Source organism: Pithys albifrons, chromosome 11 (assembly GCF_047495875.1).
Source record: "Pithys albifrons albifrons isolate INPA30051 chromosome 11, PitAlb_v1, whole genome shotgun sequence".
Classification (NCBI taxonomy): domain Eukaryota; kingdom Metazoa; phylum Chordata; class Aves; order Passeriformes; family Thamnophilidae; genus Pithys; species Pithys albifrons.
Genome location: NC_092468.1, coordinates 918,519 through 1,057,373, shown reverse-complemented (window position 1 = coordinate 1,057,373; position 138,855 = coordinate 918,519). Strand labels below are relative to the sequence as shown.

The following is a 138,855-nucleotide window of genomic DNA, read 5'->3' as shown; positions in this document are numbered from 1 at the left end:
GCGAGGAAAATAAGTCGTTGTTTCTCTCAGTTCCCTGCGCGGCTGAGGCGCTTTGTGCTGCGAACAGTGATTGAATGCGTGAATTGTCTGCGCAGGTCCTGCCCAGATGCTCGTGGAATTCAGAACAATAGCGCTATTGACCGTGCTTATGGTGCTGTGTCAAACCGGGAGCTGTTCGGGGCCAGCGCGGGCCGTGTGGGGCTCCTGCCCGGCGGTGCCTCTGGCGCTGCTGCGCCGCGGGCAGGGCAGCGCTCACGCCGCGGGCAGGGCAGCGCTCACGCCGCGGGCAGGGCAGCGCTCACGCCGCGGGCAGGGCAGGGCAGCGCTCACGCCGCGGGCAGGGCAGGGCAGCGCTCACACCGCGGGCAGGGCAGCGCTCACGCCGCGGGCAGGGCAGGGCAGCGCTCACGCCGCGGGCAGGGCAGGGCAGCGCTCACACCGCGGGCAGGGCAGCGCTCACGCCGCGGGCCGGTCAGGGCAGGGCAGCGCTCACGGGCAGGGCAGGGCTCACGCCCCGGGCAGGGCAGGGCTCACACCGCGGGCAGGGCAGCGCTCACGGGCAGGGCAGCGCTCACGGGCAGGGCAGGGCTCACGCCCCGGGCAGGGCAGGGCTCACACCGCGGGCAGGGCAGGGCAGCGCTCACGCCGCGGGTAGGGCAGGGCAGCGCTCACGCCGCGGGCAGGGCAGGGCTCACGCCGCGGGCAGGGCAGGGCAGGGCAGCGCTCACGCCGCGGGCAGGGCAGGGCTCACACCGCGGGCAGGGCAGGGCAGCGCTCACGCCGCGGGCAGGGCAGGGCTCACACCGCGGGCAGGGCAGGGCAGCGCTCACGCCGCGGGCCGGTCAGGGCAGGGCAGCGCTCACGCCCCGGGCAGGGCAGGGCAGGGCTCACACCGCGGGCAGGGCAGCGCTCACACCGCGGGCAGGGCAGGGCAGGGCAGCGCTCACGCCCCGGGCAGGGCAGGGCAGGGCAGCGCTCACGCCGCGGGCAGGGCAGGGCAGCGCTCACGCCCCGGGCAGGGCAGGGCAGGGCAGGGCAGCGCTCACGCCGCGGGCAGCGCTCACAGAGGCTGCAAAGGGCCTGAACTTGGGACGCTTTCTGTTCTAGCAGGTAGCAATGCACTCGAGCAGTCTCTCTCTTAAGCTCTCATACAGCAGTCCCACTCAGCATCTGGACTAAGGAGGAATTCTTGGGGCGGTGCCTTAACCTGCTGAGATGAAAGGAGAGAGAGCACACTAATGTGATGGAAGCTCCCACAGCATTTGGTTGTGTCACAGTAATGAGAGAGACTAGATCACAGCTGGTAGGAGAAGGCAGGAATCTGGATTTGCTTTCTGGTTATCTTCTTAATTATGCTTTTTGCTCTTGCAGATAACAAGCTGCTGGAGAAGTCAGACCTTCATGCAGTGCTGGCTGATAAGCTTCAAGCAGAAAAACATGACATCAGCAGACATGAGATCAGGTATGCAAAACTCCTTGTAACCTGAACTGTACGCAAAGAGCTGCTGGGGCACTGCAGTGATCCGGCACACAACAGGCTGGGAAATCTGTTGAACTGAAAACAAGTTACAACTGCACCTAAGCATGTGCTGAAGTTACAGTACATTTACAGAAAGGTCTGACTATGTTTGGGACAGAAAATGATTTATCACAAACTCACAGTGTGAAGGTGGACCAGAAAGAGCTGGTGCTTCTGATGTGTTTGCGTTGTAATGTTTATAATGTTTTCCTGCTGTTAGTTCCTAAGGATTATGTAATTGTCTGGTTGCAGTGCAGGGAGAAACTGATGCCTTGGTTTCTTTCAATCTGTTATCACATAGAAGAGGAAAATAGAAAAAACGTGATTGTGAAATGTCAGTCCTAAATAAGCATCAAATGCTAAAAGGAAGGTGTCTGCTGCCTGCTTTTTAGCAGGATTTTTTGGGATGCTTCCTCTCTAACCTGGGAATAGCACTCTGGTGCTGCAGGCAGGGATTGTGCTCCTCATTCTGGGGTGTTTGACTCCACAGCAAAGCAGCATGGTTTGCACAGCCTGTACATCCCACAGGGAAAGGCTCTTGGGTTCTGCCCTTGGTGTACCTGAAGAAAAGGCAGGGCTAAGAAGCCCAGGGTTCCTGCTTCTGTAGGAATTGCTTCCCCTGTTGAAGTTCTTTGTGCCCTTGTACTGGAACCAGCACAGTTCCGTAATGCAGAACTGTGTGGCTGTGTCTGATTGGGGTACAAACTAAGTCCATATCCAGAGAAGGAGGAACTCCAGGTTTTGTAGGAATTGCAGGCATAATGTCAGTGTTTGGCCAGCAGGCTGAAGTCAACACCTGTGTGAAAGTTCCCAGAAGCTTCCTGCTGGCTGCAGTTGTCTTGAACCATCTCATTTATGGGAATCAAGGTCTGGTTGAACACCTGCTCAAAGAGATGAGGCTGGAGTCAATGAGAACAGAAAGGTTTTGAAACAGAATTACTTTTCTAATACTAGATAGCTGACGAAAAATGTATTTATTTACCTCAGGGCCATGGGAGAAGTACCTAATTCTGGCTGTAGGGTATGCATGGCCAGTGCTCTAGGATGTGGGTTAGATATTATCACAGGACTTGGCTTCCTGTCTGTTTGCACACAGTGTTTTGGAAATGCAGTTAGTGCAGCACTGGGTCAGTGAGGTGTTGATTGTTCTTTGGTTTTTTGCGAAGAGCATCAAGTTACTGATATCTCTGTGAGGCTTTTCAGCTTCTGGATGCATTATTTGTTTCCCACTGGACTCTTAGAACATGGAATGACTGCATAAAAGGATGCAATTACCTTGTTCTGTTTGTCTGCTATAATGGTGATCAAGTTAAAATTACAATTTTTTAAAAGCCGTAGTTCAAAATAGAGGTACAGGTGTGCTCAGTCTGTGTGTGATGTGTGTATGTGCTTTTTAAAAACCTGTTTTTCTCTGTTTCTGCCTCTGCTTTCAGAGGCATGAGTGATAAATGTTACAGTCATAGTTGTTTTGGTAGAGCTATATCTGTGTTCTGGTGTGTGGAAATTCAGGATTATCTTACAACACTGCTGCGTTGTAAAATGCAATTAGTAGCCACTCCAGAACTTGCACACAGTCAAGAGCACAGCCAGCACAATGGACAAGTGACTTGTCACACCTGGCACTGTAAACCCAAGAGCCTGGGAATACACACTTGGTTCCCTGGCTTTTGATTGTTTGCCCTCTCCAGATATGCAGCATCTTCAAGGTCCACCAGCTCCCTCCAGAACAAATCAAGGGGTTAAAATATTTGCAATTGTCCCAGTGTTTGGAGAGTGTACTTTTAAGACTGGGCTGTCTTCATACAAATTTAAACAAAGGCTGATTATCTGCCATTTGAGTTTGAATTCTGCCGGAGAATTTTCCAAAAGGTTGAATGTAGTCTGCAGGAAGTGTAACTTTGCAGTCCTGTGCAAGGAACGGCCTTTGAGTTGGTGAGGTGTGTGTGGTGTGGGAGCCACCTGGGGTTTGCTTTGTTACGAATGACCTGGGTCTCTGGTGTAGGATAGGGAATCCCAGGAAGGCAATGTCCTGAGACTGTCAGAGGCACAGAAACAACTGATTTGGGTTTGTGACATCTTCTTCTCTTTCCAGCTGCAGCCCTGGACACGATGGCACATGGAATGATGCTCAGCTGCAGGAATTGGCACAACTGAAGATAAAGCACCAAGAGGAGCTGACTGAGCTGCACAAGAAACGTGGCGAGGTCAGGAAGTCCTCTTGTGCTACATGACCCTGGGGGAGTGTGACCTTAATTTTGCCAAGCTTATTAGTTGTCATTTTTTCCTCCTTTTGTGTAGGGCCTTTTTAAGCTTCCCAATTTTTGATGATTAAAATCAGCCAGAGGCGGCTGGTCTGTAACACTGACACCAGGAGACGAGAGCTTACACTGTCAGCACAGCATGAGTTTTAGTGCTTCATTTTGTATTTCAGTAATAGGTTTTTAACTGTATTAGAGGAGGAAGGAACTGGTCTGGTTCACAGAGCTGTGTATGACCACCAGTTCTACATTGAGAAGGCTTGTAATGAGTGAGAACACATGGGTGGCCATTGTGTGGTTCATTGGTCTCACTTTGCAGCACCACTGCTGTGAGAGGGGACAAAAAAACAAGCCCAAGCAAAGGGTGGAAGAGCCCCAGTGTTAGACTGGGAAGAGAGTGCTGGGTCACAGCCCAGGAGTTCTGTGACTATGACGCTTGGGCCTGGAAGAGAAAAGCCAGGGGTTTAGGGTTTGTGTTTTTGCAGGGATTTTTTGACAGGGAGGTGTGTAGGCTTCATCAGCAGAATTGGGTTTTTTTAAAGCACAGTGGTGGACTGAATGAGTCCAAAAGCTGATACCTGAATGGTACTGCAGACTTTTATAGGGGAAAGGTGTGAATGACCTGGGAAATGCTATCACGCTCCTTTGAACGCGCCTCACTGGAGGTGGAGAGAAGATCCAGTCAGCAATTCTGAGCCTTCTGAAGGGAAAACAGCTGTCTACAGGAGGTGTGCACTGACTAGTCAGGGCTCTGACAATTCCTCCCCAAGCTGGTGTTCTAAAAGCCACCTGTCCAGGCCGGTACTTTTGTCCCAGCACTGACTGGGGAGCTGTGATCTGGCAGCTGCAGCTCTGTAGTGTTGGCCTGTGCACTGCAGACACTCCACCAGCAACTTTCTTTGTGGGGAAACTTTTGGTGATACGTGTTTACAATATAAGCTGCATGTCTCCTGCAATGGCTGTCCTGGCCACAGCAGGAAGATTCGTTGCTTAGTTGTCAGCCCTCATTTGTTGGTTTATTCACTTGGCAATTTTTAGTTTTTATATTATTTTTTTTCCGCTACTAACATTTCTTAATATGCATTTTCTTTGATGTGACTATATTAAAGAAACTTTTTGAGGGAAAAGAGTGAGGTATCAAAGGACAGTAACTTTTTAACAACTCATTTTTGAAAGTAGATTCTCTGATTTAATGACCTATGTGATAAGGGCTGTAAACAGATCTGCATAGAAAGCTGGGGAAGAAAGGTGTGATCTGTGCTGTGAATGCTGGATTGGTCTGTGTGTGCACTGCTGGCAGCTCAGTGTGTATTATCCAGCTGGCATGCCTGCAGTTTGCAATGTCATTTTCTCCTCTCCGTAGCTGGCCCAGTCTGTAATTGATCTGAACAACCAAATGCAGCAGAAGGACAAAGAGATGCAGATGAACGAAGCCAAGTGAGTAGGAACTGTTTTGTCTGGGACCAGACTTCTGGTTGAGTTCTTCATTAGAGTTATAATGTTCTCTGGAAGTCCTAGCCAGGGGCTAAAAATGCCTTTGTGAGGCACTGTGCAAACAGTACAGAGAAGATGCCACAGGTCCCAGAGGAGATCCCCATTGTTTTGTATATTTTGTTGCCATTCCAGGATTGCAGAGTATTTGCAAAAGATTTCTGAACTGGAAACAGAGTGCCAGGAATTGCGTAGCAAACTGCAAGATCTTGAGCGAGCTAACCAGACATTGAAAGATGAATATGATGCTCTCCAGATCACCTTCAATGCCTTGGAGGAGAAACTGAGGAAGACTACTGAAGACAACCAGGAGCTGGTCTCGCGTTGGATGGCAGAGAAAGCACAAGAAGCCAATCGTTTGAATGCAGAAAATGAAAAGGATTCTAGGTGAGATAATGAACTCTGTTTGATAAACCCAACGTATTTTTCAGTTATGAGTTCATAGGATAAAATGAAATTCAGTTTTGATCTCTGAGATCTCTGTTCTTGCACAGCACAGTGAGAGTCCAGAACTTCGTGTTGCTTTTTCTGGCCAACACAGACTGATGCTTTGTGAAAACATTCCTGACTTTTAAATGAATAAAACATGTTCTTATGTTTCTTGAGCAACATTTAACTGTGGCCTGAAGATTATAAATCAGATAGAAACTGAGATGTTGTGCTGGTATTAGATTTGGGCTTCTCTTGTTAGTTTTGCATCTTGTACTGCTCCTAGTTTTGTCCTTCTTAGATTTAACTAACTTCAGTGTTTTTTGCATTTCTCTAAAATGACCATCTGCCATGAGACTGAGCTGTATGTAACTTGGAAAAATAAATTTGTAGGGTTTTTTTCCGTGCAAAATTATTTTTCTTCTGAATTGCTTCAGCTTACTTGCCAGCTAATGATACTTGGAGACTAAAACCTATATTGCAAGGCTCGTAGTTGGAGTTTTGTGTTAGCTTTACTAACATAGTTGTTATTTTGGCAAGTTTTTGCACTCCAAGCTAATCCATATCCATGAGTCATAAAGGGCCCTGGGTTCACTTGCCTTATTGCCTCAATGGAGTGATCTTGTCCTTTACTTTTCACAGTAAGAAAACTGCCTCTCTTGTGTTCAGTATCTTGAAAAGGAGGATAAAATTAGGACAGTGGACTTTTTTGTTTGTTGGTTTGGTTTCTTTTAAATCTTTTGAAGCCCATCAAAACTGTGCGGGGTAGCCTTTGGAATGTGCTTTCTTTAAAGTAACCCTGGGTTCTTTCTTTTAGGAGACGCCAGGCCAGGCTGCAGAAGGAGCTGGCAGAAGCTGCCAAAGAGCCCCTGCCTGTTGAACCGTAAGCAGTCTTGATTTCTAGGGTCTCCTTCAGCAGTTTGTGCAGATGCTTAAGTGAGATCTCTGTTATTTCTAAATTGAATGATGGAGAGGAGCGTTTTAACTTCCATGTAAAGTCAGAAATGCACAGTAAGTCTCCCTACTTGAACTTACAGAAGAAGGAGCTCTGTTAGGATTCAAAATAGATGCTTGGGCTGAAAGTCCCAAGAATGGTTCATAGGGTCAGTATGTGTTGTCTCAGCATAAAAGTATTTGTTCTGTGATGCCTTTGGTCTTTAAAATAGTTCTTCATGAAATAATGAAGTCATGAAGCAATTACCTGGAGATGCCTGGATTTTAAAGTGTTAGCCTACAAATGTGCTCAAGGATTTCCCGTAGGAACAGGTACTGAGTGAGTCAACCTGGCTGAAAATAGATCCTTCACTTCCATACTGGAAGGGATTTATTGTCTGAGTTAAAAATAGATCAATGTGGAGTTACTTTACCTGGCAAACCAAAGAAAAGTACCTCCAGTCTCTTGTTCTTCCCCCTGCTGTGTTTACCCCTGGGTGGGGTGTGCTCAGGTGACTGTGGTGGGCAGTTGGTGGTGTAGGTGCTTTGTGCTGGACTCATGAGGTGTAAGCCCAGTCCAGAACAGCTGCACCTGTTGCACTGTCCGTGGGCACTGCTGGGAGCCTTGAGCAGTGTGCAGGCTCCTTGAGATCTGTGGTGTTTTATATTCACATCCTGTAATCATCCTGTTGCATCCTGTGCTGCATGTGCTGGCACGTGGGCAGGAGCAGCGTGGGCTCTGGGACAGGGAGGAAGGGCAGCTGTACAGGGAGTATGAGAGCGCTTGTAACATAATTGTTTCTGCAAACTACTCAAACTGCTTCACAGATGGTTTTGATTTCTCCTTTGATTTTGTAATTTGAGAGGGTTTGTGTTGTATAAATGAATGTGGTGCTTAGTGAAGGGGAAAATGGCACCGTTTCAAGGGGTGTGCCCTGGTGTTTATAGTCACGTAAAACTATGTTGTTAACATGGAAAGTTCTTCTGCTACATAGTTTTAATAGAACAAACTTTACATTTTCGAAAAGAAGTATTGGCAGAACTCATAGTATTTTATGGAAATACTGTCCTGATACATTAAATCAGGGTATGTATTTTCCATAGCCTTTTCATGTATACTGTCCTCCAAAATCCTAGAACTGAAAGTGCAGCTATGCAACAGTCCCGTCCTTTTGAATTCTTTTGTAGCTGAGTGTTACCTGATGGCAGGAAATTGATTTCTTCCTATTTAGAAGCTGAATTTAAACTTTCTGCTCAGTCAAATGGCATTAGGTTGGTAAAGTGTATTTAAAAATAGTTTGTTCCACAAAGTCAGCAGTGGAGGAAAAATCACTGAAGGAAATAAATAGGAGGCTGTCAGAGCCCATGGTGACCAATGGGGGAAAATGTTCAGGATTAGCTGAGTAATTTTTCTGGATTAATTTATGGTACACGTGTTGGAACCTCACACTTGTGTTCAGTCCATACACCAGCACTTCAGTGGAATGAACTGAAACATCCCTTGTACTTAATGATGCAGCTCCTGAAGTACAGCAATATAGAAAGTAGGAGCACATATTTGTTGTAGGTGAAGGAGGAAAATTCACAGTCTTGTGCTTTTTTTAACACTCCCTGTTTTGAAACAGCAAAAAAGGTGCTGATGAGATGTCACCTATATTTGGTGGTGGAGTAACTCATGTTTTTGCTGTTCTGTAACTGTTCAGCAAATACAATTTAATCTGTAGTGAAGCCTTGCCTGGATGTGGTAGGTTGTTATAATGCTGTTTGTAGGACTGCAAGCTGAAACAGAATGTCTGTAGTTAATGAGAATCTGGAAAGGAAGTCTGTCAACAGAAATAGGGACTGGAAATAAAACCATGTTGTGAGTGAAGAGGAATTGGCAGCTGGAAAGAAAAAAACTGAAATTTAGTTGCTGTCCTATTTGTTTTCAAATGTTGTAAGTTCAGTGTTGCATCTCTGGCAGTGACAGCCAGGTCAGTGTGTGTTGTCTGGACCTACTTGCGTGTTACTCCAGCTGCATAAACCTGAAGTGTGTTGGGCATGGACACTGACAGACCCTGGGGCAGTTATGTCCTTTGCTGGGTGGTTTCCATGGAAAGCTGTGGCTGGTTGGGAATGAGGTGTTCTCTCTCACTCCAGCAGGGATGATGACATCGAAGTGCTGGCGGATGAAGCCTCTGACACAGCAGAGGAAACCTCTCCAGTGCGAGCTGTCAGCCGCACGGCCAGGTGTGTGGGCAGGGGCCTTGGAGCACAGGGGGCACTGAGGAAGCACAGGGGGCTTAGGAGAATTGGAAGTGTGGGGAATGTCCCCTAGGGTTCTGAGTTGCCTTTACTGGAACACAGTTTAGTACTTCCAGCAGAGCAGTCCTGTGTTCTCTGTTACCATGCTTTAGATGTCCTGGTTTTCCTGCTTTCCTGTTTTAACTAAATTACACTTGTGCCTAAAAAGTCTGTTTGATCTTAAAAACAAGGGTTTAGAAACAAAGCAGTTAATAACATGGGTATTACAGTGCCTGTTATGTTATGCCTTCATTACTATACACGGTATCAGTGTGACTTTTCAAATAGCGGGGCCTAGCTGAATACTAAAATAGTCTTCACCTAGATTAAATGCATCTTTTTCTTTGAAATAGCAGTGAGTGGAAAGTAAGAGATCACAGATTAATTTGCTTGAAACTTCAGACTTGGCAGACTCTTACATCTAAACCCAGCAATTCATGGGTTGAGGTTGAGGGAAACTGCAGAAACTTCACTCAAACTGTGTTCTGAGTTGCGGTCACTGGTGACTTCTGCGCTAATGCCTTTGGTGTTCTCTGTCTCTGGGCTGGGTCTGCAGGGGAGGGAGTCCTTCCAGGAATGTGTTGCTATGAAATGTGTTTGTATTGATTTGTATGTGGAGAAGCTATTCACGAGGTTTATACCTGTCCTCCCCTCCTTCAGTAAGCGACTCTCCCAGCCAGCTGGAGGCCTTCTGGACTCTATCACTAATATCTTTGGGTAGGTTAGAACACTTTCACCTCTTTGTTTTGTATATTGGTTTCAATGTACTTCAGAATCTTGGTGTTGCAGGGAATACAAACAAGTATTTTCAGCCTTTCTTCTAGCTTCTGCCTTTCTTTTTTTTTTCTTTTTTGTTCTCCTCAACTTCCTGTTTCTTCCATCTTGCCGTGTGCTGACCTCTGACCTTTCCCTCCAGTCTGTCTGAGTCTCCCCTTTTGGGACATCAATCTCCTGATGCTGCCAGGTGAAAACATTCTCCGCGCTTAGTCCAGCATGTGAATGTATTCCATTGAAGTAACATGGAATCCAGCTGCGTTGTCCTGATTAGATTTCAGATGTTGATAACTATGGCTAGAAACTGTCTACAGGAAGAGTAATGAGCCCCTCTTTGTGGAAAGAGTATGTGGGATTTGCTCTTACTTTCCACTGCACTTTACGCCTTTAATAGGGTTATTTAAAATAAGTAATTTTGTACTTAGTATCCGGAGTTGAGCCAGTCCTTCTAAGCTAAACTCTGTATTAGATGGATGGTGTTTGCTTAAATGGAGCAACCTAAGGTTTGGAATGAAGTATTTGCTGCCTGAGATGTAGTGCTGCAGTGGTGTGGAGTCTCCCTAGACATAAATGATGGAGCTGTAGTCATTGCCATGTTTCTTTTCCTGTTAAAATAGTAAGGACTGCTCCAAAATAAGGTCAGCAATCAGTTCAGGTAACTTACCTGGTGAACTGTGAAATACCTAAAGCCAAGACTGAACCTAGTTTTATACAAAAAATGTAATCTTTGTAAGGTGGGATAAACAAAAGTTAAAAGCACCTTCCCCCAGTTTTCACTTGCTGTACAGTGTAGTTAAGTGACAGGTATAGATGGAATAAACTCAAGAGAAACAGTGTTCATTGTTCATTTTAAAATGTTTCTACTTTGTTTCATCTCAGGAGGCGTTCTTTGTCCTTGCTCCCTGCTCCCCAGGATAATGTTGAGCCACATCCAGCTGCCAGTAAGGAAGTGAGAGTACCCACTACTGCCATATGTGTCTTTGTGAGTACAGAGGGAATTCTCTGCTCTGCCATTCGTTTTGCTGCCTTTGGAGGAAGTGAGTCCTCTCTGTGTGGAAACTGATGTCCTGAATTGTCTCTCTTAGCAATGCCAAACGGGAAGGAATTCTTGGTTTGGTAGCATAGTTCATTCCAGGTAATTCTTAGCCCAGATGTTTCTCAGAGCTAATGTGCTTAATGTTTGTCTTCTTGAGGTCAATGATGACAAAGAAGTTTTCTGAGGGCACAGGGAAATTACACCCCCTTACCCTCTTGGCTCCCAGCAGTCCCTGTTCTATCATGCCATAGTAGAGCTGACATTGAGGAAGGGATTGCTGACAGTTTGGGATTAATTGAGTTCCAGTTCTCCACAGTGAAGGGAGTTGTGGCACCAAATGTAATCCAACAGACCTGCTTAAGAGGAGCTCATGGTGGTGGGGTGTCTTCATTTGCTGTGCATGATCAAAGGTTTTCAAGCTGAGACCTCCTTTACATGTTCTTTGGCCTCACAAGGCTGAAGTTAAATTTCTGTGCAGGCCATTGTCTTCTGAATGAAAGGCACTGTGGGAAATTGTCTTGTAATGCAGCTGCTTGTGTGAGCAGGCCTCTGGAGCTTTCTCAGGCACTCCAGAGCGGGATGTGGATTTTTCATGGGTATGACATGACTTATGTTTTTATCCAGAGTACCAGCATGGCTCACTGCAGCGTGGAGGGTTGTCTGTTCCTACCTGCCCTGTTACCAGCTGCTCTAGCAGAAGTCATGGGGTGGGAGAAGCAAAGTTACCTTAGGTGAGAATAGGGTCATGGCTTCAGGGACAGCTGGAGCTGGTTTGGATAGGGACCATCAGCAGAGGAAGTGTTAGTCTTTAACTCCTGTGTTTTGAGCCCAGATGGTGTGTCAAGACATGTCTCAGTCTGGCAGAGCATTATAGGAATCATTGCAAGGACTCTGTGGCAGAGGTGTGGCAGGTACAGGGAGCAGACTGGGCTCACCTTTGGAGGGATGAGTAGAAGGCAGAAAAGGAAGTCACTTCAGCCATCATTCTCAAGCAGAGCTTCTAGACAAGGCCTTTGACCAGCTTTGTTGTGAATGGCTTTTCTGCACGTGCAGGGAGATCAGATTTCAAGTGTGATGATACCTAAACATGAACTGGCAGACCAAGTTCCAGCAACAAGTTGCATAAAAATACAAGTTTCCAGAAAGGCTGGTTTTGAAAAAGCAGTTACAGAAAATACTTAAAAAAAGGAATGCAGCAAATTATTGATAATGTAGTAGTAATACTGTGTGGGTAAGTAGTAAAAAGCTGTGAAGTTAATAGAGCAATAACAAGGAATTAATCTTAAAATTTTCATAGGTTTTCAAAGATTAAGAATTCAGAACATTAAGCTATGCGAAAGCAGGGGTGTCACTGCATCTGCAGACAGGAAGCACAGCTTATGCCCAAGTTCTCTGGAGAAGGTTCTGTCACGCCTGTACTGGCACTGCTTCATCACCAGTGTAAGGCAGCGTCATCACCAGTGCCCTGAGGGAGTGAAGTCCACCTGTTAGGCTGTTCTCTAGCAGATACCTAACGCAAGCCTGACTCGAGTGTTCTGTGGTTGCAGGAACTGTTTGGATCATGTTCTGTGGCTGTCTCTAGATGGAGAAATGAAAAGTTAGTTTCCTTCTACAGAATATCACCTGTTACTGTTTTCTGTCCTGTTTTCCTTTCCTTATATTTTTTCTGGTGTAATATAAAAGCTGTAGCACAGGAAGCATTGTAAGGTTTTTGGCAGTTTATTATCCTTGCTGAGTCCTTGCTGTGGTGTGTTTCTTTATGTACCTTTGTTTTTTTCCTCAGATAAGGATCAGCCTATTTGTGTCTGTGCACCATCAGCCGTAGCAGAATTTGTCTGTGGCTGTGTTGCCTATAAACAGCTGAAGGATCCACAGCTGTGATTCTGTGTAACCTGTTAGTTCTGTAGCTTTCTTCTGTGTGGGTTTTGGGTCTTTGCTGATTCCATTTTGGGTGGCTGTTCTGTTCCCCTCCCCTCAGGATGCACATGACGGGGAGGTGAATGCAGTGCAGTTCAGCCCTGGCTCCCGGTTACTCGCAACAGGAGGCATGGACCGGAGGGTTAAGCTTTGGGAAGTCTTGGGAGGTAAACGTTTTTGCTTTGGGATATGGTGGGATGCTAAATAAAGTTGTATTATGGTTCACTTTGTGTCAGCTTTGTTCTAATCTATTGCTTAAGTTTTTGTTCGTCTTTCTCTGTGCAGATAGGTGTGAGCCCAAAGGGTCCCTCTCTGGTAGTAATGCTGGGATTACAAGCATAGAGTTTGATAGTGCTGTGAGTATCTGTGCAATATCCACTGTTTGTGATTGGGAATAAATTACTGGAATTATGCTGTTCTCTGCTACCAGTTTTCATTCTGGTTGAAAAGTTAACTAAGAAATGAATGAAAACACAAAAGTAACTGCAAATAGTTAAAATTGTACAAAAGGTCTTTATTTGGTAAGCTGCAGTCTGTAATTCTCATTTTTGCTTTACAATTCAGAAGATGATGTGCATCTCAGATGGTGGCTGTTATGGGCTATGACAAAAGTACAATTAAATATACTTGGCTTGGTGTAAAGTAAGAAATTAGTCTTCAGCCTTCCTCTGAAGCTGGAATAACAGCACAAAAAGCAAATACACTGTCTCTATTTCTGTGAAGTTCATTTTCATAAGTGGCTTGCTGAGGTCTGTGATGAATAGTAAAAGGTCTGATTATCTCGAGACTTGGACTTCCATGACCTTTTCTCCCAGCAGTTTCTCACCAGTCACAGCACAGTTATGGTGTGGCTGGCAGAGTGTTTGCTGACAGCTTGAGGTGTGTTCAGGTCATGTTAACCTGGAGTATCGGAGACATGACCGGGATCAGCATCCAACAGTCCTGCTTGAAGGAGTTTGGGGTCTTGGATTGTTCTAAGTGGACATGTGATCTGACTTTTCTGCTGAGACCTCCTCCATAAGACAACACTGACATAACTTCTGCCATTTGGGGATGATTCTGTGTGCCAGACTTTATTGATGAACACCCAAAAGGATCCTTCCTATGGACACTGACCAGCTCATTAGAGATTTGCTGGTGCTGTTCCTCTGCAGGAGAAACTTGTTCTGATTTTTGCTTGAACACATTTGAGGTGAGAACTACCTGAGGTGAGATGTTAGTGGACTTCCAAGGATTCAGGAAAGTCTTCTGAGATGGACAGAAGTGCAAGCATGAATTTTTTGGTGTCCGTTTTCCATCATGGATGACTTGTGAGAGCCTAAAGTTGTCGATTTATCTCTCACACAGATTTAGCTTTTGGAATCTTAGCTTAAAACATTAGAATTTTAATGAAAACTGCAAGAATCAGTCTAATTCCATTCTGAGGCCTGTCTAAGCAGTGGAAATAGATGATGCAGGCCTTTTTCCTTTGGAAAAAAAATCAAAGAAGAAGAAAGAAAACATTGCCTCCACAACAGATAAGGGTAGAGTAGAGCCTGTTTCCTCAGTACAGCAGAAGGGAAAGGAGAATGTCCTTTTTGGTCTGGTTATAGTTGTATATTCTTACAAACTGTTAGTGTTACTGTAAATATATTGCATTACCAATAGTCATGATGCTACAAATGCCTTCCATTTTGGTGAGAAGCAGAAGCTATACTAACTTTCCAGAGTGGCATATGTCACTGTGGTTTTGGTTTTACTCTTTTTTTCCTTTGGCAAAATAGCACTAACATGGTTTTAATGATTTATGGGAAATATTTGAGTTGAATTTGCATCTTGACTAGCACAAGGAGCTTTAAATGAAACTTGTGTTCACAGGGTTCTTACCTCTTAGCAGCTTCAAATGACTTTGCCAGCAGAATCTGGACAGTTGATGACAATCGATTGCGGGTGAGTCTCGTGAGGCAAAGCAGTGTTTCCATCTAGTATTCCCAGTTCTGTCTAATGGGTACCGTGTTGGTCTGTGCACAACCTTGCAGGAAGCTTCAGTTACTGCCCGTTTCCCCCTCCAGCAAACCTTGCCACGTAAAGTACTCTTCTGCACCCCTCTGGGGAAGGTTAAATGCTTCTTATGGTTTGTAGAGAGCCTCCTCAGTGTTCTAGCCTCACTCCCAGGAGAGGGCTGATGAAAAAGGGTTTGCAGAAGACAGAGAAGGACTTTTGTTTTGAGTCAGGAGCAGCATTCTTGAGTAGGAGCCCTTTGCCTGGCTGTCCAAGGCAGCAAGCCTTAACCTGCTGGACTTTCTTCCCAGTGTCTTTTGAAAAGTTCCTCCTCCCAACTCCTTTGCACTCACATTCTTCTCTACCCCTTGGCTCCAATTTAAAGAAAGATTCACCTTTAACTGACTAAAAGAAAAGTTTCTTCTCAGCTTTCCAAGAGTTTTGTGTGTTTAGATTTTGGTTTTTTATTTTCGGGTTTTTTTAATTGTAATTTTCTATGTAGACTTTTCCTCAATTTTTTTTAGGAAGTGCTACTTTGATGTTCCAAATCTTCTGACATTTCATGTGTTGATTATAACCAAGAGATGCATTGTAATTCACTGGGTGATTCTCAGTGTGGAGATGTGAGATCTCAGTTAGGAAAGTGAAGAATATCAGGTATTTTGCAGCTTCTCTTTGGCTGCAAAACCTACTGTTGGATGGGAGTTACAGGGAATACCACTTTAGTACAGTGCAGATTACTCGCTACAAGAAATTAGTTATGCCTGCAAACATCCACCTGGCTTCATGTAATCTTGCTGTAGTTTTTTGGAGTGCATTCACTGTTTGCTGAGATAAAATAGTACATTCTGTGTTTTGAGAGCGTGTGGTATGGATTTATCGTGGCTTGCACATGAGCAGGAGGCAGTGAAGCTGAAATTACAGTGAACTGTGCCACAAACTCCCTGCTTAAATGCAAATATCTGCCTGTAATGTCTGTGCAGCAGGAGCAGAAGAGAGATGCAAAATGTTAGATTGTTCTTGCTGATGTCTGTGTCCTTTCTTAAGACAAAGGGGTCTTTTTGAGATGATCTTTGAGTTTGTATTGTGTATCATGGGTTTTTTCTTCCCAAACTTTGTTCCCATTCCTTTCCATTCTAAAGGGGTTTTCTTTTGTATTTCCCAAGTCCAGATTGTTTTGTGTAGTTTGATAGTCCTTTGAGTATTTAAAAAATCTAACGATATACAAATATTTGTCTGTTTTTAATAACTCTTGCTTCAGTCATTCAGTATCTGTTTTGTGATTTAGGATGTAAATATTGAGCAGTTCTAAGTGGATGCGTTTCATGTTCTCAGCCCCAGAGCCTCTCCCTGCACTTACAGGGGCTGCTGCAGGGAGTTTTTCTGAAATCTCAGCTCTCAGGCTTGAAGATGTAACAATAGCTGGGACTGGATACCTTGTGTCCTTGAGGGGAGCTCATTATAAAACTGGGAAGACACAAGTTCCATTTTCAGCATGCTTTAACCCCTTCTCATCGCTCCTGCAGGGCTGTGTTGCAGTTGCCATGTGTCCATGAAATGTAGGTGTATGGAGTGTTAGGAAGGGAGCTTCTGTAGGTTCCTGAGTAGCAGGAGAAACTGCAGCCAAAGGCGACCTGTGTCTCCTGGCTTCAGGCTGGACTCTGCAATACTTAATGCTCCTGTTCAGTGTTAGTCTCCGTTAAACTGAAATAGATGTTTTTTCTGCCAAGCAATGCAGTAGACACACAAATTGCTATTGAAGCCAGTGGAAATATGGCATTTCAGCCTGTAAATCTCTTGTCCTCAGCACACGCTGACAGGTCACAGCGGTAAAGTCCTGTCAGCCAAGTTCTTGCTGGACAACGCGCGCATTGTTTCGGGGAGTCACGACCGGACCCTCAAGCTCTGGGACCTCCGCAGCAAAGTTTGTAAGGAGGCATAACTTCTTTCTTTCATCCATGTGCTTTTGCTGAAGGGACAGGGGAGTCTGGCATCAGATAGGTTATTTCATCTTCTTGCTAGTCTAAAAGAAAAAAACTTAGCAGCCATGCCATCTTCTGTTGTTACTTAAGTGATAGGATTCTGTCTGCCCCTTACCTGGAATATGGAATCCTGTGTGTGCAGAAGCACTGTTAATGCTATTACACGGACAGCAGCTGTTTTGGGAGGGTTCTTTGTTCACCAGTCAAGGGGTGGGTACTTCGGTCTTCCAGTAAAACTTGGAGAATGTACCAAAAATTTCAACATCTCAGATGAAGGAATTGCTAAGATCCAGGTATTTCTTTGAGAGAAACATCTCGTTTTCTTGGCTTTTTTCCTATTGATGGCTCTCTTAAACCTGCTTGCACTTGCAGGAGCAGTTGAGGTCCAAGGTTACCTTGATACCTGGATCACAAACAGAGGTCATGGAGACAGTTTGGTGTTGTTTATCAGTACCAAATTATAGCTGGCTAAATATGAAGTGGAAGTAAAGCAGCTGTCACGGGTACCTTTAAAGGGATATTAACCCCAGCAAAGGAGACTGTGAAGGGCAGAGAGCTTGCTGAAGACTTAAGTCAGGATTGTTCAAAGACAGTTTGCCCTTGGGCACTGTTCTGTGTGGCCACTGTGTTTGTCGGAAGGGGGGGGAGGGGGATGGTTAGTTTTCTGTCTCTGCTTTCCTCAGTTTGTGCAGCATGATTTTAAGTATGTCACCATTGGTTTCTCCATTTTAGGTATAAAAACAGTATTTGCAGGATCTAGCTGCAATGACATCGTGTGTACTGAGCAGTGTGTAATGAGTGGACATTTTGATAAGAAAATCCGTTTCTGGGACATCAGGTAAACGTATTGTAGGAGAGCTTATGTTGTAGGAATGGTTATGGGATTGCTATCAGGTTAGTATGAGCTAGGGAGCTCTTGCCCTGAACTGGGAGGCTGATGAGACTGCTGTAAGGGTTGCAGAAGGCTGTTGAAAGAGACTTTTTTACTACTTTTATACTGTTAGGGATGTTGAATTTTGGATTTTTTGGGGGGATGCCATTTCTTTTCTGAAAAGGCAGCCTGCTTGCTGGTAAATACTCTGCATTGTTTAGTACTTGCTGTTCTAGCGTGGCATTGTGAGGAAAGTTGTATCTGACTGTTGTCTGGAGATGTTGTCCACAAGGTGGGATTTAGGTTGTGAGAAAGAAAACTTAAGAATGAAGTAATCCCTTTTGTCCTCTTCCACCGCTGTCTTTTTCCCTTCCCTGTTTTTAACTTTCTGTCTGTAGGACTGAAAGCATAGTAAAAGAGCTGGAGCTGCTTGGACGAATCACAGCTCTGGACCTGAACTCAGAGCGAACGGAGCTTCTGACCTGTTCCCGTGATGATCTGCTCAAGATCATTGACCTGCGGGCTAGTGCTGTCAAGCAGACATTCAGGTGAGTTCTTCACAAGAACAGTGGGAATTTCAGAACGTTTGGTTGTGGATTGCCCTCAATACTGAAGTGTTTTTCGGTACCTCCATAGAAAGAGCACTCTTAACTCTTTTTCTAGTTGGTGGCAAAGTTCTTCAGAATCTGACAGCAAAGATCTGCTCTGATGAATCTTCTCCTGTGCCTCTTTAAAGAAGGCAGTTTGGCTTAGAAGTCCTTGGCCTACAGGAAAGGATTTCTTTAGATGTCCTTGAGAGAGGGGTGTATGAGAAATGTGAATTGTGATAAAGGGATGCTGGAGTTTATTCTGAGCCATAAACCAAGTCTCTAGCATGGTCTTTAGAGACAAGCTGGAAGTTTTTCTTCTTATAAACGAGTTGACAATTATCTGATTCTAACTTTTCAGTGCCCAGGGATTCAAATGTGGCTCTGACTGGACAAGAGTTGTGTTCAGGTAAGGTCAGATATAAGTGAGATACCTGATAAATCTTTCCCCAACCAAAGTGAGTGATTCCTGGTGCTTGGCTGCATTGGTCCCCACTTACAGCTAGAAAAACTGGGGCAGAGTTTGTGTTTTGCCCAGCATTATCTCTTGGTCAAGACAGTATATCTGTAGATGTTGATCCAATGTCTTGAAATGTTCTGATTTCAAAGTGCTTTCACTTCTAGTGCTGGCAGCTGGTAACACATAATTCTGAGACTAGTTAGCTAATGCCAAGTTGCTTGCTTAGGAAGTTGTGGGTGGCATGGTGATGTGTTCTGAAAATTGCTAACTTGAAAATTCTTCTTTGCCTTCTGCACCCTGTTTGATCTCATAGCCCTGATGGTAACTATGTGGCTGCTGGTTCAGCAGATGGGGCCCTCTACATTTGGAATGTACTTACTGGGAAATTGGAGAAGACTCTTGCAAAGCATCACAGGTGAGGGAAGCATGTTGTGCAATCCAAAGTGGGGATCTGGTTCTGAATCTTGCTGAGCTATGAAAGAGTTGTAGTTGTACAGCGTTTCAACTTATACTGGTGCGTGACAATTGTAACACACAGATTCCTTGTGGATTCTCTAGATTGCATTAGGTTAGATTTGTTGTTATTTTCTTAATCTGAGATATGATTCTAATAAAGTACATTGAATATATTTTTAAGAAAGCTTATTAAAAGCGCAAGTCTCTTGAGAGCTGAGAAAGTGCATTTTTTTTTTGTTGATGATCAGAGTATTGTAGTATTTCATTCCTGTGTTCAGTACTGTTGTGGAATTCAGTTTTCTTGTAAACTTACCCCTGGCTTCCATTTCAGTTCTCCGATCAATGCAGTCGCGTGGTCACCAGCGGGAGCCCACGTGGTCAGTGTGGACAAAGGCAACAAGGCTGTCCTGTGGGCTGAATTCTGACTGCTGGAGGGTGGAAGGCTCTGTGTGGTGGTGCTGATCCATGGCTGAACAGGAGGGAGACCCGAGCCCAGATCCATCCTGAGTCGGGATATTGACAAGCACATGGGCTTCGCTTTCCAGAGGGAAGTTCTAAAGCAATGGAGAAAGGAGCTTCTTATGACTGTCACTGTACTGTGAGGGATTAGCTGTTCTGGATGGAGAATGCTACCCAGTCATGCCTTTACATGCAGTATCTCTGCACCACGTGGAGCAGAAGGTACTAGCAGGATTCCTCACCAGACAGCTGTGCCAAATACCTTGTCACACAAATGTATTTACAGCACTTCTGAGGTGGAAATGTTGGGAAGGAGTTACTGTATATGCTGACCTAAAACATGTCCTGTCTCCTGTGTTCTGTTCTCATGGCCTATTTCAGGCATGGGGTGAGAAGATCTTGAAATGTAGACAGGTCCTAAGCAGTGTGAAGTGTTGGAACAGCTTCTAAAGAGAGTCTCCTGTGGCTCTCACAGCTCTGCCTTGGAGTTTTACCAGCTCGGTTTGGATTTGCTCTGATCCCAGCACAAGCTCTCCAGCACCTGTCATGTGAACTCTGTGTATCGGTTTCACTTGCTCCTGAGGCAACAATCTGTTCTTCAGGACTTCTGCACCCTCATGTTGAAATGCACTTCAACAGCTTGGGCATCACAAAATAGGAGATTTTTAATCTTTTTATACCACAGGCAATTTGGTTACTGGGCATGAGGAGAGAGAAGTTCAACTTGTTGAACTTGTTGTGGAAGGTGTACTGCTGTGATGAGGAATGTAGTCATGCTGTGACTTCAGTCCAAGAATGTAGATGCTTGTTCCCTTTTCCTGTTCATCCGTCCTGTCCTGTCCTGGCGGCTGTCAGTAGAACACAGGGGAGCAGTAGGGTCAAATCCCAAATCCATTGTTTTGGTGCTGGCAATTCCAGGCCATTTGCCCCTTCTTGAGCACGTGCAATATTCCCATTTGCGCTGGAGCCCTCTGTGCTGCAGAACGGTGTCTTGGCTCTGTCCCTGCTCTGGCATCCCAACCCATGGTATGACTGGGTGGGAGCTACCTGGCATATCTTTATCCAGCCAAAACTTTTCAGATTATCTGGGCCTCAAGACAAGCCACCAGCGTTTTATTGCCTTTTTATTTGCACTTTATTTTCTTCTTCCCAATAGTGTTTTACTAAGGAAGTGTGTTATTCACAGGGGCTGGGTTGTGGGCAGTGGCTCTGATGGGCTCCCTCTAACCCAGCCTTTTGTTCAGACACTTTCTGCAGAGGGGAATTAGAGTATATGGGGCAAAGTTTTTATTTATTCAGCTGCCCATAAGAACTTGATTGTAAATAAACCTGTGTTCTGCTTTTAAAACCCCACAGTACTCTGATTCATTTGTTTATGTGTCTGTGTGTGAGATCTCGTTCAGAATTAGCACAAAAGGGAACCCGAAATGTCATTTACCTGATGAAGTGTGGATTTGTGTTCAGCTGTATTGTGGGATTGGGTGTGGAGGGGGAAAGAGGATAATGCTCTTAGCTTGGAGCTGGACGCCCCACAGGTGCAGCCTGGGCTTGCCCTGTCCCAGGAATACTGGCTTGAGACTGAAGGAAGTCTTGCCACACTGAACGAGTGCCTGTGTCCTTGAAGGGTTGATGTGTTCTTCGATGTTTTGGATAAACTACTGAACAGAGGAAATCAGGTTCTGTTTTTCAAACACTGCTGAAAATAGAAGGCTTTTCTTGCCGTTGAGACTTCAACTGCTTGTGAAGTTTCTAATCCAGGAATAGGACTTGCACATTTCTTTAAAAACACAACCCCCCCCTGTTGAAGATGATGCTCTGGTTCCAGCTTCACAGCAACGAAGCGAAGCCTTCAGTTCTGCAATGTACACATTTCATAACTAAGAGCCATCACTCACCACCCTCCTTTTGTCATGGAAGTCCAGCTCATGGAATTGAGAACTGTATAGCAAAGATGAAAAGTTGGCATTCTGAACAGTTTCTAAAGGCAAGGTATTCTTTTCTTCTGTCTGCTGCAGTGGCAGATGGGCCTTGGAAAGGCAGTGCCACAAGTCCAGGTGACCTTGGTTACTGTGGAAAAGCAGATCCCTAAATGGCAAATCAGCATGATGAAAGATTAGTGGGAGATTAACATAATAAAAACTGCAGGCTCTGCTCAGGAGGATCAGAGTGGCTTTGGGATGTTTATAATGTAAGCTGCTACACTTGTGTTTTTCTATACAAGCATGGACACAGGTCTTGCACAAAGGGCTTTCTTGGCCCCTTCAACAGGTTAATGCTGAAGGATAATGGCCAGCTAGCTAAGACCTTAAGCATTTTAAATTAAAATTCCTTTGGAGCAAGGTGAGCAATTTTAGCTTGCCCCTCCACTATGTTTTGATTACTTCTGTTGCTTCCTTTTGTGTTTCAACCTGAGAGGGAAGAAGAGCCAAAGAAGGGACCTGCTGTGCAGAGGGGGACTGTTGCAGTTTTCCTGTTAAAGGTGGAACTGCTCTTCAGCTGGTTTTGGGGGCAGGCAAGGGATCTTTCTCTAGATTGAAGGGTTATGGAGAAACTGTTTCCAAGGTCCCCTGAGGATGTTTGCAATGGCACATGTACCAACAGGAATGCTCATCCACACCTGGTGGACTAATAACCCTGCAGTGTCTGCAGCATAAACTTGTACAAAACCAGCTTTCCCCCTTTTGCAAAATGTGACTGAGTAGAACTTGTTAATTTTCTAAGTTCGTTTCTGGGGTTTTTTCCCTACTTCCTACAGTCAGGGCCTAGGTTTCCTTCTGCAGCACAGGCACATGAATTTCTGTGCTTTAAGCCTGGCTGGTCTGTGTTAGCCAGAGTTGAGTTGACAGAGTAGTGATTAAGCTCTCTAATCCATCTCCAGTTAATAAAATGTTGCTGGAATTTGGAAAACTGAAAGAACTGAGAAGCATTGGTTCTGTGGTTCATTTTTGGGAATAACTTGTATAACCCCTGCCAGTGTATTCAGGCAAATGTATGTGATGTTTTGTGAAAAGGAAGCCTGATTTATGACTGCAAGGTTGCCTGAGCTGGAGGGGCTGTTGGGCTGGCAAGTTGAGAGGATATCATGTGATCCTTGTACATGCAGGCAGAGGAAAGCTACAGCTGTTCCTGCAGCTTACCAGCCAAAAATTACACATACTGTAAAGCAGAATATCAAGGCCAAATTCACTGGTGACAGGGAAAGGTAGTCTTGGAAGATTTATGAGCAGAAAATTTAATGTTAATTGAAATACCTGTTTCTTAAATCCGAGATAGTGTGCCTCTCTAAGTAAATTAAGAAGAGGGGTGTACTAGCCATCAGCAGTGTCTTGCATCAGCACGACAGTGCCATGTTGGTGAAATAATAATAGGTAATTTGCTTAGTGATCATAAGAATAACACATTCTTCTCAGTGTTTGATGGGCCATCAAAATGGCATTTTAGTGTTTCTAAACTCCTTTTCTTATAAATGGCTCTTCTTACCAGGCTAGAAGTCTTGGAACCCTAGGGATGAGGAGATAGAGCGTTAGAGTAAATAAAGCTGCTTTTGGTAACCATCCTGTGCTACAAAGCATTTGAGTAGGACATTATAGACCTCTTCACTGAATGTGAGTGTCCTTAGGTAATGCCTTATGTTGCTGACTTAACCACTTCCCAGTTGAACCTTAGCCCAAGTACAATATTTGCTCTTGGAGGGGGATTAATTCTTGAAATCCTGGATGGACGCAACTAGAGACGAGCTTTCAAATCCCCTACAAATTGTCTTCCTTGTTTGTGAAGAGGTCAGTGATTCCCTCTGGTAGATGCAAAGAAGCACAGGACTGGAAAATTCATGTTTCTTCAGCAGTTTAGGGGGCCCTGTCATCGACCTTGGAAGCTCCTGTGTCGCTAGGAACACAGCAAGGTATTTAATGTTATTTCTTAGTTTTTTATTTGAGTCTACAGCATGAGTAGCATGTCTAGTCAGCACCAAATAGTAGTCTGAACTTGGAAAACATACTTCATGAAAATAGAAATCCTTAAATGTGTACAGTCTGTGTACATTTTTTTCAGCTTAAGATAGGAAAGCAGAGAAATAAAATGGGAGCAAGTTGCAGAGACAGTCCTCCATCATCAGGCCCAGGGTGTGTCTAACACAGCACGCTCACTCAGGTCTGATGGGGAGAAGTGTAAGGACAAGGCAGTGCAGCATCGTCCTTTTCTGGTGCTGCTCCTCAGCTTCAGCATCTTACAGGGTTAAGGTTGCACCTGGATCATCCTGACCAACAGCTGCCAAAAGCCTGTCAGTATGTCTGGTCTTGTGATTCAAGTCTTATTGGTGATTTCCAAAGCCTTCTTGAATCTTATGTTACCTAGGGAAGAGCTTCATCTCATTTTGAATTTGCTCTCTGATCATTAACTGGATGCTATTTTATGACTTAGAACACAATGAAAACCTAATCTCTCTGTTTTGTACCACTTAGGTTTTCTGGATTTCTCCCTCTGGATATCTCCTTTGCCTTTGTGGTCTCCCCTTTCTCCTCCCTTCCCTTCTTTTTTTCCCTCCTTTTCCTTTTTTTTCTTCCCTTCTATTTTCCTCTCACTTCCCTTCTTTTTTTGCCCCCTCTCTTCCTTTTTGCCCTATCCTTTTTTTTCCTCCTGAAGATTTTTATCCCATCTGTTTTCCCTTGGGTGCCAGCTGTTCCTACACCTGATTATAATTGTTAGCATTCTGGGCAGGTGGCTGGATTGTTCTGAAGGTCCCTTCTGGTTTGAGTTCAGTGGTACCCTGCATGTGATGGGTTGCATTGGGTTGAGGAAAATGCAATAGGATATGAGTTCTCCCTTTGGATTCAGTCTGACGCCTTAACACAAAACACCTTTGTAGCCAATATTTGGGTGTGTGAGAGTTTCTGAAATAGCAAATTATATGTAGGAGGACAGTTCTTTACCCACCAAGTATGATTCTGCTTTTATCTCATCCACTTATTTTTCCCAGGCATCTTTCCCAGGACATTTTGGGGCAGAAAAGCTTCATTCACCCATAGTCACATCCCCATCTTTGGCCATGAGCTGCCCTGAGCCCCAAAAGCCAGGAATGGATGGGAAGAATGCCAGTTCTCCCCAAAAACAAGTTATCTTCAAAAAAAGTACCCGTGACAAAGCTGTGAGTACCGTAAGAAGGGCTTTATTTAGGTATGAGTTTCACCTGTAGTGAGACTGGAGACTAATTAGAAAGCTCTTTTCTGTCCCCTTTATTTTTTTCTGAAGAAAAGCCATGAACCATATTAAGAACTAAGTTCGAGGACATGATGCAAACAGTTTTTAGGACAAACTTCTTATCTGTTATAATACAGGAGGAAGGCAGCTCACCTCACTCCCCTCCTGGGTTGTACTTCTACTGGTAGATGTTTGAAACAAAGCCTATTCACTGTCTTTCCAACCTGATGGCACTGAAAATCTTTGAATCTACAGTTCTTGGTCCAAATTACAAGTATTTGTGGTGTACTTTTGGGAGTTTGTCTAGATCAGGGTGTCCTGAATCATGTGAATAATCCTAGTGAGTCTGGTGGGGAGTGCCTGTTTGCTGGAAAAAAACGCTGCATTTAAAATGGAATTCTTCTGATCTCTGCAAGATTTACAACTCTCTGATGTGTTTGTGTGTTTCCCTTCCCTCAACACACAACCATGGTCATCTCCTCCCCACAGCTGACAATCTACCTTGGAAAGCGAGACTTCGTGGACAACATTGGGAATGTGGAACCTGTAGGTGAGCCCACAAGGAAACGTGCTGCCCTTCCTGCTCTCTCAACCCTGATTAGCCTCTGTTAATCTCTATTTTTTAACTTTCTTTCAGATGGTGTTGTATTGGTGGATCCTGCTATTATCAAGGGGAAAAAAGGTTTGAGGTTTTATGCAATTCAGAAATTGTTACCTTTTGGAGTGAAATGCTGAGATAGAACCATTTTATTGTTCTAAGGGTACAAATGCAACTCTTCCCCAGCGAATGGGCTTCTCAATGTGGTGTATGTTGTTACATGTGGTGTAAATACTCACTGGGTTATAGAAGTGTTGAAATGAGTTTCCATGTCTGTCTAGTGCAGGAGAATTCCACATGCCACCCTAGCTGCCATGTTATCCTGCTGCACGCTTGACCTGTCCTGTGCTTCTCCCCAGTGTATGTGTCCCTCACCTGTGCTTTCCGGTACGGCCGAGAGGACATCGACGTGATGGGCCTCACCTTCCGGCGGGACCTGTTCTTCTCCAGGGCACAGGTTTACCCTCCTGCTGACAAGCCAGAGTCTCTCACCCATTTGCAGGAATCTCTGCTAAAGAAACTGGGGAAAAATGCTTATCCCTTTTTCTTTACAGTGAGTGTCTTCAGAAGAGCCTCTGACTCTTCTCCTTATGTGTTCTTACCAGGCTGTTTAGGGCCAGTGATAGACTGAAGGTGAGAATTATTAGTGAATTCATGTTCTGCAAATTCCAGTTTTGAGTGACAGGAAGTGTACAAATGGCTTTTTTTCTTCATGCCATCCTAAGAGGTAAAGTCCAGGAGGGTCCTAACTGCACAATGATCACTGCACTGGGAAAAGTGCTTTCTTTGAAATGGCAAGGGAATATGCAATGGCTTTGTGCTTAGCAACAACCCCACATACCTCTGCCTTCCCATTCTGGAGGGGCTGAAATACTTTATACCATTACCTCAGTGCCAAATTCTTTTGCTTTAAAACCTTTGTGAATCAAATAAACAGATGAAAAGCTCTTTAGAAGATGTTGTCAACACGTTCTGCTCACTGCCAAACTGATTCTGACAGGATATGCTTCCAGTACTGTCAGTGACATGGCTGCCTCAGCATTCCTTGGGAAGATCCAGGATGTGCCTAGACTTTTTTTCTTTTTTTTTTTTCTTTCTTGACTGTTAAAGTATTTTTGGAAGAGAGGGACTTGTTCATGCAAGGCAAGTATAACAGCCAGAATTCCAAAGGGTTACTGCATGACAGCAAGTGACCGGTTGTCTTCAGAATTGCTTTTGTGAGCAATGTTACCTAGAATATCTGTGTAATACTGTGTTGGGGTATTTTCTTCCTCACACAGTTTCCAGATTACCTGCCTTGCTCAGTCTGTCTGCAGCCTGCACCTCGTGATGTTGATAAGGTGAGACCAATAGTACAGTTTTGCTTATCATGGTTGGGGAAAGTCAGGTGGAAAAAAGTCACATGAATTTGTCTAGCTTGAAAGTAGGAGAAGGTGGTACTGGATTTTACTGTGCTGTGCTACAAATGTCAAGAACCTTACTTTAGGGCTACAAGTGTATATCATGGAGTTGGAATTGAAGTTCTCAAAATAAGAAAGGGATTCCAGACAAATAGCAGCAAGACTGGAAAATGTGCACTGTTGTAGCTTCCTTAAGATTACCACATGATTTGTGGGTTGGTTGCACATAAAATGGTTTTAGTTCTGAAGCAACATGAAAAGAAAGGAGAGTGCCTAAAATAGATTAATACAGATTGCTATAATTAATACGTTTTAAGACCTGCTCTGAATTAAATGCAGAAAAGGGCTGGTCTGTACATGTGTGTAAACAAACCAAAACCCTGGAGTAAAAGTTGTTAAATAATGAGGTGTTCTGCAAGGCTTCTGCTATCATTTAAAGTATTCCTTTTGCACTGGACTGAATGCTTCTCTGAACAGCAGAACTAGGCAATCAGCTAGGCAAGGTGCAAAATCCAGTGCAGCAAGGATAAAAGCTGTATTTTATGCCAGGGAATGATATTCTAGCAAAAATGTCTCTGTAGAGAGTTATCTGGGGCTCACAGATGCCCCATGATGCTATAAACCTGTTAAAGCAAAGGCCAGCTGGGCCTGATCACTCCCATTCCTTTGATGCTGGGAAAGAAGGTATTGGCATTACAAAGACAATGCAGAAATTCAGTTCAGATACCCAAGGACTGGAGAGCCTTGCATACTGGTCAGTGTTACGCTCTGACCTCTACAGCACAGCTCTCACAGAAAGCCTTTTAGGAGTAGGGGTGTCATCACTCAGAGGCTGGGAATTAGACCTCATTTACCAGAAGCAGCATGGAACAGGTGGATGCTGCCACACAGGTTGGCAGAGATCTCTCCCAGAAGAACTTGCAGAAGTCTGTCAGTTTCTGGTGTACAGAAAGATACTGAAGCATCTACAGATGTTCCTGGCTTCTGACCCTCATCTCACAGCTGTCCTCTCTATCTCTGGCAGACCTGTGGGGTGGACTTTGAGGTGAAAGCTTTCTCAACAGAGAACGTGGAGGAGAGAATTCATAAGAGGTAACAGAATGTGTGTGTCTGTCTTCAGCTCTGCCCTTAAAGGGTGTGAGTGGTCCAGTGATCCCCTTTGGTTACTTGTTCAGCTTTGCCCCACTCATCAGTGGAATTCTTGGCTGTAAGCACATGTGAATGCAGAACTGCTGCCTCTGCCAAGCACAGGGTACCCCATGTTGACCTGTGCTGCTTCACAGGAACTCTGCTCGTCTGCTGATCCGCAAGGTGCAGTATGCCCCAGAGAAGCCGGGACCCCAGCCATGTGCGGAGACCACCTGGCAGTTCTTCATGTCCAACAAGCCCCTACACCTGAAAGCTTGTCTCAGCAAAGAGGTGAGGGAGGACCTTGCCCCAGGGCTATGAACATCACAGGATTGGCAGGCAGTGTGCATTTTGCTGCCCAAAGCAGCTACTCTTCATATGTTGCTGTCTCAGCTGAGACTGACTTGTCCCAGCACTCAAGGGCTCCAATGTCACTCCTGTCAGTAGCTACTGTTAGGGGAGGCTGAAACCCCATTACCAGACACATTTGAGGCTAAAGAAGTCATTGAAAGAAGGGTCATGAATAATTGGGAAGGGTCATCTTGCCTTATTTGGCCTCTGTGAGATGTAATCTGCGGGAACTAGAGGGGTTTATGGCTTGGGAAAACTCTCCTGGCTGGACTTCTGAGCATCAAATTCCTTCTAGGTGTACTACCATGGTGAGCCCATCCCAGTCACTGTCACCATCAACAACAGCACGGAGAAAACAGTGAGGAAGATCAAAGTCCAGGGTATGTTTTGACTTGCTTAGGACTCTTTGAGCGCAATAGGACTGAGAGAGAGACAGAATTTAGTACTTGCAACAGCTTAAGAAGGTGTTTGGAGATGTCAGGAATTTGTCCCTCCACGCTGTCTGTTGCAGTTTCTTTGCTGTTCATCAAGGGAAACACTGCAACTTTTTCCCTGACTCTTATGGTTACTTGTAAGTTTTAATTTCAGGCACCAGATGACCCTCTAGTAAAGAGAAAGGGTCTGGCATCTGCAGTGGGCAGGGCAGATGCTGTGCAGGAAAATCCAGCCCTTTTTGGGAGGGCAGTGGGAAGGGCTCCCTGTCAGTGTGATGCTCCTGCTGATTGTGAATGTGCCTCAATCACATACAGCTCTGCCTGGCATTCCAGAAACATCTGGCAATGTGAGGAACAGTCCCTCTGCCAGCGATGTTGTAATTCCTCCTGAGCAGCCGAGGGCAGGGGCTGAGCTCAGGAGTGTGCCTCTCTTTTATTTGTGGCACAACACGTTCTTATCCCACAAGCTGCAGGGCTGAGGAAGATGGTCTGAGAGACAAAGGATGAGAAAGAGAAGGGAAGGCAAGGAAGGAACAAAATGGCTGAGGTTTCTACAAAGTTCTGTAACAGAGAAAGCCATTTCTCTTCTGGTCTTGGATGCACTGTCTAGTGATTCCCAAATATTTTTAATCTGATATGCCTCTGTTGGGCTTCAAAACACTTTGATGGTCCCCAGATTTATTCCTCATCAGTGTCTCAGTCAGAATTACCTTGGGATTTTTTGTGTTAGATTAGAGAATGTAAGCCATTTGTTATCAGAGGCTCTTGACTGCAGTCTGTGTGATAAATGCATATGCATGGGCTGTAGGCACACAAGAGATACCAGGACCAGAGATAAAAGCAGACATGGTTAGAGAAAGAACAGGGAGATCTCTTTGAAAAGGAAAGAAGTAGCTCCCAGGGGAAAGTGTGGGTTATTGACTTTGTGTTATCTCAAAATCAGGCCAGGTGCCTTTCATGGGAGATAGGCCCTGCTGTTGGTGTGCTGTTTATCTCTGTCCAGGTCAGGCTGTCAGACCTTGTGTCCCTTCAAGCTCCAAATGGATAGGTTTTCCCACTGTCCTCATCATGTTTTCCCATTCCTGAGACTAGGGGCAGGGACAGCTGTGTTGTTTCTGATGCACACACATGACTGATGTTCCACTTTCTCCTTCCTCCCTCAGTGGAGCAGGTTGCCAATGTGGTGCTGTACTCCAGTGACTACTATATCAAAGTGGTAGCTGCTGAGGAGGCACAGTGAGTAAATGCTTCTCCCTTCCTGCTCCTTCACACGCTTTAGTGACCCTCCTCATCAGTAATGGGAGGTTCTCCTAATTACAGCCTGCTGTAGCAGTGCTCTCTCCTCTCTTACCTCACATTTGTGTCCCACATCCATACTCTCTGAATGTAGCTGGTCTCCTTTTCAGAGAGCCAGCAGGGATCCTGCACATTCTTTCATGGAATGAAGAGGTTGCAGAATAGGTTTGAAGAGTAATTATTTACTACACAAGCGTAGCAGGGGCTGTGGAAGGTTCCCCATTGCTGGCAAGCTTTAAATAGAACTGCAACACTTTTCTGAATGGTGCTGCTGTTTGAGGGGCAGACATGGATACTCTAGTTTGAGGCCTGTCTTTCCCACACCATTTTATTTGATTCCATCTGGCCTGAGAAAGCCCATGAAAACCTTGAGCCTGTTGACATGGAGAACCACTTGCTCTTTTTCATGGCCCTAGCAGCGCAGCACTAACCTTTGTTTTGTCAGGAGGGTTGGGCACTCCCAGATACTTTATCTTAGTCTGGTGTTTTGCTTAGTAGCTTAGGGACATGCTTTCCATTGAGTATTGGTCTTCTCAACTAGGATTCATTTTTTCCAAATTTGGAGGTCTGCAGCATAGAGGATATGGCTTCAAGTTGTGCTAGGGGAGGTATAATTGGATACTAGGAAAAATGGATATGGGATTTGTGGACATGGTTTGGTGGTCTTGGCAATGCTGGGTTAACAGTTGGACTTGATCTTAAAGGTCTTTTCCAACCTAAACTAATCTATAATTCTATAGTTTTATCCTATTTTCCTGCCTTAATATAAAGTTAAACATTTTCTGTAAGTGCTTGTTCTTTGCTGATTATTGGTTAGATTAGATGTAGACATCTGTTTTGTAGGCAACTAAATGGGGACAGATAAATTCCTCTCCTTTTGGGCAGCTTTGTAATCTGTTTTGAAATTCTCTCAGTTGGGTGTGTAACACTAATCAGAGTGTATCATTTTCCTTCTTATTTTCAGGGAAAAGGTGCAGCCCAACAGCAGCCTGACCAAGACACTGACACTCTTGCCCTTGCTTGCAAATAACCGGGAGATGCGGGAAATAGCTCTGGATGGAAAACTAAAGGATGAGGACACCAACTTGGCTTCTAGTACTATGTGAGTGGGGTTTTAAACAGTCCCAGGTGATGGGAGAGTTACAAAGCAGAGGGGAGGACAAAGGACACACCTGTATCAGGACTTTATAAATGTGTGTCCAGGTGGGCACATGTGAGCCCCATTGCTGACCCCATCATACTCATTGAGGGTATGTGGTCATAGCTCTGGAGAGGTCGTGACTGTCCCTGGGGTTTGTCTGCTGCACTGCTTTCAGGATGCTCCCCTAGTTCTTGCTTCCATGTTGCTGTGCCACCTCACAGTGCTGTGTTTTCTCTGGCAGCATTAAGGATGGAATAGACAAGACAGTGATGGGGATCCTGGTTTCCTACAAGGTCAAAGTGAAGCTCACTGTTCCAGGGTAAGCCTAACACCGTTTTTGCTGTATCTGCCTAGAGTTAAGACAGTGGAGTGTGATTCCATCGCTGAGGGTGAGGAGGGAGCAGAACAGTCCACGCCTAGAGAAAGAGCTCATGTTGTAGTGTGTGAGACTCCCTCGGAAGCATAAATTGCTTGGAAATCAACCTTGACCTATCCAACGAACTTGACTTAAACTAGAGGGTTTTGATTACCATCCTTAGACACCATATGACTCAGACAAAAACCATATGGCTTGAGCAGGATCCTCTGGTTTCCATTGCAACATTTTGTTTCAAAGCCATTACTTATTTTGTGAGAACTAAAGTGAAACTTTGTATGAGCCTTTATGTTGGCGTTGTTCTTCCAGAGCAGAAGGTGAAAACATCTGCCTGAGACTCATAAATATTGTAGCTCAGGTTCTGTACTGAACCAGCTTTCTGGGAAAAGCTGATGTTATCAATGTGAGCTAGTTCCAGGATGTAGTGCAAAAGAGGACAATGATAATAACTCTGAGTTGATGCTTGTCACTGTTTACATATGTATTTCATTCATCTGTCCTTCTTTCTCGTATAAAAATGAAGCCATCATTTGCCTAAAGCCTGATAAAATGCCTCCTACCTTTTGTGGACCTCCAATTGCCCTTTGGTTCTCGGAAAAGGGGGCATACCCACCACTTGGTCAGGAGTTCAAAACCTTAGACTCTTTCTCCATGAGAATGACATGAAAAATCACAGCATCAGAATCACAGACTATTCTGAGTTGGAAGGGACCCACAAGGATCATCGAGTCCAACTCTTAAGTCAGTGGCCCACACAGGGGATTGAATCCATGATCTTGGCATTATTACAACCAGGTTTTAAGCAACTGAGCTAATCTCAGTGGCTAAGATGACCTTTTTAAACACAGGTTGATTTGGATTTTATGCTTTGTGGCAAGCAGAGAATAGTATATGGGGACAGTGATTTCCGTAGTCTACCAATGAAACAACATTTGGTAGAGTACCAGAATGGAAAAGCTTTAAATAGTCTTTGTTTTTCATCTTGTTTTCTTCTGTAGCATGCTGGGAGACCTTTCTTCCAGGTAAATGTCCTCTTCCTTTTCAGACCATGCAGTCCTAGTTGTTAATTCATCTTTTTACCCTCTTTCCTATTGGCATTCCTACCTCCCTAAAAAACCCCAACTATCTCTGAAGTCGATAGAAGCAAGAGGTTTGAAAATGGAGCAATTACAAAAATATGTTTGATTTTATGTACATGCAAAAACATTCAGCACATAATAAACTCAGTTTATAAATGTGGATATGCCTGGGATATTTGTGGAGAAATTGGAGTTTAAGTCTTCTTGAGGTGAAAATCATTATTAGAAAATATGAAAGAATGGGTGAAGCTGGAGTTGAGGGCTTGGTCTGTCCTCAGGTGGGAAGGGGTCTGAACCAGGCTGGAATGGAGCTATGGGTCTGATGTCTTCTCTCTTCTCCCCAAAGTGAAGTGGGCACAGAGCTGCCATTCCGTCTCATGCACCCCAAGCCTGAGGAGTGGAACCCAGCAGGTCAGTGACACCTGGGTTTTACCTTTGTTCATCAACAAACTCCACTGAGAGCTCACCATTGTAAGGCTTAGAGGGACTTGTGCTGCAGGAAGCCTTTAGAGCTCACAAGGTCCCAGTACGGAGCTGCTCTATGTGTATGTGTGTGTGTGTGTACATAGGTATATATCAACCTCAAGGTATGAAATAACAGGCAGGAAGGATGCTGAGATGGGAGAAAGTGAGAGAAAATGGAAATGAGTCATGTTCCCTTTTCATCTTTGACCTGTGGAATCACAGCGCAGAGGACAGGGATTTGAGGAAGAACTGCACAGTTAAATCTTATGACTGCAGAGCAAAATGTTCCAAATGAAGGTGTCAAGAATCCCCAGTCACATTCCAGGATAAGAAAAAAAATGATCAGAAAACACCCAACACACATGAGTATTGTAAAAAGCAAAATACTTTTAAGCAAAATTAAAGGTGATAAAACTATATATGGTTTTGGAGACCCTGGTATCCTGACATGACATTGGCCATGGTGGCTGGTATGTGGCCTCTGTGTTCAGTGATTAGCCAAGAGGAATCCTCATGTCTGTTCATGGAATTGTGGAAACTCTAGAGCAGTGTAAGGAGCAAGCCTTCCCCAGCCATCTCGAGGGTTGTGGTCAGATGGCAAAACCACAGGCTGTTGACAGCATCTATGTTCTCCTCCCACTTCCTCTGACTCTATCTAGCTCTGTTCTCCAGTGGTGAGCACCAGACACAAAGTGCTCACAGTAAATCAGAAGCTCCTGTCCAGCTCTGAAGCAGCTCTTGAACACAAACACAGCAGCCCTTCGGTGCTGGGGCTGTTCCAGCCATCTTGGTCTGCCCCCTATGTTTGGACAGAGTTGGTGGGCTTCAAACAAAAACCCCATTTCTGCTTCTGTGCTGTTTTTTCTTTCTTTCTCTTTGGGCTCAAACATACCTAATGCTGCTGTTTCTAAGAACATGCCCACAGGAAGGTGATGACGGAACCTATGAGAAGAGTTACCCTGAAATAGACGCTCTATTCTCTACCAGAAGCATTAGAAAGGGGTGACTTGAGTCCTTACTGTGTGAAATTGTTGGAGGAGTCAAGTGTGACAGATGAGCAGAGGTGCTGGTGATGCACTCCATGCTCAGTTGCTCTGGTTGGGAATCAGTTTGCTAATTAAGGATGTGCTGGAGTGGGCAAAGGTAGGTTTTATCGCTCTGGTAAGAACTGCACTCCAGGAAACTCATTGTCACTGGGAAAGCCCCTGCTGTGAGCTGTGCCAGCACAGCCTCTGCACAGACAGAGAATGGTGAGGGGCTGGGATGGCACTGGTGGCCCCAGGAACAGTGGCTGGTGAGGTCTATCTAGTGCCCGTGGGCAGCCCAGGCTGCAAAATGCAGAGCTTTCATGGACACCAGGGAAAGCTTGAAAACTTCTAACAAGGCTCATCCAAAGGCTTAGGCAACTGTAAAGAATTTTACATTTTTAAAATGGTATGATTTTTTTTCATTACTTTTTTGATGTTAACAATGCCACAACTCCTTTTTGATTACTTTATAATTCTGGCAGAAGCATTTATAGCATGAGGAAAAATGGAAGTCAGGCAGTTTTCACTTCTAACATCACTTCAAAGGAGTGCTGATGTACTCCTTTATGTAGGACACTCAAAAGGATGAGGGCAGAAGACTTTAGAGGGGAAAGGGAGAACTGCAGTATTTCTCAGATCACTTCCCCCAGCGCATCCTCTTACTGGGGGCACGGCCCACATATTTTGTTACATCAAAGTCTTGCAGGGGCTTGCTATCAGGAGGCAGCTACAGTCCTTGCATTCTGTACACATGGAAACTGAAAAACTGGGTAAAAAAGCAGGTAGTTTCAGGAGCTATCCCATGGGAAAGCCCTGCAAATGGTTAACTCGGGAAATGAATGCTTTCTCTTAAAAAAAGATAGTCTAACACAACAGAAAATTCCCCTGAAGCCTGTATATCTAACTCGAAAACTGCTGGAATGTGGAGTCTGAGCTTATTACAGTGAATAAAACAGCCTCCTAGATGAAGCCGGTGAGGTAAACGCCTTCCAGCTTTATAGGCTGGAAGTTTTCTATGCCCTGTGCCTAATCACTTTTCCCAATTGTGAGTTCAGACTTCTTAAATTTTTATTCTACCACTTTAGCTCATGAACCCTGATAAATACAATGTGTTTCATTAGTGAAACACCATCTAATTTGGAATCAAGCAAATCAAGACTTAATTGCAGAGATGGAGCTTCAACTGCCAGTGTTTAGACTCTCAAAGGTCCCAAAAGATGGATTTTTTTGTGGTTGGCTTGTTCAGCAGCCTGTGCAGTGGGAGTAGGCAGGGGTGCATGCCTGTCTTCTCTTTCTGTTCCCTTTTGTTTGTACTGATGAGTCAGTAGTGAGCAGTTTGCCTATTGCACCTCCCTGCTTTACTTGATTGTCCTTTTGTCTGAAGGCACAGCTGGAAGAAAGGAAAGGAGCCAAAGGAACCAACTTGGTAAAAGCTGCAGTGGGACTAAAAACCGCCACATATGATTTATTCTTTGCAGTGGGGGAATATTCTTCTCTAGCCAAGGTGATTTATGGCAGAAGTAAAACATCAATGCCTTTAATCATGCAGAGCTGACTTGCATGTAGAGAACCTCAGAAACACAAGCTTCCCAAGCACATGGTTTAATTTTTTCAGAGGCAAAGGGGGAGAGTGTGACCAAGTGCTGTGTGCTTTATTCCACAGCAGATTGCTCTGCTCTCTCCAACTGTCCATGAATGCTCTGGAGCCTTTAACCCTCAGGGGAAGGCAGGTCTGTTCTGGTGCATGGCTGTTGCAGACTGCTTGGTCCTTCTTCCCTGTGCCTGGAGAAGACAGAAAAGGAGCAGCTTTCCTGTGTTAATTTATAGCTTTCTTCTCTCAGACTTCTGGGGAGCCGGGATTTGCATGTTTTATGTGTGCTGGTTTTGTGACTGGTTTTGGACCCATGTGGTTCCCAGGTGGTTATTTTTAGGCAAAGCAGCTCCTGTCACATTGCCAGTCTGTCTTTTCCACCTGCTGACAAAAGATGTGTAGGAATCTGTTTCTTTTAAAGATAGACTGAAACTGTGCTGTGTCCCTTCATGCTTCCAAGGCCTTTCCCGGTGAGCACTTAGCCCAGAAGCTTCTGCTGTGCTTTCCTCAAGGCTGTGGTCTCAGCATGAGTTCTTTTCCTGCCTATCTTCTGATGTCTTAGATTTTGTGGGCCTCTGTCTTGGACACTGGTCTTTGTTTTGGCTGTTGTTCAGCAAATGGTCATTTATCTGCTCCCTGGTTAAACTTGAATGAAAGGGCTGGTTTCAGGAAACCCAGAAGTGCTTTGTCCCTCTAGTAGTAAAGTAGCACCTTCCCTGTATTAGTATTGTGGCTTTCAGAAAATAGCAAATTTTAAAAGCACTTGAATGTCTTGAAAAATAACAGAACCTATTCCCTTTTTTCTCCTCCCCCTTAAAGTTAAGAGAGGTTACAAGCAAGCTTACAATGAAAGTTACCGTATGCCACAACTTTAATTATACGGAATCATTTCCGTGACTGCATATTGAAAGCCTGCAGAAAACCCTGCAGAGAGTGTGATGGCATTTTTGAAGCCTTGTTGATCCCCCTCCCATCCCAACCCTCAAAACAATTGCTGGAATGCTAATTAAAATTCTGGGAATTTTTCAATATTGTAGTATTAAATAAGGCACAGGACAGCAAGGGGACTCTGGAGTGAGCCTGACTCCTGCCAGGGTGCAAATGTGGCATGCACGAGGTAGTGATGCAGCCTGAGGGGAAAGTAGTGCATCTTTGAATGTGTAAACTTCCATCTGAGCTATATAATAAGCATTTCTCTGCTGCCACACTATCTATGTATTGATTCAGTAATCATTTATCCGACAATAGAGTGTATGCCCAAGTAAAACAAACCTATTCTCCCCCTCAATCCATTATGTAAAATTGGTTTCAAATTGCATTGGTCGCATCTCAGCTTCACGCACATCACTGATACCGCTGTTCCCGTCGCAATGAGTGTACCTCAGAGAGCAGACTCTTTAATGAATAAACATTGGAGGAAAAATGAAACAAGAATGATGCATTGGAAATTTTAGAAGTTTTATTTTAACTCCATTTCAATCAAGTATACATGTCCTGAGATTTTCCAGACTTCATCTTGTCTTCTGAGAGTAGAGGAAACCATCCTTCTCTGCATAGGCACCATTTGGGGTGCCTTTACACGATCCATCCTTTGAGGCATTCTGAGGCATTTTGGCTGGAGTGGACCCACCTGGCACACTTTTAATGCTCACTTTTTCAGCAGTGTTTGTCACCAGTTGTTGCCCTTGATTTCAGTGTGTTCTGTGGATGGGAGTTCTCCAGGTAACAAGTTCTCCCGTCACTGAGGCATCCCAGATCCTTGATGACTTGTGTAGAACAAAGTGGGCTTTGCTCCCTGACTCAAACCCAGGAGAAGTAAGCCAGTGAAGTGACTGTGACTTGCTAAAGTAACTGTGAGAACAAAAAAATCCCTGCAAATACAGTCTGTTCCAATTATTTTAGGCTGTGATGAAACAGCTTCCAAGGAATCCTGCTAGCAAGCAGGATTTGTTACAGTGTGGTTAGCAAAGGTCTCATTCAAGAAACACAAATGCTAAAGGTTTTGGGACTATTTTTAGGGAAAGATGACATCAGGAGTGTTGCCTCAAGGGCATAACCTATCTAATGAGAGTCCGCTGAGGCATTTCTGTACTCTGACGTCTGTTTTATTTTAATACCTTCATGTTTATTGAAAAAGAACATGTGTTACGAGCTGACTCCTTCAGTCACAGTGATCAAGCAGTTAAAGCTGACACTGTGTCATGCAGGCACTGTCAGCTCCGAGTCCAAGTGTGTGCACGGATGTCTCCCCCAGCTGTGACCACGAGCAAGCACAGATGAGGAAATCTGTCTTTCTTTCTTAGCCCTTCTAATGGCTTGGATAATGTTGCTGGAGTGCTTTTCCATTTGGGAGATCAAGTTCTGCTTCATCAGGTGCATGTATGCACACATTTTGAGACTTTCTGGATTTCTCCTTATACTGCTGCAAATCCTGCTGCTTGTCACTGCTTTGACTTGTCAGTCTGTATGTCTTTGCATTAAACATTTTGGAAATGTTTTAGCATCTGCTGTGCTGTTCTAACTACCTGGTGTATCTTTTTGCTGCATGTGGGTGACTTCAGGGAAGCATGGGTAAGTTTTTTTAATATTTCCCATTCTAGCTGCCCTTGTGTCTTGATTCTTTTGCAAACTTCTGAAAATTGTCTGAAAATCCCCAGCTTAAAATATAAAGTGAGCAAGTTACTGTGGCCTGACAAATGACTGCTCTCAGTTAACCAGCAAGGGCTGACCATGTGAAACTTGATTAAGAGACATGTTTTGCCTCACAGTTGAGGAAGAAGTGTGTTTGTCCTCACCTGATGTTCTGTAGCTCAGAGTTTCAGAAACTTAATACGTTTGGCCATGTGCTTCAATTTGAGTATGGAAGGAATAAGGATGAAAGGTTGCACATTTTATTCCTGGATGAAGCCCCTCTAAGGCTGCAGGCTGTTCAGAGAGCTGATAAATAGGCAGCTGGAATGGACATGATTCAGTACAGATGAAAACCTCCTCAGTTTGTGTCCTGACTTCCTCAGTAGCTTTTCCTTTTTGCTAGAATATCACCAGTGAAGATGTTGCCTGTGTGGCTGTGATCCAAGTTCTTTTGAAAACATTACCAGGCTGCTCTAGGCTTCTCTTCTTACTCCTATCTGTTGCCTGTAGTCTGCTGGTATAAAACATGACTGACATAATTTTCAAACACCTGTTTTTTTCCATTGCAGTGAAGCAGAGCTGGTATTCCAGGAGTTTGCTCGTCAGCAGCTAAAAAATATGCCTGATGAAGAGGACAAGAATTCGCTCTCAGCTGATGAGTGATTTAAAGAACAAGCTGCCAGAGAACCTGTGTAGTCAGACTTTAATTAGAAATTTAGGACCTTAGTTTCTAGTAGACTGCATGTTCGCAGTGCACACATGGTCGTGCAGGGATCAGCCTTGGGATCAGTGGACACAACATCATGGATCTCTATTGCTTATTACAAGTTTCACCTCTGGGAGAATGTGGCAAATACAGCCCCTGGTGCTTATTGTTTGCAGAGGAGGACAGGAAGGCTGCCATGCCTTCTTTCAGGGCTGCATAATAAAAAAGTTGATTACTTTCAACACTGGTGAGAGTTAAACGAGGGCTTGTGCAGCCTGCCTGGAGTTCCTCAGTGTTAGAGGCTGTGACTGAAGTGCCAGTGACCCAAAGCTCAGCCTGGAAGGCTTCTTTGCAGCCCTGGGTGATTCATTGAAGTTTTTCAGCAGATTGTACAAAACTGATTTTATTTTCTTTTGGTTGCTTTTATGCTGTACCACATTCATCCAGTGCATGATTTCAGTGCTTGCACTGTACCTGTGTGGATAACATCCCTGTTTGTACCATTAAATATCCTGCAAGACATGTCCCACAGCAGACACAAGGCTGATACAGAGTATTTGCTTTCTAGCAATATGCTGAACAACCAAGTTACTAAAGATGAGATAAATATGCACTGTGCAGGAATTCCTTAACAAAGCTCCCTGCATATACCACCCCAAACAGAGAACATACTGATCCTGTATTTAATAGAGTTTTCTGCAGGCAACACTGCTTCAAAAGAAGGTGCAGGAAAATTAAGGAGGAAATTAGGAGGCAGCCTTCCCTGAGGAGCCATTTCCAAAATGCATCTGCCAGAGGTTGGTTTATGCTCTAAGAAATGAGACTGTATTCTGCAAACTTTGTTCTCTTGCATTGTTTTGGATATTTTTTGTTATCCAGGTAAACATCTGATCCTTTCATGTATCTCACTTAGGTTTTAGCTGAAGTGAGTTGCATCAGCTAATTACATTTTGCCTGTAAAACAACTGGTGTTTTTTCTCATTTTTGCTTTAAATCTGATTTTCAGTGTCCCTGGTTCAGATTCTCCTGGAAAGTATGAATGCAGGGCCTAAATATTTTAATTTAAACTTAGGTTGCCCACCCTACACACCAGAAAATGGCATTCAGAGCTTCACACATATCTTAGTTAATGGTGTGCTTGTAACAGAGAGGAAAATGAGGGAGACATTTTTGAGATGCATTGCTGCAGAATCATTCTATATACAGGCCTAATTTTTTGAGCAGAGGCTTGTTTGTCTTTTTTTACTGACACCATCATGGTTACAAGCCCAACTTTTACAGGTGGTTCAAAGTGTTTAACCAAATGGCTTTACATGGGGCCTCCAACATGAAGAGTTTTGGTTAAAAGTAAAGCCTTCTGTTTTTGTTCTGTAAACTGCTCTTGACTAAGCTGCTGGAAGTAGTGAGTGAAAAGCAGGGCTGAGTTCAGGGTTCTGTCAGTGCTCTCCCCGTTACCCCTGTCCCTCACTGAATTCAGGATTCCTGAATCACCTGTCCCTCGTGTCTGTTCTCAGAGCTGTCTCACATGAGCTGAAATTGCAGGAGGCAATGGTTTGCTCTACTCTTTCTGAGTACTGAACACTTTGCTGCTAAAGAAATCCGTGTGGTCAGTAGGATTTTGGTATGATTTCAGCTTTGTGTTTAAGGGAGGGTCAGGCATTTGCACCTGGATGTCTGGGGAGGCTTTTCCTTGGTATTTTTCTTACTAATTTCTTGGTGGCTCAAGAACACACAGAAGATACAGTAAGGTTGAACAAATTGCTGGTTGTGAATATGGTGGTTTTGGAGAGCTAGTGTTTAGAAAATCCTTTAAAGATGCTAAGAGAAGGAGAGGAAAGTCTTCCACTTTTGCTTCAAAGTGCAGCTTCCTCCACAGAGATACTTCTTTCAGTGTTCCTGGCCACTGGACCTGTAAGTATGGGACTAGTAAATTCAGAGATCTGATTTATTTTTTTCCTTTCCTTTTTTTCTTCTTACATGTCAACTTTGTGAGTGGCTTCTGTCACTGCCTGACTTTTCTCTCAAATTCAGCAGTGGTGATGACTTCTTGTAAGTGGGATAGTTTTTAGATGATCAATGGTGCATAGAAGGGGGAGAAAATATGTGCTGGGAAACTAGGCAGAGTAGTATACAAAGTAACTGTATAACACTAGATGTTCTTCATTACCAGGGCCGTGTTCCTCTCTGACTTGGCTGCATGCATGGTAATACAATGGTGAAGGTTGTACAAGGGGGTGAGGAAGCTGATGATGGGAGGAAGAATAGGTGGGCAGGGGTCGTACGACCACTACCCAACAGGCGACATGCGCAGACTGTTGCCGCTTAATTAATAGGCGGTGTTTGGCTGCCTCTTAAGCATCACCTTATACTACATCCTGGTCCTACCCAGTATAATGGATAGCTGATAAATAGGAACACCAGGAGTGGGGGAGCTGAACAACACCCATCCTTCCACCGAGCCCGTGTTGGCTCCGCGGGGACGCCCGCTAAGCATGAGTGCCGTACAACTTCTGCTGGTCCTGGTAGTCCTGGCCTGGCTGCTCGAGTAAGCATCAGAGATAGGAAGCAACTGCTGCAGCATCAACTCTATTTCAACTATACTGTATCCTTTTGTATCCTTTTATTAAGTTTTAAGTATTTTATTCTTTTTATTCTATTTTGTAGTGAATATTAAGTATTTTATCCTTTTCATTCTCTTTTGCTAGTTGGTATTGCAATAAATGCTGTTAGTGGTATTTTATGACTGTGATTAGCTTTATTCTGGACATGTATCCAAGACAAATTGTTCCACTTCTGTAAGTGTGACAAAACCACAGTGCACTCTGCTGTGCAATGGAGTGGAGTCAAAATGGTTATTAAATCTGTTCTTTTGCCTCGGTTCGGGAAAGTACTTTCAGACACTGTTTAGCTCATGCTGGACATTTGCTCAGAGAGCAATATGGGCTTTCTGCTGGTTCCTGCAGTTGCCTGTCCTGCGGGACAGGCTGGACTTTTGCTCTCCTGACCTTCAGCCACCAGCTGCTAACTTCTGTCAGCAGAAAAGAGGTCTCTGCTGGAACTGTCTGCCTTTTATCTTTCTTCTGGTTCTGGTGTGATGTTGATTTGTCGAGTTAGACCTGCTGCTCCTGCGCACGGCCTGGGGAGCGATGGCATCGCTGGAAGTGCTGTATCTGAGCACAGCCTGTGCCCAGCACGGCGCGGCGGCGGTGACAGTGACAGTGCCTCTCCCCAGAGCAGCTCCGTGCGATCCCGGCGGGATCACGGGGCGGGGGTCAGCGCTCCCACGTGCCCTCCGGGACACGGGCTGTGCCCGCGGGACCTCATCCTATCCTGGGAACAAGGGCCGTGCCTTGGAAGGGGTTGCCCAGAAGGTTTGGAGTCACCACCCCTGGAGGTGCCCAAGGAAGGACTGGCTGTGGCACTCAGTACTCTGGGCTGGGGGAAGCGGTGGACACCGGGTACAGGGCGGGCTCGGTGATCTCCGATGTTTTTTCCATCCTGGAATGACTCCGTGCTTCTGTGCTGGAGCCGCCAGCGGCATGGTGCCCGCGGTCCGAGCTGTGCGCTGCCCCGGGAGGTTCAGGAGAGCCGGACCAGGGCAGCGGAGGGCCGGGGCAGGGGAGAGCCGGGGCAGGGGAGGGCAGCGGAGGGCCGGGCCGGGGCCGGGGCCGGGGCCGGGGCAGGGGAGGGCAGCGGAGGGCCGGGGCCGGGGCAGGGGAGGGCAGCGGAGGGCCGGGGCCGGGGCAGGGGAGGGCAGCGGAGGGCCGGGGCCGGGGCCGGGGCCGGGGCAGGGGAGGGCAGCGGAGGGCCGGGCCCGGGGCCGGGGCCGGGGCAGGGGAGGGCAGCGGAGGGCCGGGCCCGGGGCCGGGGCCGTGCCGCCCAGGGAGCGCAAGGGCCGTGCCCGTGCCCAGCCCCGCCCGCTGCCTGGCCGTGCGGTGCCGCCGGGGGGCGCTGTTGGGGCGGGCGGGGCCAGAGGCGCGGGCAGCATGGCGGCGGCCGGGGCCGGGGCCGGGGCTGCGCAGTCCCAGGCCGAGGCGGGCGCCGCCGCCAGCGCCGCGCCCGAGGAGTCGTCGGACAGCGAGCCGGAGCAGGAGCCCGGCTCCCCGCAGAAGCTCATCCGCAAAGTCTCGACGTCCGGGCAGATCCGCCAGAAGGTGTGTGCCGCGGGCAGGGCCTCGGGCTCCGGACTGCGCCTCACTCGGTGCCGCCTCCCCTCCCGCCTGGCACGGGCCGCGCCGCAGCCACCCCGGGGATGGATGGCAGAGCCGCGCCCGAGGCGCCCCCCAGCCGTGCCCACACACCCCGCTCCGCCCCTCGCCCCCACAGCGACCCCCCAAGCCACTCCTCAGACACCCCCTGACAACAGCCCCAGCAGCTGTCCATGGGCTTGGGAACCCCAAAGTGCCCCACGGGGATCCCTATAATGAGATGTTTCTCAGGCGCTCCTTTACAGCTGCCCCCTAAATGCCCTTCAGCCTGTGCCGGTGGCCCCCAGACTGCCCTCAGGGGCTACTGGAGTTGCCCCTCCGCCCCCGACAGGTGCCATCCCTTCTGAGCCCCCCACTCCCTGCCCAGCAGCTCAGCCCGGGCCACCTCCTCCCAGTGCCCAGCTCAGACCTGCCTGGGGACTTCTCTGGCCCAGCAGTGATCAGGGTGCCCAGGCTCAACAGGACCCTGTCTTACCTCTTTCCTTTCTTCCCCTGTCATATTTTCTTGGAATCATGGAAGTTAGATTTGGGCTCCTGCTCCCTAGTGCTGCCCCCAGCTATCTGGTATTTGAACTCCTAAGGACATCCTGTCCCCCTGCCCCAAGAGGCTGCATCTCCCCTGGCCTCGCCATGCCCAGTAGCCAGGGGCTCCATCCTCACCTCCCTGAGAACTCTGCACAGCTCCGCCATAGCTTCCTGTCACATCGTGCCATTGTATGTTTCCAACACCCTGCTCCTGTGGTCCTGTTGGACTTGGCATAAGTCACTGTCTCAGAGCTGTGCTCTGGAAGGTGCAGCACTTGCTGTTACTCTCTGCAGTCAGTATGTTCTTCCCTAAACATCTTCCCATCCATTTTGTTGTTGCATCCCTATTTTTCCCATCTTACACTGTGCTGTTTTAGCTTTCTGGAGCCATATATTGATGTTTAGATTTCTGTCTGGTCAAACAGTGGTCTTACAGATGGTTAGTCTTTGTTCCCAGCTTTTTCTATCCTGCTTTGCTCTTTCCACCTGGATTCCCTTGGCCCAGTCATATTTTACCTCTCTGTGGCTCATTCTGGAACAAAATAACACCATTTTTAGGGGCAGTAACAACATTCTGGAACTACAGACACAGCTGTAGTTCCTCTGTATTGTTACTGTAAGAGAAGATGTGAAGATTTCCTTCAGCCTTAGGCTGGGAACCACCCATAGGGAGTTTCCCTTTTCTGTACTATTTTTATTATAGCAGCATGATTTTTCTTTGTAGCCATTAAGCTCCTGTGTAACTCTTGGACTGTTGTGTGATGTTTTTCTGCTTAGAAATACCAGGTTAGTTACTATGCCATCACATGCCTTGTGATCACCTTGTTCCTGCAGCATGGGCAAGCATAGTACGGCTCTGGGGATGCAAAGGCTCATTCAGTGCTGGTACTGCAGCTCAGTGTTGCTTCTCTGGTACTGGCAGCAAAGGAGAGTAAATGTCTCTGCAGGATGCAGCATCTGAAGCATTATTCGGAGGGATCTTCTTCCTGCTGGCTGGTTGGCCCTGCTTTCGGACACAAAGCCTGTCATCGTTCTGCTGTGCATTGTCGTTTTGCTGCTTCGGTCCTGGCTCTGAAGCCCCTGTGTGGGCATACATGGGTACCACGGCAGGGCTGCTTCCCTATCTGCAGCATGCTGCTGGCACTGCCACTGCCTTCTTGGGTTGAGGCATTGCAGGGCTGAGCTGTGAGATGGTTCTTTTGGCCACACAAGGAAGCCCTGGAGCCCTCTGAACTAGTTGATGTTCTCTATCAAGCAGATTGCAGTTGTGCTGTAGCACCAGGTGACCTGAACTAGTCTGTTCTGCTGAGTAAACAAATAAGCCTTTTCAGATCTTTTCCTGCATACAGAGTGGTGAGTATTAAGAATTTGTCTTGGTGGAGATCAGATGAACCTTGTGATTCTTAACACCACTTGTAGACAGGGTCTCATGTGGAACAGGAGGAAGGATGCTCTAGTCTGTGTCTACATGGTGGTGTTTGTGATGAGACACAAAGACTTTGCTAGTGCTAGAGTGGGAACTCTTGCTTACAGCAGGATGTTAGAGATGCTAAGGTGAAAGGTGCACTGGATTGTGTTTTTGTTTGAATACAATCCCCTGTCCTTACTTAATCTTTTTCCCTGCTTTACATCAATTCCTGCATCAGCATGACTGGAAAAAGTCAAAACCAGCCACTTGTATATGAAAACATAAACACGGTAAGAACATGGATTATAAACAGATATTGTCTACAGCTATTAAGCCTCCTTTGCGTTAATCTGCAGAAAATCTTTGACTAAACAGTGTCAGATTTTCCAAGTAAGCTCGGGTATTATGGTACCAAGGATTGATTTGTTCTGTTGCCTGTCAGTGTCTTTTTGTTTTGTCAGTCTTTTCTGCTTGCTGCTGCATGTATGCATTTTCCTTGCCCTCAGGACAAGGAGGAAAGATGACTTTGTGAGTAATCTTAGTTTTGATGGGACTTTGAGTAGCTTGCTTGCTGTATAAAAGCAGACCTAATTCTGAATTTGTCTGATGAATGACAGAGAGCAGACTTTACGGTAAGCTGTAGAAGCTGTTGGACAGGTCTGTCAGTGACAGTGAGAGGTGCAGGCAGACTTTTACTGCAGCCTGAGGATATAAATCTCTTCTGACCACATCTTTTGCTGCAGTTAGCTTAGGATCATGCTGATAAATACAGCTAAATCACCATGAAAGTTTACTGTTATCACAGCTTGAGTGCAAATCTTACTGTGGCTATGGAATTCCTCAGAATTTACTTGTTTGTCACAGTCACAAACGCTTTGAGCATATGTTTTCCTTCCACTGGTCCTGCAATCTGTTTTTCTAAGCAATTCTGTAAATAAAGCTGTTTGCTTGCAAGTCCATAAAACTTCAGTGAACTTGTTTCAGAGCCCACAGGTTGCTCATCTGTGTTTGACTGAAGTAGATTGGTGTGGTAGTAGTGGGGCAGGTGGAATTGTTTGGTTGTTTAGGGACTGAGAGCTTGATGTGCAGAGTCTGAACGCAAATCACAGGTACATGTCTTTAGCTGAAAAATCTGTCTCTTGTGAGGCAGAGGGCAGGGGAAGGAGGAGTGGAAGACTAAGTTTGAAAAGTCAAGTACTAGGTTTTAGTGTGCTTGTTTGCTTTTAACTGGGAAGAATTTTTGAGGCAAAGAAGAAGGTATAAGGAAATCATGTTTAGCTGTCTTCTAATGATCATTATTGGGGAAAGAAGAAAATCTCATATGATCAGGTATAGCAGGTGATGTGGCTGCTCTTGTCTCAGCTGGCAAAGAAGCAGAGGCTGTGTTTGATCAGCCATTTTGAGACCTGTCAGGCTTGTACCAGTGTCCAGCTTGAGAGTGTGAGGCTTTTGGCCCCTCTCTGTTGGTGCAGCTGCAGAAACTGTTGGTGGGCTAAGGTGAAGTGTCTTTGAATGGATGGGAATTGGGAAGGAGATTAAATGAACTGAGAGAAGGAAGATGGGTGCGAGGAGAGACAACAGCAGAATCTTGCTCCCATCTCCTTAAGCAGTGCTGAGGCCTCAGCTGGAACCAGTGGGAGTGGTAATGCCATCTCATTGTCACTTGGCATGGAGGAAGGCACAGGAATATCCAAAGTGGTCATGGGAGCTGAGGGTGTGAATCGGAGGAGCACAGCACCGAGTATGAGCTCTGAAAGTGAAAGGTGCTTCTTTCTTTGAACCTTACCTTTCACTGCCAGTGTCCCATTACAGCCCTCAGAAAGCAGGAGGGTGGATGGACAGGCCACCTTTCCATTTCATTCATCAGTTCGGTAGGATTTCCAGCCTGCCAGTTTTGGTATGCTGAGCTCTCTATTTGTTTACCAGACAGGATTTCAGCTGCATCCTTGGGTGGCATCAGGAGGACTTCTTGTTTAGACTAGTTCAAACTAAGTTCTGTTTACTTTGACAGGCAATTTCTCAGTAATATTTTCATTTTTTATAACTATTTATCATTGCCTTGAACTTTTAAGACAAGTTTGCAATGTATATTTCAGCAGAGTTGCACACAGAGCGAGCAGCTCTCCAAACTGTCTGGGATATGGGAAGCTGTCTAGCTGCAGTAGCAGAGATATGTCAAGTTAATTTGTACTATGAAAAGCAGGATAAATTAACTGCTACTGAGCTTTATGCTGTGGTGGACAGACTGCTCAGTATCTGAACTAGCATGATTCTGATCTCTGTGCTTGTACCAGGTACAGATGATGGCTTTTGTGCTATTGGAGGTTGTGATTCCCTCTCTGATCAGCAGCTTTGAGGTCTTGGAGCCACTCTCCAGTGTGAAGACAAAAAAAAAATGGGGGAAAGCAAAATGTTTCTCCTCGGTTTTGTGCAGCTTTCCAGAGCAGACTAAGCTGAGTCCTCAAACATATGGTGGATAGCATGAGCAGCTAAAGAAAGCTTATTTTGTTTCTTATTGTATTGCCTATTAGATAAAATGTCCATTTTATAGGTAAAGAAGTGTCGGTTCTATTTCTGGAGGGCAAATGTTTTCAAGTTTGCTGAGATGAGATTAGACTGAGGAAATGAAGAAGTTTATTAGTTTGAAATACAAGTATTGAAAGAAGTATGATGATAAGAAGCAAAGTAGTTCAGTAAAGAGACATTATAAAAGAAATATGCAACAAATGAGGAAGGAATTTTCAGGAATTTATGGCTTAATTAATTTTTAATAATTTTAATTCTGTCTGTGGCATCTTCCACTAAAACATATTAGAATGTCTGCCTGGTTTTGTTTTGTTGCCTTCTATCAGTGTCTTAAAGAGGATGTTTTAGGAGCTTCATGTGTCATAAATGGTGGTGGCTCATGCTTTAATTAGAAACTGTGCACTTTTTGCTTAAAGAGAGAATTGTTGCAAAAGAGAACTTTTTGTGGTTGAACAGAAAGAGAACATGTTGATCACAGGTTTTAAGGACATGAATTTTCTTGGATTAGCTGCGTGAACAGACTAGTTTGTTCTCTGAGCACTAAGGACAGAGCTAGGACTTAAGGCTTAACAAATGTTGCTGACCCTTAACACAATCTCCACTCTAATTCGTGTGCCCTTCAGGCCCATCTGCTCTGACAAAATTGGGAAGCCTCACAGCACTGTGTCTCCACTGGTGTACTGCAAGTTTGCCTCGCTGCTGAAGAGTTTTGGATGCTGTATGAAACCAACAGCTGTTACTTCCTTCTTAAAAAAAAACCAACCCAAACTGAATAAAACCTACCACACAACAAAACAAAGCACAAAACCACACGCACTTGTAGCATTGCTCTTTCCTTCTAACTATAGATCAGGTTCCAGGAACTGAAGAGCTAACATTAAATATTTGCATGTTGTGAGAGTGTGGATTTACTTAGACCACATTGCTAAAAAGTACATTGCCAGGCTACTAATTATTCTCTTAAATAAAATTACAGACAAAGTAAAGTAAGTATTAAATGTTTTGTTTTGATTGTTTGTTTTTTAAAATAAAACTAAGTCATATATTTAGAGTATTCCCCCATTTCCAAAACTTGTTGCTACAAAACCATTGTTATTTTACTTTGGAGGACTACTGATTATAAATGAAAACTACAAATGAAAACTGTGAAATGTCTGTCTCCAGATTGCCTGATTAGAAAATCCAGTGTACCATGTAAGACACTGCATAACTTTACCTTTTTTTAATTACAAATTCAGTGTGATTCTTTCTAAAATAGCACATATACCTGCATATGTCATAGAAAGCACAAGTGAGATAGAGAGGGGTTTGTATTCCCTACTTCCTGGAAAGCTTAAGGTTTACCCCAGGTATTGGCACAGCAGCACTGGAAATTTCATGGCAAAATAGTGTCCCAAGTGAAAAGCACCTTGCTCTTGGAATGTGTTTTTTCAAGGTTTCAAATGCACAAACCACTATTTAGAGGATTTTTTTATTAACTCTCCACTGTTCCCTGCTTTTTCTGCACTAAATGGTTGTTACTTCTTGTTTCACTAAGAATTTATGTGTCTTTTTTGCTTGGTTCTGCAGCTCCATGGGATGCTTGTCCAGGGGCAGGTGAAAAGCTGGGGCAGCAGCAGTGACCCCCAGCAGCTGCCATCGTTTGTGTCCCTTCTCACACATTTGCTGTGGAACCCTCCAGAAAGCAGAGCCTGTTGTGTGGGCCCCAGACAGCACAGCCCAGGGTGGATGGAGCTTGTTGTCTGCACTCCCTGGCCCACACGTGGGCAGGAGAGCAGTTCCACTGAGGAGGAGGTCTAAACATCTGCCCTCCTGTCATCCAGGAGATAAAAAGTGGCTTGCTGGCTACAGTATGACCACGTCTGAGTTAGGTAATTGATTAATGCAGGGTTACCCCATTTGGGTTCAGAGGAGATCTTTTTGTTTCCTCACTGTCTCAGTGCCAAGTTGAAAAGTTTTACGTCTGATACCTGTTCTGATGTTGTGTTTCGCCTTTTATGAGAAAGGAAGTGCCTTATTGAGCACATAGTGTTTGCATTGAGCGCATTGTACTGTGGCCTTGGAAGTTTTAATGAATTTATCCATGTAATTTACTAGTGAGGAGAGGTGAAACCACTGCAGTTTCCCATAGGGGGATTGGAGACACGTGCTTCTTGTATCAAATGCACAAAATCACACTGGGCATCCCCACACCTGGGAACTGAGGCAGGTGCTGCAAGCTCCAGGGTCATGTCTTGACCTGTGAGACAGCCCCCATCACTGGTCCTTGAGCAACAGACCATGGGGGGCGAGCTGCCTGCTCTGCAGACTGTGTGTGCCGAGACAGGGCACAGCACTCTTGAGAATGTGTAGATATATCACTGAGATTTTATTAGGGATCAGTATTCTGGAAACTCACACTGGCCCCTTCTGTTCTGTTCAGCTGAAAGTTAACGAAATGGTGTTTCCAGGGCTGTGCTCATCTTCCTTGTTGTTGCTGGTGCTGGTTAAGATGTCTTGGCATGGTCAAAGGTATTTGCAGGACATTAAAACAGGGAAAGTGGAAAAACAAATTAAAAGCTTTGGTGTATCCTTTGAAAACTATGTTAAATAGATGACGAAAAAAACTTAAAAGCGTAGGTTGTTTAATACATAAATATGGAAAATCTGATAGCAACAGTTGTTAGAGATGAGATAAAAATAAATTGTAAGATACCTAAGTATTAATTAAATAGCCAAGGGGCAAAAGCTGCTTTCAGCTCTCACCCCATTGGAATACCAGTTGGAGTAAAAGGATGAGTATTTGGCCCTGCCTCCACCAGTCACTGCCAAATAAGGCTCCTTGCAGAATTCAGTAGCAGAGTTGATGGGAATCCAGACACAGTGGGAGGAAGCTGTCTTTCTCTCAGCCTCCTCAACACAAGGGCAAAGCATTCAGTTTTCTTCGTCAAGGTATAACTTTCGCTTTCCCATGTCCTAAAGTTGTCATACCAGTTACTTGCTGCTGACTTTTCCTTCCTACTTGGCCAAGATCTCCATGACGTTTAGCGGAGTGGGAAGGATGGGGTGGTTATGATTGTGAGGATGAGATCCACAGCTGTATTCTGGCTGTGCTTCCCCTTACATTGGCTGTTCCTGTGCTTGCACCCATCGTGCCTCCTCAGCCTGACACTCCTGTCAGATGGCTCTGACAGCCCACTATGGTGAGTGCCTGGCTCCTTCTGCCTGCTGCTGAAGTGGATGGGTGGGCTTAGACAGGTGTTTCTGATAATAACTTGTCTCTCTGAATGAATAAGAGTGTGCCTTAAGCTCTAGTGGTACTGGCTGCAGCATTAGAGGCTTCTGTGTACAAGCTGTCATTCCAAATGAGGTTCTATGGCCGCATCTCAGCAGCAGGGCCATGTGCTTCTGAGTTCAGACAGAGGGTTCTGTGGTGGTGTGTGGCTTGTGACAGGCATGTCTCAGAGGTGAAGGTTTCACAGCAGCTAATGTGCTTTGACATTTTTTGTGTATGGGGAAAATGCCCAAGGAAGGGATGTAGTTGTGTTTGTGTAATTTTAGATGATAGAACAATAACTATCAAAGTTGTTGTGGTTGTCCTTAAGTGTATAAAGCTCACATTTAACTAGTACCCTTTAAAATTTTATTCCATTCCAAAGTTTTCAGGTAGCTTTTAAACTGTTGCCTTTTTGCCTTCGGTTATCTCTGTGGATGGGTTTGAGCCCTTCTCTTCTGGCTTTACTATAGTTTGACTGGAGCTTTGTGCTCAGTTCCCCTCTTGTGTTTGGGAAGGATGCCTGGAGCTTATGGAAAGCATACTGAGGGCTTAAGCAGTTAGCATGCCAGGAGTTGTCCAATTATTAACTTGTCCTGAGTCAATGTACTGGTGTGTTTTTAATTCTCTCTTCTACGTAGCTGACCAGAGTATTCATCTATTGTAAGTGCTCTGCTTGGAGCTCTCTGACTGAGCTCATTTTGCCAGAGAGCTGTGTGATAATATTCTGTATATTGTGTTTCCTTTCCCATATACCTTTTTGTTTGCTTTCAAATTTGTTTTCCTTTGTTAAATTGTTCACTTTGGGTCTGTGAGTGTGCATCACTTTTAGAACAGTTGTTCAGAATAGTAGTAGCAGCTGAATGTGGTATTGAAAAGTAGCTGGTTCCAAGACCTGTTCTTTGTCTACTGACTGCAGCATTAACTAATGAATAATGAAGTGTTTGAGCATTTATTTGTGCCAAGGCACATTCAAGCCTTTTCAGTATTTATTTGATACAAACTCCTGTCTTTCACTGCTGATCTGGAGAATCAGCTTGCATTTCCTGTACCAGTGCCATCCCAGCTCACTGTGGCTGGCTTGCTGTTCTGTGCTTTGGACTCTGCTGGTCTCAGGAGCTGCAGGGAGGCTGGAGCAGAGCTGTCACACTCCCTGTGTGCAGAGTGCAGCTCAGGCAGCAGAGCTGGAGGTTACAAAAGAGGAGGATTGGGAGGATGGTTTGTAGGCGAGTTTTTGCAGACTTTTCCATGTGGTTGTGCATAGGTCTGTGCTGTAATCTCTCATGGGTGCTTCCCAGTTTATATGGCATGGGTTACTAAACCAAAATGGAATGAAGCAGTGTACACTGAGGGCCTGGCCAGTGCCCCCTTCATCAGTGGAGCACTGGGCTGCTGGTACTGGTTTGCCGACTCACGGCCCCAGCTTCTATTTTGACATTTGATTCCTGCAGCTGACCTCTGATTTTCTTTCTCCCTCTTCTGTAGTCCTCTCGTTACAGAGAGTTCACATAATGTCTTGTCCTTTTGATACCAGTGAAAGAAATCTAAATGCCATTTATTCTTCTTCAAGAGCCAAGTGCATTTAATGTAGAATTTCCAAACAGGGCTACACAACTTTTAAATTCCTTGTGCTCCCCTATAGATCTGTGTGGCTCTCTGTGTGTCCCATATTTGGAATTGCTGTACTGATGCAGATTTCCCCCCTTTGGGCTTCCTGAAGTTAATTTCCAGGGTGTGACCACTGTCTGGTGGAAGGATGTTGCTCTCGGATTAGCTTGTTAACCCCTGCCCTTTTGACCTTTCATGTCTTATTCTATGGGGTTTGTTAGATTTATTCCTGTGGTTTCTTTGTTGGATTTACTATGTATCATTTGATTTCTAAATATTCATTAGTTCTGTGTTTATGAACACAAAGAGCTTTTATGAAACCAGGTACTAAAACTGTTCTACCCACAGCAAGGTACATACAACACTCTAGATTTGTACCTGCCCTAGTGTGGCAGGGCTGTCTGGCCATGTTTAAGCAACTGCAGATGTACTCCTGTCTTTCTTGCCACAGCTTACCCCAGATCAGTGACTGGATGAGGTGGTTTGGTGCCTGGGGATCAGCTGACTGTAACATTCCCTAGTGAGCACATACAAAGACAGCCGTCAGTTCCGCACATGGTTTTGCATTTTCTTTTCATTGGTGCTTTCTTTAGTTAGTTATTTGTTGTTTGGCATCAGTGTTTTATGGTACACACAAGTGTGTGCCCTGAAGTTTTTACATTCGGAAGACACATGGAAAACAGAGAAATCCAAATGCTGAGGACCTCAGGTTTGGGATTCTTTAGCAGCTATTTCATTAGTTTTGAATGATTTTTCGGTTACCTTGTACATAGTTCTTTTTCTGCATTGGAAAGAAATACCAGTGGAGCAAAATTCTTGTTTTAGATATGTTCAGTGAATAACTGCTCATAAGAATATGTCAAGATCTCAGCAGTAAAATAAGGTGCATCGTTTTTCCTGTGTCTGTATTGAACACTGTTTGCAGCCTCCCTGTGCCAAGGGACACTTGGCAGCCTGGCAGCTGGGCACGCCTGATAGTCACCCTCAGTCGGGCTGGTAGGGGCTTGTTGTCCAGATTAGGAAATCAGTTTTATCAAGAGTCTGACTTCCAAATGGGGCAATAGGCTTATGCTTCAGGAAAGGCTTGTCTGCTCCTGTGTTTTACATTGTGAGCAGTACTGTGTGCAGGAGAACAAGGGATGTAATCTGAAAGTAGCTGAAATCTGACATGGTCTTTCCTGACTTTTAGTAGAATCATTGACATTACCGGTGTAGAAGGCATTTAATCTGTGTAGGCTGTCTCTGTGTCTGACCTCCTGACATGGGTTACTGGATGCAGAGACACCTCAGATGAGCAGTGCTGCAAAAAACAAGCCATGTCTTGCTGGTTTTGTGAATGGCTCCTATTAATTGTTTGGCTTCTTGTTCTTACAAGATGGGGCTGTGGGAAGAGGAAGCAGTAAACACAAGGCTCACTTTTAAGTCCTTGATTTAAGTCCTCTGAGTTGTTTGAAACCATTCCTGTTGAGGCCAGTGGCAAAACTTTTCTTTCGTCCATTCAGATTTAGGCCTGAACCCTGCAGCCGTTTTGACTGGAGAAATCTGAGAACATATTATTTCTCTTCCTTAATGTCAAGTTTAGGGCATGAGCTGGGGGAGGGTTGTGTATTGCTTGCCATGGACTGAATTTTTTTCTACAGGAAGTTACTTTTCTTCAAGGCCAAAGATAAATAGTAAAATGCTAGAAATTTCCTAGGCCCTGCCTTTCAGCTGTTTAATCCTGCTCTTTGCAGACTTCTGAAGACTCTCTGCTATGTGCAGTGTTGCTTTAAATTGTCAGGTTTTTTTACACTCGTTTGTAATGTGGTAGAAGGAGATCACTCTTGAAACCAGAAGCACACCATTTTAGGCTTGATCCAAGAAGAGGATTCATTTTTTCACGGTGTTGTCTGCCCATGGATTGCCATGCCACGGGATACCACTGGAGAGGGACTCAGCTGGATACAAAGCAGTCTGGATAGTTCCATTGCAAACAATTTGAGTATTTATCCTGAATAGGATGCACATAATGAAGTCTTATAATGTTTCAGGGCAGTTGTTTTTCCCGTAGGATCCAATATATGATCCTAAAAATAGATTTAACTCTCTCTTTTCATTATGGGAGAAACAATTTCACTTTTATCTTCATGAAGTACATGCCTAATAATCTGATCAGAGTAAATCTTCAATTAAAAACCTGTGTAGAGGCTGGTGAGCAGGAGTAACTGTTCGTCTCCCCCTTGTTCTTTCATTTGGTGTCACTTTGCAGTCACATCCTTTCCCTGGTTCATTTTCTGCAGATACATTCCTCTGCAAGTAGCAAGTCCTTTGGCTGTAAAATCAGAAGAGAGGAGGAGGAAGGCAGCAGTGTCTGCATCATTGCATAAAGTCATCTTCATACTATCTCCAGTCCTTTCCGCCCAAACCCACCGAGCTGTGTGCCGAGTGAGTGCCTATAAATAGCCCCGTGCTCTGGTGCAGGGATGGGCAGTGCTGAGCCAGAGCCGTGTTTGCTCTGAGCAGTGCAGCGCTGCTGCTCTGGCCTTTCATGTCTGAGCTGCGGAACTGAGGTTTTCTATAGATAGAGCCTGGTAATGACATAAATGCTGCTTAGGGCGGGGCAAGATGACCTCTGGGATTGTTACCTTTTGGTTAAAAAAAAAAGAGGGTTTAAAAGAGGAATGGAGGATAGCAGGTCTTGTGCAGAGGTGAGTGAGCCCAGCCAAGGTGAGGGAGCCCTCAGAGCTGAGTGGGAGCGGTGGGAGCTGAGGGAAAACAGAGGCCTTGTTTTGCTGAGATTTGCTCTTCTGGTGGCTGGGCAGGAGTGTGAGTGGCCACAGTGCTGCTGTCTGAGCCTGGGCACTGTGGGGTCCGGCTGACCCCATCTAACCATACGTGTAAATCAGCATAGCAGCAGAGCTCCAAAATCTCCACCTACAAGTTGCTATTTTTATATTAGACTCCTGGCTAACTTGGTATCTTCAGACTTTGCATCCCAGGAGTCTTTCCCAGGACTTTTTAGTACTTCTCTGACTTCTCTTCAGGGCTTTGCAGAATTCAATACCTATTTTCTCTGTCTAATTTTTTAATTATATGTGGGGTTTTTTCCAAGAAATGAAAAAGATCACTCCATGTTTCTGTTTTGATCTGGAAATTTTCCTACAACTCTCCCATTTTCTTCCCTGTAAAAATGAACTGCAGAAATGTGTGATTTCTTTAGCATGGTAATTTTGATGCTGTTGCTTTACATTTCTCTTTGATACTCAGATGCTGAAGGTTAAAGGAATTCATCAGAGAGACATTTATATATGTATATTTTAGTGGGTCTCCACAGAGTTGGGCAGTACTGTTTGTTCCATTGACATATGGGGGATGGAGACACAGTGGAAATTGCTGTATAACTCAGGAAAAGTCCAGGCAGAGTAGGAGCATGAATGCACGTTCCTGGTTCCAGGTGAGTGTCTTCAGCTCTGACTGTGCCTTGAGGACTGTTTCAGCAAGGGATGCTATTGGGTCGGTCTTTGCACTCTGTTTTCTCTGAAGCTTCAGATTAAGATCATGGCTGAATTTCATATTCTTTACATAAAACCAGCTCTAAGGTGGTTTAACATCTTGTTTCCGGGTGTCGCTATAGTGTGTTTAACTTACGGACCCTAAAATCACTCCCAGATGCCTTATGGCTCCTTAGAGTGTATTCCTACTGCTGTGTCCCTGCTTTGGCCTGTGGAAAATGAGTGCCAAGATCCGTTTCAGTGACTGCTTCAGAGTTGTGGGGAGCTGATGTAGAGCTGAGAGAAGCTTGGGCCTGGGCTGCGCTTTTTGGTGTTCTGTGTCCGCTGTGCCGGCAGTGCCGTGGCTCGCGGCGATTCCTGGCTGACGCAGGCACACTGCACTGAGCTGCTGCTTGCCCGAGCGTGGGCCACTGTGTCTGCCAGTGTGCAGGTGCATTTGGGGAGCAGAGCACTGAGGCTTGGGCTGTGCTAATGCTGAAACTGGCCAGGTCCCAGGATTTAAGGAAGATGAGGTTATTTTAGGAGATATGGGAGCTTTTCCCCTGTTTCTCTTTCCCAGCACAGTGGAGGAAGATTAGAGTGGCTTCTATCTCTGACAGCTCTCTTTAGAATCTGGGGGTATATGGAACCTGCTCCTTCTCAGCAGATTTGTGAGTAGAGGCTTCCCGATGGTGGTCCAGACCCTGTGATCTCTCAGGCCAGTTTGAGGATGGCTCCTGTCTAGCAAGAGAGAAGCATGGGTTTGTAGACAAATGTTTCTCATTATTGTCAACATGTTTTTCCAAGTGCTTTTTGAGGAAACTTTGAGCTTGGCAAGGGCCAATGTATGTGGAAAGTATTAAAATCCACAGCTGTTTCAAAAAGTAAAGACCCACATTAGAAATATATATAGCATTTTAAAAGCACATTTATTTTGTGCTCTGTAGTAGCCTGGCAGTGTCCTGTGTTTGTGAATTAATTGATACTCATCAGTGACCTGACTGTTAAAAACCTGAGTTCCACTGAGCCCTTCTGGTATGTTCAAACTGTGTCATTTTCCTGGCACCCAGATACAGAATAACCTGCCTTACAAGATTGTCAGACCATTTGTTTCCTGTGTTTTAACTGTGTGTTTATCACATTCGGCTTTCTCAGCAAGAAGTAGGTTCCTGGAACTGTTTCTGGGGAGAGCAGTAGGTTTCTTGTGGTACTGAGGCATTCATGGCATAGCACCGTTTGCAGCTCCCAGGCAGTACTTTCAATCAGGAATTTGGGGCTGGACGCTGAGCTCTGACTTTTCTGACTCTTGTCTTTCTGAGCTGCTGTTTTTGAGATTATTTTCATGTAGCTGTTGGTATTCAAAATCTGTCCTCAGCAAAGGAGTCAAATGTATTTGACAAAGGAGGCTGAAGTGCATGTGGATTCAATCTGTACCCCTGTGTATGCACAGTATGTGAGTGAGCACCTGGGCCTGTGTGTGCTGGTATGTCAGCCTGGTTCTAAAGCAGTTAAAGAAAAAAAGGCAGCATGCGTAGACAGCTTTGGCAGTGGAGCCCTGGGAAATGGCAGCTGGCCAGAGAGAGCTGAGACAGGGCCAAGACTATCTGAGGAACACCAAATGCTGAGCTTGGATATAGCTCCTTCTCCTCTCTAGTTCAGCTTGCCAGCTCTGTGCCAGGTAGATGCTGATCATTTCACAAGGCAGAACTGGAGAGAGAGACAGATATCCCATGGTGTGTAGGTCCTGCTAACTGGATGCCACTGAAATGAAAGGTACAATTACCTGTGACTGAAACCGACCCTCAGTGAGTTTACCTGTTACACTCCCCGAGTCACTGTTAGACTTTGAAGTGGTCATTCAGTCTAAGTTATTTATCTTTTCTGGTATTGTGATAGCACTGGAGACAAGGGTAAAACTGCACCACAATGTGGGTTGTGTGTTTGTGAGGGCTTAGTCTGGTTCAGTTTGCTCAGCTGTGCTGACTGGCTCTGTGAAGCGCTCCCAGCAGAGGGCACTAGGGTTATTGGTCTCCAGCTCCAGCTCATCCTCTGCGTGACTGGACTGGGAGAGCTGGAAAGCTGCCTGTCAGTAAAATCTGTGCTTCACCCTCTCCTCTCCTGGTTTTGTAGACTATCATAAAGGAGGGGATGCTGTTGAAGCAAACCAGCTCCTTCCAGCGCTGGAAGAGACGATATTTTAAGCTGCGAGGACGAACACTCTACTATGCAAAAACTGCTAAGGTAAGGTCCTGCCAATACATGGGAGCTCAAGGAAGGAAGGCAGTGGTGGAGCTTGGAGGCAGGTGGGTGTCAGTGGGAAGGCAGCCCTCAGCAGTGAAAAGAACACACACTCTTTAAGCACCCGTCTTCAGGTTTTGTAGCTACCAGAAGATCCCTGTGTTTTGCTTCACACTTGGAAATCCTTGGTTTTGAAGTAATGCATTATGGGTTCATCATACTGATTTTTCCATGTTTTCCTTCCTTGGTGCATTTTATTAGGGAATAGACTCTGAATCAATAGGAGGGAGAGAATGTGAATGAAAAAGCAAAGTGGAGGAGAAAAGCAAGGCTAAAGTTTATCAAATCAGAGCTGCCATACATCTGGTTAGTATCTTGATAGTGAACTAGATATAAAACTCTCTCATTTCACAGACAAAACCTACAGTTACTTGGCTTTTTAAATAATCCTTTAATAAAAATAAAGTCATTGTGTTCACTGACTGAACACAGGCTAGAGTGAGCCTCAGTGTATGGAATTAGACTTCCAAGTCCTTTATGTTGTTGGTGCTGGATCTTTCCTTCAGATCACAGAAGGCTGTGATGGAGCATGCTAGACAGACTCCCTTTGAGTCTGCTGCTTATATGTTGTATTCAATAATTCATTGGGATTTTGAATTTTTTCTTTCCAGTCCATTATTTTTGATGAGGTGGATCTGACAGATGCCAGTGTGGCAGAATCCAGCACAAAGAATGTCAACAACAGCTTCACGGTAGGACTTCTTGCATTATTTTTCATTCTTGCATCTTTTCCCCCCTCCCACCTCTTTTGCAGATTTTAAAAAACATCTGAACAATCCTCACAGCATCTTTCACTGAAAATTCACAAATCATAAACTTATTTTTTTACAGCAGGATAGGTCATCTCTGTGCATGGGAAGTACCTTGGGTTACCATGTACTGTGCTAAAACTTGGCATTCAGGGATTTTCTTACCTGTGAGCTGAGAGGGTTTGATAGAACCCATTCACACAGTGAGACAGAAAAATTTGTTCTACTGAGGGAATTAGGGGTGATGTTGATGTTTATGTTGCAGATCTTCCTCAAGGAATTTAGTTTTCTCTTCATGCATTAAAATATGTAAACTTCTTTCTCTGACTTTATTTGTATGTGTCTGTATATGTGTTTATATATGCATGCTATATATAGTGGGAAAGCTAAAGGAAGGACAGAAAGAAATAGCACAGAAATAACTGTGGAACTGGTTCAGGATACTTGTTTGATGTGAAATGTGTGCTACATATTTTCCACTCTGGAGACACGGTGGTGTCCCTGCTTCATTTTCTCCAGGTTCGGGAACTAGGAGGAAAAATGAGTGTATTTCTGAGGTGCAGGGGTTCTGCAAGCTCCACTTTTCAGGGAGCCCCTGGTGCGCAGAAAAAAAGCCATTAACATCAGCCATGCAGCGTGAATGTCAGGTCTTGGTGTGAGCTTTGGAATTGAACAGCAATAATCTCCATGCAGCCCCTGAAGGGCTCAGGAGAGAGGAGAGTGTGGAGAAAGGAGGCAGTGCTGCTCTAAGGAAGCTGAAGGGGGGGAACAGTCCAGGTGGAGGGAGGAAGCTGATCCTGCAGGTGGTGACCAAGGCTGAGCAGGGTGCTTTGTGCTGCAGCAGTGGGGACCTGCTGCTCTAAACATCTGCCAAAGGATGTTTCTCTTGCGTAGCTGTAGATTTTGGCTTTGCAGTCCCTGTGCAAAGCAGCCGTGGCACCCACCCTTTGCTCAGATAAAACCACAACACTTCCCAAAGCTTGAAAACACTTTCTATATCCATAATTGGACAGGTAGAAGGCCTGATAGTACATATTGATACCAGGTGTAAATATGTGAACACAGAAAGGATTCTGCAGTGATTTCAAGAATGTGAAGTTACTTTCCTGTTAATGAAGCATTTTGTCTTGCATCTTGCTTCAGTTTTCTCAGACATAAATAAAGGCTGATTTTTCAGGTAAGTGTACTGTTACTGTTTTGCTTATTGTTATAGCTGGGAGAGATCTAATCTCCCTCAAGAACACCTTTGTTTAGGGATGGAGGGAAGTAGTGTGTTTGCTCTCTCAGATTATCCCATCCAAATCCAACAGTAAGAGTTGTTTCCCAGGCTCTGGTGTCAGGCTCTGCCAGTCTCTCTTCCCTAGTGGGTAAAAGTATGGGGTTACCTTGAAACTCAAGTAGCAGGTACAGTCTGCTCTGGCTCCAGCTGAGCCCTGTATCATGGGGCTCAGGTAAAAACCTCAAGGAAGACATGTTTCCTGTTGATTTCTGTCATGGCTTATGAACGGAATTGACAGTGGTTTACTGTGAGCTCTGAAAATACTTCTAAAATCAGAAGATGGCCTAGTGTTGCTGCTGTTTGCTCTACCACATCACTGCTGTCAGTGCTTTGAATTCCTTGCAGTCATGCAGTTTTCTGTTGGTTTTCTTTGAGAGCACTCTGTTTCCCCGCTGTATCTCCCCAGCTTGGTTCTCTCTAAAATTCAGACTTCTTTGATGCATTTTTTAACCTGTTTCAAATTAGTGGAACACATGATTTTTGTTGTTCTCCGAAACTGAAAACATGCAGCATTTGGTGTTGTATAGCAAAGTTTTAGATGTCCTAGGTTTTCTTTTTGGTTCTGTGTTTTCTTCAATGAAGACTGGTAATTTTGGATTTATGAAAGAGTGATTTCTTTCTGAGAAAACTCAGTCTCTGTCCAGGCATCTCCACGGCTTAATGTATAGATTCGGCAGGTCAGTTTGCCTGAGTGACAGCCCTAAGGAACTGACAGAAATGAGAGACAAAAACACCAGATAAAGCACTTAGAGAAGCAATGTGTCCAGAACAGAGGTAATAAGGGCTGACCAGTCAGAAGAGAGACTGGTGACAGGGCAGTGAGGACCATGAGGAGGAGAAAACCAGAGCATGAGCCAACAAAGGTTGTGCTGCATATATAAAGGAATTAAGGTTAAAAAGTAGCTGCCAGTAAACCTTTAGCATAGGACATGCCTGACAGGTAATTTGTTTGCTATCAGCAGGTAGGAGAGCAAGAGAAGTGAGTTTTAAGACACGGGCCTCTTGCTCTAAAAAGAGGAGTGTGTAATAAGGAATTCCACTATTGTTTACTTAGTTGATCTTGCATAGATTTCCTCAGTAAGTGCATCCTGTTTGCAGTGGTGACGGTTTTCAGGACTGCTACTCAGAGTTAATGGATGAATGACTACAGAATGGGCTGGGAGCGTGTGATTGGGGCATCTCTGACTTTGGATGTTGTACAGCTGTGTGCCCTGAGGTATAAGGAAAAGCTTTTTTTTTAGGTGTTGTTCCCTTAGGCCAGGCAGTGTGGCTGCAGAGGTATTTAGCAGGAAGCCTCTGGAAACAAATCTTGCAGCAGCCCCATGCCACGTTAGGCCTGTAGGTGTGGTGTTTGCTGGTTTTGTCACATTTCTGCCTCCTCTGTCCTTCAGGGTCAGCTGTCTACAAGGTAGATTCTTTTGGAATGTCTGGACTGTAAGTGACAGGTGCTTTTCACCTATGATCTCTCAGTACATGGTGCATAGATCTCTCGTCAGTGCATTTTCCTAGAGTTGCTGTCTTGCACAGAGCCTTAGAGAAGATCTGCTGTGTGGTACAAACTCAGTGATAGTTGTGTTGTCCTGGTAGTTGAGGACCCTTTATTTTGAAGAGAGCAGTCAGCTTTTAGCCTGGATTCTTGCCATGAGTGTGTGCTACCTTTGTACTCCTTACTAAATAGAATCATAAGCATTGGATGGGTGAGGTCAAAGCCTGATCCTGATTTCTGAGTGGAGTTTTCTCAGCCATACCCTCAAAACCTCTTCTGATTTTTAAAAAGCAGATGATTTGGGATCACACTGGGTATATTGGGTCTTCCCCATGAGACTTCAGCTCTCTCCATGAAGGTTTTTTCTTGGACAGTGCAGTTTTGCAGTAACATGGTATGTTAAGATGCCCACTTAATGAACTAGCCTGCAGCTGTGTTAGGAGCATTCAAACAAAATATGCAGTGAGAATGAGTTCCATACATTAACCTGCAATAGTGTTTTCTCTAGATCATGTCAGGAAGCCTGGCTTTTACTGGTCTCTCCCTCAAAATGACTCTTTACCTGTGTCATGGACCTGATCCATCCAGCATCCCCATTCTTCTCTTCTCCCCTCTAACACTCATGAGGTTTGGGGGATGCCAATTAGTCTATTGCCTGTTGCTCAGGTCAACACTTTGCTTCTACAGCTGCCCTCTCAAGAGTCTTTGGAAAGACTTCGGGTCATCTCCTTTGGCCCAGTTTTGTAAAAATGTTTGTGTGGTGAACAAATTCTTCCTCCTTGGATCGGTTTATGGGCTGCAGAGCTTCTCTTTTCTTGAAGGTGCCACCTGAGTTAGGTCTGCTGCCTTCAATGCAGTTGGCACAGTTGATGGAGCGAGGCCTTATCAGTTCATAGATCCTTTCCTGCCTTGTGCAGGATTTTTATAAGGATAAAATATGTGTTCTTTAATACTAGTAAAAAACACCTGTTATCCCAAAAGGGCTGTCTTGGGTTGAGCTGGCAAAATGCCAACTACCCAAAGAATGGAGTTAGCCTCTGGCGGAGAAGAGGGAAGAAAACTTTCAAACTAGTTTTATGCTTAAACTAGCTACATGTATTTATACAGAAAAGAGAAAATTAAGAGAAAATTACAATATAACACACACTTACGTTGTGTATAACAAGAAATAACCTCCCACTCCCCAGTTAATACAAAGTCTCTTACTCTAGATTCATAAGCACTCCAAAAGACACCCTGCAAGAAAGAGAAAGTATAACAACAAAATATTTTTACTTCCCTGAACTCAAGCAAAAGGCAAGTAGCAGCAGCAGCAGGAGCAAGGCCTAGCAGAGTAGAAGAGCTGTGCATCACGGCCTTCTTCTACTTCAGGCATGGTGGAACTGACCTAATACCTCCCACTGCTGCACTCATATCTTAGGTTTGTGTCATCTGGTGTGAAATATTTCCTTGGTTACCCAGTCAGGTGAGAGCTGTCTCCCAATCCACATAGATTCTATTCTCTGAGCCTGCTAATTTGAGACCTAGCTAAAACCACTACAAGGGCTCAGAAAGGACATCAGATCTTTCCAGGTATATATTTTAATTCCAATATGATTCTCACATGGTGGTTTTGTAAATGTTTTCCAATTATTGCTACCAAATGGTGATGTGGACTTTCACCCTCCTTCACATAACGAATCAAAACATTCACTGTTGTCCCATTTGATTCAGAGCTTTGGGATCCCATAGTAGAAAGCTCCTCTGTATGGAGAGATAGTTGTGTGTAGTTTGGTTTATTCTTTCTGATGCTTTAGTGGAAGTGAAGCTGGGTCAGAGCACGTTTTTGAGCACGAGGAGCCATGCTGGTGACCCCTCCTCCATAGTTAAAGGTTCTTCACTGGAAGAGGTGGAGCTTGAGCTCCTGAGCTTCTGTAAACCCTTTTCTATTGGGAAGTACCTCTCAGCTCAGCGCAGACAGGAAACAGCATATTATTCCAGTCAGCGCCTGCCTCTCCACTGCACTGCCGTCAGAAGGAAATTTATCCCAGCTCCTCCTTAAGCAGCCAGCTAATCAGCCTGTGGCCAGTGGAATGTAGCTCAGAGAGACTGACCACAGGCGAGACTAATCCTGTTAATCGCACGTCAAGCACTCGTTGAGGTTTTTCCTGAGCGAGTGGGCTGCTCTGCACACTAGTTTTAGAGGACGATTGAACGTGAAAGGTAAGAGCAGGGGACTGAGTTTTCTGGACTGAGCACTGGGAAACATGGCACCTGTGCCAATGCAGATCATCAGGAGCTCAGGTTCTTTGGAATACATTTGCTACAAGCTCTTACTGTTCAGGTGTTCTCTCCTGAGGGGATTTAGGTAGATGAGTTCTCCAGAACAGGGCTAAAGGGAAAAGTGCCTGCAGTGCTGTTGGAAGTGCTGCACCCATCCGTTTAGGAATCCTATTTATTAACTGGTGAGTCACCGTGACCAAGTCCCAGGAGAGAGGAAGTATTGAGATTAGTGCTCTTCCAGAGCACTTGCATGGCTGGAGGGCGAAGTGCTTGTGGTAGATTGAGGAACAGGGAGTTGCTGGTGCTCCTGAATGGGATTGTGCTGTCATCTCTGAGAAGCAGCATGGATGCTGTTCTCCAGCTGTGTGGAAGCCTGAGGTGTGCTACAATTTTATCTTGTTATAACCTTGTTACTTAGTCCTGACCTTCCAGCACCGAAGTGCCAGTTTCTGTCTTGTGAAGTTGTAGATTACTGTCTGATCTCCTCCAGACTGTATTTTTGCTATACTGTCCCAGGGCTTATTGATGCTATGGAGAAATAGCATGAATCTTTATTTTGGGGGAACTAGCTGTTTCTAAAAACGGGGGACAAAGTGCTTGAACTTCAACTAAACACCGAAGTTGAGGGTACTTCCTGGTGGGGAGAATATGTTGTTGATGTCTGCAGATTCCTTCACAATGAAGTGAAAGTGCCTTTGGTTGTTCATGATTTTGTGTCAAGTTGAATTATTTGTGTTAGTGAAAATACATCGTTTTTAGCAGAGAAGGCAGAGAAGTCTCTGAAGAGTTTGGTTTTGAAAGAGGAACTAGAGTTTTTACAGCTACAGAAAGTTTGCCATTCATGTCTGGTGCCGGGGCTCATGCCTGTAAGGCACTGCTGGAACAAGAGGGACCCACGTCAGAGGTCACTTGTGCTAGTTTGAAATACAAGCTTTTAGAAAGAGCATGTGACTTATTTTTGTGGGGAGAAAGAATATAACAACTCTTGTAACAAGCTGTTTGCAGAGAGTCAGACATGGACTTTGAGTTTGGGCTGATAGAGAATGGAGAAATCTGTGCGGTTTGACAGTTGCAGAGATTCCCTGCACTGCCCCATGTGGCCTCTGAAAACATGGGATTGAACATGCGCTGCAGGGAGTCACTGGCTTCCTACCGAGGGAGAGGACCTTCCTCCCCTGTTTCCCCACTGTGGGGTGAGGGACCCAAAGAGAAGGCTCCAGCTCTCGACTGGGCACAAAGACCGACTAATCTGGGGACACAGGGACACAGGGTAGTCACCAGGTGTCCAGAATCCTCACACAGTCATGGATTGCCCTTTTAAGTTTTGGAGAGGGGAAAGATTGGCAAAGATAGACTTGTTAATGGGATGGTTCTTCCTTATTTGTAAACTCTCTTCTCTAAACTGGGCAAAATTAGAGCACACATTGGAAATTCAGGTTTTGCTGGGGTTGTTGTCTTTTCCACACCCATGGGTGTACACGTTCGGGAATTGTACACTCTCTACTAGTGTTCCCTCTCTGTTTATATTGGCATGCTGTCAGAATTTCCTCTATAAGCAACTGAAAATATGAGTAGAGCCATGTACTGCCGTGTCCAGAATCACTCTGCTGGTTTTCCTCTTCCCTTCCTTAAGTGCAGTTTGGTCCCCATTTCCTGTCAGAACTGCTGCAATTTCAACATACTTTGCTATTTTAGTAGTTTGTAATCCAGACTTCAGTGCAGTTTTTTCTCCTTGAGAAAAGGCCGTTTGGTAAACAGACCGTTCTGAGTCACAGTTAGTCAGTGAAAACAGTCATTTAAAATTCTTTCATGTCAAGGATTTTTGGAACTCTTAATTCAGCCTCCTGTGGGAGCTGATCATTAGTCTGCTGTCACAAAAGAAGGAAAAATCTGGAGAAGAATAATCGAAGAGAGGATAAACATGGGAGAAGAGTTAAAGAGTTTGGAAGAAGTTGCTGTGGATGAAGAGATGTGGTGATTGCTACTGTATGTTACAGAATGACCTGAAAATACGCAGGGAGTTTTGAGAAAGATGAAGCTCCTGTAAGAGGAAGAGGTCAGACTGAGCTTTATGTGTTTTACTGTGGGACAGGACAGACAGGGATTTGGAAAGTGAAGGTGACTGTTTGTGAAGAGCTTTTGTTTCCTCAGGGAAGTTTACTGCTTTGAATTTAGTGTCTGCCCTTGTGCCTGAACACTGTGAGCTTTTGTTTGATAATCTCTTTGGCCTTTGTAACCTCTGTGCTGCGTTGGGGCTTATCTACCTTCCTGAGCAGGACTGCAGATTTCAGCATTGTCTCCCCTTCCGGGAGAGACACAAAGGCAGAACAACCTGTGGTGAGCAGGAGGTCAGTTGAGAACATGTTTAGCTTTATGTGGGAGCTGCTCTTGAAGGAAAGCTCCTTTTTACAGAGTGAGAGTCTTGCTAACATTACTTGCAGAAAAGCAGCCTCCCTACTTGTGGTTCTTGTGTTGTGTGAAACAGGACTTGTCTTTGCCTGGTGACCCAGTGTGGAAAGCTCCTGGGTTCATCAGGCTGTTAAAAGCTATTCATTTCCTTTTGTGCTAGCTACCAGCCTCATTTTGACACAGCTGAGCTTAGGGGGGCTGTGAGAAGCTGTTCCTAACAACAAACTGTCAGTCACAGGTCATTTTCCTCCTGTGGACAAGATCTTGTATTGCCCAGTGCTGTGATTTATTAGCTGCAAGCCTTGCCGTGTGTGAACCCACTGAGACAGCAGCTGCACCACTGGGCAACACTGACCCACCCTTTGTTTTTCATGGGTTTGCTTCTGTTTGAGTGAGTAGAGAGGTTTCTCTGAAATATCCTTTAACTTCCCAGATGGGCTGCCCTTTCTGGACAGGGTGCTTCTATTTAGGAACTCTTCCTGGAAGGATTGCATACTTTGGAAAACAGGTGAAGGGATGCATCTACTGCATAAGGTGGAGGGGGGAGTGGATAATGGAGCTGCTCTGACACTTGACATGGCAGCCCTTTCAGCTCCATTGAATGCAACTCCATCCATGGACATCTCTAGTGATTAATAGGCCTAAATTACCAGGATAGTTTGGATTTCTTACCTGCTGACAGTGGCAAAGACCTAGCATGGTCTAGTTTTGACATCTGGAAAGTGGTTGCAAAAGTCCTAAAGTCCTCTCCTTGTCTGTGTTCCTCTTACCAATTGCCAAGAACAGGAATGTGCCTTGTTTAAGAACAGTTTCCAGAAGCATGTAGGAATGTGACCCTGGTATGAGAGATGATAATTTTCCCAGGGAATGCTCTGTCTGGTCTGATTTCCCACTGCAGCATGGGGGAAGAAGGGACTGGGAGAAATCTCAGATGAAGGGTCGGCATGAGTTGAACTTGACCTGCGGGCACAGCATAGCAACACCAGTACCAGTGCTCAGAAGTGCACTGGTACCCTGGCAGAGGAGGGACAGATTGCCAGATGCATGAGCCTAGTAATGTAAAAGTGATCCTAAAGAAACCACAACACTTGCTGTTCCTGTTTTCCTATGGAAATGAGCTGTCCTGGAGTTTACAGATTGAAAGTGAAGTTAAACATTCATGTGGACATTGGGGATAAAATACCCAGTATATTGTGAACAAAGATATGGGCAATGTGGGCTTTGAGGAAAATCTTATTATTGCTATTAAAAAAAAAAAAAGAAAGGAATTTGGCACAACTATAAGAACATTAATGACTTGTTTTATTTGGTGGAAATGAGAGTTTCCATAGGTGGAAGATGGTCATTTTAGCAGGAAATTAAGTTCTTGCACTATAAAAATAAATACAAAACTGGTGCATTTCTCCAGTGTTGTGTGAAAAGCTGTTTTTTTGTTTCCCTTAGCATCCAGGTTTGGGGGGGAGAGAATCAGTGCAGTTCCAGAGAGCTCTATGTGACTTCTGCAGTGAGTTAATGGGACTGGATTTGTTGGCAAAACTGGGTGAAAGCTGAATTGCAGAGAAGAGGGATGTTGTCTGTGGAGGAAGGCAAGCCTTGGTCCTCCCTGAGTCTAAGCACTGATACTCGTATTATATCTCTCTTCCAATCTGGAGAGGCCTACTGAAGTCATACTGACCTGCTATCTAAGACTTTGCTGGCCTGACGCTGAGCTCCACATTGTTGAGAAGCTGCCAGCAGTGAGACAGACTTTGAAGATTTTAAATGTAAAGGACTGGTCTGAATCTGAAACTTGTATTTTCTTCTTGCTTTTTCACAGTCTTCTTTTTAACCTGTGCTTTCACTGAGGGAATAGCACTTGCTTAGTCCACTCTTAATCCATTTTGCCTTGTGTGAGTTCAGCAATCCTTCTTGAAATGTTCAGTGAATCTGGTGATTTGTGAGTCTTGCTGATGAACACAGGCAAGATGTTTTACTGTATTGCAACATTCATTTCACTACTGTGGGCTCTGGAACACAAGCGAAAGTGGAGAAATGGCTGGGTCCTCATTACAGTCTCACCCAGTTTTCCTTCCTGAATTTTTGGGCTTTTAGGACACCAAGAGCAGACTGCACTATAAAAAGCAGACATGGCAGTTGGCTACAGATGGTGTACAGTTTCCCCACCTTTGCCATATGTGATAAGCTGAAGGTTTTGCAGCTTTTAAATTTTTTTCTAGTTACTAGGTCTTTTGAACTCTGTAAATTCCTGTTGTCTCTGTACTCAGGTCATCAACTGATCTCTTTGGGGAATTTATGGCTAGCACCTTTGAACATAAGACTGTATTTGCACAGGATATGAGTAAAAGGAAGCAGTCAGAATCAGCAGGTGTTCTCATACACCCACTTTTGGACACACTGAGAAATGTATCACATCAGGAAAGCTGTATTTAGCAAAGTTTATGTCCCTCCACCCCATCTTCCCTGACAGCATTTCTTTGCCAGCTCCATGATTGGGCCAGTGTGATCTTAACTTGCTTTGCCATCTTTTGTGGTCACCGAGCTCAGCAGATCTACTCTGATAACTAACAGTTCAAGGGCATGCTTAGCCAGACTGTCACTTTATTACTGAGAAGCTTCTGGGCAGCCAGAAAAAGCTGCAAGAGGAAGTGAGCTGGGATGATAATGTTGTCTTGGGTGGCAACAAGACCAGAGAATGAAGTTTGCACTCCAGCTGTTGTGTGGGGGAAGGTTGCTCAGGACAACAAAATAGCAAAGGGTGAAGTATAGCACATTTCTGTTTAAAATTTGGTCTAATTATAGGAGTCTTTTGGACTGCCTTTCTAGTTCGATTATTCACAGCTGTTTATTGGGGAAGGACATCCAGGGACATCAGTCCATTTTTAGAATGTGAAATGCAGAATTTTCTGTGGTTGGCTTTGTTGTTTACCAGCTGACCAGATTGGAAATGTCAGTGAACTGGTGTTAGTTTTGGGCAGAGGAGTTAGGGTGAACATTACAGGTGGTGGGGGTTAACAGCTGGTAAGAGTGCATGTGCCCTGTCAGGGAGGGACAGACGAGATGAAGCTAAATTTGAAGTGTCAGGGGAGCCTTGTTGTTTGCACAAGAGAGCCGATGAAGGCATGGCTGTTTTCAGATTTAGGGTTTTTTTGTAGTTAGTGAGCAAGCTTTAAAATGGAAAGTTTCTCTAAGACTTGAGCTGACTCATCTGCAAGGGGGGCACATAACTGCCTGCAAAGGGGAGACCTGCTGGGGAGCTAATTGTCACCTTCATTTCTGCAAAAGAGACTTACGGGGTTTCGTATTTAGTGAGAAGTTTGTAATTAACCTGTGCCCTAAATCTGAAATGTCTTTAGGCCTTCCTGCTACTCCCATCCTTTCTTATGGGTCTCCAGGACTGATTAGAGGGATTGGCAGATTCCTTTTTCCCCATGACTGTGGAATACTTTTTCTGGTCTGGATAAGGTGTGAAGCATGTCACCATGTGGTGAGCTCTGGGCATCCAGTTCCTACTGAGGAGTGAAATCTAAAGAACCACACCCAAAAGCTCAGTAGCATTTAGGATCAAAGAAGTATGATGGGTTTTAATATTTCCTTTTCAGGAAGAACAAGCATTTTTAATTTGCGTAATTGCTCATATTGCAATAAAATACTGAGCTGTTGGGCAGGAATGCTCAGGCTTCTGCCAGTCTCCAAACAGGCCAAAAATGTATGAGATTATAAATAAATCTGAAGACTTTTTATTGTGTTCTTTTTAACTCCTAGCAAGGCAGCCTTCATCCTAACTCAGAAGTAGTCATATCATTGTTTTTGTGCTCTCTGTTTAGATGAGAACGAGAGGTCACTGGATGACATTACTGCTTTGTAAATTTAGAACAAATAAAAGGAAATACTACTTCACCTAGTGCGTCGTCATCCTGTGGAATACACTGTTCCAGGATGTTAGTCAAGAGCTGTAGCCGGAACACAGAAAAATACCTGGACCGCACTGTAGCCTCGTTTGCCAACAGGGACAACAAGCCTCGTGTTCCAGAGCGCTGGCTCATCGCAGCTGGAGCTGGGAAAGGACAGCTTTCCAGGGAGAAGGTTGCTGTGGCTTCTTTTAAGATGACAAGGATTACTTTATTATTTTTGGTGCAAGGTGTTAGATGGCTCCTGGCTCTTGTCTGGACAGCACAGTGTACGTAACAGCCTCTGTCCCGCTGTCAGTGGCCTTCAGGAGGTGGGTGTCTGGAGCTGAAAATACTGGCTCAAGTAGAGGGAGTTAAAAGTGGTAGGAGGAGTGTTTTCCTTTCCCTGGGAGTGAGAGCGTGTTTCTATTGCTCAGAACAGTGCAGCGGCTCTCTGGCTGCAGATCAGCCTGCACAAGGGAGAGTCCGGCAGTTGCCACGGTGCAGGGAAAGCAGGAGTTTCCTGTGATCCCAGGGTAGCTGGGTTGGCTCTATGGACTGTGTGTGAGGCTGTGTTGAACCACTCTGCAAAGGAAGCATCCCTGTTAATGTGTTTCTGGTTTCCTAATTATCCTCATTAAAATGTTTTAACACCACTGCACGTTAATCAGGAAAACAGGTTTGTGTGGTTTCTTCATTTCCCCAAAGAATTGTTGCACTAGTTACATTTAAAATCATATCTGTCCTTCACAGTGAAGCCTGGATTGTCCCAGTTTGTCCTCCTTAGGAGTGAAGTTTGGGATTTTACTCTTATTTCCCATCTCTGGTGATATCAGTAAATCCCAATGCAAATGTTACTTTAGAACTGACTAATGGGGAATGCTCTTTCTGAATGTATCCTACAGTTACATTTTATATGCCATTTTGTAGTTACTCAATAGACCCTTTATTTTAGTTTGGTAACTCCTCACCTGGATGATTCATGTATGAAAATCTTTTAATCTCTTTCCTTATCCTCTTGTCATATAAACTTTGAACAGAGGATTGCCTAACACTGAATGTGGGTTTTTTTTAAGACAATGCAGTAGGTGACTTAAGAAGGAATTAGTTGTTTTCTATGTTGGATGGTCTCTTCAGTGATCCAGGAAGTCAGTAGCCTCAGAAATTAATTCTTATCAACAGAGTGTCTGCATTTCTGTATTTTATATCAATATTTTAAATGTCATGTCTTCTAATGTGATTAAAAACTATAGTTTGCCTTTTCCTTTCTCCTCTGCCTCCCTAAAAAGGCAGAAAAATAGTAAATGGAACAGCACTATGAGTGTTGTGAAGTTGTTTCTCCCCAGTGTCCAAGGACCTGTGGCTTGATGAGTGAACTGGTGGTTCCTTACAGTACCTGGATGCTTTGAAAGTGATGAGAGTTCCTTAGATGCTTCATCCTGAGATGTTTGGACTTTACATATGGTACTGTTGTGTGTGTGCAGTTATAGATGTTTCTGGCTTTGGTACCAGTGCCCAGCCCTGTCTGAACAAGATAGAATGGCCTAAATGCCAAAACTGTGTTTCTGATATTAATGACCAGTCCCATCTTTAAAAGGGGTTTTTCCTCCTTTCACTGACTACTTAATGTGTCTATAACACCCTTTTCTAGGCATTGGTCGTGACTCTGGGTAAGGTTGATGTTACTGCAGGTGAATGCTGCAGTCTGTCAATGAAAAAAAATACAGATTGAAAATTGAAGAGCTTAAAATAAATCCAAAATTTCCAGATGTATGTTTTTTGTTGACATTACATCCACATTTCGTGGCGGATGCTCCGAGGCATTTCAACATCAACTAAATGTTTAATGTTCAACTTCAGAGGCTTTTATTTTTAACCTCTTTTATGATTTATAATGAGAGAAGTGAGAAACAGACTGGAAAATGGTAATTAACAGGGGTCATGCGTTGGGATGATGTGTGTGGGTGTTTTAGTGTTCAGTAACAAAACTGGCTGCAGGGTTGGGGCTCATCAAGTTGGCACAAACCAAGTTTATTTTATTCCATTCTTTCAGATGTTAGGGTACAATTTCCTGGAAAAGCAGATTATAGAGGCAATTCTGTTCATGTACAAAATATAGGGGGGTGCAGGAAAGGAAAAAAGAAAAACTTTTAGAGTTGACATAAAAGGGAGCCTTTTGATTTTTGCTGATGGTGCTCACCCTTAACACAGCTTTTCCTAAATTCAGTCTTGCAAACACTTCAGTGTTGTTCTAACTTAAGACGTCTGTTTGATGGAAATCACAGTGAGATAACTACAGTGTGGGGAAGAAAGGCTTTTGTCTTAGGAAGAATAAGTGTTGATTTCCAGTCAGGACTGGAGCCCAGGGGACAGAACAGCCCCGAAGACAGCAGCAGTGGTCCTCTGAAGAGCTTTATTTCTCTTTGCTGCCACCCTGTGACTAAAGGAGAGGGGCTGGTGGCAGGGGTCACCTGCTGCCTTCCTGGGCACAGGGGAGAGGGCCATCTGTGTGTCCTCTGTCCTTTGTTAAAACACTGCGTGTTTAACATAGGGCAGCTAATGCTGGGAATTAGCCCAGGACAGAAACACAGTGGGGACATGATTTTTAGAGGGGCAAACTCAGCAAAACCTCAAGCTGCTAGTGGAACATTTGTTGGAATATCTTTTAGGTGATAAACATAGAACAAGCTCTCAGGAAACATTAGAGTTCAAAATACAGTGATTTCTCCTCTAGATTAATTGCTTTGTTTTATTTCTCTCCTCTCTCCCCACTTGTAATGATTAAACCGATTTTTAGTATGATACAGACTATATTATCTGTTTAATTAATTGCTAGAAACTGGTATATTATGCTATTAATAAAATGTTCTAATGTTGTTGCCAATTTAAAAGGACTTATGCAAGGTCTGTAGTCCTGCTGCTCTGTGCTTCATTTGTGTTGGGCTGTTACTTGGGTATGGGAGATTTCTTTACTCAGTTCAGTATTGGAAATGACAGCTCTCGTCTCTTTGGTTCTATACATTTAGGAAGGAATTAAGGTATGTTATGGTTGAAGAGAAACATGGTTGGAAGATGCAAATAACTTCAGTTGTACAGCTCCCTGCCCCTGAAAATAGCTTTGGTAGCTGCACTAGGCAACGTGTCTCTTCCTGTCTGTCATTGCTGTGCCCAGAATACACACTCTTTATTGTCTCTCTCCTCAGATTATCACTCCATGTCGGAAGCTCATGCTTTGTGCTGATAACAGAAAAGAGATGGAAGATTGGATTGCAGCACTGAAGACTGTACAAAACCGTGAACATTTTGAGGTAATAGGAAAATGTGTTCCTTTGTACTCTGTCTCATCTGCTAATTCACAGCTTGTTTAGAGATTGCAGGCAGCTTCCAGTGAAGTTAATAGAAGTGATTTCGTTGACTACAGTGGGTAATAGTGTTAGGCCTTCTGTGAAATTGGTCCCAAATACACAGAAGAGATTCTCTGAAGAATATTTGTGGCTTTGTGTGTGCTCCCTTGCTAACCTTGGGTGTGGGTGTGTTATGAAACACAGTTCCCCCCAGCATTGTCTTTTCACTCTTCAATTATCCTCCTTGTCCTAATTCACATCTTGCCTGTTAGGTATTATGCCTGCTTCAATGCCTGTACCTGCTTCCTGGGGCTGGAGTGGGACCAGCACTGCCACCAAGAGAAGATGTCTTGTGTTTTTCCTGCTCTGATCTTGCCTTATGATCTTGCTCTTCTGCTGGCACAAGCATCTCTCTGCTATGCATTGAGCCATGTTGGGGAACTGATCTTGCTGAAAACTTAACCCAGCAAAAAAATGGGGATAAATTCTCCAGCAGATAAATTCTCCAGTGCATTTCCCTATATACACTTGTAGTGAGACAAGGATAAGAGGTGGGACAGAAGCAGGAATGAAGGTGTGGCTTCTTCTTCAGACTACTTCTTTTGGCTTAAAGATCTTCTTAAGTTACTGCTAGTGTGTATAAACTGCACATGGCCTACTCTTCCTTGGTAAAAAAGTGTTCTGTTTCTGCCTTTCCTGCCTACTTTGTACAAGTCTTCAAGGAAAAAAGTCTCATTCCTTCTCTTTAGATTTTGCTGTAACCCATTTGTGCCGTTAGTCTACCCAGTACAGCATGGACCACTTCTCAGGGATGCACAACTGGTACGCCTGCTCGCACGCCCGCCCCACCTACTGCAACGTGTGCCGTGAGGCGCTGTCCGGGGTCACCTCGCACGGGCTCTCCTGTGAGGGTAGGTGTGCTCCCCTCCTGCCTGCTTCCATGCTTAGTGGTGCATATATACCCCAATACTGCCATCCCTTTTTGAAGGCATGCACCTGCAGTGAGCAGATACACACTTCTGAGGTATCAGGTGTAGTATTCATAAGAATACTCCTATTCATAAGGAAAATTGTATTTGTAAGAACATCCTTGTTAAGTGTGTGAGTGCCAGGAGGTTATTCTTTCTCAGCTCTGGCTTAGCAGACATGAGTGGCTGTGCACATCTCATGCTTCTAGTGTGAATGAGGTGACACCCACACTGTGAAAAAGGATGGAGGAGTGTACAACTATGTAAATCATGTCAAATTTAAGATGGTCATAACTAGGCTTTGTACAGGCAACTGGCAAAAGTCACAAGGCAAGAATTAATAGCTAGGTCCTTGTTCTCAGAAGTCTTAGAGCTGGTTGTTTTGGTGGTGCTAACAAGGGTAAAGCATGCCCATGCTTTCTTCTGGAGCCAAATACAGACTGCCACATTAAAGTTCTGAGGTAGGATTAATGTATCCTTCTCTTCCTCCCTAGTGTGCAAGTTTAAAGCTCACAAGCGCTGTGCTGTGCGGGCAACCAGCAACTGCAAGTGGACTACTCTGGCCTCTATCGGAAAGGATATCATTGAGGATGAAGATGGGGTAGGTGTTAGCCTGGACTCTTCCAGCCTTACTTTGATATGGGAGCACTGGCTCTGTAAAAAGCTCTATAGATTTTTTTCACTTTATAAATAACAGATTCTGCCCTTATATGGGAAGGGCCTCTAGAGCATGAGATTCTGTGTGAAAAGTCTGACCAAGGTAACAAGGACTCCTTAATATGAAGAAACCCCTGCTGTGGGTAGGGGAGCTAAGGTTAAGTAAAGGGAGGCACAGGGAACCCTTGATCTGAGTTTTGGCAAAAGTGTTTGGAACAGCACCTTAGTATATAATGCAAGTCAGTGTTTCCTGGGTAGCCTGAGGTGAGTCACTTGGACTCTTTGTGCTTGAGTGTGATGTAAAATGCCAGAATTGTTCCTCAGGTGTTTTCTAGAAATTGCCTTTGCTTTCCTTAAACAGTGCATATAAAGACTTCTCTGCCTGTCTCAGAGCCACTGTGCCTCCTGCAGTCCATATTGCTTCTGTCCCTCTGTGCTGTTTGCAGATCTCGATGCCTCATCAGTGGCTGGAGGGAAACCTGCCCGTGAGTGCCAAATGCACTGTGTGTGATAAAACCTGTGGCTCTGTGCTGCGTTTGCAAGATTGGCGCTGCCTGTGGTGCAAAGCCATGGTGAGTAATCATTCCAGTAAAGTACAGTCTTTGAGCAGCTCTGAGGTGTGTTCTTTTAACAGCATTTACTCAAAACGAAATCTCTAACTGTGCTGTCAGCATTTGCCATGAAGGACTTTATTGTTCTGCAAGAGATAGAAATTTAATTGTGTTGAAAAGTGTCATAGTACATATATATATATATATATGTATTTTATGTATATACATTATGAACTAGTAATAATAGCAATTTCCCCTCCATTGCAGTAGATTTCTCTTGCCTAACCACTGCAGTGATGCAGATTTTGCTATGTTTCCAATTGTCTATAATACTAGTCAGAGAAATATCACGAAGTATGTGTTCAGAATGGGGAGCTGAAACCTCAAGCAAACCCTCTGTTTTACAACCTCCATGTACCAGAAATTCCTGAAGTGCCTTGCTCTACTTCTTATTTCCTTTCTTGGCCTCATTAATCCCTTCTTCTCTTACCTCTTATGTCCCTCATGTTTTCCTGCTTTGTTTTTTGCCTTCTTGTTTTCCTGAGTTCCCAGTTTTTTCCTTGTTTTCACCCTGAATCTCTCAGCTGAGGCTAGGACTTTGAAAGCAGAATGGCTGATGTCCCTTTGGGGGTTCTTTCTGCCTTGTTGGTGTTGCCTGCTGTAGAGATGCAGTCTGCAATGGTATGATGATTCTCCTGGTCCTGGAGTTTAGTCCATTACCTAGGAGAGAATATGCTCCCCACTTTCCCTGACCACATGGTCCCCGAGAGCCCCTGAGAAAGACACACAGGGACCACTGGAGAGGGAGAAAAAAAAGAGCACGTTTATTGCTGGTCAGGGGGTTATATGGGCCTTGGAGGGATTCAAAACGCACCAACAGAAAACAAGAGGGGGTTTGGCTCTGGGCCAGTGGGAGTAAGGGGATTTACATTCAGTAGGAAGGGGGTTCAGGTAGCATGCATGTCACAACCTTCCTCCAGAGTCCTGAGACAACAGGGTATTCTGGGAAGAAGAGGCAGTGACTTTGCATAAAGACATTTTAACAAATATTGTGTACATTCAAACAACATTAAAAACATCAGTTGTTAAGGCATTATCAATGGTGTGTTGATCTCTTCACAAATCCATTTCTGGCAGGATTTTCTCCATTCCAGATATTGTAAATGCATCCCCACAGGCTGAAGGCTCCTAAAACCACAAAATCTGTTATCTGGTGCTCTCAGCACTCAAAGTGCTGGTCTCACCATTTCAAATGCCAAAGTACATACTAATAGAAGGAGGAGAATTAGAAGACTGGTCAGATCATTCTTAAAATAGGTATATCAGTAAAATTAACAATGGACATTTCCTGGTCATACCACTTCCTCCACCTTTCTTACTCCTACAACCTCTTGATGAGTGGCTTTGGGAGTTACACCACAGTGCCCCAAAGGGTCTGAATTACTTTTTTTGGTGATGTTTCCAGGTACACACAGCATGTAAAGAGTTGTTGCCAAACAAGTGCCCTCTTGGTCTGTGCAAAGTGTCTGTCATTCCTCCTACTGCTCTGAACAGCATTGATTCTGATGGTAAGTACTGCAAGTAAGTAGCTGTTGTTTCTCTTCCTCTCAGTCACAGTCCCTTCAGCTGACACTGTTAATGCCAGGCTCTGTCAGCTGAAAATTCTGCTTTTGGTGTTGCTGAAAATCCCAACTAGAAGCCATTGCTGAGTGAACTGTTTGCTGAGCTGCAGCTAGTGAAGTTTGTTGAGAGTAACCATATTGCAGAAGCAGTTTGGGAAAGTTGGGGAAGCTGAAAAGTTTGTCATACTGCTAGGAGATGTGTGATACTTGGCAGCATGAGGTGTGGTTCATGCTGGATTCATGGCTGTGCACATTTGGCATTTGCCCAGTGAGTGCCATAAGCACAAGGAAAGTATTAGTGGTTTCATAGCTAGGCTGGGCTGTGGGGTGTTTTTTCCTCTTTCCATCTTCATGGGCAGCTTCACACTTGGCTTTTTCTCCCTCTCCCTTCCCTTTTCCCCAACAGGTTTTTGGAAAGCTACTTGTCCCCCTTCTTGCACAAGTCCTTTGTTGGTCTTCGTCAACTCAAAAAGTGGAGACAACCAAGGTGTAAAATTTCTGCGAAGATTCAAACAGCTGCTGAACCCAGCCCAGGTCTTTGACCTCATGAATGGAGGACCTCACCTTGGGTAGGCAGATACTCTGTGAAAACACGCATTCCTTGTAAATACCAGAGAAGTACAAGGGATTTATTTGGTTAAGCTCATCCTCAAATATAACAAGGAACCTATTCCTCAGAGAAAACGGAACACATCAAAATCTGGAGGGTTTTTCCTCTCTCTGCTTTTAGTGTTATTGATTAGCTTAAACAAAAAATGTTACTGAAAAAGATTATTATTTCCATTCATCAGTAACAGCAGGACAGCTTGAGGCATTTTTCCAGGGGTGTTCCAGAAACACTCCCCTGGAAGAAGACCAAGTATAGGAAGCTTGAATACAGAAGAGAACGTGTCAGCAAACAGACTTGTAGCAGACATCCTGATGTACTGCTCAGGAGAGTGAATTTCACACAAGTGAACAGAATAGAAAATTAGTATTGTCAAAATGAGATTTATCAAGAAATAACTTACCTGGGAAGTATGTGAAACTTCCATCCCTTAAAGATTTTATGGTGAAATCTCTTAAGAGTGCATTCGATAAAGTTGTTTCTGCCCTGGGATCTTAGTGGCATTTCAGACTTTTTACTTAGAATATCTGTGGATTAAAAAAAAAAGTGATAGCTGTGGAATAAATTTCTCTAGTGTATTTCTACAACTCTGATTTAAAAACTACCAAACATTTAGTCTTTAGTTTTCCCGCGTCCAAATCTTTTTCTGTTGCATCGGATTTGAGTAACTTTTGGTTTTAAGTGGTGCTCTTTATAAAGAGTCAACATAAATTTCCCTCTTCTTTTTTCTGTCTGTGACTCCAAGTCTTTGACTAGGTCAGGGGGCCAATTCTGGGAGTGTCCACTCCTGGATGAGTGACCGTTGGGTTCTGCTCTCCTGAGAATTCCTGTGTTCTTTGCCATAGCACGTTGCAAAACACTGGCATTTAAAATTGCAGTATGCTGTCCAAGGGATGTGTTTGGCTGAAAACTAATTTACAGAAGACTTGTAAAATTCTTTTTCTTGTTCCCTTCCCCAGCTGGACTGACTGGAGAGAGGAGTTGTGCTTTTAAGCAGGAGAGAATGGAAGGAAGGGAATAAATTTCTCAATCTGTGGTGCACAGCTTCTAAAACAGCTGCTCTTCTATGCTCTCTTAAAAAGGAAATGATGGTATAGGGTAAAGGCTGCTTCTTGATAATTTAAATATTTACAGCTGGTGCCAGTCAGACTCTACCATAAGATCTTGTCATTTCTGCTAACCATTTTTTGTGTCAACAATGCTTGGTAAAATTTTTGTGTGCTCCAGCAAATCTTGTTTAGGTAATAATAAAAAACATACATACAAAACCAAAATATAAGCAGGTCTTGAAGATATTCAGTAAGAAGCACAGTTTCCAACAGCTTAAGGAGAGGTTGTTTTTATTTTTGTGGAAAGGGTGAATGGAGAAACTCACACTGATGAGCTGTTTGCTTGCCAGCAGGACAGACAAGGCACAGAGCATTGGTCTTGCATTCCCAGAAGGACTAAAGCTTGTGAGGCTTTACATCCTCCTGCAGTTGTCTCCTTGTTGAATAACTGCATGAAGTTCCCCTCTTGAAGCTTTGCTTTGATTGTGTGGCCTCAGTGTGAAGGTAGTGATATCAAAGCACTCCAACAGTGTCAGGTAACTAGTGTGAGCCTGAATGCAGCAAGGCTGCAAAAAGGAGTTAATTCAATGGATAATCAGCTATCACATGCTTGTTTCCTCTTCTGTACAGACAAAAGTGCCCTGCTTTATTTAGTAGAGGAGCATGCCTGGGAGATACTTCTGTAGTGAATAGCCATTGTAAATTGCTTAGCTGTATTTATAGTTCCTTAATTATAATCATTCTAATTTGTCTTTAGTCTGACAGTGACCTGTATTCATTGCAAAATCAGAGTCTACAATAAGCAAAGTTGCCACATTCATTACCTACATTGGAATTGTTTATAATTTCTTTCTGTAGCAGCTGATTGTTTTTCCCTCTTGCTTTTTTCTTTCTCTCCTCTGTAGTTTACGCTTATTTCAGAAATTTGACACCTTCCGGATCCTGGTTTGTGGTGGGGATGGAAGTGTTGGCTGGGTTCTCTCTGAAATTGATAGCCTCAACCTTCACAAGCAGGTACCTGCCCAGGAGCTTGGTGGGGTGAAGGAACGAAGTAACAACAGCGTGGGCTGAGGAGGCTTTTCTTGAGCATGCAGCTGTAGTTTGGCCCAGGACTGAAGCTGCTGGAAGCTTACCACAGCTGTTCTCTGCAAGAGGCAGGAATGGATTAATTCATTATTCTTGTCTCCAGTGCTCCTCCACAAGATCCAGCTTCTGGAGTACTCCTGATCCATTGCCAGCAGAGACATACTCTGCAAGGGCTGCAGTTAAAAAACTTGGGAGTTCCACATGCCTTTTTCTCCTCACCTCTTCCTTTCATTCTCGAGATGTAATTTCTGAGTCTTGTCTTAGGCAGAAACTTCATTGCAGTGGAGTACCATAGAATGTTTTAGTTTCCATTTGTCTGGGAGCTCTCTTTGCTAATTTTACAGAAAGACAATAGCACCACCTGATGGTTACATACAAACCTCTATAGGAGGGGTTACTTCAGTGAGGTGCTCCTTCAGGTGGTAGCTGTAAAATACTCCTCTGCCAGTTAACAACTAAGAGCAGAGGAAATTTTTTTTTATTTCCCTGCTCTCCTGTTTTTTTCCCCATCCAGTTACTTTTTTCCCTTCCTGATTCTCAGTGACTGGTGTGTTAAGGTATCAGTCATGTTACTTATGGCTGTTCCTGGCTTGTTGTTTTCCCATTTGAACATCACTTTTCCTTTTCTCTAATGCAGTGCCAGCTGGGAGTGCTACCCTTGGGAACAGGGAATGACCTTGCCCGTGTGTTAGGCTGGGGGTCTGCTTGTGATGATGATACGCAGCTCCCACAGATCCTGGAGAAGCTGGAGAGGGCCAGTACCAAAATGCTGGACAGGTGAGTAACCATCACTAACATCCTTTGCTGTTCAAGAATTGTGTGAAAAAATCCTTCCAGTGGAGAACTGAGCAGTCTTGATTCTGCCACGCTGATGGACCTCTTGCTAATGCCACTGTCACCCTCTAGCAACAAAAAGTGGTGTGGCTTTTCATGTCACTGCTGCAGAACAGTAAGAAGTGAAATTGTCTGATGTCCTGTGTCCTTTCTTCTGTTCCAGAGTTCACATCAATTGAATTTGTCACCCTTAAAGTCATGATTTATTTTTTAAGTAAGTTTTTCTTGGTAAACATGAATGGATTTGTTTTGAGTTTGGCTTAGAAATGAAAGCTGAATGCAGAAGTGGATGTCTACTCTTCGTATTGATACTTCCTGTATATCTTTGTACATGTAAAAATGCTTCTTGTCTTTAGAGTTGAATCTTGGCATCTCTTATGTTGAATTGAGTAGTACCCATAGAATTTCTGTGGAAAGGGAAGAAGTACAGAGAGGTTCCAGGTGCCATAGAGTATTTTTGTATCTTGTCATCCTTCCCTCTTCTCCAGTTCAGCCCCTTTGCGTTTCCATTGCAACTCTGTGGGTTCTTTATATCCATCACGGCCCCTCATAGTGTAATTTATTCTGTTTTGTCCTTTCGATAAAGGAGGAAAACATCGGCATTATAGTGACAAGTGTGGTTTTCAACAGGTGGAGCATCATGGTGTATGAAACCAAACTCCCTCGCCAAGCCTTCACTTCCACAGTCACTGAGGATTTCAGCGAGGATTCAGAGGTACCTCCCGGGATGAAGAGGGCAGGGAACTGGAGCACTAGCCTTGGAGCAGATGGGATGGGAGGCAGTGGTTGAGCTCCAGTGGAACAGACCTGAGCTGTGGCTTGTGTGCTGCCAGAGCTGCAAAGATCTGGTGCTTTAAGTCAATGAAGTATTACGAAGAAGTATGCAGGTTGGGTCACCAGAGCCCACAATGAGGGATGAGGAGAAGGTCCTTCGGAACAGGACAGAAAGGAAACGACTGACTTTTATTTGCTGTCATGACGTCAAGTTGTTGAAATAGTGGCAAGCTGCATAGCAGTCACAAAAAGTGCTTTTAGATCTGCAGTTGATCAGAGGCTCTAAGAACTGCACTGCTGGGGGTTTCTAGGTTCAGAATTAGTTTATTCATCAGATTCAGGTCTTCAGTGAATAACAGAGCCCTGGACTATGGAACTTGTCCAGGGCAAAAAGAACCTATAGAGTGATAGGTACTCTCTGGGGAGCCAGGGTTACACAGCTTATGTTGTAATGTTGGGAAGCAGCACCCCAGTGGCTTGTTTCTGACTGTCAACAGGTGCAGAAAATTCTCTGCTATGAGGACTCTGTGGCTGCTCATTTGTCCAAAATTTTGACTTCTGACCAACATTCAGTGGTCATTTCCTCAGCCAAGTGAGTACTTAAGAGTACAACTGCTCTAAGTGAAAGCTGCACTGTGAAGATGTGAGACAATTCCTTGCATGACTTCATTTTCACTCCCTCCTTTGTCCAGGGTGCTTTGTGAGACAGTGAAGGATTTTGTGGCTCGAGTAGGGAAAGCCTATGAGAAAGCAACGGAAAGCTCAGAGGAATCAGAGGTCATGACCAGGAAGGTAAAATTTAACAAATTGTTTGGGTTTCTACTTCTGAAGTGTAAAACTGCTCTGTTTTCAGAGAACTAGGACAGCAGCAGTTCAAGAGGCACTAAAAGAATGAGCTACCCAGGCTACTGTTAGTCCTGCTCCAATGTTGTTCCTCTCCTTGTAGTGCTGTGTCCTGAAGGAGAAACTGGACTCATTGCTGAAGACTCTGAATGACGAATCTCAAGCATCTTCATCTCTGCCAAACCCTCCTCCCACCATTGCAGAGGAAGCCGAGGATGGGGATGGGTCGGGCAGTGCCTGTGACTCCTCGAGTGAGCGGTCGGTGAGCTCGTCCTGCACCGCCCGGCCCCAGATATTCCGGCCCCGGGAGCAGCTCATGCTGAGAGCCAACAGCCTGAAAAAGGCCATTCGTCAGATCATAGAGCATGCAGAGAAAGGTGAAGTGTCAGGAGTGCTGCTTGGCACTTCCTGCAGACCCTTGAGAAGAATACATTGTCTTTGTTCCAGGGAGCAGTAGGGTTCTTTAGTGACCACAGCTCTCCTGAGGTAGGCTCAGTAAGTCTGGCGATTTAGTTTCAGTGTCATTTCTGCCAAGCCCACCTGTTGGAAACATTGCTTTGTAAATGAGCCAGTAGATGAAGGTATGTTCTCTCCCATCGAGTTGGTTTAGGAAGTTCCATCCCTCCCACACTCTTAATTTGCATTTGCTGTCTGTCCCCACCCATATCACAATTGTGTCAGTGCAGCTGTTTGTGTGGCCTTACTGTAAAACAGAACTGAAAATACTTGGGAAGAAAGTAAGTGTTTTAACTTGGATTGCTTCAGAAATCTCCTTACAGCAGAGCCCAGCAAAACATTGCTGTGGCACAACTGCATGAGCAGGTAAGAACTTCTTAAACAAGTTTTGTCCTTGGGCAGAACTTACAATACTGCTCCTTTGGTACACATCAGTTCTGTTCTGATATTAACTTCTTAGGCAGGTGATGCTCTTCTCCACACCTTGACCTGGCTCTCTCCAGGCACACCCCCCATAGCTCAAAGTTTGGTTTCCTTTGAAAGGAAAGGCTTTGAGCCAACAGCCTGCTTCTGGTGAAATAGGGGCCTTGGCCTCACTGCTGCTCCACTTTGCTGCTGCTTACCTTAGGCCAGTTTGATGTTTGCAGAGTTTTTTGGAGCCCAAGCAATTTGCTTAATCCAACCAGAAGTGTTTCTACTTCTGCTGGTCTAGTGGGTTGGAGTGCCTTGTGTGTAGTTTTGATGAACTCTAGTCTGCACAAGTGAGGGGAAGGGACTGAAAGAAGGGGGGCTCATCCCCCTGTGGAGGCAGGGAGCTGGTAGAGCAGCTGAGGTCAGTTTAGAGCCATGTCGTGGCAGGGGCTCCTGGGGAGGAAAAGGCCTGTTGATTACGCATGCAGGGGACATTTTGATTTCTTTAGAGGCAGCATGCTAGTGTTTAAATTACCAGCTCTCCAGCAAATTCCAGTTACATTTCAGAAGTGTTTGTTCAACTTTGCCAAACTGTTTTTCTTCCTCCAAAGTATGTAATCTGATTCTTCCCTCTGTTTGTATTGGGTTTTACCAACTGCTCTTTTCTTCCTCCTCTATTATATGGGTCTAAGTGCCCTTTTCAAGTGGCTTATGTTATTGTGCCACTACAGATTAAGCAAACAGAAAATCACTTCATGTCTGTCTGGTTGGAATTCCTGGCAACATCTAAATGCAAATAATGGAAGCCCATCACCTGTAGCTCAGTTTATATCTCAGGATGCCCGAGTACCTGTGACATTAAAGGACATTTCTATTTAGACCCTCACTGCTAAAGAGCTCAGCAAAGTAAACAAGGAGGTTAAGCCAGCCTAGTTCCAAAAGCTCTCCAGAGCAGAGCTTAGTTGAGACAAATGATAAAGGAAAGCTTTTTGTTATTCCTGTTCTTTCCTTTAAGGAAGTGGAACATGTAGAGTCCGATCCTGTTGTTATTTACATTAGTGGGAGGTGTTCCTTGCTGGAAGAGCTGTGAGGCACTCACCTACTTCATCTCTCCGTACAGCTGTAGATGAGCAGAATGCCCAGACCCAGGAGCAAGAGGGCTTCCTCCTTAGTCTGTCATCCTCTGAGGAGGGCAAGGAGCTGAGGAATGAGGAGAAAATGTCCCTGCAGTCATCACACAGCAGCAGCTATGGAGTGTGCAAGGGGAGGAGGAAAGGTACTGCTCTGGGGCTGCCACCAGGCAGGTCTTGCCTGTCCATTCCAGTTCTGCTAGTTGTAAAAAAGAGAGGGGGGTATTATTACATGCATTACCTGCTGTGTTGTGTTTTTCTCTAATTTTTGCATGATTGCCCTTCAGGCCCTGCATGCTTCTGTGCTCTAGCCTGTGCATTATACACCCCACTTTTTGCTACATCTCTGATAGCTGGTCTGTGATCTTAGCATATGAAGCCTCAGAGTCAGGAATATTCTTGCGCCTTAGTCTGGGTTCTCCTGGCTTTCAGTGCATGGACAAGGATGGTCTTGAGCATTTTTCATGTCATTTACTTGGCGACATGTGCCTGCCATCCTTTGCAGATGACAGAGAACAGCAGCCAGTTTGCTTTGATAACTGTATTACGTGAGTAATTTGTTAGAGATCCTTGACCACTGCAGACATATTTGAAACTTCCCTGAGTATTGATTGGGAGCCAAATACCCTGTCTTACTCTGCTGGCATCAGCTTTTTCTCATCTTGATTTGTAATACTTTTCATGTGGCATTTAGGTGCTGCTAGTCTGTGTGGTTTTCTGGCACGACATATGTGACATCTTTGTCTCTTAATGACTGGTTCTGTCAACTCTGTTTTCTGGGGGCTAAGGTGTTTTGCTGTTGAGTGATTCCTGAGCCAGTCTTGCTGTGTTGGTGTGCTGGTTGGGATCACAGCATTGTGTTTGTCAATAGCTGTGTTTGTGTTGTGTTTTACAGCATCCAAATCTCCTTGCGAAAGACTAATAAACAAAGGAAATTTGTCGCTGGGCAGCTCTGCATCTCTTCCTCCACAGACAGGAAACCGGGACAACCTGCCAATGCTGAACACAAAAATCTTCTACCCAAGTAAGTGTAACACCCACCTCTTCCCAGTGAGGCAGCCAACTGGATCAGGGGCGACAGTAGCACAGGCTGCAGTCCCCACATAAGAACATGAAATTTTCCTGCCAGATGTTCTTTTTTGCAGGGTTGACTTGGAGAGAAATCCCCTTGTAGATAATTTCAAGTGGAGGCTTGAAGTGAGCTTTGAAGTTAGTTTCCAATTTGTAGCTAAGACCTCGGCACAGGTTGTTATTAACACTGTGAAGTGGCAGAATTTAGATGCCAATTGCAAGGAGATACTGATCTCAAAGTAACCTAGAGAAGGGGTGATATGGGAAAGGTTTATGAAGAGTGGCAGCCATAGGCTGAAAGCAGCAGTCCCTTCATGTGTGGACTGAAGTCACTGAAAGTGCACAGAGCCACCAGAATTCCCACTTTTCCCTGCCACTGTGGCAGTGTCCTTGTACCTCTTCCCCCAGATTACTTGTTTGAATTGCTTCTTCTGAAAGCAGGTAATTTCCTTTCTCTCTGACAAACCTATTGTTTCTGGCTCACCAGTTAATAATTTAAGAAGCAGGACAGAGTAGTTCTTTAACAACTTGGATAATAACTTCACTCTTACGCCTTTCTCTTTGCTCCCTGGAGGAGGGATGTTGCATATCTCCCCCGGAACAAAACGGCTACTGCAGAGAATACAGTCCTATTTCCCTTTTCCATGTTTCTGTACAACTGTGCTGCTGGCCTTAGGCAATACACCATCAGGCAGATACCCTGCAGGCAGCCCCAGAAACCCTTCTCCTTGTCAAAAGAGCTAAGACTCTGGAGTGGAAGAAAGCACTAATGCTATTTGCTTTCTCCATGAATGACAGGGCAGAATATATTAACTCTTGTTATCTTGTCATGGAGATCGAAGTTACCTGTTTTCTGCTTATTATTAGTCATGCTCTTCTCTGTGGTCAATTTTCCTACAGATATCCGTGCTGGCATGTCTGGTTCTTTGCCTGGGAGCTCTGTCATCAGCCGATTGCTGATCCACGCTGATCCCTTTAACTCTGAGCCTGAAAATCTGTGAGTATGTGTAGGAGCTTGAAGGGAGGGAGTAGGCATTTCCAAATGGACCTCGGGAGAAGCAGATTAGTGTCTAGAGCAGAGTAAGACTGCAGCAGCCCTGTGTTGCATGACTGGTTCACATGCTGGGTGCCAGGGCATGGCAGCTTAGGGAGTTACACGTGCAGTGACACATCTGTCACAGTTGGGCTTGATGGTGTTTTCCAACCTAAGTGACTCTGGGATTCTGTGTGAGATACACACCAAATGGTACATAGACTTACGAATGGGAGTTTTGGTTCTTCTGTTTGACAGTGAGTGTTACACAGAGAAGTGTGTCATGAATAATTACTTTGGAATTGGACTGGATGCAAAGATTTCTTTGGATTTCAACAACAAACGTGATGAGCACCCAGAGAAATGCAGGTGGGTTTGGCTTTTACCTTTGGATTGATGGTAGAAGTGACTGAAACCACTTCATGCATCTGTGTGGTTTGGAAGCTGACTGTGTGCAAGTGTGCTGAATAGGTGTATTGTCCTCCTCTGAGGCTCGAAATCATGATGGAGGAGACAAGTTACTGATTTATTACTGATTTATTATGCCCTAAGGTCTTTAAGTAGCTTTATTGGTGTCGATTGAGCACATTGGTTCATTTTATGTCATCTCACAGATTTTTCTCCTGGGCTATTTAGCCATGAGAGAAGCATATCTCAGCTCTCAATGCCACAGAAGCTGGTTTTGGCCTTGATCCTGACTTAATACAAACCATAGATTTGGCCTTTTGAATACCTGGGCAACTGCAGAGTGCTTTGTGTAGCCTGGAATAGGTACTTGAGCTCATATGACCAAGCACTGTTGATGTCCTGGTGTATGAGATTGATTAGTTCAGTTCCAGAGCAGGCTGTGTATGTTCCTGGTAGTGTGTTACTCAGTCATCCTCAGTTCCTACCTGACATGTATTTAAAGGGAAGTAGTTTCCTAGCACAAATGGTGACCACTCAGAGTACTTGACCCTTCTGGAGGCAAAGCACCTTTGTGTTCTAGGACTCAGCAGGTGCCATTTCAATATGAGGGTTTTATTCCTTCTTAGTGAAAGGATGAATGTCTGTGCTGACTATTTTCTCTTTTGATTGGCCCTCTTAGAAGTCGTACAAAGAATATGATGTGGTACGGAGTATTGGGGACCAAGGAGCTGCTGCACAGAACATATAAAAACCTGGAGCAGAAAGTCTTGCTGGAGGTGAGGAGTTAGCATGCTCTTCTGTTCCTAAAACTGCAATGTGTAATTGCATCTCCTTTGGGCACTGTGACTTTGCCATGGTGATTCTACTTTGTGATGTTTGCCTTTGTGATACAACTAAAAGTGGCTTTTCCTGGTTCTGGAGGATAACTTGTATTCTCAGACCAGAAGGAAAGTATCATCCTGCTGGAAAGTATTTGCTGTTTCTAGCTCAGTGTTCAGCATGGATAAGATTGTTATGGTACATGTGGTATCTCATGTGAATACATCATTGTAGATAGTAGGTGCAGTGGAAAGCCCTTGATTTAACTGTCCTATAATGTGCATCAACCTGGAAAAGAAGTCCTGTTGTATAGGCCATGTGCAACATAAACAGGTAACTTGCAGGAGGAGACCCTCATCACATAGGTGTCTCATGAGTTTTATTTCCCTTTCTGAAGGAATAAACTAAGAGGTTTTGCCAAGCCTCTCAGGTGTTTGCTATTCCTGTCAGAGGAAAGGAAGCAACAGTATCTCTCTAAAAGCCACATCTGCCAAAAAAGACCTGACTCTTGAGACTTGAGTGGATAGGCCGAAAATAAATGGGAAGAAACCTGAATTCATGTATTACTAAGCTATGCAGGCTGTTTTCTTTTCGTAGGGCATATGCTCTGGCAGGAGGGTCTCTCTCCTGCTGGGCTGAAAACTATGTTGCCTTCTTTTCTTTGCAGTGTGATGGGAGGCCAATCCCTCTGCCCAGTCTCCAGGGAATTGCTGTACTCAACATTCCCAGCTATGCAGGAGGCACAAACTTCTGGGGAGGAACAAAGGAAGACGATGTGAGTATTCTCTAAGGCAATCCAGGAAATGTTTCTATTTACTGTTGCTTTGAAGTCACAGCCCCTGGGAATATGTGCTTGAAAGAAGAGGGCAAGAGGCCTGTCTGCTTGTACTTTCTGTGGGAAGTGGGTAAGATACTGGAATTCAGTCTTCAGCAGCTTCATAGCTAGGCAGTCTGTCATGATTCAGAAGAAACATCACTGGACCATTTGGACCTGCAGGAAGTGCTTTAGGTTGACCTTGTCCCCAGAGACTGGCTGAGAAGTAAAGCCCCTTGAAGGCAAAGGCAGGTAGATCTACTCAGAAATGTGGAAATGAAGGAGTGCCTCCTCTGCAAACAATAACTCTTATCTTGTGTGTCTGCATTATACTTCTGCAATTGGAAGCACAGTGGGACTATCAAGCCTGGTTTTTCTCCCTCCTAGCTCACTGCAGATCGCCACCTTCAAGTCTTGTTAGTTTTATACAGATTAAAGGGCACATTTGAAAACCGATTCCCAGTTCTGCACCAGCGGGGTAAAGTAAAGCTCTCCAACCGAGCTGTGTCAGCTGAATTTTCTCTCCCCTGTATCTGACAGACATTCACAGCCCCTTCCTTTGATGACAAGATTTTGGAGGTGGTGGCCGTGTTTGGTAGCATGCAGATGGCAGTGTCACGCGTGATCAACCTGCAGCACCACCGCATTGCACAGGTATCAGTTGCTTTTGTGAGCTTTTTGTGCCTGCCCCCTCTCCAGCTGGTGACTTGTGGGCCAGTTTCAGTAAGTAATGCCCTCCTTTGTGCTCTCTCTGGTCCATGGAAAGAGCATCCACCAGGGCCAGAAATGAGTATGTTCAGTGGCAATTTGAGCATGGAGTTGTTGCTAGCATTCACTGTCATAGGAGTTAGACCAACAACTCAAAATACAGATTAGTCCAAAGACACAGCAGGTGCTTCCTGCTGCTCAAGGGCAGAGTGTGCCTTGCTGCCCACTCACAGATGCCTCAAGCTGCACAAAGCTACAGCATGTGAGGAAGGGCTTTGCAAAGGCAGAGAATGGCTCATGCATTTGGAAAACCCAACATTTTAGAGCTTTTCTGCGGTCACTTCTTGCAGTGTCGGACGGTGAAGATAGCAATTCTTGGAGAAGAGGGAGTTCCTGTGCAAGTGGATGGAGAAGCCTGGATCCAGCCTCCAGGTTACATTTGGATTGTTCATAAGAACAGGGCACAGACCCTCACCCGAGACAGGGTAAGAGCAGTCCTGCATACACTGTGCAGCACACACATGTTTTTATGTCTCATATTTCTGGAGAATGTGGCAACAGCCACATGTCAGTGTTATATTTGTGATTGCAAGGAGCTTATTTTGTTGCACATCATCAAACTTTGGGAAAGAATATGATTAGACTTGCTATCACCACTTCAGAACTGCAACTGCCATAAATAAGTTTGTTTATGCAAGCTTATTTTACTTCCTTTTTTAGATGCCTGGTGACAGTGTTTCTTAACACATTTGCATGCTGTTTTTCCACAGAGTGCCTGCCTTGCCAAGTACCATGGATTGTCTAGATTCAGCTGGTCAATGTCTTAATTTCTCATTACTGTTCAGTATGTGGCTTATACCTCACTGACCATGTAAAGCAGCATCTTATGCCTTGTTCAGAAGTGTGTGTTAGTCTCATCTCACAATTTTCAAATATATGTGATGAGTACCAGCAGATAAGGAAGCCTCCTTTCTCTTTTATTGTTTGACTGAGTGGTGGTAAGCCAAAGGAGAGGATAAAGGCCTTGCTGTGGCACAAACAGGCTTTATGTTCCTCCCAATTTTGTGACTGTTCATGCATAAACTGTTAAGTTGAGAGCAGCTCTTAATACCCTTTTACTCAGCTTCCAGAACAAATCAAGGTCCTCTGCAAAGGACTCCTCTGCTGAATTAAAAGAAAAGAGAGAAGAGCAAAGAGGGAAAGGGAAAGCAGTCTGATACAGGCAGGAAGTTACAAACATGATGGTATGAACAGAAAGCAGAGGTGGGCATACAAAGCCACTGTCATGGTAGGGCAGTTGCACCTCAGATCTCTCGAGCTGAGAGAGAAGAGTGGGTGTTGATCGTAGAACCACAGAATGGTTTGGGTTGGAAGGGACCTTAAAGGTCATCTAGTCCAACACCCCTGCTATGGGCAGGAACACCTTCCCCTAGACCCGGTTACTTAAATCCCTATCCAACCTGACCATATGGAGAAGGCTGACCTGACAAAATGCCAAGTGCCTATCACAGAGTCAGAGCCCTCCCAACTCGGAGGGAAAGGGAGAAAAAACCCTAAAACTTAAAATAGCAAACCTTTTATATTTACACAGAAGAGTGAAAATTAAGAGCTAAATGCGATATATGCAAATAACTCCCCACTAGTCACTCAATAATACAGATTTCACCACCCCAGCCACAAAACACTCCAAAAGACACCTCCCAAGAGACACTCAGCAAGAGAGGAGAGAAAACCAATGATAGAGAAACATTTACTTCCCAAACTAAAACAACTTCAAGTAGTGGTGAGGCCAATCACTCCCAGCACAGTGGTAGCAAGTACACACAGCACTCAGCTATGAAGGGAAAAGAGGACTAGGCACTTCCTACACCTCCTTTTATATCTCAGTTTGCATCATCGGGTATGAAATATTCCTTTGGTTGCTTAAGTCAAGTGACAGACTGTCCCTTCTGATCTACATAACACTATTCAAGGCCTACTCAAATTAAGGTCTAATCTAAGCTTAGCTAAAACTAAAACTAAAACTGAGGCCTACCTAGGCCGAAACTACCACACCATGAATGTTGCCAGAGATGGGCCAGCAACCACCTCCCTGGGCAACCTGTGCCTGTGTTTCATACTGCTCATCATAGGAAATTTCTGCCTTGTATCTGGTCTCAATCTGCCCTCTTTTAGTTCAAAGGGTGTCCTGTCACCCCTTGATGCGAGTGTTGTGGAGAGGAGGAGACAGGAATAGTGCACAGAGTCTTTCACGGAGGGTAAAAGCTTCTGCAGAGTCACACCGACACTTGGAGGGGGAGTGACTGAAAGAGATAGAGTGCAAGTGGGAACAGGATTCCTGCTGAACAGGTAAAGGATGGGAAAAAAGGAGAGGCAGCTTACATGTGGGTGTGGTGGGAAAGGTGGAGTGAAGCACAAGAGGAAGATGGGCACAGCAGTCCCTTCTGAGTGTGCTGTGTGTTGGGCCATCTGAAGCCATAGCTATGGTTGTGCCATCCCATTCATTCCTCTCTACCTGCAGACGTGGTTTTGCCACTGAGGAAGAGATTTCAGTTTTTACAGAGGAGCACAGCTTTGTCTTGGCCATGGGCTTATCCTTGTTTTTCCTGCTGTCCCTTTGATGATCATGGCACACACCTTCCTTCACGGAACAAGCCTGTCCCATACAGTTGATGAAGTGGGGTCCTCACTTCATGCATGTGACCCTGTACCTTTGGTAACATTTTTCAATTATGGTTTTGGATATATAGTTACCTAAACTGAAGATGGAAAAACTCAAATTCCCTTGTTTGGCCTCATCTAGACCACTCAAGAGTCATCAGCAGGACTGAGACCAGTAGGTAGCTCCCCTGTAGGAGGGACAGTAGGGCAAGGGAATGCTTTACCACAGAGCGCCACAGTTTTCATTCTCAGTGTGTTCAGTTTTGATCCTTTTCTGTTGGATCTGTTTTGCTTCTTCCCCCACCAGTAGCTGCTGCCAGCAGGAATATCAGTAAGGGTGCAAACAGGACAGGTCCTAGCTTGTCCCACCAGTAACTAGGGAAGCCCAGTTCACTTCCAGATAAGGAGCCTTGGACATTTTTAATTTCAAGCCCTGAGGTGTCACAATAGTACTGAAGTGTAGAGGTGATATAGCTGCCCAAAGAAAAGGCTGCCACCAGTAGGAAGTGAGTGGATTTTACTAGTCTGGCCCTTGAAACTGGCCTAACAATTTTGACTCAAACTATGTGTAAGCAAAAAGTAAGCCAAGGCAGGCATGCAGCGTGGAAAACTTCAGGCCAACCAGCTAGTTAGCAAAGTTCTAAGCAGCTCAGCAACTGGGTCCTTCAGTAAAAAGTGTCTGTACCAGATTTGCATGTTTTACCGGCATAGGCACAGTCATTGGGGTTTTATAGGAGCTTCACAAGGTACCTGATAGTTTGCTTGCTGTATTTTTAGGCATTTGAGAGCACCCTCAAGTCCTGGGAGGACAAACAGAAGTGTGAGTTGTCCCGGCCCTCCTCTTTCTCTCTACAACCAGAGATCATGTCTGAAGAGGAATCCACTCAGATCAACCAGTTTGGTCAAGCTGCAGGTGCTCTGATCCACAGGTGCGACACAACTTGCTTTTGGTGATAGAGCCCTGCTTTAGGGCTTGAAGTTCTTGTCCTATTTTCTGTTCCTGGAGATGTTCCTGTTCACTCTTACCCTCTGCAGTACTGGTCCACGTTGCTGGGAGTAGCCTTATTCATTATGGACTGTCCCAGCTGCACAAGGACTGAAGTTGAATGAACTTTCTAAGGCCATTCTGAGCAAACATGCATCCTTTAATCCTGAAAGAACCCATTATCTTTGAATATAAATTACTTTTTATCAGGGAAAGAAACAAAAGCCTCTCTAAGAGCTCAAATGACAACCTGGGTTCCTGTAACCCTCATGCCCAGCAGAGATTTTTTGGAAGAAATCACTGTATGGTTATCTGTTCATCCTTTAGTCAAGCATTTTGCACCTTGGTCTGAACTTCTGAGAGGAAATTCCCATTGTCATCAGAGAAGTGTTAATTAAGCTGCCATAAGTGCTTCACTTCACCATGGCCATACTAAAATGTCTTTCACTTCACCTTTCACTTCACCATGGCCATACTAAAATGTCTGCGTTGTATCTCACGCTGATCCCAATTTGTGTGCAGAATAGAACATGCACCTGGAGTTGTGTCTGTGAGACCTGCCTCTGTGTGCTCACTGTGGGGCAGAGCTGCCCTGCTTTGCCAGGGACTGTGCCCCTCCTATTCTCCAGCCCTGCCCATGTTGCTTGGGTGGGTGTTAGGAGGAGATACCCCCCAGTCAGAAGAGATCTCCTGCTTTGAGCGTGTTCTGATGCAATCTGTAATTCTCTCTTTAGCATTCGGGAAATAGCCCAGTCTTACCAGGACATGGAACAGGAGCTTGCCCATGCTGTCAATGCCAGCTCCAAGTCTATGGACAAAGTCTACGCTAAATCCAAGTCTACAGAGGTACTTCACTCACTTGGCATCTCCCATTTTGTCCTTGCTCCATAGCTTCTGGTTTTTCTTTCTGATTGACCAAAAGTAGCCCTGCTTGTCTAAGATCTCTTCATTTTGACTGCTCAGACCTCTGCACTTCTGGGTTTAACTTGTGCATGAATTGCTTCCCTGCAGGGTCTGAACTGCAGCCTCGTAGTAGAGATGGTGAATAATGTCAAAGCCCTGCACAACGAGACAGAGCTGCTGCTGGCAGGCAAGATGGCTCTGGTAAGGAGCACAGAGCAGGAGGAAAGCAGCCTCTGTCTTCCTCCCCTTTCCTCCTGTTGCCTTGACGTAATATTTGGCTGGTCTTGGGCTTCCTTGTCTTTGTAACTCTGAAAGTCAGGTTAAATGTTATCATCCAGGAATTAGGATGGTTTTGCTGTGTGGGCATGATGAGCAGTTAAGGTAGATTCTGTGGAGTTTGGAACTCAGAAAATATGAGAATCATTGACTTGGTAAGGTCAGGGCAGGGTGCCTGCTGTGCACTTCCTTTTGAAAGGAGGAACTGCTTTGTTAGATAGGAATCCTGAGGCAAGGACCTGGCTGTACCTTCCACCATGTAGCTTTTAACTCTGCTGTACTTCCATTTCTGATCCAGCAATTAGATCCTCCTCAGAAGGAGCAGCTCCAGGCAGCCCTGGCAGACATGGACCTCCAGCTGAGGAAACTGGCAGACATCCCGTGGCTGTGGCAGCTTATAGAACCCTGTGATGAGGAGGTGAGGAGGACCAGGGCTATTTTTTCCCAGCTGTTCTCTTTTTCCCTACTTGGCTGTGAGTGTTTGACTTCCTGAGACTATATGACTGGTGTAAGAAAACATCATTAAGAAGGAAATTTGACTCCCTAGACCTAAAGAAAGTAATTTCCCGCTAAAATTTCTTGTGTGACATGGGATCAACTTTTCTGCTTTCTTTCCTTTCTTGATCAGAAGGAATTTAGAACTTTTTTCCTCTCTCTTACAAGGTCATGGAGCTGAGCTTGACCATGGTTGTTGTCCAGTCCAATCAATTTGTGACTGTGAGGCTGATTTTCCCTTTCTGTCCTTGCAGAATCAGATGCTGGATTATTCTAAACGCAGCCGCAGTGGCAAGTTCCGCCTGGTGACCAAGTTTAAGAAGGAGAAGAACAACAAAAATAAGGAGACTCATAGTAGCATGGGACTGCCGGGTACCAAGTCTGCTCATTCACTGTGTCTCTTTGTCACACTGGTGTGGTCACACCACTGCCTATTCTCTGTCTGGCTCCTCACACATTCTCTCCTCCTCTATTTCACCTGTGTCTGCCTTTTGGAGGTCTACTCCATCGTCTTCATGTGGCAGAGTAGGTTATTGCTCCCTTCCAAGTCATGATCCCCCAGTACCACACAAACATTCCTGAGCAGGAACAGGAGGTACCCTCTGAAGAATTCTCTCTACATCCTACAGATTTCCAGGGATGTTTAGGGATGTGAATTTGAGGATTCTGGCATTTTAAGTATCAAAATGACTGTGGGGCCCAAGTCCGCATAACTCCAGTCTTTTCACTGCTGATTCTGTGTGATATGGTAAATGATGTTTTTCTCATTGATTCACCTTCAGGCTTTAACAAATTTCGTGTCTATTTGGTTGGGGATCAGCATCAACACAGGCGCACCCTGACCTTTAATTCTACTGGTCAGTAGATAAAAACTGGCCATGAATCAACAAATTGCTATTCAAGATGCTTTCTCTCCAAATTTGGGTTAGTTGATTTTTGGTTTATGCTCTCCTTATGAAGGCTTTCTTCTAAAATTCAGAAATACTACCTGTTCTGTGGGCCCCTGGGTCCTGTCTTCTGCCGTGGAGTTGTGGGTAGTCTTCTTCTGACTGACAGCTGGTGTTCATTTGTTGCCTCCTAGAACTTGGAAGCTTTATTATTCTCTTATTTAGAGGCTGTGCAAGAAGGTGGAAGTCTAAACCTCTAAACTCTTCCTCTTTCCTTCAGACAAGGGGGAGAGAGTTTGCCATTTTGTTTACTGAGCACAAGTGGTTGTACGTAACAGCAAAGTAGTCTGTGCTGTGATTCTTCATGTATTTTATGAATCTGTTGTTTTGTACACAGAGGAGTATCAACGAATTGACTCTCCTTAAGCATGGGAGTAAATTTTAAAAAACATACCAATCCCATCAAAACAAATACGCACTTCCTCCTGGCTGTACTGCAAACAGGCCTCTGCTTAAGGGAACACTGCTTCCCTTTCTCTGCCCTAATTTCTTCATTTGAGATCATAGGTCATGCTGCCTTCCCCTTGGTTTGAGGCTGTAGTCCTGCTTGCCACCCTCTGGCACTCAGTGCCATGGTGTCCTCATCTCTCTGCCTCCTGGGATTCTGGGTACTCAACGCACTCCTGCTTTTCCATCTCTAACAGTTCACCTCTGGGGAACGGAGGAGGTTGCGGCCTGGCTTGAGCATCTCAGTCTTTGTGAGTATAAGGATATCTTCATCCGGCATGACGTCCGGGGCTCTGAGCTCCTGCACCTCGAGCGGAGGGACCTCAAGGTACTTCATGGTCAGCTCTGAGAAATAGCCAGCTGCATCTGCATGACTTCTGTGCTGAATGTGCTTGGAATTGGTCTGCCTGCTGTTCATTCCAGTGGTCTGGCAAGACGAATGGGGTCATTGCAGCCTTGTTTTGTTTTCTCACCTGTTTAGGTCACCTGGTTCTTAATAGCAGAGAGGTAGAAGAGGTAGTTGAGGGACCAGCTGTCCCATTCTGCCACAGTCTCCTTTAAATGTGATACAGTCCAGCCTAGTGATTGCAGATAGTGTTCTTGAGAACTTTCGAACTCAGCTGCTGCCCAGTCTTTGCTGTGATTGGAAAAATTTGGTCCTTACCATACAGTGACTGAACAAATAGATCATCTCACTTTGTTACCAGAAAAAATGACTGTGTGCTTTGATGGGACTCCTAGATGGAGGGAATAATTTTTGGTAGTGCTTAGCAACCACATTGCACAGCTCCTCACTACTAGACACTGTCTCCACAGAGAGAACTTGAAACTGACGGTTCTTTGCATATGCAAGTGACTTGTGCCATCATTGTGGTCACTTGCATAGAGCCAGAGAACACTTGTGAAGTGGTGTGTGGCATTTGTTGAATGCCCCTTGGATCTCGTGTGTGATTTTGACAGTGTTCTCTCTGGGAGATTTGTTGTGACCTGTGTAGCTAATCCCTCTGCATGCCATCCAGCTGCAGCCTTGGTCTTGCTGCATGGTACCCAGTTACTTGATGTGACTGGTTGGTTCTTCCTGCATGTTTTGGCTGCTACCTTAAGTCTTTGATATGCATGCTCTTTCTGTTCTTTCAGCCATTGATAATCAAAGCAATTCGTGTTTCTGGCTAATAGCCCACAGTTTTTTCTCTGCATTTCTCTGTGCCTGTTCTGTGTTCCATAGCAGCTTTTTGACATGTGGTTGGAGGTGCTGTATATAACCCTCAGATTTATAGTCTTCCCACTTTGATTCCTTCCACTCTTTGTAACTGGCTGACTGGTTTGTAACCAATGCTTGGCCACCTGGAGTTCCTTCCTGCCTTTCTCTGAAGGTAAGATTTTCTCTTTTCTTCCAGGACCTGGGTGTGACCAAAGTGGGTCACATGAAGAGGATCCTGCACGGGATCAAGGAGCTGAGCCGGAGCACTCCTGCCAGCGAGGCTTAGCCTCTGTGTTCACAGCCTGTGTCTACCATTCCCCCTAACTGCACAGCAGTCACCTAAACAGAGAAGATGTGCTCACAATTGTCTGTACTGAACAGCCAAACTGCAGCTGTTCGGAGCTCATATCAGCCAAGCATGGTGCTACTTTTTCCTATGGGGTACGGCTGCATTGAATCGAGAGGCACCTGATCTGCGGTCGGCAGAGCCTCCCAGAGGGAACTCACTCGCTGTTTGACGAGCCATGTCCTCTGATGGGGGAAGTTGTGGTTCCAGTGACAGTGCAGGACTCCTGAGAATTGCAACACAGCTACCTTTACTGGATAACTTCATCACAGTAGAATCATTCAGGGCAAAAGAGAGATTGGCCAGTCTTAGTTCAGCAGCATCTGACAGTCTTTTCAGACCCAAAACTTTCCCTCTCATCTGTGTCATGCCTGTATTTAGCACATATAAGTGGGACAAAGCTTATCCCTATGTCTTACTGCTTCCTTTTTAATACACCTGTAGTTGCGTGCAATTTGCATCTCAAATTCAAAGCCAGTATAGACCTCCTCTGATGAATATCCAGTGATTCTCCCTCACTTACGCCTTTGAAACAAACAATGCATGTGGTTCACCAGCTGGCTGGGCCTCCCACTGGGCCTGACTCTCCTCATCTAGCCAGAGGCAATGGTACAGCCTTCAGGTGTTCAGGCATCACAAACAATTGTTCAGAAATTCTGGTAGTGAGAAAAGACAAAATTTTGGAGAGCCAGAAGGTTGCAGATCAGCTCTGACATTCCATCTTCTGAATGAATCTTCATGACACCAGAGCAACGAGCTGCTTGGTGGCACAAGACGTGTAATGTAATAAGCAGTTTGCTCCATCTTCGTGGAGGGAGCAGAATGACTGGCAACAGCCAGGAGTGGCTTCCTGCCCATTTAGTGCCACTTTAGTGGCCACAAACGAGAGCTGTTTCTTTGCTTCAACTTTCAGTGCAGAAAAGTATTCTGTCACAAAATACGTGATTTATGTTTAGTGCTTGCATCTTTTCACCTGTCTTGGTTTTAGTGGCTTTTCCACCTTCATTCCCCCTCTTGCTACCTTGCTCCTTCACTCCAAGGTGATACCAAAAGATTAGGATGACTCAGTACCCTGATAGAGAAACCATGTGCTGTCAAACATCAGAGCACTGAGAGAAAGAGGATTGTTACTGAGCACATGAGCGTTATAATGAAAATTGGAGTATGTTGATAAATTGCCTTTGGTACCATCAACAGTGGAGCATGGAAAAATTTGTCTCTCTGACTTGGAGTTTCTGGATGCCTGGCCCCACTGGATGGCTGTTAAAAGTCCAAGACCAGCATGGATAGTTATATCACCAGGTTTATCAGTGCAAAAGGACTTTGACAACAGCTAGTGCTGTAAAACTTTGGAGATAACAGACTGCTCTGTCATTTTGTGTGTATTTACTTTTTATTATTACAGAGTGGCACCTGTCTGACAGAAAAGGCCACATACACAGTGGCATAAAAGATCATTTCCTGAGGACAGTATTCTTCTTTGTTATTTGTAAGGATTTTTATCAAATTGATACCACCTCTCTAGTCCAAAAACAAGCAGTCAAGTTAGTTCATGTTAAGACTGGTCAATGTATAAAGGTTCTGGGCTGATTTCATGCTGGGCAAACTCCATTGAATTCTCTAGTACTTCAGCAAGGATTATTCCAACTCTCCCTGTCTGTTCTAAGCAGTCATCCCCATGTCTCCTTTCAGCCTGGTGAGTGACAGGGTTTGTTCATGAGAAGGTGAAAGAAGACTAAATGTGATTGATCCAGGTAGAAGCATTTCCAATATAAATTCTGTTGGGACTAAGCAAGAATTATGTCCAGCTTTGCCCTGAATTTGTTTTTCTTATCTGTACATTGGCAATTGCTTGCATAGCTGTATTTTGTATTTCTCAGTACAGACTCCCCTGACTATATTGAATTCCTGAGGTACCAGATCAGTAAGAGTTGCAGACATACTGCATTTTCCCACTTGGCTAGTGATGCACACAGCCACGTGTGGATGACAGTGAGGAGAAGCCTCCCGTAAGGATGCTCCAGGGTGCAGCCATCCTGCCTGGTGGCACGTGGTGCAGCCCACTGCCCATCGCTGTAGCAGCCCTGCCTGGGACACTGTGTGCCTTCCCAGGAGAGTGCAGCAGGGGAGTGAGGCAGGTGGTAACTCTGGAAGACAGGTGAAATCTGTGTTTGTTCTGCTTTGTGGTGAAGGAGCTGTTCTTGCTCTAAACTTCCCCCAGGCAAACCTTATGGTTAAAGATGCAAAACAATATGCACTTAACCTTGCTTGCTTAATCCCCAAGGGATTAAATTCTTGCCTCCATAGAAACAGCTTCTCTCTACTCTTCCTACTCAGAGCAACAGAGGAATCCAGAGAGTTTTTACATTCAGGCATGTTCCTTATTTTGTGCCATATCTGTCAATGTTAGTCATCTGCTCTGAGACATGATGCCTGCACAGACCCATCTTCATTTCTTTTGCTTTTATGATCTTTGTGTCAATGCCTTCAGATCCTTTTTGTGTGCATGCACATTTATCAATGAGTTGATGGCTAGTACATTCCTGTATCTTATCAGAGGCAGGGAGGGAGTTCTATCTTCTTTTAAGAGCTAGAAAATGGTATCCACATTTAACCTGAGTGCCTTTGAATATTTGTTAAGGTACAGATCCAAGAAAAGGGTCGTATCTCTGTGTATCTCACTGGCAATAATACAGATTTCTGTTGCAGAGATTTTGTGACTAGATGAGGATGATTTGTGTTGAACATCAGTGAGAGGCATCTGCAAAGTAGGGAGCAAGGCTGAACTCCTGACTGTCTTACTCTTGAGTTCCTCTTCTGGCAAATCATAATTTTTTATAGCAGAGAAAGGAAAGACAATTAGTAAAAAATCTGCTGCATTGCCAAAACAGACTGTCGAGAGCAGTCTCAGGTAAAAGCACCAGCTCAAGAGAAGCTAGGACTGCACATATCACAGTGTTTAGTCTCTTGAAAAATGCAACTCTTGTGAGAGCTGTGCGGCACCTTCTGTTCATCATCCCTCCCCTTGGCAGTGGCTGCAGTGAACTTGGAATAGGGTTCCTGCTAGGAAGAGGTTTCAGTCTGTTCTCTCTCACTCTGACACAGTCCTGGATATTTAATGGCAGATTCTGGGCTATGGTATTTGGGTTAGGTGGGATTGCATGCAGTGGGGACTCGAGGGACACTTGGCCCATGAGAGAGCTGCCAGTGGTGCCCTGCTCTGGAGGTCCTTTGGGAGGGCTGATCTAACCTTTCTGTTTTGGCTTGGGGGATCTTCATGCTCCCTGCTCTGCAGTGGAGGGAGCTGTGCCACTGGGTGCTGCCTGGATGGGCTGCACCAGAGCCAGGCACCTAGGGGCTTTCAGCTCTGCCAAGGCCTTCAGTGCCAGTCCTGGGATTGTTTCTGCACCCAAATCGAATGTTTTAGTATTCTTTAAAAATGTGCATACTAGCAACCTGAATTAAAAAAAAAGACTGTTTACAAGAAATATTTTGTATCTTAAGATGTGTGTACTGTAAAAAGAAAAAAAAAAGGAAAGGATGAAAAATGATGTTTTTCTACAGATGTCAGCAGTGACAGCATATCCATATCATTGTCCACAGATCGTTGTTCCTCAGGGGTCTCCCCGCCATTCCTGTGATCCTGTCAAAAGCATAGGGAAGCAAGTGAATCCCTGTACAGTCTTGGGAAGAAGGTTTTGTGCCTTAAGAGTGGGACCTGCTTCCTTCCTATTTATTGTTAATTTATACAGTGATTACTATGGAAATGTCTCTTGTATTTTTTTTGTACATAGTTTATTGTTGATTGTTGTAAATAAGTTTTTCTTGTATATAAAGTAAACATGTTTCTGAGCTTCCAGTAAGGATTCTCTGTCATGTATTTTGTTGTGAGAGGGCTACTGTGCCTGTCTGGTGGAAATCAGCTAATAAAAACCTGTGCTGTGATCAAATGGCTTCAGCTGACTTGTATCAGAAGTTCAGAGCTGTTCCTTAAGAGGAGTGAAATGTTAAATGGGAGTGTTGTAGATTAGTTTTGTAGCAGCTTTTTGTGCTGGTTTGATTGCAGTAGAAGACATCAGATAGTTTTATTTTCATTAACTGTATCTTGCAGTGAACAACAGATGTTTTAAATGTAGTGCTTCTGCACGTGCTTGTCCTGCTCACAGCTCTGCTGTCTGCAAACTCCCAGCTCGATAGGCTGACACTGCCAGGAGCGCAGCAGGGTGTGTGTTGTTAGCTTGTGTTTGCAGAGCTCCCGTGAGTGCTGTGCCCCTGCCACAGTGACAGGGGCAGTGCCAGGCTGACAGGGGAGTAGTTATTCTCTCCTCCACTGGGGCCTCTGTGCACTCCCCTTGACTGTAGGCAAATAAATACAGTGACTGTAATGACTGAAGGTGCATTTACCAAAACGTGGGAAAGGGGAATTTTCTCATGGAATGTAAAAAGTGCCATAAAATGACAGAATTTGGAGGTGTTTGGGTGAGCAGTTCTTAATGCTGATTGTGATGAGCTTTCTCTTCCATCTGTGCAGATTGGTGTGTTCATAAAAATGCTGACAGGAAGCTTCCAGCAGAGTAATTTAAACTGAGAGGATGGTTGTAGAGTTCCATGGTAGTGTTGCAAAGTAGATGGAAAGAAAGTTGTAATGGTCATGAATATTTCCTACGTGGAAAACACCTTTGTACTTGATATTTAAATGGAACTATGAAGAGATTTTATGTGACAGAAACATCAGAAACCATACTAATGTTACATACTATTGCAAGAGGAAAATGGTAAAATCAGTCATTACAATGTTAGTTACATAGAACAGGAATAAGGAGATAAGAAAAATCATATCAGACCTGAGTGTCAGGCTTTTCTTTAAGTGGCACTACAGAAAATATGCAAAGAAAGCAACAGCAGAATGTATTCTTAGTCTTCTGATTCAGGTAATTTTTTTTGGTCTGTGCTGGTTTAAAGGTAAACTGGCAAAAGAAATGGACCCACCACAAGAGAGATTATAAGTCAGAGTTACAATTTAATGAAAGATATTACAATAAATAAACTGACACAAAGAGAAATTGCTTTCAACTCACAAAACCCAGCAGTATAACCCAGTGTCCTGGGGCACAAACCCAAAGGGGTTTGTTAGCCCTTGTGCTGAGACCCCTGTGGTTCCCTCAAGTCCAAAGCAAAGGGAAGTGAAAAACCTGTTGGTGCAGGCAATGGCTGTAGTCTGGTCCAGAGTGGTGGTCTCCTCCTGTTGAGGTCCTACTGCTCTTCTGGACCCAAAAAGAGGTTCCCAAGGTCTTCTTACCCACCACTTCTGTACCCTCAGGGAGCACTCAGTCCCTCCCCCTGGGCAGGGACTCACACAATGGGTGATTAACTCTGGGAGCCAGGGGGTATCCCTGAACTGTTGATGGCCCATTGGCAGCCACGCCCCCTCAGGCTGGGTGTGAAGGTGCTAATGACTCCCTGGGCAGCTGTTGCAAATAGTCCATTGTTCTTGGGACATGAATAGAGGGGGTAGAATACACAGCTTTGATCACCCCCACACAGTGATAGCTGGTCCCACCTGCTGGACTAGGACATTATCCACCCCTTATTCTACACCATCTAGTCATTCCCAAATTAATCCCCTTTTTAACCATATACATATATATATATATACATATATATAATGAAACATTACAAATTCTTCTCACTCAAAATTAGGTCCCCTTGTGGTACACGTGTTTCTCCATCTTTTTGCATTACCCACCAAGTGCAACCAGGTCCTTGAGCAAAAACAATCCCTCTGATGGGTTTGCCTTTGAGGTGGGACTAACCCAGTCTTTCCTAACATACCTCTCATATGGACCACAGGGACTTCATCTACAGCATTCAAGAGTTCTGATTGGGCAGGGCCAGCTCAACTGATGGAGCCTCGGGTGTTGACCAACCAGGTGGCCTTTGCCAAATGCAGCTCCCAGTGTTTGAAAGTTCCCCCACCCAACGCCTTCAAGGTTGTTTTCAGCAGTCCATTACATCGCTCAACTTTCCCGGCAGCTGGAGCATGGTAGGGGATATGATACACCCACTCAATGCCGTGCTCTCTGGCCCAGGTGTCTATGAGGCTGTTCTCGAAGTGGGTGCCGTTGTCAGACTCTATTCTCTCTGGGGTGCCGTGTCTCCACAGGACTTGTTTCTCAAGGCCCAGGATGGTATTTCGAGCATTGGCGTGAGATACGGGGTATGTCTCCAGCCATCCAGCGGTTGCCTCTACCATGGTCAGCACGTAGTGCTTGCCTTGGTGTGTTTGGGGAAGTGTGATGTAGTCAACTTGCCAGGCTTCCCCATACCTGTATTTTGACCACCGTCCACCATACCATAGAGGCTTCACCCGCTTGGCCTGCTTGATGGCAGCACATGTGTCACAGTCATGGATAACCTGTGAGACACTGTCCATGGTTAGATCCACCCCTCGGTCACGAGCCCATCTGTATGTCGCATCTCTGCCCTGATGACCAGAGGCATCATGGACCCATCGGGCTAGAAACAACTCTCCCTTATGCTGCCAATCCAGATCTACCTGAGAGACTTCAATCCTGGCAGCTCGATCCACCTGCTCGTTGTTACGATGCTCCTCATTAGCCCGGCTCTTGGGTACATGAGCCTCTACGTGATGGACCTTCACACTCAGCTTCTCTACCCGGGCAGCGATGTCCTGCCACATCTCAGCCGCCCAGATGGGTTTCCCTTTGCGCTGCCAGCCGGCCTTTCTCCATCGCTCCAGCCATCCCCACAGAGCATTGGCCACCATCCACAAGTCAGTGTAGAGGTAGAGTCTTGGCCACTCTTCTTGTTCAGTGATATCCAAAGCCAGCTGAACAGCTTTCAGCTCTGCAACCTGACTTGATCCACCTTCTCCTTCAGTGGCTTCTGCAACTCGCCATGTAGGACTCCATTCAGCCGGCTTGTCCCTACAATGTGGCAGGAACCATCTGTGAAGAGAGCATATCGCTTCTCCTCTTCTGGTAGCTGGTTATATGGTGGGGCCTCCTCAGCTCATGTCACCTGCTTCTCTTCTTCTTCAGAGGATAATCCGAAACTCTCACCTTCCGGCCAGTTGGTGATGATTTCCAAAATCCCAGGGCGATTAGGATTCCCTGTCTGGGTTCACTGCATGATCAGAACGATCCACTTACTCCATGTGGCATCGGTGGCGTGATGGGTAGAAGAAGCTTTTCCTTTGAACATCCATCCCAACACTGGTAGTCGGGGTGCCAGGATGAGCTGTGCCTCAGTGCCAATCACTTCTGAGGCAGCTCGAACTCCTTCATACGCTGCCAGGATCTCTTTCTCAGTTGGGGTGTAGCTGGCTTCAGATCCTTTGTATCCCCAACTCCAGAATCCCAGCGATCATCCTTGGGTCTCCCCAGGTACTTTCTGCCAGAGGCTCCAGGATGAGCCATTCTCCCCGGCTGCAGTGTAGAGCACATTCTTCACATCTTGTCCTGTCCTGACTGGCCCAAGGGCTACTGCATGGGTAATCTCCTGTTTAATCTGCTCAAAGGCTTGTTGTTGTTCAGGGCCCCACTGGAAATCATTTTTCTTCCGTGTCACAAGGTAGAGAGGGCTTACAATCTGACTGTACTCAGGGATATGCATCCTCCAAAAGCCCACGGCACCTAGGAAAGCCTGAGTTTCCTTCTTGCTGGTCGGTGGGGACACAGCTGCTATTTTGTTGATCACCTCTGTTGGAATCTGGCGACGCCCATCTTGCCACTTCACTCCCAGGAACTGAATTTCCTGAGCAGGTCCCTTGACCTTACTTCGTTTACTGGCAAAACCAGCTCTTAGGAGAATCTGGATTATCTTCTTTCCTTTCTCAAAAACTTCCCCTGCTGTGTTCCCCCATACAATGATGTCATCGATGTACTGTAGGTGTTCTGGAGCCTCACGCTTTTCCAGTGGTCTGGATCAGTCCATGGCAAATGGTGGGACTGTGTTTCCACCCCTGGGGCAGTCGATTCCAGGTGTACTGCACCCTCTTCCAGGTGAGAGCGAACTGCGGCCTGCACTCTGCTGCCAATGGAATGGAGAAAAAGGCATTGGCAATGTCGATGGTGGCACCACTTGGCTGCCTTGGACTCCAGCTCATACCGAAGCTCCAGCATGTCCGGCACAGCGGCACTCAGGGGGGGTGTGACCTCATTGAGACCACGGTAATCCACCGTCAGCCTCCACTCTCCACTGGACTTCCGCACTGGCCTTATGGGGCTATTAAACGGTGAGCGAGTCTTGCTGACCACCCCTTGGCTCTCCAGCTCACGAATCATCTTGTGTATGGGGGTCACAGAGTCTCGGTCAGTGCGGTATTGCCGACGGTGCACTGTGGCTGTGGCCAGCGGTACCAATTGTTCTTCAACTTTCAGCAGTCCCACAGCAGAAGGGTCCTCTGAGAGGCCAGGCAAGGTGCTCAGCTGTCTGATTTCCTCTGTCTCCACAGCAGCTATGCCAAAGGCCCGACGCAGTCCCTTTGGGTCTTTGAAATATCCATTCCTCAGGTAGTCTATGCCAAGGATACACAGGGCTTCTGGACCAGTCACAATGGGGTGTCTGTGCCATTCCTTTCCAGTCAAGCTGACTTCAGCTTCCAGTACAGTCAGCTGCTGGGATCCCTGTTACCCCAGAAATAGAGATGGATTCTGCCCCGACATACCCTGATGGCATCAACGTGCATTGTGCGCCAGTGTCCACTAAAGCTTTGTATTTCTGTGGGTCTGATGTGCCAGGCCACCAAATCCACACAGTCCAATAAACCCGATTGTCCCTCTCCTCTACCTGGCTAGAGGCAGGGCCCCCCTAGTCCTGGTCATGGTACTCACTGCACTCTCCTTGTGAATATGACCGGGAGGCTCCTTCAAGAGGATTGGGCATAACATCATCATTCCTATACTGTCTGGAGCCTTGCCCACGAGAGACCGGAGCAGCCTTCAACCTTGAAGAATTCCCTGTGTTAGTTGTGCCTTTTTGCAATTCACGTACCCGAGCTGCTAAGGGAGAGGTGGGTTTCCCATCCCACTTCCTCATCTCTTCTCCATGCTCATGGAGGTAAAACCACAGATTGCCGCGTGGAGTGTACCCTTTCTCCTTAGCCGGAAGATGCCTGCTCCTGATGGCAGAGACTCTCGTTTGTTCTGGAGAGATATGGAAGAGTCCTTCCTTAATCTTCTCTTCCAGTTCAGCCAGTTTTGTTTCCACAGCTGAGACGTGGGCTCGTAATGGAGCAGTGACAGTGTCTTCATAAATCCTGAGTTTGCTGACCAGTGCACCCACCTTGTCTTCTCCCTCTCTCCACTGCAATGTTGCAAGGTAGCGAGAATACATTTCTGGCCCAAGCTGTGCAAATTTTAACCACATCTGGGATGTGCACTGGACACCATCTGGACTTTTAGGGAATCTCTCGTAATCTGAAAAGATTATTTCCAGTACGGCTAATTCCCTTAAGCACCGGATACCTTGTTCCATTGTGTTCCACTGTCCTTGCTGTACGTGGAGGTCCTCCTTACAAAGACATCTCTCCCTCACGCTTGACAACAGTCACCGCCAGAGGCTGAGAGTTTCCTGCCTCTTTCCAGTGCCCTGATCAATGACCACATCTTGAGAAAGGGATCCCAGCTGCCTTGCCTCACTCCCATCTAGAATTGTAACATTGGCCGCAGCGTCCCAGATTTGAAGTAGCCAGGTCAAGGTGGACTCACTTGCCTGTCGTGTGAACTCTCTTCGGAGCTCACACACCTCACCCAGGCACAGGGACTAGGTGATTATTTCTGGCTCCATTTCTTCTGCTTGATGTGAAGATCCTGCCTCTTCCTTCACTATACGAACTGCTTTGGTCTTTGATTTTCTTTTCTGGACAGGGGCAACTGATACCGGTTTCTGTTGTCCTTCTGGCTCCTTCACAGTTTGGGTGGACGTGGTGCTGGTTGATCTGTTTCTCTTTCCCTACGGCTCAGCTGTGGTTTGGGTGGACATGGTCCTGGTTGATTGATTTCTTTTCCTCTCTGGCTCAGCCATGGTTTGGGTGGACATGGTGCTGGTTGATTTGTCTCCTTTTCTCCTCCTGACGGTGCTGTACCACACCAAGCAGTGTGCGGTAGACGGTGGCCAGCGCCCAGCAGGTTGCTGTGAGTTGTACACCTCTGGGGATGCCAGAGCATTTGCCTTTCACACAGCTTATTATTTTGTCAGGGTCCTGCAGTTGTTCAGGGGTGAATTTCCAGATTACTTGAGGAGAGAAACTCTCCAAATACTGGCCCATGTTCTCCCAATTCCTGTGCCACTCAGCAGTATCAACTCCCAGAGCAGGCTTCCAACAAACCTCCCTAGAAGACCCTGTTCTGACCTTTAGCATGGTGTATACAGTACAGAGGAGACAAAGCAACACTAACAACAACACTACACTGTCCTTAACATCAAAAGGAAATTCAGTATTCTCAAAGACTGTTGCAGCAGGTCTGAGGAGTGAGAAAAAGGTGAAAGGGTCAAAATAACCATTCCCTCCTGTTCCCCACACAGGCTGGATGTGATTGGTATTGAGACTCAAAAGGCAGCAACCCAAGCCAGGACAGGCAAACAAGACTGAATATACACTCATAACGAAACTCATGGCCTCTGATGTTATGATAACATAAACATAATATATAAATAAAGCAATTTTGATCCCTCCTCCTGGTCTTAAAAAGAGCATCAAAATAGGCAAATAGTTCCCCATATGTGGAAATATGAACAGGCTCAGATACATCATCCACGTGCACACATCAAGCAACGTGGTGATCAGGGAGTTTCTATATCCAAATGCACAAAATGGAATTGTAATTCTGACTTCTCTGTCTGCCCCATGTTGGACGCCAAAAGATGTGCTGGTTTAAAGGTAAACCATCAGGAGAAATGGACCCACCACAAGAGAGATTATAAGTCAGAATTACAATTTAATGAAAGATATTACAATAAATAAACTGACACAAAGAGAAATTGCTTTCAACTCACAAAACCCAGCAGTATAACCCAGTGTCCTGGGGCACAAACCCAAAGGGGTCTGTTAGCCCTTGTGCTGAGACCCGTGTGGTTCCCTCAAGACCGAAGCAAAAGGAAGTGAAAAACCTGTTGGTGCAGGCAATGGCTGTAGTCTGGTCCAGAGTGGTGGTCTCCTCCTGTTGAGGTACTACTGCTCCTCTGGATCTGACGAGAGGTTCCCGAGGTCTTCTTACCCACCACTTCTGTACCCTCAGGGAGCACCCAGTCCCTCCCCCTGGGCGGGGACTCACACAATGGGTGATTAACTCTGGGAGCCAGGGGGTATCCCTGAACTGTTGATGGCCCCTTAGCAGCCACGCCCCCTCAGGCTGGGTGTGAAGGTACTAATGACTCCCTGGGCAGCTGCTGCAAATGGTCCATTGTTCTTGGGAAATGAATAGAGGGGATAGAATACACAGCTTTGATCACCCCCACACAGTGATAGCTGGTCCCACCTGCTGAACTAGAACATGGTCTTTTTTAATTATATGGCAGAAGCCAATAACAAAAAACACATTGTCCCACTCAGTGTATTTTTGCTGGGATGTCAGAGCTGCTCAGGGCTGCCATCTTCTTGGTTTGATTTAACTACCACATGGATCTCGGAGTGAGTATGAAGAGAGGTGTGCTGTGAAGATCTTGAAGTGCCAATACATTTTTAAAACGAAGTATTCTTTTTCTGCTGCTGTTTAGCTTGTTCTGGGTGGTGTTGGATTGGGAGAGTTTATGTGTTTGGTTATTTTAATGGAGCATAAAGCATCTGCAGAGTTGAGGAGAAGGGAAGGAGTTCTGCTCCAGCTGAATGGGCAACTCTGCAAACCAACAGGTTCAGAAGCAGCCCTGCCATTCCTCACCTGTAAAGCAGCTGCAGAGTCATAAGGTCAATTCCCTGTTGGCAGCTCTGTGGTTGGGATGAATAACTGCACCCCCAGCTGGGCCTGGAGTAGCTCGAGGTGTTTAATTTTCATGTGGCAGAATGAAAAGGTTCTGACGCTGTGGAAGTTGCATTTCACGGTTTAACAGCTAAAAGGTTTATGGCAGTTCTTGAGCAACTTCTGTCTGAAGAGTTCCAGCATTTTGCTGGCTTACCAAGTGACCTTCATGGTAAAATACAAGTCAGTTGTGGCCTATGGCTTTTCCTCCTGGGAGCCAGGAAGGAGGTGGCCTCAGGCTCTGGCCTCTGCAGGAGCAGGTTGGTTTGCACTCATGGGCTGCACTGTCTTGTTTCAGGTGGTTCATAGGGAGAGATGAAGGCTCACAGAACACTGGGTTTCTGCAGGTCTTGCAAGAAATCAGGACCCAGGATGAGAGGGAGACCTTGTTAGAGCTGTGGCGGGTGGAGGCTCCAGTGTGTATTTAGGAAGTAGGCTTTGTGCTGTTATTGCTCAGTGAACTGTTACAAATTAAAAGCTGTCAAGTAGAAAGCACTGATGGATGCAGCACAAGGTGATTGCTGAAGAGCTATGGGGTTTGATTTTTGTGATGTTTTTGCCACCTCAGTTTTCTTCTCTATCAAAATTTACATCTGTCTATAATTTATTGGCATTTAAAATTACAATTTCAGTTTAGAAAAATTTGAGAGGAGTGATTTAGCACTGTTAGCTAAGTAGCTAAAGGCTGAGAACACATTTGAGAATGCTGCAGAAGCTTTCCAGTAGAAGAGGCAAAACCAAAGCTGTTGGCTTTTTTACACATAGGGGAAAGAAGAAGAACAGGGTATGCAATCTGGTTTGCTCTGTCCCTTCAGGTTGTTTGGGGTAATTGTCTTCAAGCTGTGGATGTTGAAAGATCCAGGATGTTTTTTTCACTTCAAGGAGGTGATTTCCTTTGATTATTAATGCCTGTTTGTAATAACTGTGAAACAGAACTCTCCACAGTGCTAAAGTAAATTATATGTAGCCTCTGTCTTGCCATTCTCTTGTGAAGTTTCCACTTTCTCCTCTTTACCCTTTTCTATCCCTCCTTAGAAAAATCCCTATTTTTTTAATGAAGGTAAGCTAGAAAGCAGAGAGCGTAGCACTGGAATTGTTTAGACTGAAATGGTTGCCTGGCATGCAAAACTGGGCACATCTTGAGGTGCCCTAGAGCATCTTTTCTTCAACCCCCTGCACCAGCAGCCATAAGATCATCTGATAGCCCAAGTGCTGGCTTTTAAAATACTCATTTCTGCACTGCAGTGGCAAGACAAATGGGAAAAAAGCAGGTAAATAAAGCCCTCAAAACACAATAGCTGATGAAGTAAATGATTTTTTTCTGAGTATCAGGATAGGAGTTTAAAAAACCCAAAAAACCAATTTTTAGGAGTCTGATACACTAGTTTGGGTCTTTTAGGTTGGCAGTTGATGGGGATGTCCTAAATTTTCAACCTATACGTAGTCTTAGAGACAAGAGCGTATTAAAACCCACACAACAGGTGGTGTAGCAAATAGGTCAGCTACATGCATGAAAGATTGTCCTACCCCTGTTTCTATTTACATTTCCTAGTTTATGTTTCCTGTATTCAGGTATGTTGTATAAACTTCCTTTGCAGCAAAAATCTGTTGTTAATGTCAGCACAGGTTTTCTTGTGGGATGACTGAACTGAGGGTAAAGGACATACCAGCAGAGTTGGCAGTGCACACACGCTTCCCAGGTGGAATTTTGCATGCCAGAATCTCTACTTTAGCTCAAGTCCCCAGTGGTTGAACTTTGAACCCTTGGTTTAATGAGACCTTGTTTTCAAGAAAGTCCATGGTCAAGTTTATGAGGGGAAAACTAAAAAAATCCAAAACATTTTATAAGCAATCAGAGCTCTCGTGAACAGTGTTGTGGGATGTGAGCTCATATGCTGAAGGGGGCCACCTTTCCCTGGCCCCAGTGGCACTTCTTCCTGACAAGGAACCCCAAGGACTCCTGGCTGCACAGGTAATTTGCATTAAGATGCTGTGTCCTCAACATTATGTTGACTTTCTTCACAGAAGGGGTGGTCAGGCCTTGAAAGGGGCTGCCCAGGGAGGTGGTGGAGTCACCATCCCTGGAGGTGTTCAAGGAATGACTGGACATGGCTCTCAGTGCTCTGGGCTGGGGCAAAAGGCTGACTGGTCAGAGGTTGGACTCAATGGTCTTAGAAGTTTTTTCCAGCCTCAGTAATTCTGTGACTCCACTGCCTGCCTTGCAGAGGTGCTGCTGTACACACTGTTCTCAGAGAAGTGGGACATGGTGGTTTCCCCCCCACCTTCAATGTAAGAAAACTGAAAAGGATTGGGGTTTTTCTGACTACTTTGTGCTGAAGAGAGCTAACCCAGTGCATTAAAAGATGCGGCATGCTGGTAAAAGCCTCTGGTTGTCAAGGGGATTAGTTCCCTTGGCCACTTTGGGGGGGAACCTTTGATGAGAAAGTAAAGTGAGAGGACTTTTAAAAATTGCAATGTGTCCCTTTCGAGTGATTGCATGCTGTGAGAAGATGGTAGGATCTCTCAAGGGTCCTTAGCATGGAGTGGTTATGCTTACAAACTAAATATAACCATTTCTGCTTGCCAGAGAATCTAAAGGAAAAAACCTCAGATTTGAAAAAGGCAGAGTGGGTGCTGTTTCCCCTTTCTGTTGTGTGCTGGTCATTTGTCAAGCTCCCCTTGAGCACTGTTTGTTTAACAACTGAAAATAAAGCACTTCATGTCTCTCCAAAGAGTAAATATCTGAAGTTATGGATTAACTAAGTTCCAGCAGAGCTCATGGCGGAAGAATAGATCACACTGATTCCCACTGAACAAAACAGTAAGTACTTCAAAAGTATTGTATTCTTCGGGATTTCCAAGGACAGCTCACTTTAATGGAGCAGGAAGCTTGCCAAAAATGTCCAGTGCTAAGGGGAGGGTGTTGAGGCAGACAAGAAGTGTTCTGGGAGAGCTGCTGGTGGGTTAAAGGGAACAAGCAAACCAGTGTGGAGTGACTCTGAATGGCGGCTCCAGGACTGGAGTCAGAGTCAGGGCTGTGACGAGCAAGTGAAGGATCTGGCAGGGTAGGAGCTGTCTGCAGCAGGATCCTGCTGTCACTTGGCAAAGTGTTCCTCTTCACACCTGCCTTCTCCTACTCAGGTGACTGCTGCTGCAGGATGTGGAACTCCCTCACCTTAGGGCTGCTACTGGCTGCCTGCTCTGCTCAGGTCTGCGGCACCTCAAGTAAGTTTCCATTTTAGAGAGACCCTTCGCCCTTCCCCAGTCACTGCAGGTGCATTTCAGGCTCCTCTCTCAGTCAGAGTGGGTGGAATTGTTCCTATTGTTAGGGGTTTTGAATTCCTCCAGCAGAGCTTGGCTGTGCCAGCTGCCTGCTCACAGCCCTCCTGAGCCCCTGAGCTGTCACAGAAACACAGGGCAGGGGCTGGAGCTTCTGCATCACAGCAATGACAGCCCCTGGTGTCCAGAGCAGCCCCCGTGCTCTGCTGGAGAGGGACTGGTGCTGTGCTGAGTGTCCTTTGTGAAGCACCACTACTGGTTTTCAACCAGCTCTTTTTTCTGCTCGCGCTTTCACGTGTTTGCTTCCAGTATTTTACAGCATTAAAGATGCAAACCAAGTGTTGAGGATCCAAAAGCGGGCGAACTCTTTCCTGGAGGAGCTCAAGCCAGGCTCTGTGGAGCGGGAATGTGTTGAGGAGCACTGTGACTTTGAGGAGGCCAGTGAGATATTTGAAACCAAGGAAGCAACAGTAAGTTGTTTTATTTAGGGATGAGTAGGGGAGTTAACCAATCAATTATTTTCCTAAAATAGGAGGTCATGCTGTCAGCACTGAACATGGATCTCTCCTGACTTCTAAGTGTAGGCATGGTTTTAAATGTCATTCTGTTACAGTGAATGTTGTGTTACCACCTATATGGGCCACAAAGCTTGTCTGCTCATGCATATCCCACATGACCCAATGGTAAGGTTTAGGGCCCAACCAGATAGTTCCAATCCTTGCTTGATGCCATTGGCTATTTTTGCTGTCACTGAGTTTTTTCCAGTCCTTTCAGTCTGCCTTCTGTTGTTCATTCACCAGCCCTGGCTGCTTTTAATTGTATCTCCTCAGTCACCCAGCTGGTCCTGGCAAACATTTCTCTCATTGCTGTCATCTCTCCTTCTCCAAACTCATATTTTCAACTGGACATTACCTTTATTGTCAGCATCCCTGACTCCTGCCCCTTTTCCATACTCGGTCGTTGTGTTGGCTTGGACTGTTATTGTGTTGAGCAGAGTTGAGCCAGTCCTTGCTGTCCCTCAGACCTCAGAGTGGAGAGGGGTCTGTCTTTGAAATGCCCACGTTTTGTCTGACTCAGCACAAGTGAATTCAGGTGCCTCGTCTGGCAGTAAGTGACAAGAAAACAGAGAAGCTGTGGAGATATTGAGGGACTTGTGATGTTGGTGGCTCTGCAAGCAGGACAGGGGGAAACTGCTTAGTACAAGCAGTACAGGATCATTTGGCCGGTTTTCTTGGTTTGTAGTGCCAGCCAGTACACTGACAAGAATGAGACTGATGCTGTTGACTGGAGTGCTGTGCTCTGTTGCCCAAGGCCATGATACACTTTAAAACCCTCACTTGTTAAAAATGGTTTTCTCTCCATAATATAAGTTTTGTTTCTCCACAGCTCAATTTTTGGAGCAAGTATGTAGGTAAGTAAGAGACTTTGCTAATCACTTCTCTGCTTCCTCTGGAGTAACTGGTACTCAGCCTTCCTCCTGCTGTGAATCACATACTGATTCAAATTCTCATTCTCCTATATGGGGTGTGCAAAGAATGTTTTCCTGTTCTATCACACAAGCAGCCTTCCTTAAACATTTGAGGTGCACCTGTACCTGACATCAATCATCTCCCCAGAGCTAAGGAATTGGTGAAAAGTGCATTGATACTCTAACCCTGTCTAATGTGGCCAAAGAGAAGCCCCTGCAGTCACTTGCCACTGCCCTGTCTGCCTCAGGCTTTGCTATTTCCTCCCCTTCTGCCCACCCCACTTGCCCTGCAAGCTGCAATGGAGAACCCAGAGTGATGCCCCTGTCTCTGGGTGAGTGCCATGAAGGTGTCACCATTAAGTGCCAGAAACCATGGGTGATGTTTGTGAATCTGGGAAGGGGCTGTTTGTGTTGATGTTTGATCTGTGAGCTCTGTATGATTCAGGGACTGAGTTTTCCTACCTCTGTTTCAGATGGAGACCAGTGTGTGCCACAGCCTTGTTCCAATGGGATCTGCAAGGACAATATTGGAAAATTTTCCTGCATCTGTAACAAAGGCTGGGAGGGGGTTTTCTGCAGTTATGGTAATGCTGCATTTAATCCACTATAAAATAACCTCCTTTGTGACAGGGGTTTCTCTGCAGTAGGAATCGACACTTCAGTGATTGCACAGCTTACTTTCTTTACTAGTGTGATTTCTCTTGCCTCATGAATGTGCTAAGAGGTTTATCTATGCTTATCTAAAGCAAAGTAACTTTGTGTTGCCATAGAAGGACAATTGCGAACAAGTACCAAAAATAACTTGTTACAGTAGGGTTTTCAGTTACTTTAGAACTATCAACCCAGGGATGATGGTGGAGTTTTTAAATACAGTGTATTTATTGTCATTACTGGAACAATTTTTTCATTGGACAAAAGCTGGATGGCATAGTTAGGGATGAGCATCATATGTCCTGTATCATCAACACTTTGCACTGTGTGACTTGCATGTAGTGACAGGGAATTTTCTGTTCTTTGGTCTACCTTCCCTGACAGTATTCTGTTTCCTCCATGTCCCCGCTACCTGATTCTGGACCAAGGTCTCTTTGCCTATCACGGGGCCCAAGTGCCATTAAAGCCCACAACAGTCATCCCAAATCCATTGACAGCTGTAGCCCGCTTGAATCACGATGTCATTTTGCCACACTGCCTCCCTGTGACTCTCTGACTTTCGAACTTCTCACATTTCTCTTGCTGTTCCTTTTTCCCTTAAGAGGTCAAATACACCAACTGTTCTGTGGATAATGGGGGATGTGACCATTTCTGTAGGGATGACGCTGCCAACCAGCGTCGCTCGTGCAGCTGCGCATCGGGGTATCACTTGATGAATGACCACATCACGTGCAAGCCTGTAGGTAAGAGGAGGATTTTTGTACTCCAGATTTGACAGAAGATTATTCAGACTGAATTAAGAGAGTTTTAGGAGAGAATTGTCTGCAGTACACTTTGTACTCATTTTCAGAACACCTATTCCATGCAGAGTCACTCTGCCTACATTTCCCAGCTCCATACCTGCTTTATGGCCCTTAATCTGTGTTTGCCTCATGGAGACTTAGAGGGGAATCTGGAGACTGCCTCCTCTGCCAAGCACTGAGGGACTTCATGAAGCCTCTGAAGTATTGTCTAGGGTAGAGACACAGAGGGAATGCTCTAGGAAGACGTTTTGCTTTGAGTGATCTGGGCTTTGCTAGTGAACTTCTCTGCATCTGCACAGTGGAGTTCCCCTGTGGGAGAGTGAAGGTGGACGACACTGAAGCCAGAGCAAGCTTCAATATTCGGCTCATTGAGGGAACAGTTGGAAGAAGGGGAGACAGCCCTTGGCAGGTAGGGGAAAAGACTTCCTCACCACAAGTAGTTCAGGCTCTTCCCAGAAAGCTTTGCCTGCCTGACTGCTCCAGAAAGGTTCCTACATTACTGGTGGCATCACAGGAAGCTAAAATTTGCTTAGCTTTTTCAAAGGCAAGCCCAGAGTTGGAATGGCAGGAAAAAATAATTTAGTATCTGTTTTGACTCTTGACCTTGTCACTGTTGCCAAGTTTTTTACCTTACCTTGCCAGCACTGTCAAAGAGAGGATGGTGATGACACTCACCTGCTCTGTTGCTCCATCCTGGGAAACCTGTGCTGTGTGATGTGATGTGTGCTCCAGTTTCTGTTAACAGCCTCATGGTGGGAGTGGGAGGTGACCTTCTCACCCTTTTTTAAAAGCCTTGTCTGTCATAAATTCAAGTTAACATATTTAATGAGCAAAATATGCCATGGCAGGCTGAGATATCAAAGAGAAATAGTAGACCTCACAGAGCTTATCATAGAACTAATGATTGCAAATAATCAGAGTCTGGTTCTTTTTGATGTTAAAGGCCCTTTTACAGCATAGCATGGAGGCTGCAGCCTGACATGATGCACTGTCTGTCTCTGGTGTGGAACACAAGAATAATCCCCTCATTTGTGCTCAGTGTTTCAAAGGTTTGAGTACAAAATGCTTCCTTACAGTGCCCAGCATCACCCATGCTGCTTTGGATGAAGTCAGCCCTCCTACAGGAAGAACATTGAAAACTTGTTTGTAGGTGTTCCACAGAGACTTTATTCATAGGGCTTTTGTTCCATTGTAGGGCTTTGGCTTTGGTGAAAGTGCCAGTGTGTTGGTGCTTGATGCCTCTGGGTATTTGACAACCACAGAGAAGGATGTGCACAGTGTTTGCTGAGCCACACTCCATGTTACACCTCACACCTCTCTTCGGTTTTTTTCAGGTTATGCTGCAAAGTACGAGTGGGAAGTTTCTGTGTGGGGGTGTTCTCATCCATCCAGCTTGGGTCCTAACAGCAGCACACTGCCTTGCCACAGATAAGGAGCTCAAAGTAAAAGCTGGTATGGAAAATCATCTGTCCCTGTGTTTTTTAAATATAACTGTTTCATTCAAAATATTTATCATTTCAGGGAGAAGAGTAGCATCTTCTGAAGACACAAGTCCTTGGTTGTAGGAGTGGAATGTCTAGGCAGTATTTCAAACACACCTTAGCTGAAAACAAAGCTTAACGAAAATTCTGGTTTCCTCTGAGCCACTATCAGCCTTACTGTGGAATTGAGTTGATGTCTTCTGAGCACTGCTGCTGCTCTGTAAAGTAGAAAGACTTGGTCCCTTCTGGTGCTGAAAATATTCAAGGTCATCCCAACATTGGAAAAACCCTCTTAATCCCAGAAGGAGAATGTCACAGGATCTCTTCCTGCCTTTTCATGCATTAAACACTGTTACTAAGAGTTTGATTGGAGAAGGAGGGACGTGCTGCAGAATAGCCACACTGCCTTTACTTGCACTGCTGCTCTGGAGCACAAAAAAATGTCACTATGTCAAGTAGCAGCACTGCTCCTGAATAAACAGACAAAAATAATTAGTCTTCCATTCACACTGAAGTAGAATTTTTTTTTTAGTTGTGCAGATGTTGGAGAACAGAGACAGTAAAGCACATACAGATTGATGTGTTTATGTACATCCAATATACAGGATGAATGGAAAAGTATGTGATGTAGCCTTGTGTCCTCTCAGTGCTAGAATATTCACCTTTTCACAGACAGACATCCAAGTAGAAGTGTATGTGATAGTTTGGAAATGTGCATACATTATGTAATTTTCTTCCCTCTTAATTGTTTTCCATTGATTTTAGTGAAGCCCAAGAAGAAGAAACCTGTGCAGTTTGATTGGTAAAGCATCTTGGAATGTTTTAGAAGAAAAGCAACTGTCAAACATGGTGTTGGAGTGCTCTGCTGTTTTGGATGTAGCTTTGAGTGTAACTTGGGCAAGCTTTCAGCTGGGATAGCCATGCTCTGAGATGTGTCTGCAGCAAAGAAAGAAGGGGTGGGATCTGATGAGAGTCCAAAAAATAAGTGATTGTCAGTGGGTAAAGAAATGTCAGCACTTGAGAACCCTGATTTGAGAAGATTTTGTTCTGCTTAAATGAAACTTGAGAGACATTTCACACCTGAGTTTGGGGAGAGTATACAGAGTATTTTATAGTGTAAGGATGGTTTTCAGTGGGGACTTGGCTTTCTCTCATTCTCACACTTGCTCAAAAGACCTTCCTTATTCACAGAGGAAGAAGCAAGTGTGGGGCTGTGGACTGAGTGATACATGAGAGGACAATCCTTATTCAGCCCTGAGCAGTATTGCTGTGCTGGGAACCACAGAAGGGCCCTTTAGTGTGTGGGGTGCAGATCACAGTGTTCTTCAAATGATGCTCCAGGTCAGGCAGAAGGGAACCTCTTTAAGACCTAGCCTAAAACCACATGGTTTTCCTTTTATATGTGTCTTTGGGGCATTTTACTGCCCCCACAGAAGTCATGTCATCAGAAAAGCCATGCTCTAAATCTGGAGATGTCTAGTGAGGTACTTGGAGCAGAGTTTTGGATGGAGACATTGCCACAGCTGTGGGGACAGTCTGAGCGCCATGACAGCCATGAAGATGTTGGTGCTGAGCCAACCTGCCTCTGTCAGACTGAGATACCCAAAACCCTTCTGGATCTGCTGCACTGCAGCTTGCCACCCGTAGGAGCAAAACTAGAGGGGAGGCTCACAGTTGGGTTTGCACTCAGCTTGGGCAGAAGTCTTGTAGCTGGACTTGTGGATTTTTAGTGTCTGAGTTAGTTCTCAGAGTAGCGAAGTTTTGGAAGGTGGATTTAAGAACAACCCAATTTTCCTGTTTGATGCTCTATTTTCTGCATCTCCAGCCTAAGAGCATCCAGAAATCTGTTCAGAGCTCCAAGAAAATAGAGCAGATAGGTGAATATAAAGATTCCATTCAATATACTGTTTCTGTCTTCAGGGTTAATATTTTTCTGCTAGCAACAGGATTATGATGCTCTTTATTGGGCAGAAAGAATTAGATGGATTTCACACAGCCTCTGGGTTCAGTACACCTGGAACTTCTGGACTCTTGGGGTGGCTAACCCACCAGAAGTCAAAAGGGTGTTCTCCTGGGCGGGGGGAGGGAACCTGTCACTACAGTGGGAAAGGTGTCACCCACTTGTTCCTGGGTGCCTCAGGACAGAGGCAGTTGATGGCTGGGCTTGCATCCAGAGTGAGTGAGCCCAGCAGAATGTGTGTTGGTGCTCATCCACACTGCCTTCCTCAGAGGAAATGAATTGACAGCATTTGAGTCCAGAGTTATTTCTGAGGCCTAAAGCAGAGTTTTTACCTGTGAAGGCAGGAATAAAGCCCTGCCCCTTCCCTGCCAGTCAGCCCCCAGCCACTGGCTGGAGAGTGCTCCAAGGACACTGGCCCCAAGGAAGAGAGGTTTTGATAGGAGAAAAACACTGATTTGTGGTTGTTGGCTTGATACCAGGAAGTCTTTCAGGCTCTGAAACTACTTAATACAACAAATCAGACCAGTTTCAGCCACCTGCTCTGGCTAGGTATGAATTTTCCATTAGGTGTCTGCAGAGGAGCAAGAAGAGACACTTGAAAACAATTGCTCTGCAAGTCCAAGTTCCAAAACTGGGCTTAAGGGATCTTTTGAGAGGATGTGTCTGTAGCTACTGTGGCTCATAATTCCCTATGCTTGCAGACACTGACTCTACAGAAAAAAGAGCTTCAAGACCTCATTGACACAGCTTACAAGAAAGACCTGCCTCTGTCTTTCCTATCCCAATGTGTCACAAAGGACCTCTTGGCTTTGTGGCCCTTTTCAACAGTTTCCTGCCTACTGTTCCACTAAGTGCTTGACCTCTGAAGTGACTGTGATCATGTAGCTCAAAGAATAACCCAGAAGCCTTAAACAGTCAAAATTTCCTTAAAATACAGATGTAAGATTTCAAAAAGGAATAACCTTACCAGTCAGTCACTGTTCTTTACAACTCCTGACATTTCATTTAGGCAGCATAAAGCTCATGCCCTGTCATGAGTGTTCTGCTTTGCACGTGCTTGCTCTCCCAGCTTTTAATGTTTGGGTTTTTTTGCTCCTGAAGAAGGTCTCTCACATTGCACAGGTGTACTGAAATGTGAACACAGCAGGCATTTTGGTTTCTCAGCTGATGACCACAGCTCTAGGGCACCAGTTCATTTAGCACCGTGGGCATTCATGGTTTCAGGAAATAGGAAAAGTTTACAGGCTTGTCCATCTGATAACACTGTCAACCTGTGACATAAAGTGAGCAAATGTTTGATTACAAGGGAAATAAAACCATGGGAGTACAGCATATTCCACATGCTTTGGTGTTCAAGGAGAAGGAATATTTGGCAGCATTTGTCCTCTTCTTGTTTGCTCTTCCAGGTAAATTCCTTTTCCATCGTCGTGATAAACATGAGCAAATCATTCCAGTTGACAAACAAGTGATCCACGAAAACTACACCAAGGAGACATCAGATAATGACATAGCCATGCTGCACCTGGCTGAGCACGTGCTGTACCACCGATATGCACTGCCGATCTGCCTCCCCAGCCGCAGCCTGGCTGAGCAGGAGCTCGCACAGGGTGGGAGGCAGGTGGTGGTGACTGGCTGGGGCAGCACCAGTGATGTCAATGTCAGCTACCCCACCTCCCTCAGGTACATCGAGATCCCCATTGTGCCCCGCAACGAGTGTGCCCAGGCCATGAGGTTTCCCATCTCCGACAACATGCTGTGTGCCGGGAGCTTGGGAGACAGGAAGGATGCCTGCCTGGGGGACAGTGGAGGGCCCATGTTCACCAAATACAAGGACACTTGGTTTTTGGTGGGACTGGTGAGCTGGGGCGAAGGCTGTGGGAGAAGGGAAAAATTTGGAGTCTACACCAAAGTTAGTCAGTACCTTGAGTGGATCCAGCACCACATAGATGTGTCAGCTCCTTTGAAGGGTTGATTCTGACCTCGAGAGTCTGGAATGTTGTGCTGGTGACACTATGCAGTGTAATGTACTATCGGACCTTCAGTATTAAATATTGAGTATGTGTTAACCTGGTTCCTTGGGACTTATTTTTTCCTCCTTTTTTTTTTCCTGTTTACATTGGTTCTGTGCAGGTTAGGTTGTTCACTTGTGGCATGGTCCTACTTAGGGCTTACAGGCAAGAAAAAACCCCCTGCTAGCTGAAATGTATAGCATTGTAGAAAATAAGGTCGTCCATGGTCAGACAACTCCATCTTTGAGGTGTAAAATGTCCAAATTGGTTGGGGTGGGGATGGGAGGGGACAGAGAAAAGTGTTTTGCAAGTCACCATAAAGATGCAGTTTGTCATTTCAGCTTTACCCATAGTAACTGATTTGGTTTATTCTGTATTTTTATAATTTTTCCTTCAACACAGTGAAATTTTTGTAACATCATTACTGCCTCCACTCCCTCACATCCTTCTCCAGTGCTCACAGATCATTGATTCAGTAGGTGACTAGAACTTCTCTGTATTTTCTATTCTTTGCACACTTGATGCCTGATTTCACCCCTCACAAAGTTCCTCAAAAGGAAATGGGAACTCTATAATGTTATTGAAAAAAAAAAGGTTTAATTCCAAGCATTTGCAGGGTCTGTTTATCCTGAGGCCTGTAATTCTCTTCTAATTAGCAAGGTAAGCAAATGTTCCTTATAGTTCTGGTGACTACAATCAGCTGCAGCCTGTTGTAGCATTGCTAATGCTTACTGATAAATGGTGTGTGTTTGGATCTCTGTGTGTATTTGAGTAAATAAACATACAGAGCACCAGTAAGTTCATAGGAAGTAGTGAGAGTCCATGCAAAGTTTAATATCACAGTTTATACTTGTTTCTAATCTTAGCACTTAAGCCTTGTTAAGTAGAATTAATCTTGTGGAAAGAAAAAACAGAACTCTCTCTGCTGTAGTGATGTGTGTTTCTGACACCTTGAAGGGTTTGGATCAATGAAGCACTTCAGTCTGCCTTTGTAATGAGACATAAACAGAAAAAACCTCAGGTACAACAGAACTGGGTTAGAGTTTGTAAGAAACTTAATGTGGTGAGAGGTTTAATACCTCTTAAACTTGTGGACTTTTTGACTCAGAAACTGCCTTGGTGCTCATTACCCAAGTGCTGATACTGAGTCATTACTGAAGGAGCAGTCGGGGGAAGGGGCTGCTGTGCTCTCTGGCTCTGGCTTGTTTCTCCTTGCCCTTTTCCCTTAGGGTGGGATTTAAGGATGTAGGAATGTTAAAAAGCAATGCTTTCAACAGCACCCTTCCCAGCAGGCCTGCCCCAGGAACAGGCAAACTTTAACACTGAGTTACAACTTAAAATATGGTTGTGCTCAAAGAATGGCAGAGGATGGCTGTGGCTGGGACAGAGCAATGTTTGTGCCTTCTGTGAATCCTCCTGCATTCTCCCAACTGCAGTATTTCAGCAGATGTTTACAGAGCAGCTCACTTCTTTTCCAGATCAGTTGGTCTTTTCTCCTGAAAGGTGATAGTGTGTCAGAAATCTGCTCCTACAAGTTCTACTTCTGCAGAAACATATTGCAAAGAAGTGGCTTTTAGTATTGGAGGATGATTTTAAAGACTAAGTTCTTTTTTTAATGCACATATATGGAAACACACACACAGTTTTCTTCTGATTTTGAATTTCTAATGTCTCTCATAGAATTCAGGTTGTATCTCCTCTGTCAATATTTGTGACTGGTTAATGATCAACTTCTTGACCTCATGGCTGTTCCTGGTACACATCCAAATCTCGTTCCTGTCATCCCCTAAAAAAATAGAGAAAAAAGTGAGTATAAATGCATTGTGAACTCATTCTGGATCCTGTGTTTTTGAAAAAATGCTGCAAGTAGCAGAGAGGAATATGCTGTTGAATCCTGGTAAATCCTTTCACCTAGGAAGGTAATAGGAAGAAATGCAAACTTTTGTGCTGTACCTGTGACTGCTGGTATGTGGTGCTTGGTTCCTTCTTGGGGTCTGTGCATGGTCTTCCCTGAGCAGAGCATCAGTAGCTGCACAGTGACTGGTGGTGTCCCCCCAGGCTTCAGCAAGGCTGGGCTGGATGCAGCCTCTGCTCCAGTGGGGCCATGTGCTCCCATACTTCCCATGGCTTTTCCATAGCTTCCATGGGCTCTGCCCCTGCCCCACAGCCTGGTCTGATGCTTCCCCACAGACTGGTCTGACCCTGCCCCACACCACAGCCCCTGCGTGTTGGGGTGTTCAGCATCGGCCTGGCTAGGGCAGTCAGGGGACATGAGATCAAAATGAACTGGGTAGAATTTGCTTTCTTTGTCTCTTGTCCTCTTGCTTCTACTTTCTCACCTTTGTTGCAGGCTGATTTTCTGACAACATACTAATTTCATTCTCCTTTTCCCTCAGAAAGAAATCAGGAGGTCAGAGTGTTCTGGATGCTCACAAACATGGGGAGCAGCTCCTTGCTTGGGACATTTCTCCTGTTGATGTGCTTCACTGACAGCAGCTGCCTGTTTTCATATTCAGGTAGATATTTCTGAGCTACTTTTTAAATTAAATTGTTTTTTGTGGCAATCTTGGCATTTAAACTGAAACTATGTTCCTGTTCCTAACACAAAGTCTTGTGGCTTGAAGGAACACTTCCTGAAATGCCCAAGAAAAAAATGAATATTCATATACATAGTTCCAAGAGAAAACAGCCTTTCTTAGCATCCTAATTAGCCCACTCCCCTGCTGAAAAGTATTGTTCTTGTGACATGGAACCCAAAATCTGAATTATTGTTTTGCAAGGCAAAGGTTTCCAATTTGGGAAGCTAAAATGAGGCACTTTCAACATGTCTTCTTGGACCTCATTTTGATTGTACTACAACAACTACACAAGGTTTGGAAATGACTTCAGAGAGCTGTGAGACAGGCGCAAGAGTGTACAGGATTTCAGGAAACCTCGTGGCTGTTCTTGCAGAGGAGGAAGAGCAGAGCGAGCAGTGATATCTGTAAAGGCTCTACTACTTTAAGATGACCCCAGAACACAAGGGGTGCTGAAGGGAAATTTTACTGATGCAAGTGAAGGAAACATTCTCCATTGCCAGACAGCAGGATCTGTGCAAAGCTTTTCTTCATTGAGTTTTTGTGGGCTGTTACTAATTGCCTGGAAATTAGGCAATGTAATACTCATTCTAGAATTTCAGTCATTGCTGTAGATACTGATCCTGCAATTGAGAATAAATATGTTTTCACAATCCATCTCCAGAACTGGGTTCTTTGTCAAGGGGTTTGACTTGCCCAGGGCACTAAGCCCTGGCAGGGAAATGGGAGCACTTTTGGTGCAATGCTGAGTGGATTTCCATAGGCTTTGTCAGGATTACAGAGTGAGCTTTTGTCTCATAACATACAGAGTAGCAGCCTTTCCATCTACAAGGTGGACTTTGGATATGGGACTGCACTTCTGGAGATACAAAAAGCCAAACCCTTCATCCTCTCCCAACAGTGACAGCTCATGAGATCAGAGCACCCACAAGGGTTGTGGGTGGAAAAACCCTGGGACGCTGTGCTGAGATAGAGGTTCCTTAGCAAAGATGTGCTGTGGAGCACCAAGGTATTTGTGGGGAGGACCTTACTGGCCTATTCCCCTCTTTTGGCCATTCCTCTCTTAATTTATTTGCAGTAATAGCTTAAGGGATCACACGAGGAGGACAGGTACCTTAGTAAAGCAAAGGTGAGATGAACTAAATGTAAGTACAAAATCAACATTTTAATATTTCTCATAATGAAAGATCAGTGTCTGTCCTGTTGTGACCACAGCACAACTGGAAAACTCTGGGTCTCCATTACCAAATATCAAGCTAATAATTGTTGTGAATCATAATGGTTAAGCAGAAAAATATAACCAACCTCCAGAGAAGAAGTTGCAATATACTCAAGAGTCTTGTGGAATAAAAAGTTTCTGCAAGGCTCAGTAGTGGCTGTTTTGACCTGAAAGAAAGCTTAAATTCCTGGTATCTTTTGTTGAAACACAGACTAATGCTATTTCTCTTTGGGCTGTTCGTGTAGTTCCCACTCCCCTCATTGATACTGTTTACTCCACTGTAAGCCTGAAAGCCTGTCTGACTGTGAAATGCTACTGTGTTGTCTTCAGCACCAACCATTCAGTTTTGGTTTTCTAGTGTTTATGAGAAAAGACCAAGCCCACGAGGTGCTGCAAGTGCATAAACGTGCCAACCACTTCCTAGAAGAGATTCGTCCAGGGAACTTGGAGAGAGAATGCAATGAGGAAAAATGTTCATTTGAGGAGGCCAAGGAGATCTTTCATTCACAGGAGAAAACGGTGAGAAACTTGATTTTAGCAGAAACAGAGGAAGATCAACAGGTACGTAACCATTCCCAAGGCACCTGGCAAGGCTCAGGAGATGTGTGTCTATGGATTCTGCAGCTTGAGTCATTTCAGGGGGATTCAGGGAGGGCCACTCAGGGCACCTCAAAGACTTCACATTGTGACTGCATGGTTTGTTGTATAAATGTTAAACAGAATTCCCTGGAAGTATGTAAAACCCATTTCTGATAGCATCAATCCAGCAATGTGACTGGAACATTTTCAGAGTTCACTTCCTTGCCCACACCCTCCAAATTCAGAGGAGGAGCATCCCATTCCCAGGGCCCGACAGCATCTGGCTGAAATCAGGGCTGGGGCCATCTCGGACCTTATGCTGAGGCAGGAGTTGGAGCTGCCACTTTAAACAGGTGCCTGGTCTGTCCTGGATCCAGCCCAAGGTGCCAGGGATGTCTCCTTAGCAGGCAGAGCAGCGCAGTAGAAATGACTCTTCAGAGCAAGCAGCTGTGGGGGTGAGCGTAAGTGCATCCCTTAAGGAAAGCTGTTTGGAGTTCTACCTTAAAGAGAACAGAGCTACCTGGAGTATGTGTGTGGCTTGTGACCAGTGAGAGGCTGTGGTGTATACAAGGTGAATTGGTTAACCAACTATGTGGTAGCATGTTGGATGTGAGAATGCATAAAAAGTGTGGTTATTACTGCGTGAGAGTTAGTTAGATGTAGATCTATTGATGTAATAGGAACTTCTAGGAACTAACTTCTTCTACTGTGAGCTATGAGAACTGTCTGTTAACCTATCTTGAATAAACTCTCAAAGTTGTGTGCCTTCTGATCAAGCCTTCTGATGTCTGCTGTGCCTGAACTTCTTGGACCATCAGTCCACAACCCAGATCGGTATAAGGGGGGCTCCCCCTATAAGCAGCTGGTGCTGAGGCCTTGCAGTGACTCGGTTTGGGCGATGTTGTGTGTGGTGATGGTGTCACTTGAAGCCCCTGAGCTGGTGCCACAGACCTTTCAGTGGGTGGAGCATTTAAGGATCTGAGCTTTCAGTTTCATTTTGGTTCCAGTACAGCCCAGTTTATGCCCTCTGCAGCTGGTCCATGGTGCAAACAAAAGTAAGTGTAACGATGGTGATCAGGAGATCTGCTATGAGAATGTTTATGGCTCTAATAAAAATATCAGTTTACTTGGACTCTAAAAAAATCAGTGTTCTAAATTATATCTTCAGTAATCAATATGACCATTTATTGCCTATTCTCTTAATTTGTGATTTCTTCTTGCAGATGGAGTTTTGGTTCAATTACAAAGGTAGGTATAAAAGGAATTTTTAAAAAATTTATTTCTTGTGTCCCTTCTGCGTGCAAAGAATTACGTGGCCATTGAAAGACTGGCTTCTCTTAATACCTGGAATTACACTATGCCTTATTTCTTTTCCTTAGGTTTAAATCCATGTAGTACAAATCCCTGTAACAATGGTGGAGTCTGCAAAATAAGCCATTATAGTTACTTTTGCATCTGCCCCCCAAAATTTGGAGGACGCAACTGTGAAATAGGTGAGTACAGAAACAGACACACTGGCATTCATTGTGAAGGAAGGATTGCACACGGCCAACTCCCATCTGCTCCCAGGGAATTACCCCTTGTCATCACTTTAGAGGGGTAACAACTCTAGTGACTCCTGCCATAGATGCCTGCACTGGAGATTGTTCATGTTCAGGCTCTTCTCTTTTGAGTCAATCATCAAACAAATTAGCCAAAGGTTACTGAAAGAGGAAAAATCTGTTATACTTATGTTGTAATATTTGAGTGCTGAAAAATGAAGTATAAAAACTGCCTTCTTTTCCCAGATTTTTGATCCTCTAAAATGCTGTATCCAGTTTGAAAACTGAGGCATGAAGTAATAGCAAAAGCCACACTGTGGAAACTACGAATCAGAAGTTATTTTTTCCTCCAAGTGCTTTTATTGACCTTTTCTTTGTACAGTGAAGCAATTAGACATTATTATTTTTAATATAAAAATGAATAAAAATCTCAGTCAATTTCTGACAGGAGGCTCAGGGCCCCCCCAAAATGTCCTGTGCTTTAAACCTGTCATGATATAAAATGTGCAGTTGGATCAAAAAATGATGCATTTAGAAGTGGCTGCTCTTCCAGGCCTTTTCTTATCCCTGTTCCACAGGCAGAAAGGCCCAGCTGTGGCCTCAGGGCAGAGCTGGCAAATGGGAACAGAACAGCAACAAACATAAGGTCCTGTTTGTGGGTGTCTGGAACTCTAAGAGGTGGTTCCTTCTGTTTCCCTGAGCCATTCCAGCAGATGTTCCCCTACTTTTGCTCATGCAATAGCAGCTCCAGGGGCTGGGTGCTGCCCAGGCTCAGTGCAGCCCTATTAACAGTGGGTGTTTCCCTGGCAGAGAGGTTGGAGTGCTGGTACAAGAACGGCGGGTGCTGGCAGTACTGCAGGGACAGCAGCGCCTTCCACGTGGAGTGTTCCTGCGCCAGGGATTACACCCTGCACGAGGACGGCAAGAGCTGCGTACAGGCAGGTAAAGCACGGGCTGCTGGGGCCACCTCAGGCAAAGAGCAGGTTTACAGGCCCTGACTTACCCTCCACTTGATACAGAAGAGCTGCACATGCTGTGGCTGCTGCAGCTTGCATTTAGCATATGAAAAGATCTGTCTTATTTGTAATGCGTATTTATTTAAGATGTTAAGGTTCCTCTCCATCGGGTGTCTGTAATCCAGTGCCCCTGGGAGCAGGCACGCGGTCAAGGAGCAGCAGGACAGTCTGGGGTGGGCCTGTTCCTTCCAGTGTGGACTTAGATCAGCTGAGTTGTGAGGCTGAAGCGCAGGGTTGAGAGGGGAGGGGATAGGACAGGGGGCTTTAAAACTTGCTGTTAAGGCAGAAGGGAAGTGCTGGGTTAGTATTCTAGCCTGGAGAGAGCCCTTGGCAGGCTGCATCTGGCTGATAGCTCAGAAAAGGCACAGCCACATGCCTGTTTCTAGATAATGACCTCTGCACACTCAGCCAAGGGGGTATCCAATGGGGAATTCGACATCATGAGGTCAGAGTTGTTCCTGGCCTCTTATGGGAGTCCAGTTCTTGGACAGGAAAAACACTGCTTTGTGTTTGAGTTCAATGTGACAGCAACACCCCTTAAGCTCAATCTTTGTTTCTGTCTTTCCTCCCTCCAGCACTGTTTCCCTGTGGCCTGATCAAAGCCAGGCGGGCTCTGGAGGAGGAAGAGCAGCAGGGGCAAAAAATGCTCCTGAGGGGCCAGTGGGAGCACCAGGATATGCCAGAGTGGAACGGGAGCACTGAGGGCACAGTTGGGCAGATGGAGCTGGAACATGGTGATGCTGGGAAAAAGGAGACCGTAAGGAATGCCTTTGGACATACTGAACCAATGGAGGAGGCAGAAGATGCTTCCAGCTGGAATAAGACAGTGGTGGGCTCTGTGACCCAGAAGCCCCTGTGGGACAGTACTGTGGGGCAGAAGGTGGATGTCCCCGAGCCCTACGAGGCAGTGGAGGGAACTGCCAGGCCTGGGAGAGGCCTGGCTGCATGGGGTGAGACAAGCCAGGGCCCTGCCTTTCAGAATGAGAGCACAGCACTTGCTGCCAGGCAGGAAGGAATCGGGGGAAATGCTATGGGGCAACACCTACAAGGGGAGGGCAGTGGCTCGAATGGAACTGGGGCCATTCAACATGGGAACGATGGGCTGCATCAGAGCAGAGACTGGGGCCACGTTCTGCACATGCCTCAGCCCACGCAGACAAACATCAGCTCTACTTTGGAGCACAGGGACACCAGGATAACAGGAGGAATGCTGTGTCATCGTGGACATTGCCCCTGGCAGGTAATACTTTACTTCCAGTCTGGCCAACCACCACACCTAAATGCTTTCTTACTTAATCATCACTGGGTCCTTCAGGAACAGAGTTCATCAAACCATTATAAAGTTGTTTCAGGTTGAGAGCAATGGGATCACACAGATTTCTCAGCTTTCTGGAGTGCTTTTTGATGATACTTTTAGACACCTTTATGATTCTCGGCCTGTCCTGCTACATGTATGTACTTTTGGATAGGAACATACTACTTTCTCTCTTAATCTAGTCAATCAGATCTTTAGTGCTGTAGTTCAGGTTATGTCTGCGTGTCCTTGGGGAAAAGCTTCCTTTTGGAACACTGAGCTAGGGGTTAGTCAGGGAGTTAGAACTGTCAGGGCTTCAAGGGGAAGGTGAGTGCATGTGGTAAACAGGAGCAGCTCCCCCAGGGTTTTTTTTCCACTGTCTTGTTTTGAATTCTGAATCATTTTGGGCTTTTTTGTGCATGTCCTTATTAGTAATCTCTCTTTGGTCAATGTCCTGTTACTGTTTGCACAGATTTCCCAATTCCACACATCCGAAGGTATTTACAAGTGGAAAAGTCATAGGCTAAACCTGGGTCGACTATGCATTGTGCACTTTGACAAGTTGAAATGTCACTATTAGCCAATTTTATGAGTTTCCACCATTTTATACCCTTCTAGAAGGAACAACAGCTGCTTCCCTTTGCACCAGTGAGGCCAGATTTTGGGGTGTTGTTTGAATGCTGTCCAGTTTCTTCTAGAAATGAAGTGTTACCATCAAGGTGGTTTTAAATTGTCATTATACCAAGAAATTTGTAATTGAAGGTTTTATTTTATCTACCTATCCATCTAATTTTGAAAGAGTTTTGTAAATCCATTGCATTCTAGTTCTTCATAACCTAAGTTAGCATTTTCTAGTAATTGTTCTTTGCTACTTTTCAATGTTTATTTCTAGCACTACTGAACAGAATTTAAAGCAGGAATGGTACACAGAAGTAATAGTTGAGGAGATGCTGAAGCACTGATGGAGCTTATAATTCTGAACAGACAAGACAGACATCTAAGACTGTTTTAACTTCTCCATTTGCTACTGTGTAGATAATTAGATTTTATTACCTGAGTACTAATGAAGTGCAACTTGTATTTCTGTTCTCCACTGCCACCAAAACACCTGAAGCCACATGAAAAATAAATCAGTCACACTGTCACTTCAGAAGAACACCAGTCACCGCAGGTCTAAGTCTACCTAAGCTTATCAAGCTTAGTTCATTAGAATACTCTACTCTCTTGTCACAACAGTGCAGTGATTTTATTACTGTTTTCACAGCCCCTTTGCTTGGTGAGCTTGGTGGCTCCTGCCAGATGTGTTCTTTACCTGGACCAGAGCCCACAGTGTGTGCATGTCCCTGACATAGCCCTGGTGCCAATTCTGCCTCTTCTTTCCCACAGGTGCTGATCCGTGACAGTCAGGGGATGGGTTTCTGTGGCGGGAGCCTCCTTAGCAGTCGCTGGGTGGTCACAGCGGCGCACTGCCTGGACCTCGTGAGCCCCCACCACGTCACTGTGGGTGAGCACAGCAGGGCGGGGGGGGGACAAGGTGCAGCCAGTCTCGCTTGGATTTAGGGGATGCTGCCAAGGGGCTCAACTGGTTCCTTTGGTTTTCATGGAGAACCTGGGGGCTCAAGGCACAGATCTTTGTTCTTCTGTCACCCATTTTGACAAACTCACTGTACACAGAGACTGAGCACATTCTGGGGACACCTCAGGAGGAAGAAGCATTTCTGTAGGTGACTGTCTCCTCTCAAGGCCGTTTTGTTTTTTAATCAGCCTTAAGGTTAATTACCTGCTGTCCTGCCTCTTCCTTTCTGCCTCTAACTGCCTGGGAGCACAAAGCCCCTCTCCCCAGTTACAGCCACAGGAATTGGCCCCTTGGCAGCAGGAATATTGCAACAACCACAACCTTGTGCTCGGACCCTCCCAAAGAAGGATGTGCAGGAGGAGCAAATAGCACTGGGAAACTGACAGGGAAATTCTTCTTCAGCCTTAGCCCCAGCTGCAGCTTAATGCTGATGTCATGCTCCTGAAGGGGAAAACACACTGTCCCATGGAAGCTTAGGCACAACACTGCTTAGTAAACAGGACTGACAGTGTTTATGGGAAATCATCTCTGTTGGTATTTCATCATCCAGGCCCCAACTCTGTCCTGCCTCTATAGGGCACCCAGAGAGTTTGGTTTGCAGGATCACAGCTCTTATTGCTACAAGCAGGATTTGGTTTGGGATGTGCCTTCTCAGGACAAAAGATCAAAGCATTAACTCCCTGTCCTTCCTGTTTCCCAGTGACAATACCACAAAGGCTGTTTACAATTTGCTTAACTTTTTAACTTGTCCTGGCTGCAGGAGACTTTGACAAATACCAGAGAGAGTTCAAAGAACAGAAGATCGCTGTGGAACGGAGCTGGACGCACCCACACTACGATTCCAACGACTACAACGGCGACATTGCTCTGCTGTACTTGAGCAGTGCCGTTGTTTTCAACGAATACGCGATTCCCGTGTGCCTGCCCAGCCCCGGGCTGGCCGCGCTGCTCTCCGAGGAGGGCCGGCCCGGCGTGGTGAGTGGCTGGGGAGCCACCCACGCCCGGGGCTCCCCCCTGCGCTTCCTCATGAAGGTGCGGCTGCCCATCGTGAGCTTGGAGCGCTGCCAGCAGGCCATGGACAGGCTGGTCACCGACAACATGCTCTGCGCGGGGCACGGCACCGCGGCCGCCGACGCCTGCAAGGGGGACAGCGGGGGCCCCTTCATCGCCTTCCACCGCAACACCTGGTTCCTCCTGGGCGTCGTCAGCTGGGGCGAGGGCTGTGCCGAACAAGGGAAATACGGAGTGTACACCAGAGTAGCCAACTACATCCCCTGGATTAAAGAGGTGGTTGAAAGTGTAGCAGATTCAGGAAACTTTTCCATTAACTTTTCTTAATGTCACCTTTAAGAGCAGGATTAATTCTACTTATTACAGTGTTTCAGTCTACAACACTATGCCTGTTCCTGTCCTTAATGGTGTAAAACCAAGCTTCTTACCTTCAAGGAAATTTTAAGAGGGTTAAATTGCTTAAGTATTGCTGAGTAAAATATTTGTGCATAATAAATAACTATGTGCAAGTAACAAAGGAGGTGACAACTTTTCTTAATGTAAATTCCTACCAGGAAGATTTTTTAAGAGAGCAAAAGCTTTACATTTGGCAAGCCTACCTATCACAGACAGGCATACTCAATCTGTGTGAACTGAGTGCTTAGCAAAGCAAGTGCAGTGAGTGGTGTCTGGCTCCAGTTGTGAGAGACAGTGCTGAACACAGGAGGGAGCTCTGAAGTTCTGCAACCAAGGACAACTGTCAAGTCAGTTTACTAACTGACAGATGTTTTCTGATACAAAAAACAATGTCTGTATGGAATGGTGCAAAACCCAAGCAGGAATCCACCCAACTCTAGATTGAAGGATTGTGCGGTATTATTCTCAACATGTGATGTTTGTGATCCATGACAAAAGAAGTTTTTATTTTGCGACCTTTCCTACAATTGTTAAGTTTTAATTACAATCCCCAGCACAGTTCATTCCACAAGCAACAGAACCGTTTGCCTCAGAGAACACATGATGCTGAGCTATTATGGTTAGTTTTGATGTGAAGAATTTGAATTAGGCCTTGCACAAGACCACCAAGGCCAGTGGAAATCCTGGAAATCTCCCAGGACTTAAATCTCCTAGGATTTAAAAGCAGCCCTCAGCCCTCTGTGAATGGAGGACTAGGCTACAGCACTAGAAGTACAAAAAAAATGTTGGAGGAAGAAAAAAAGAAAAGAATCCATTGTAACCCCTGGACCTTCAGGACCAAACAGACCCTGGCTTATGAACAGCTCTGCACAGTTCAATTACTTTTCACAGTTGCACCTGCCACTATGGCAGTAAGGAAGTCCTTGGCTTTCAATAAATTCTTAACTAAAGATGGGAAAAAAAACCAAATCCCTGAAGGTCTCAGCATGCTAAAAACACCCTCTTGAGGTGGTGACTGCATCATACACATACCTGGGGAGAATAGGTGAAGTTGTCTTAGGAGCAGAATCCCTCTTGTATCCCAGCCAGCGCAGGCATCCTCCTTCAGTTCTTGCTTTATGTTGGTGTCCCAGCACACAACTCTGTTACTGTCACTCCCTCCAATCTCACAGGGCCACATTTAACATCTAACATGTGACTCTCCACACACTTGCATTCACCCAATTCCCAGTGCCAGCAGTAACTCAGCCAAACACCATGATCCCCACCTCAAAGAGTTACCAGAATTACAGAACACACAGCTAACAGGCTCTGCTCCTCTGGAAGGCAACTTTCTTCTTACTGAAGAAATTCCAACTGGCAGTTATCTGCACAAGAAGTCATCTTGCAGGCAAGCTCAGCAGAGACAACTGTTTTCGGAGGTAGAGGCAAAGAAGCAGCATGTTGCTCTGCTGTTGTTCTGTAGCAGCAGAGACAAAGAAATAGCAGCATTATCTCCCCCCAGCACAGAGACACAGGAACCTTCTCCTTCCCACTAGTAAAATAAACCATTTGCAAAGTCACTGGTGAGCTACAGACACAGTTTAGCTGGGAAACTGCTGGTTGGTCTGCTGGGCTTTCCTGAACTTTACATCAGTCTTCATGAAAAATAAAATCTTTTGTGTAAAAAATGTTCAGTATTTCTAATCAAAAGCAATACGTCTCTAAAGATGTAACAACTGATAAATCACTGAATAAAAAGGAATTGGACAATGGTGAACAGAAAATTAACCATTCACAGCTTTTCCACCTCCAAGGTGGTCTGTGCATAACCTTTCCTGAGCAATCAACAAGCAGCCCCCCAAAAAAACAGAAAATGTTTTTATTGTCTAAAGTGTTGCAATACAACAAATACATGATCTGTACAAAGGACATGATAGGGCCAGTTTAAATACAACGAGGAGAATCATATTCACAGTCCTCAGACAACATCTTCTACCAGAACCTGAACCAACAATTTAAAGATTCACTAAAAAAAACCCCAAACAAGTTGTAAAAATATTTAAAGGTCTCCAAAGAGTCTATGGGTGCATTGTCTTACAGCAGAGCTCATAGGGTATTCTGTGAAGGGTCACAATGGCATCTTATTACCCTCAATGCTGATTTTCACTGCATGGGCTGATCTGCTTTTTTTCCTGATATCTGTGAATTTCCGCATCTGTTTGTCCAGTCGACTCACCCCTTTCTTAGAGGTCCCCTGGAACTTAAAAAATAAAACTAATAATTATCGCTGAAAAAAAGCAGACATCCCAGAGGTTCAAGGCAAGCCAGCGCATGCGAGGTCACATCTGGGCCTGGCTGCTGTGTTTGCTCTGCCGCCGCAGTAGGGAAATGCTTCCCCCAGGATCTGCACGGCCCATGTGGAGGCAGAGGCACTCAGTCATCACATGGTGCCCCGGTCAACCACCACATGTACAGTTTGGAAGGTTTGTATCTGCTGGCTGGACCTGTGTCCAAGCCACAGAGCACCAGTATCACCCTGACAGGCTTATGGGGGAGTTCAGACACAGATACACTGTGACTGAGGCTGACAAAGCATTTCCAAACTGCCATTTATTTTAAAGGTCATGGATTAGTACTTACAAAGCGAAAGAGTATTGGGAAAAGTGTGTAGGGAGAAGCCAGAGAAATGCCTACACTGACCATACAAACTCTTAAAAGATACTGCATTTCATCTCTGTATTTGAACAGCAACTGCAAAGCAGGGAGTGTAGCAGTTATTCTGCCCATATTAAATACAGCAATGCTGTAATGGAACATCACTGAAGACAAACAGCAAGGGCCTTTCAAGCTATAGCCAGCACTTCTTAGAAGGCAATTTCCTCTAACTAGACAACAGAAACAATAAACGATGGAAACGCCACATCTTTAAGTTTGGGTGAAACAGAGATACCCAGACTTAGTGGCTGACAAAACACATCCATTAGAAACTTGTTCCCATCGCTGAGGAAGGTGCTCCTGACACACTGATTTTAAATAAACTTTATTCATAAAACTGTTCACTATTCATTGAAATCATAGCTGAAATTTCACAGTGATTTTTAAGAAAATATTTTTTAAAAACAAATAAATATGAAGCTTAAACTTGACAGTTATCTATCACTTGTGCTCACCTGCTGCCACTATTAGCTTGTGGCAGCCCTGCTAACAGCACTGAAACGCAGACCAGGAATTGTCAAAATAATTCCCACACCGATGCATCTTCTCTCACCCCACACTCAGTGGGGGATTCTTCTCCCCCGGTCTCATCCTCTGTCTCCCATCAACCACTCCTAAAGTCTCTTCACACTAATCACATCACGCTACTACTTGAAAGAGGTGTGAAAAACACCTCCCTGTGCCTCAGTCAAAGGTCAGCCACAGATGCTGGTGTGCAGTGACAGGAGGTCCTGTACCAAGAACTAAGAATTCCCGTGTGTTGGTTCAGGTAAACCTGGAAAACCCAGCTGTGTCAGAACAGTGCTCAAAACCACAGGTGGTGCCAAGCTGGTCTGGAGCACAGGTATTTTCACTGAACACCTGTCACTTGGGTACCCTGAAGCTGTGCAGGCAGGTGCCATGGCAGATGTTATGTGCTCCTGTACAGGTTCCCACATGGGTCACAGTACAGACACGAGAGAATAAAAGGGGAGTTTTCCAGGTTTAGATTAGGGTGTACAGACTGCTGTCCTGCATGTGCAAACTGCCAACAGCTGAAGCACATGCACTGTTCACACCTCCCTCGAGGGATACCTCTCCAACTTGGGAAGGCAGTGGCATGGCTACAGGGGCATCCTGTTGCCTTCAATGCTGAACTTGATGGCCCGATGCACTTTGCTGAGTCGTTTCTGTTCAGCAAACCGTCTCTTGTGCTTTTCCAAGCGACTAATACCTCTCTTAATAGTCCCGGGCTAGAAACAACATCTCAATTAATGCACAGAAGGAGAAAGAACAGCAGCAAGCACAGCAATTGTTACTTCTTCCATTTACACATACTCTACCACATATACCCCTTTTAACTGAAACTGTACAAGGTAGATGTATGAACCACATAAAACAACACAAAGGCCTCCACTGAAGCTGTTCAAGTTTACCAAAACCTCAAAGGTTTCCCAAACTGGAATATTATCAGAACATGATAATGTTCTGGGGAGAGGTATAAAAATATCAGTGCAGTGGCACAGGTATTGAACTGCAGGCTTAAGTCAAAATGCTCTAGAGCAAGAGGCCTGTAATCAGAGACTTACCAAAGAGAGAAATTCTAGAACAGTTATCTCAAAAATCTCTTTTTGGTCAGAAAAGCAACCAAAGGCGAGTGAAAGCATTTGATGAGCTTAGAACAATCCACTTGACATAGAACTTACTGTCTACTCCCATTTGAAGAGGTCCTTAAAAGAACTACCCTACTGTGCAGTAACCACAGCACTACAGTTACAGATCCCTAGGTTTAGGACAGTCATCAGGAGAGTGCCAGTGCTTACCCTTGAGGACTCCATCTCCACATTCCACTTTGGCCTGACCACATAGTCCTTGTTGGAGGGCATGGGTACCCTTGCACGGGCACAGAACCCAGGGTCCCCGGGCCTGAGAGCCCTGCAGAAAAAAAGATATGTGACTGTTAGCAATCTACTGTGTTCTCCTCTGAAACACTGCCTCTAAAACCTCTACACAATTTCCATATTGGTAGTACCACTGAAATATTTCAATCAATTTTTTTTAAAGAAACCCTCAACCTACTTTTCCTCTCCAGTTAACACTTTCTCCAGGTCTCGGCGGGGAGTCTGACCACCAGAGCTGCAAGAAAAATAAATGTTTATAGGCATCTATACAGAGAAAGGCAGAAATTTTAAAAGACAAAGTGTGGCAAAAGGAAACAGAGGTCATAACTTCTTATCCTTTTATTTCCTTAATATTTACACATCACTTTTTTTTTCTTGATGGAGTCTTAGGAAGGATTTCATGTGTCTGCCTGCTACTCTTACCTGCTCAATTTCCTTCGATGAGGCATCTGTTCCAAATCTCTCTGTTCCCTCTCTTCTCTGGTCATGCCTTTGTAGTTTGAGGTAAGGCCAAAGATGGGTCGAGACCATTCGTCTATTAAAAAAAATAGTTGGTTAACAAAGGCCAGGCCACTCAAGTTTCTCTCAAAACATTCTGGTGATCCAATAACAGCTTTTAAAGTTTACAGCAAGTATTTATGCTTCCTTTCAACCAAACAAATGATTTTTGACCACTTGATACTTCATGAAAATCTAGTCTCGTGGACAGTAAGCAAGAGCTTTCATCCCCTGAAGTCTTGTTGTTGACTGCTCTTTTGGAATCCCTCTGAGCTCTCAGTGTCAGGAGCTCCCACAAACCACAGGGATGCTATTTTAGAAACACGCAGAAGAGTTTCTAAGGTACCTAAGTTTATCATCAGTGTGCAGTCATTCCAGATGGAATGCACTCCACATGGACTGTAGCTGGTTGAGTAGTAAACATTCAGTCACCCAAGCCTAAAGCCCATGACTAAAAACAGTTCTCTGGTAGCACCTTCCGGCCTTTGCAGCACATATATGAGCGTCTGGACAACAAGCCAAGAGAGGACCGGGGCAAATAAATGCCATCCTCTGATTTAAGACAAGAATGAAAGAAACAGGACAAGGTGCATGCAGTTCATGTATCCGTGTTTGTTAAGAGTTCTACAAAGTGATGGAACAGATCAATGAGGTTCCTACGTGGCAGAATTAATTTCACTACAGACAACAGCAAAAGGTGCACCAGAGACTGATGCAAAGATTCCACTCTCAGTGGAATCTCAGCAATACAAGACAAAGGCAGGTCTACATACTAATCAGCTTCCCTGCCATGTCCTTATTTGGTCTTGACTCTTTGGGGTGTTTGTAGAGGTACATCACAGCCCGTCCAATGCCACTGTGCTTCAGGGTCTCTTGGCTCACACTGGGCAGCTGCAGGGCACAAAATGTCAGAAAATAGCAAGAAATTATGTCCGTCCATTAATGGTGCCACTTCACAACAAGACCAAAACTCACATTTACAATAAGCTTGAACAATTAATCTTTTTTGTTGCCCCACTACAAATTGCTTGAAGTGTCAAACGCCAAAAACTAAACATTTGCCTTAATATTCTTAGTTCATACACAAGTAGGTTTCCAGAACTTTTTACTCCAAATGCTCTTTAGCTTACATTACCCCAAAACTGAGTTACTGGCTTCAAAGCATTCATTCTATAAAGATAAAACTTATGTGGCAAAAGCCTTCAGGCAATCAGCTCAGCTACAGACATTGACAGCGTACATTGAGTGTGATGGGCCTTTCTGTGCACTACACA

At 45.0% G+C, this 138,855-nt stretch overlaps 6 protein-coding genes and 2 non-coding genes across 30 annotated transcripts in view; 7 read left to right on the top strand and 1 right to left on the bottom strand.

Annotated features, from left to right (window-relative positions):
- Positions 1-20,788, top strand: part of ATG16L1 (autophagy related 16 like 1) — a 21,318-nt gene extending 530 nt beyond the window's left edge. The window contains exons 2-19 of one of the 6 annotated variants that reach the window (XM_071567064.1): positions 1,372-1,462; positions 3,612-3,723; positions 5,141-5,214; positions 5,404-5,655; positions 6,515-6,580; positions 8,773-8,859; positions 9,574-9,630; positions 9,830-9,877; positions 10,567-10,669; positions 12,702-12,807; positions 12,926-12,996; positions 14,498-14,569; positions 16,428-16,548; positions 17,335-17,440; positions 17,872-18,021; positions 18,422-18,469; positions 18,834-18,935; positions 19,308-20,788. In XM_071567064.1, coding sequence (XP_071423165.1) covers positions 1,372-1,462; positions 3,612-3,723; positions 5,141-5,214; positions 5,404-5,655; positions 6,515-6,580; positions 8,773-8,859; positions 9,574-9,630; positions 9,830-9,877; positions 10,567-10,669; positions 12,702-12,807; positions 12,926-12,996; positions 14,498-14,569; positions 16,428-16,548; positions 17,335-17,440; positions 17,872-18,021; positions 18,422-18,469; positions 18,834-18,935; positions 19,308-19,401 — 1,760 coding nt within the window. In that variant the 3' untranslated portion in view covers positions 19,402-20,788. Of the gene's footprint in view, positions 1-1,371; positions 1,463-3,611; positions 3,724-5,140; positions 5,215-5,403; positions 5,656-6,514; positions 6,581-8,769; positions 8,860-9,573; positions 9,631-9,829; positions 9,878-10,566; positions 10,670-12,701; positions 12,808-12,925; positions 12,997-14,497; positions 14,570-16,427; positions 16,549-17,334; positions 17,441-17,871; positions 18,022-18,421; positions 18,470-18,833; positions 18,936-19,307 lie in introns of all 6 variants that reach the window. The other 5 variants (XM_071567063.1, XM_071567067.1, XM_071567066.1 and 2 more) reach the window with 5 other exon arrangements.
- Positions 10,880-11,150, top strand: LOC139677250 (small Cajal body-specific RNA 6). The gene has a single exon (XR_011698808.1). It is a non-coding gene; the product is annotated as a small Cajal body-specific RNA 6 (non-coding RNA).
- Positions 13,389-13,651, top strand: LOC139677249 (small Cajal body-specific RNA 6). The gene has a single exon (XR_011698807.1). It is a non-coding gene; the product is annotated as a small Cajal body-specific RNA 6 (non-coding RNA).
- Positions 20,789-24,162: 3,374 nt separating the features above from the next.
- On the top strand, positions 24,163-40,358 carry SAG (S-antigen visual arrestin). The gene is made up of 15 exons (XM_071566146.1): positions 24,163-24,578; positions 25,121-25,181; positions 25,269-25,313; positions 25,589-25,782; positions 26,510-26,569; positions 27,654-27,721; positions 27,913-28,048; positions 28,404-28,488; positions 29,706-29,778; positions 30,803-30,940; positions 31,221-31,298; positions 32,354-32,377; positions 32,781-32,845; positions 38,080-38,089; positions 38,719-40,358. The coding sequence occupies exons 1-15, from the start codon at positions 24,480-24,482 to the stop codon at positions 38,810-38,812; spliced, it is 1,230 nt and encodes a 409-aa protein (XP_071422247.1). The 5' UTR covers positions 24,163-24,479; the 3' UTR covers positions 38,813-40,358.
- Positions 40,359-42,831: 2,473 nt separating this feature from the next.
- Positions 42,832-101,623, top strand: DGKD (diacylglycerol kinase delta). Of its 9 annotated transcripts, XM_071566992.1 has the most exons (30): positions 42,832-43,009; positions 57,984-58,094; positions 58,763-58,843; positions 73,427-73,531; positions 74,346-74,478; positions 75,030-75,136; positions 75,639-75,764; positions 77,209-77,311; positions 77,772-77,934; positions 79,927-80,035; positions 80,745-80,884; positions 81,572-81,656; positions 82,213-82,307; positions 82,408-82,507; positions 82,662-82,935; positions 84,546-84,701; positions 85,451-85,579; positions 86,527-86,623; positions 86,918-87,028; positions 87,747-87,843; positions 88,554-88,661; positions 89,241-89,354; positions 89,759-89,893; positions 92,847-92,998; positions 93,789-93,900; positions 94,066-94,158; positions 94,532-94,651; positions 94,983-95,100; positions 96,320-96,450; positions 97,520-101,623. In XM_071566992.1, exons 1-30 carry the CDS (start codon positions 42,842-42,844, stop codon positions 97,607-97,609), a joined length of 3,663 nt encoding a protein of 1,220 aa, XP_071423093.1. In that variant the 5' UTR covers positions 42,832-42,841; the 3' UTR covers positions 97,610-101,623. The 9 variants fall into 9 exon arrangements, with proteins under 9 accessions (XP_071423093.1, XP_071423094.1, XP_071423095.1 ...); XM_071566993.1 differs by lacking the exon at positions 96,320-96,450; XM_071566995.1 differs by lacking the exons at positions 42,832-43,009; positions 57,984-58,094 and adding an exon at positions 58,400-58,457.
- A 9,834-nt stretch (positions 101,624-111,457) lies between these two features.
- Positions 111,458-121,360, top strand: LOC139677057 (vitamin K-dependent protein C-like). 2 transcript variants are annotated; one of them, XM_071566623.1, is made up of 10 exons: positions 111,458-111,619; positions 112,381-112,468; positions 112,789-112,872; positions 113,236-113,396; positions 114,313-114,337; positions 114,868-114,978; positions 115,648-115,788; positions 116,148-116,257; positions 117,183-117,300; positions 120,696-121,360. In XM_071566623.1, the coding sequence occupies exons 3-10, from the start codon at positions 112,806-112,808 to the stop codon at positions 121,259-121,261; spliced, it is 1,299 nt and encodes a 432-aa protein (XP_071422724.1). In that variant the 5' UTR covers positions 111,458-111,619; positions 112,381-112,468; positions 112,789-112,805; the 3' UTR covers positions 121,262-121,360. The 2 variants fall into 2 exon arrangements, with proteins under 2 accessions (XP_071422724.1, XP_071422725.1); XM_071566624.1 differs by lacking the exons at positions 111,458-111,619; positions 112,381-112,468 and adding an exon at positions 112,529-112,712.
- A 1,402-nt stretch (positions 121,361-122,762) lies between these two features.
- LOC139677193 (coagulation factor IX-like) lies at positions 122,763-132,627 on the top strand. 7 transcript variants are annotated; one of them, XM_071566945.1, is made up of 9 exons: positions 122,763-123,104; positions 123,699-123,814; positions 125,452-125,654; positions 126,896-126,920; positions 127,052-127,165; positions 128,024-128,155; positions 128,805-129,469; positions 130,910-131,027; positions 131,860-132,627. In XM_071566945.1, exons 2-9 carry the CDS (start codon positions 123,724-123,726, stop codon positions 132,435-132,437), a joined length of 1,926 nt encoding a protein of 641 aa, XP_071423046.1. In that variant the 5' UTR covers positions 122,763-123,104; positions 123,699-123,723; the 3' UTR covers positions 132,438-132,627. The 7 variants fall into 7 exon arrangements, with proteins under 7 accessions (XP_071423046.1, XP_071423045.1, XP_071423041.1 ...); XM_071566944.1 differs by having other exon boundaries at positions 123,695-123,814; XM_071566940.1 differs by lacking the exon at positions 122,763-123,104 and adding an exon at positions 123,106-123,195 and having other exon boundaries at positions 123,695-123,814.
- A 1,719-nt stretch (positions 132,628-134,346) lies between these two features.
- The window catches only part of IWS1 (interacts with SUPT6H, CTD assembly factor 1), a 15,863-nt gene continuing 11,354 nt past the window's right edge, over positions 134,347-138,855 (bottom strand). The window contains exons 10-14 of one of the 3 annotated variants that reach the window (XM_071566935.1): positions 138,355-138,472; positions 137,507-137,618; positions 137,262-137,318; positions 137,006-137,117; positions 134,347-134,748 (exon numbers count right to left, since the gene is read on the bottom strand). In XM_071566935.1, coding sequence (XP_071423036.1) covers positions 134,617-134,748; positions 137,006-137,117; positions 137,262-137,318; positions 137,507-137,618; positions 138,355-138,472 — 531 coding nt within the window. In that variant the 3' untranslated portion in view covers positions 134,347-134,616. Of the gene's footprint in view, positions 134,749-135,512; positions 136,436-137,005; positions 137,118-137,261; positions 137,319-137,506; positions 137,619-138,354; positions 138,473-138,855 lie in introns of those variants that run through there. The other 2 variants (XM_071566938.1, XM_071566937.1) reach the window with 2 other exon arrangements.

Bases quoted from the DNA above. Each gene is read 5' to 3' on its own strand.
- LOC139677057 (XM_071566623.1), top strand. From the start codon at position 112,806: ATGTGGAACTCCCTCACCTTAGGGCTGCTACTGGCTGCCTGCTCTGCT. The intron at 114,979-115,647 runs GTAATGCTGCAT...TTTTCCCTTAAG, and splicing joins GGGGGTTTTCTGCAGTTATG to AGGTCAAATACACCAACTGT. The intron at 116,258-117,182 runs GTAGGGGAAAAG...GGTTTTTTTCAG, and splicing joins GGGGAGACAGCCCTTGGCAG to GTTATGCTGCAAAGTACGAG.
- LOC139677193 (XM_071566939.1), top strand. From the start codon at position 123,156: ATGCTGCAAGTAGCAGAGAGGAATATGCTGTTGAATCCTGGTAAATCC. The intron at 123,218-123,698 runs GTAATAGGAAGA...TCCCTCAGAAAG, and splicing joins AAATCCTTTCACCTAGGAAG to AAATCAGGAGGTCAGAGTGT. The intron at 125,655-126,895 runs GTACGTAACCAT...TTCTTCTTGCAG, and splicing joins AAACAGAGGAAGATCAACAG to ATGGAGTTTTGGTTCAATTA.
- DGKD (XM_071566992.1), top strand. From the start codon at position 42,842: ATGGCGGCGGCCGGGGCCGGGGCCGGGGCTGCGCAGTCCCAGGCCGAG. The intron at 75,137-75,638 runs GTAGGTGTTAGC...TGCTGTTTGCAG, and splicing joins TCATTGAGGATGAAGATGGG to ATCTCGATGCCTCATCAGTG. The intron at 95,101-96,319 runs GTACCAAGTCTG...CATCTCTAACAG, and splicing joins TAGTAGCATGGGACTGCCGG to TTCACCTCTGGGGAACGGAG.
- SAG (XM_071566146.1), top strand. From the start codon at position 24,480: ATGAGCTGCCCTGAGCCCCAAAAGCCAGGAATGGATGGGAAGAATGCC. The intron at 25,783-26,509 runs GTGAGTGTCTTC...TTCCTCACACAG, and splicing joins CTTATCCCTTTTTCTTTACA to TTTCCAGATTACCTGCCTTG. The intron at 26,570-27,653 runs GTGAGACCAATA...TATCTCTGGCAG, and splicing joins CACCTCGTGATGTTGATAAG to ACCTGTGGGGTGGACTTTGA.